The sequence below is a fragment of the Cladophialophora immunda genome (assembly GCF_000835495.1).
Source record: "Cladophialophora immunda strain CBS 83496 unplaced genomic scaffold supercont1.8, whole genome shotgun sequence".
NCBI classification, from domain to species: domain Eukaryota; kingdom Fungi; phylum Ascomycota; class Eurotiomycetes; order Chaetothyriales; family Herpotrichiellaceae; genus Cladophialophora; species Cladophialophora immunda.
Window position 1 is genome coordinate 16,321 of NW_015622548.1, and position 133,935 is coordinate 150,255.

Below are 133,935 nucleotides of genomic sequence, written 5' to 3' on the forward strand. Positions count from 1 at the left end.
TACTATAAATACGGCGTCGAAAAGATAGTTAATACGTTAAGTCTTCTCACTAGGTATATACCCGAGAGGTACGCGTCTACCTATCTATATATAGCTAAAAAAGGAGTCACTATATACCTAGAAGGACTAGAAAGAATCGTAGCTTAATATAAGGATCTAATAAAGAGCCTAATATAACTAATTAAGCGATAGGAGGAAGAACTTAAGACTTAGAGCTACTAGATCTTACCTAGGTATCCTAACTATAAGACCGCTAACGTCTTAAATAGAGCTCTTTAGAGTGCGCTCTAGAGTCCTAGTCGTAATAGATAGGTTAGTAGTTCCTTTATCGATACCGGGATCGCCGCCTCTCGAAAAGAATCTTATATAAAGTACTCTATTATCTCGAGTTTAGCGTTTCTTTTTTGGATTAATTAATACCGATAAGTAAACGACTTAGTAGATTTTAAGGCTTAAGGAGACGTTAATAATCTCTCTAGGTGACTTATTATCGTCAATAACGACTTAGTAGGCGCTAGAAACTACTAACTTATCTTCATAGTAGATAGGATAATATAGTTATACTCTATTATTAACTCTCGATTCGGTTAGTTAAGCGATAGTAAGTTAGCGTTAGATATTTTCGTTTAGTAGTTAAAGGAGCGTATTTTCAGCATCTCGCCGCGAAATATCGAGTTAATATCTAACTACTAATAAGATAAAAGTAGCTATGGTCTTTAGGTGGTTAAGAACGCTCTTACGGTTATTAACGCTAATACTTATAAGAAGGTGCGTTTATAGACTACGTTATTCACCGTTTAGGTCGATATCGAAGATCGCTTCCTGATCTCCTTAAAGATCTACTAGATAGTTAAGCGCTACCTAAAGTAAAGTAGGTAGGCGTTAACTCTCGCGAATATAAGTTCGAAGGAATTAGATTCGAGATAGCTAGATAATTTTACGGAGGCTTTAAAGGGCATAAAGAAGAATTAATAATTCCAGGAGGGCTAATGAAGCTAGTTAGGAGACTTAAGTAAGGTCGTTAAGAAAGCGAGCGATAATGGGAGGGATATAATAGGAAAGGTTTAGAGAGGACCTAAGATGTAAGGCGGGCGAGCGAGGTGATTAGTCAGCTTTTGGCTATACATTATATAGGTAAACGTTACCACTCTCTAGTTAGTCAGTTCGAGGGTACCACTTTAGCTTAGTAGTCTTTTCTTTTGTTATTCGCCTGGGTAGATAGAGAGGATAATAATAAGACAATCAATCAACTGCTCGACAAGATGTGAACGCGCCTGTTACCTACCGCCGTATGAGTTGACGCCTAAGGCTAGAAGCCTCGCCCCAGTTCAATATAGCTAACGTTATCTAGATTTAGTTAGGTAGGTAGGTAGGTAGATAAGTAATTCTTTAGTTCCGTTAGTCTAGTTATTTATTATAGTTATGTTATTGTTTCTTCTTTAGTTTTAATCTTCTCCTACCGCTCATAAAGAGACGTCTATATATAAGTATTTTTCCTCTTAAGCATTAGGTTCTTATTAGAGGCACTATTGAACTAGGGTGAGGCTTCTAGCTATAGGCGCTAACTTATACGGCGGTAGGTAATAGGTACGTTTATATCTTATTAAGTAGTTAATTAATTATGTTATTATCTATCTATCTACCTAGGCGAATAATAAAAGAAAAGACTACTAAGCTAAAGTAGTACCCTTGAACTGGCTAATCAGAGAGTGGTAACGTTTACCTATACAATATATAGCTAAAAGTTGACTAATCACCTTACTCGCTCGCTTTGTATCTCAGGTCCTCTCTAAACCTTTCCCATTATAATATTAACTCAATACTTTATATTAAGTCTAACCTTAGGCCTAGAAGAAGGGATAGATAGCCTTGTAAAACTCTCACTTCCCCTCCTTCTGCCATCTACTATTCGTCTGAGCGACCTATAATAACTATGGAAGACGCAAAGGCTACCCCACTGAGCAAGTCCCATTCCTAAGATAGCCTCCTCATCGTGTCCAGACCGCTGACAGCGTGTTCCTACCTCGCGAGGCCTTCGAAACCCTTTACCTCAAACCTGAAAGCGATGTCGCGGGTGACTTGAGGAAGAAGGCGAGGGAATCTTACTACTTTATGAGCGAGGCATAGTGAAGTAATAAGACACTGACGTTCTCTTTCAGTTTGGAGATCCGACGCTGGTGACTCTCGTTAGTTCTGTTGTGGCCGCGACCCCCTATGCTGCGGTAAAATATGGGCTGGAGAGGAGCAGGCTAAATGCTCTACACTACCCTACTTCAAGAGAACTATATATCATAGTCGCTGTTTCTGGAAGAGGGTCTTTGTCAGTAAGAGTGACCGAGAATTGCAAAGGATATTTTCAACACCGAAGGACCACTGGAATAGTTCAGACTCGCATCAGGGGACCTCCTACTCCTCCCGCTCCTGTGCTGATGCCGACACTGCCGAAATGAGCCGAGGCGCTGGCGCGGGGCAGCAAATTTGGGAGGTCCACTTTTCATAGATTCTGTCGACACCTGAAAACAAGGCAAAGATCATTAATGTGCATGACATGCGACGGCCATCGCTCTCCATTAGTAGATGACCGCTGGGTGGGTTGCTTCCAGGATGTCTTCCTCTCAACCCATCAAGATTCTCATAGCCAATCGATCCGAGATAGCATGCCGCCTCATCAGGACATACTCACTTTACTCAAGCATCCACACAGTAGCTCTATTCACTCCCTCTGAGAAGGATGCGACCCATGTGCGTCTTGCAACCTCATCAGTCGCGCTCAAAGGCGAAGGTCCCGGCGCATATCTAGACGCAGCAAATATTGTCAACATTGCGAAGAAAGAAGGATGCTGGGGCATCGCACCGGGCTATGGTTTCTTGTCCGAAGACGCTGGGTTTGTGAGACTATGCGAGGATAATTGCATTACCTTCATTGGACCGTCGAGCGAGCAGTTGGCGCACCTTGGGAACAAGATGACCGCGAGGTCATTGGCAGCAGATGCAGGTATACCAGTGCTAGATGGCACGAAGACCGTTCTTGATACCGGTTCTTCCATCTCGGATGTATTGGCGTTTGGAAAGAGACTGGGCCCAGCCAGCAAAATCATTCTGAAGGCCGCAGCTGGCGGCGGAGGGCGCGGCATCCGCATCATTGATGATAATACGGACGAGCAAGCCATTCGCTTGGCTTACGAAGCGTGTCAGCGAGAGGCACTTGCATCCTTCGGCAATGGAAGCTTGTTTGCGGAGCGATATCTACACGGTGCTAAACACATTGAAGTCCAGCTACTTGGAGACGGCACTGGAGGAGTTTGCCATTTCTGGGAAAGAGAATGCTCGCTTCAGCGCAGAAACCAGAAAGTCGTGGAGATTGCGCCTTCGCATTCCACTACGCCACGGCTCAGGCGAGCCATCATCGACGCTGCGGTGAAATTAGGAACAATGGTGAAGCTTCGAAGTCTTGCCACAATCGAGTTTCTTGTCGATACAGCAACCGGAGACTATTATTTTATGGAGGCGAATCCGAGGATACAAGTCGAGCATACCATCACCGAGCAGATCAATGGCGTCGATTTAGTGGACTTACAGCTCCAGGTTGCCTTGGGACGAACATTGGCAGACCTGAAAATCGCGCGGGAACCCCCGCCTCCTCGACTTACGTCCATACAGCTACGCATCAACACCGAAAGCTTCAGGCAAGATGGCACCACGCAACCTGAAGCGGGGACTATTCGACAGGGACATTTCCCCACAGGGGCAGGCGTGCGAGTCGAAACAGCTCTTGAAGGAGGCCGGCGGTATGCTGTGAGTCCTTTGTTCGACAGCCTTTTGGCAAAACTCATTGTCACCTCATCTTCGTATGAGTCTGCACTGCGGCTGGCTCGCTTGGCCATCGACGAGACAAAGATCGTTGGATGCAGAACGAATCAGGCGTTCCTGATGGCTTTGCTGGACATCCAAACGGTGCAAGAAGGCAAGAGCAATATTTTGACCATTCAGGAGAACTTTGAGGCGCTGTACAGCGCCACGCAGCAGTTCGAGGACGCGTTGCGGGCTAGGGGTGATTGCATTTCCGACGACAGTACCACACTGGTGGAGGATGCGGCTAAAGTTGAGCGACCTGCAGGCTCTGAAGAGCTGCTCGCACATCTCACGGGGGTTGTACTTTCCCTCAAAGTGAGTGAAGGCGACAGGATCACTGCTGGCCAAGAATTGGTCGTTCTTGCGGCGATGAAGATGGAACATTCTGTCCGGAGCGACTACAACGGTGTTGTGGCGAAAGTGGTCGTCACGCAAGGACAGCAAGTAAATGCTGGCGATGCTCTTCTTTTCATCAATTCCGATGGTGACGGTTCATCTACCAATACCCACGACCTAGCCGAGGCTGAGAACCCAGAAAATCTGCGACCGGAGCTGACAGAGCTCAACGAACGTAAGGCTTTCCTACGGTACGCTGGTCGCGAAGAGGACGTGGCCAAGCGCCATACAAACGGATACCTCACGGGCCGGGAAAATCTCGACTTACTCATAGACAAAGATTCATTCGTTGAATATGGAGACCTCGTGGTTGCGGCACAGAGGAAAAGGTACCCCCTGTCCCATCTCATCGCTCGAACAAGCGGAGATGGGATCATCGTGGGATGGGCGAAAATGGACTCTCATCCGGTCGCAGTTGTCATCGGCGACTACCTCGTGCTTGCCGGCACGCAAGGACATTTCCATCATCAGAAATTAGACCGCATCTTCCAGTCGATCATAGATCATCCTGCGCCACTGGTGCTGTACGCCGAAGGGGGCGGTGGAAGGCCAGGCGACACCGATCACTTGGGCATGGCGGGCCTAAAGACGCCATCATTCGCTCTGATGGGCGAGATCAAGGCAAGAGGGATACCTTCTGTTGCAGTAGTGAATGGATACTGCTTTGCGGGCAACGCTGCATTCTTGGGAACATGTGACATTGTCATAGCTACACGAGGCGGTTCAAAGGATGCGCCGCTGCGGAAGTCCACCACGATCGGGATGGGCGGCCAAGCAATGATAGAGGGAGGTGGCTTAGGCCGATTCGAGCATGAACATATTGGCCCCGTCGATGTCCATATGCGCTCGGGTGGCATTGATGTCCTCGTGGACACTGAGGTCGAAGCTGCGCCGCTTGTCCGCAAGATTGTTGCTCTGTTCACACATCCGCAGCTCCCACCAGCGGAGAGTCCTTACACATCGGATCCTCTTCGCCTGCGCACCGCGGTGCCGCCACTCTCATCTCGCCGCCGAGCTTACGATGTTCGTCGTGTGATCAACCTTCTGCTAGACGACGACAGCTTCATCGAACTCTGTCCCGAGTGGGGTCTCTCTGTGCTTACAGGGTTTGGCCGCATCAACGGCCACTCAGTCGCAATCATTGCTTCCAACTCCTCATCTCCATTAGGCGGCGCTATCGATGTCACATCCGGAGCAAAAGTCAACCGCCTTCTCCGTCTGCTCATCCGCCTCGGTGGCATGCATCTCCTCAGCCTCTGCGATACCCCTGGATTCATGGTCGGCCCAGACTTCGAGCGCTCGATTGAAGCTCAAGGCGCCGGAAGCACCTACCGCTGCTTCGGTGACTGGTTCGGCAACTCCCAGGAATTTGCCGTTCTCGGCGGTCGTGTCCTAGGAGTCGTACTGCGAAACGGTTTCGGACTAGGCGCACAAGCGATGCTCGGTGGTGGAAGCTTGAGGAATAGCATGTGCGTGGCATGGCCAAGTGCCGTGTTTGGGGGCATGGGGATCGAGGGTGCTGTGAGACTGGCGTACAGGAAAGAGCTAGAAGCTATCAGCGATCTCGAAAAGAGGCAGGAAAAGGAGCAGGAAATGATCGACGTCATGTATAGCGAAGGGAAGGCCCTCAACATGGCTATGGCGGCTGAAATCGACAGCGTAATTGATCCAGCTACGACGAGGAAATGGCTGGAGCAGATGATTGAGGTGTTACCGGAGAGAGTCCCAAGGTATGTTAGGGCAAAAAGACGTGCAAAGATATGAGAAAACAAAGTTCATCGGTGAAGTTGAAAGTTTGGTGTGATGGATATGTAGAGCCGTCCAGTAAATTTAGTACCTAGTAGATCTACACCAACTAGACAGACTGCGGGATCAGGGAGCACATAAGTAGATAAACCGTATGAACAACTTAATCCTTTGTCATCCTTTGAGTCCTGCAGCAGGGCGCAATATGGTAATTGGGACATACCATGGTTTTGGAGATATACACCTCTTTTTTCTTTTGGGGCTCTCTTAAGGATTCTGGAGCGGAGCATAGTCATTTCAGTACATCAGGGGGGGTCAAGGTACGGGTGTGTGACAATAACCCCAGCTTTCCGTCATGTAAAGCTCACAGTTAGGTTGTGTTGATGACTGATGGGTTGTGATAGATTGCCAACGGCTATCGTAGGGCGAGCCACCGTGATTATGTAGATATTTATCAGTGAAGACTGCGTAAATATACCTCATAAACATTCTTGTTTTTGATTGTTGGATCAATTTCCGAACGCACCAGGGCTCGCAATGGTCTGAGCTAGGTCAATCCTCCACAGCCTTGTCGATGCAAGAATGATTGCCGAATTGCCTGCCAGAGCTACCTGGGCGACACTGGTACCTTGCATCTTTTGACTCATCAACATGTGATGGTTGAAGAGCCCGATCACTTCTCCTTGGCCGTTTCTCACCACAATTCCCTCGCCTTCACCAGTCCACACACGGCCGTAGTCATCCACCTTGAGGCCGTCTGCGTACGTTCTCGCCAACCCGAACATACGTCTATTGATGGGAAATCCTCGGCTATCGAGATCGTATTCGAAGATTGCCATCGACCCAGGCATATTACTATGGCATAAATTAGTATTCCATATCGCAGAAAAGATCCGGCGATGTATACTTACTCGCTACCGATATCCAGTTGACCAGCAGGCAAGGAATCATACTCGCCAACGTAAAGTTTTGTCCCATTTGCATTGATCTGGACACCATTGCTTCCAACAATGTCAGAGCGAGGTATAACAGCAACAAGAGCACCAGTAGATGGCGTATATCGCCATATGGCACTGGGTAGTTGGTAGTCTGAATCTGGTCGATCAACAAGCCCGCCATAAAGGTTGTCGGTGAAGTAGATTTGGGTCGTGGCGAGACCGTTTCCGTCATGATTACTCGGTACGACGGTAATGTCATCAGGCCCGTTGAAGGGAAGACCAAACCATGAGTTGGCGAGGATTTCAGTCTCGTAGGTAACAGCATTGACCCGTGCGACGCCTGGTTGGACAGATACATTGCCAAAATAGACCAAGTAGACGTAACCTTCAAAGTAGTATGCTCCATTGGGGTTGACAAGATTTGTTTTCACTTGATGAACGGTGTTGTCGGTTAGATTCATGCGGTAAATCGTGGTTGGCTTGTCATCAAGAATACTACTTGTGAACCAGACCTGATTGCCTCTCCAGTCATATGTTGCCCCCTGCGCTCTGTGGTCAGAATCTACCCTTTACATGGTATCAAGGAGTTTCAACTAACCTCAAAAGCAAATGAGTCATTTCTCTCTTCGATCAGTACTGCCTCAGGGTTCGGTCCAAGCATATCTGTGAATTCCGAGCTATAGGAGATGAAGGTCGCATTCTGGGCTTCCTGTAGGAGATTCTCCAGCTTGTTGTTATCAGTTTTCGTGTTGATGAAGTAAGTTGACGCGTTACTGGTATAGTTTGGGGTTATCAAGTGGGTATAGTTTATGGGAACAGAGAGGGTGCCATTCAGTGTCAATGAGGTGGCTACACCCGCAGCTAAGCATTGAAGCAGGACGGCGAGATGCATCTTGGGCCGACGTAAGCACTTTAACTTGGCAAATGAACAAGCTCCAATGCTTGATGATATCTATATCAGAACCCAATCCTCCAAGTGTTCTTGGAGAGCAATATATACTCTCAAGGCCGCTCAAGATCCAGGCTTAACCTAGGTTTCTTGCTCGCTTTTCCCCGCCCTTGACGGCACGAGCCAGCCGTACAAGGGATTCAAGTTCTGATCGGGGTCTAATACCCTATAAAATTCAACCTTGTCGTCATTCACCGCCAGTTCCTGGCTTTGCGACGAAGTCTATGAAGCGGAAAATATTTCTTCAGATCGACTAAAAGCAATTTCCAACCCCGCATGCTACGCTCCCCAAGCACTGGACCGAAATTCCGAGGTGAAAGAAATCCTCGGACCATGAACATCCTCAAAAAACTTACAAAATGAGAGACCTTATTGCTGTAGTCCTCCTTCTTTTGCCTCGTTATTTGGAGATTCAATTGCGTTTGCCGCGGGTACGGTAACCCCACAAGATCTCAACTCCAACATTCAGCCTCGGGACCCTTTGATTGCTTATTAAGTTCCCAAAATCCTACTCCGTTTCGTCGCCCTTCCAATTGAATCAAGCCTATTGCCATAACCATGTCGTCACCACATTTTTCATGCAAGCATGTCGCCTGGGAAAGAGAAAATAGCCTCCAACCTTTTCTACGTAATGCCCAGAGGCAAAGGGACGAGCCCGCATCAGGAACTGGGGTCAATTGCACCCAGGCCGCTTTGTGTGCCGAGCATGAATATCGTACAAGTGTTCCGTATATGAGATCAAGAACTATATGATGATTGAGTGTCTTGAGCCGTGTCGCTGACTGGCCCCTGTGTTGATTTTCCGTATTTGATATCCTTCTGAACCTTGCTTATTCGCTGCTGGCAAGACATAGAGGTGTGGATCGCGTAGTCAATGGAGGGTTTATCCAACAGTGATTCTATATTATCTTGACTACGTGAAATCCCAGGTAGAGGAGAAGTCGAGGACCGCGGAGTATGACACAAACGTCGCTTCTTGACGAACAAGGTCACTCTTTCAAGTGCGTCTTTACCTTCACATAAACCCCAGTCTGCTTATTGAACCAGAAATCAGCTGTCCTCCACTCACTCTCACAGTCAACAAGCTCGAGTTCAAATTGCCGTAGAACCGAGGGAATCAGTTTGTGTATTTCACTGAGCGAGATCTATCGGCAATCGTCAGAAAGCAGCTGAGACATGTGGAGGCAAATTCATACATTCTTTCCAATACAAGTCCTTGTTCCGGCTCCGAAATTCAGCATATACCGGTCCATATTTTTGCCGTCGCCCTCAAGCCACCGGTCGGGAATGAACTCCTCGGGATTTTTTCCAAAGATGAGGGGGTCACGCTGAACCACGGCCGCGTTCATACCGACCCTATAGCCTTCTGGGATATGGTAACCACCTAGATCTAAGCCTCCTCGCGGTACAAGGCGGGGCATGGTTAGTCCGACACTCGGATGTAGTCTCATCCCCTCTTTGATGCACGCGCAGAGGAAAGGCAACTCAATGGCCTCAGCATACTTGACCGGCGAACTGATCTTGCCGTTGGCTACTGCATCGTCCAGTTCAGCTTGAAGCTTCTGATAGGCTTGTGGGGATTTGAACAGGAAGTAGAAGATGGCACGCATAGCAATGGCTGTGGTATCAGAGCCGGCAAACCTTTGATTGGAAAAATGTCAGCAAAGGTAGCGAGTCCTAATGGTGTAAAACTCCTTACAAGGCCACGTATGCTTCATACTCGACTTCGTGCACACCAAAATCAACTTCCTTAGCCTTATTTTGAGAAATTTCCAACAGTTGATGAAGGATATCTCGCCGGAGGCTAGGGTTACCGGACGAAATGCCTTCGAGTCTCTTAGCAACGCACTGTCTTGCTGCTGCTGCGATGTGGTCGATAGCTTTCAGAGCTTTCCTCACATTGGAACTAAACACCGACGAGGCGAGGATAAGTGGCCGAGTGTACGCTGGAGCAATGCCACTCAAGCAGATCACTGGCATCAGGGTGTCGAGAGAGGCAATGTATTTTCCGTAGTCGGAGGCCTTCTCCATAAATCCGAACATCCGTCCGAAATAGAGTTCACCAATGACGTCGAAAGCATACCTGAAAAAAGAGACATTAGAAGACTTTAGAATTAATCAAAACAGAAAAGCTTCTAGGGTCAGACTACTTACCATTGGAGCCATTCTCCCAGGTCAACCGATCTGCCGGACTTCGCAAAGCCATCCAATTGTTTCAAGAACTGTCTTGAACACACGTCAATGTACTCCTCAGACCGTAGCACATTCGAGAGGCTATATATATGGTTCACGATTCGCCTCCTCTTCGCATGAAGTTTCTCATCCGTGACACTGAAATGATCGGGATATTTTGAGAAAGATTGATTCCCCCATACCGAGTAGAAATCAGTCTTCGCCAGCGGGCTCTGCGTGCGATACAGTTTTTTGATGGCCTCCGGCTCTGAGCAGGAGCATTCGTTCGGAGCGATTCTGACCAGAGTTCCATACTTTTGATGAAGCCGCCGCTGTGTAAAGTCCATATCTCCGCGCCAGGTGTAAATAAGAATCCAGCACCTGCTGACAGAAGCTAACCAGGGGCCTGGGACGCTACTGAGAGGGTGGAAGAGTCGAGCATATGCAACCCACAATAGCCAATAAACGGCGACAATGGTGGGAAAGATGTACGAAATACTGTGCCAGGCCCAGTTGGTAATGCTGGTGTCGACCAACATCACGAAGAAAAGAATGTTCAGGAGAGTTGAAGCATCAAACGGTGTCAACAAAAGGAGGGTTATTTCTCCTCGAGTAAGTAGGGTGTACCAACAATCCTTAAATACCAGGGCCGGTATAATCTAACAAAATGAGAGCCTCCAAGCGGTTGAAACTTGAACGGCCATTACTTCCCCCACAATTCCGCACTCTTGGCTTCATTTGAGTTGGACCTAGTGCTAGCTGGGCAGATGAAGCCTCTCTCGTACTAGTAATTGTGCCTTGAACAAGCCCAATATCGTCAAGTAGATAACGACAAAGCTCAGGTACGACCTTGAGGGGATCAAATTGAAAACCATTTACCTGCTAGATTTTCATCTATTGCCAATACTTCTCGAAAAGATGCTCTCTAACATCCATTCCAGTACCAATTCTACTGCTCCGGGTTCCCCTATCTCTCACTATCTCTCGCTTTAGCTTCGTCCTGCTATTGCGAGCGTAATCTGGCACCTAGTTCTCACACAGCTCAGCAGCGCCACGAAATGTTTGCTAGACAGTAGCTCCGGCTATTTAGCCCCGTTTAATTTAGTAATCTCTGTATCATATCTGCTTGTTGCTTCTCTCACAGACAGCACAACAACGAGGTATCTCTCCCTGGTACGTCAATAGATTGAGGGAAGTAAATTGCTTCGTGTTGATCGAGTCGTCATGTGTACCAATGTCTGATCATTCGGGAGTTGGTATTATACGAAACCGTCTTATTGAGGGCGTAGGAAATATACTTCCCTCCGACTGAATTCTTTGGTATAAGTGTCCGAGAAGGTCCTACCCGTACTGATCTAGCTAAGATCTTCGCCAACCCTGCAATCGCATAACGTACATTGAGAACGTCACCATGAGGATAGATGCTAGACGGCTTATCCAAGTCGAGCTCACGATCCGCAAAGTCGGCGTTCATTTCCCAGAAAATTAGTAACCAATATTGAAAAGAAGCAATCGAAGAGACATACAATAGCAGCAAGAAAAGGCTTTGTTCATGACTTGATTGATTGATGACTAGTTTTTTGGTAGGCTATCGAATACCTCTCCCTTTTGCACCGCTTGACTCTTGTGTTTCAACTGGTGAACAACTCCGGTCACGCGGAAAAGCTTGCGGAAAGCTGGGGGCGGAGTTGTGGAGGTTGCATACTCCGTTGGAGGCTTGGAGCTAGCCAGATCCGGCCCTGATGATCATTTTCCGTCTACCAGGAAGGAAGAGAACCCGGGGTGTCTTGATCTCAATCTCTTCTCCCACGTGGCATGGAAATCAAACCTCGAGGAAGAGGCAATCTAATGGCCTGTTATGGTCGATCGGAGTTATAGTACACAAATTGATGAATCCGGCGCTCACTACAACACAGAATGACAGAAGCACGACGCGACAGCAAAGGTTCCTTCCTATTCTGCAGCAAGAACACCAGGATTCGTAGGTTATATCTGATAAATTGCGTGACTTCCAAGGTGTCATTGATAACCGTGAACAGCCGGCACCTCAGGAACTGGACGACTATCACCAGAGCCCGGGGGTGAGCACTAGAAAATTCGGACATACCTCACAGTCTTGACATGATAATAGCCGACAATTTGATGCTAGAAGCAAACACCCGACATAGTATTCATTTGCCGGCACATATAAGCAGAAATCTGTGCAGCTCCTCCATATCCGTCTCATCGTACCGGGCCAGGATCTTACTCTCAACACGAGATCTGGCGCTGCCCTGACCCGAAAGATTCTCGGCTGCCTCCAGGCCCTTTTGAGTAGATTCCATTCGTTCCAAGAAAACTCGACAAAGCAACCAGTACTCGGAGGCGTGGCGCCAGAACCCAGGTCTACGCCAATCTTCGCTGTGGCAAAGCTCGTGGTCCGTTCTTGTCACGATATTGAGCTCGTCCTGACTGCCACATGCTTCTGTTTCGGGCTCAATAGAAATGTCAAACGAAGCAATTGTGCCTTTATTTGACCGGTCGATAGCTAGACGGCGATTCCACACTGCTCGCCAGTTCTTAAGACCTCTTCGAACGGGACCTAGCCTCTGTTTAATGTCGTCAATGATTCCATTTCCCATGTTGAACATGAGGACATGCAACGCTGGATCAGACTAAGTCAGCAAGGCAAAGACCTAGAGCCTTGTCCGGATTTAGAAAATTATTGCAAGGGCTTACCAGACGTAACAGCAAAATAGTTCATATATGCTTCGTGGGCGTAAATATCGGTGAACGATGCGTCAATCTCATCTCGACAGAAAGCACGGATGAAGTCTAGCAACGACGAAGGGGTCTGTGCCTGTTTCCTCTGCGTTTTGCACAGCCACCATTGAATACCCAAGAAGCACTCCTCCGCAGAAGAGGCTTGGAAGCATCTTTCGGGGGAAGCCACATCCATCCTTAATTCTCCCAACACCATTCGCGGTGGGAAGTTGTTGAAGATCACAAAAGCAGTATCGATCATGTAAATCCAGATAAAGGTCCTGGTAAGGTGAGTTAAGAACTAAAATATAATGAAGGCCTTACCGGATCATCTCTTCCGTCTCAACAAAGCTTCGCCAGTCAAAATCAGCTTGCGATATGAAGCGGTAGTCCCGATGAGTAGCGCGAGATATTCCAACATCACGACAAACCTGTCAAAACTGAGCTAAACTTTTCTAATTTTAAGTCAATTCCTCGCATATATACTCACGCTGACGAGAGTCATAAAGCGCTGGCGCCTTATTCTCTTCTTACTCGCCTTTGTGCCGTTCCAATGCTGGTAGATACACATAATGCAAGCCGCTTGAAGTAGCTGGATTGTGTGTCTTTGATCGACCTTAAACGTCTCGGCTTCGATTTGTTCTAATTCTTCGAAGACGAATTTCTCAACAACATTTGCCCAAAACTTCGAGTTCGCGCGCTCCTGCGGCTCTTGCGAGTGGCATGCGCCCATGATAGCCATTGCTGCAATAAGGAAGCTCGGGGTGCGTAGAGGGTCGAACAGTGGTCTGTGAATTGTTGGCCAATTTGGATACCATCTTTCCCAGTATGTATCCAGGAATTTACGAAGCTGATGAGGTGAGAAGAAATTGGTGCATGACATCTCTGTCGAAGTTGAGCATTCGGATATGTTTGGGGAGTCGGTTTTGGGACTGTGAGCTGATCTTTCAATTGCCTGAACGATCTCAAAGGCCTTCATCGCTAGTGGGTCGTATTTCCAAGTTTGGGCACCGTCCAAGGAGACGGTAGAATCGAATGGAGGAAAGAGAAATTCTCCCTCGTGTAAAGGCCCTTCCAGAGAGTAGTGCTCAATGTCAAAGGACACAGGTTGCTCTACGTATTGCTCAGACGCAGTTAAGTCGCCAAGCTCAGAAAACATCAAGTTATCGAGATCAACATCAACGTAGTTCCACAACCCGGGTTCGCGGAACGCAAACGGGGAAGATCCTACCACTCTTCCATTCTCGAAGGAATGCGGCAGAGAAAGATCCTTCGTGAATTCCAGAAGGAAAGGAAACGATCGTGCTGGATCTGTATCTAAGTCGAATATGGGAAGCGGCGGATACGCCACAAGCGACATTTGCACTGGCGTGCCATCGTGTTCCGGAAGGCGTGTTTCACACTCGGGAGAGTTCTGCACGTCGGCATGAGGATTAAGGAAGCGATAGACGCAAGGAGCGTTGTTTTTAATACAGTTTCTGCAAGGTTGTGCATAGTCGCAGCGCCGTTTGTGGACGGCACATCGCCGGCAGGCTCGATGCCTTGGGACTGTTGGTCTTTTGGTGCCTGTTTTGAAACAGCCTTCGGAGTGTCGTTTCAGGACGTCACTGTGGCACGCGACAATGAGAACCGTTTGCTGAAGATGGGGCGATGGCAGTCCTCACCTTCGCTTGAAGCATTTCCCGCACTTCGAGCACTGGTATGGAAATGTGGAAGCATCTAAGATATCATCCCATCAGCTTCGAGTCTGCGAGACGTGCTACTCTGACAACAGCCAGAGAGTTTCACCAGGTCACATACGCGCCTGAAGGTGCCTCTGTAGGTGATCAGGGCGACTGTATGTTCTGTGACAAACAGGGCAGGTAGACGTCAAGTCAGAGGCCGACATATTCAGATTATTCGTAGGCTTTGTTGCGTGTGCCCTATGGCTGAAGCTGCATGGTAGGCCTGAACCCTCCTTTCGCGTGGTCAGGATTCCTCATTGTGACAGATCAGCCTCTCAGAGTAATATAATACAGATAGACGGATAAGTGTGGGTGTTAGTTTTTCGGATGTGGGATCTGTTCTTTACCCCGGGCTAATGGCATCAGTCTTCGAGCCGCAGCCCCCCCTGGGGTAATGGGGATGGGGGAACCTAGCCGAGGGCTGCCATTCGCTGAGCAAAACTACCGAGATCCACCCCCACAACTCCGCACAGGTTGCTCAGAAGCTCGTTTAACAAAGGAAAGTGGCATCTCATCGCCCTCCAGCTCCAGACCTGCCATTCTCTTGACGGCGGTCCACTCTTGTCTCGCATCCACTGACCAAAATGTATATCAAGGTGGGAGTCCCTGCGTCTCCGGACTTCTCTGTCGCCTTGGCCAGTATCTGGGTGTTTAAAGTAGTCAGCGTTTCAACATGGGTGAGACCGAAGTATCCCCACAAGAAAAGTGCAATGCTAAAGCTCCCTCAGCATCAGCCCAGCGACGACCAAACGAACTTGCGCCTGGCCGTGCAGGAGACCCTCTCGTTCTTCCACCAGGAATCAACTCCCAGACTTTCAAATCCTTCACAGCAAGACTCGTAGATATCGTTGGACAGGAAAACGTTACGATCATCTCAAAAGCTGAGGACCTTTCTCAAGAGAGCTACCTGGACCCTAGCAAAGCGCATGACATGTTTCACATACTGGACGCCGAGTACTTCGTCAGTTCGGCGGTCGTTGCGCCTAGAGATGTCCCAGACGTCCAAGCAATCATGCGTCTATGCAACGAATTCGAGATCCCAGTATGGCCATTTTCCATCGGTCGAAATGTTGGTTATGGTGGCGCAGCACCCAGAGTCCCTGGAAGCATCGGCATGGACCTTGGGCAACACATGAATAAAATCTTGACGGTAGACGTGGAGGGCGCATACGCACTGGTGGAGCCGGGAGTTAGATTTTCTGACCTTCACGACTACTTGGTGGATAACAATCTGAGAGACAAACTCTGGATTGATGTCCCTGACCTTGGTGGTGGATCGGTCCTTGGTAATACTTGCGAGCGTGGAGTGGGATATACTCCATATGGGGATCATTACAGTAAGATTACGGGCTTGACGGGTTCGACTTTATCGTGCTTGTTGCTGACTATTCCTCCAAGTGATGCACTGTGGGATGGAGGTGGTCCTGCCAGATGGGAGTCTTGTTCGCACTGGAATGGGCGCGCTACCAAATCCTGGTGCAGATTCTTCCCTAGGCCCTCATGCACAGCCCGGTAACGATTGCTGGCAGCTTTTCAATTATGGTTTCGGGTATGCTGGCATTTCCCCAGCTGCGCTCCTCGACTCGATGGGATCCTTTGTGTTGACTTACTCTATAGTCCATACAATGACGGGATCTTTACCCAATCGGCTCTTGGTATCGTCGTAAAGTAAGTCGAGCTCGGACCAAAATCGTTGCAGCGGCCCTTCCTACCAAATTGACCAGACATCGACACTGACCACGTGGCATTTCCAACGGAATAGGATGGGTATCTGGCTTATGACCAATCCTGGAGGATATCAAAGCTACCTGATTACCATCCCACGGGATGAAGACTTGCACCAAGCGATAGAGATAATCCGACCTTTGAGGGTCGGCATGGTTCTGCAAAATGTTCCCACTCTTCGTCACGTCCTCCTGGATGCTGCTGTAATGGGCGACAAGCAAACGTTCACTAACTCGAAGAAGCCCTTGACTGACGCTGAAATTGACAAAATTGCCCGGAGGCTGAAGCTCGGGCGATGGAATTTCTACGGCGCTTTGTACGGCCCAGCACCGGTAAGAGAAGCCATGTGGCAGGTTGTCAAGGCCTCCTTTGGACAAATTCCTGGGGCAAAGTTCTACTTCCCCGAAGACATGCCAGAAAACAAGGTTCTTCAAATCCGAGACGGCACACTGCAAGGCATCCCTTCGCTAGACGAGCTCAAATGGGTCGACTGGCTACCGAATGGAGCCCATCTCTTCTTTTCCCCCATTGCAAGGGTTTCTGGCGCTGATGCCACAGCACAATACCAACTCACACGCCGCCGAAGCGAGGAATTCGGCTTCGACTTTATTGGCACTTTCGTCGTCGGGATGCGAGAAATGCACCACATAGTCTGTATTGTTTTTGACCGAAAAGATGAAGATTCAAAACGCCGAGCCCACAAATTAATCAGTACGTTGGTGGATGATGCTGCGGAGCGCGGTTGGGGTGAATACCGCACACATCTTGCGTTGATGGATCAAGTTGCCGCAACGTACAGCTTCAATGGAAATGCTTTGATGAGGCTGAATGAGACGATTAAGAATGCATTGGACCCAAAAGGAGTTCTAGCTCCAGGAAAAAATGGAATCTGGCCACAGACATATGAAAAGTCGTCGTGGAGATTATCCCCCAAATAGCGAATGCCACCGAGGAAAACATCAAGTGTTTGGAAGATATGAGCATTCTGCCCCGTACTTTAAACATCCCCGGCTGTTCGTGTTCGTCAGACTAACATTTTAGATCGATTGAAGGCCACCGTAGTCGTGTCGAACTGGACGAGCAATCTCAGACTTCTGGAGGAGCAGATAAAAGGAACTAACTTATCCACAATATCTAAAGAATGAAGATATTTTCCCAAGTTCACTATGAATACTAAACACGGCCACGACCGCAATTTAGAAGCTCACCCGTCCCACCCTTATACCAGCGGCAAAGCTTGATCGACCTTTAGTTTTGGTAGCATTTTCAACTGATGCATCTCTTGGTACATCTCGAAGACACTTTCCATGGTATCCACAAATCCAGTCCACCCCAGTCTTCGAGCCTGTGAAAATTGTTAGTTGTCACCGGTATTTTGCGTCTGGGTTTTACTTGGGAAAGACTTACCTTGTTCATGCTTAAAGGTCCAAAGGTCATGAACACAGTGTCTGAAAATGTGAAGTTTCCTTCGACATCCTCAAAAGGATCAAACGTTAGGTGTTCCCTCTCGCGGATTGTTTCCCATGCCTTCTGATTCTCTGGGTCACGAGCCCAATCGAGGATTGTGAAGGACAGCTTTTCCACAATGGGAGGACCGTAACTGACGGACTCGATATTAGAAAGGCCGCCCCTATAAATCATGATTCATATGATTGACTCACCCCATTGGACAGTCTCTCCCACCGTTCAGCTTTAGCTCAAGTAGTCCAGACTCGTCGTTGGGCGGCGGCAGTACGCCCTTTTCCACTCCAAACCATCTCACGTATTCTGCAAAGATGCGATCCCAAGAGATGGGACTCGTGTCTTGGCTGTTGAAAGCCTGGTTCTTGCACTTGTCTTCCAGAATCGCCCATTCGCTGAGATATCCAGTCAATCGAGCAGTTCCGAAATGAGAGCAATTGGATTGCCAGAATGACCAAGAGCTCGGAAAGCGTAGGGGTAGGCCGCGCTCGGCGGTTACTGCAGCATACACTGCAAATGGATACATGGCACACATCTGGGCTGTCATGGCCGAGCCGATGATCCAGGGAGGTCGTATTACGTTCCATCCAACGCTGTACTTCTCACAGTACTCGAATAATAGATCTTCCTGAGCGTAGTAGAAGTTTGGCCCTAAGTGACGGGGCTGAGGGTCGGATTCCACATTCGGAGTTCGTGCGCGGCCAATATGAGGGCCGTAATTCTTCGCTCCTGTCTGGAGGAGAAATCGCTTTGGCTTGACACCAGCTTTCGGGAGCGCGTCGAGGAAGTTGCGAAGTAGTGCTGAGTTGACCTCAAGTAGTTCCTGCTGATTGGACCATGCCCGCGCGCCAGGAGGCGGTCGAGGTTGCAAGTAGGCATAGAAAAAGATGTAGTCCACTTGAACTTCAGCAGATTCCAGCAGCTTGGCAATAGCCTCAGGCTCTGCCTGCAAGTCACAAGAGATGTGTTGGATTCGGTTGTGGAGCTCCGCCGGAATAAGATTCATCATTTCAGCGGGAAGTGGACGTCTTGACAACGTAAACACTTTAGCCCATCGCTGTGGTGAGTCCAGGAGAGCCAGCAACGTGTTAAACCCGGAAATGCCATTTGCTCCAGTTATGAGGGCTGTAAGACCAGTCAGCTTAGGATCAAATTGGGGTAGGTTGTAGTATATGCCGCTATTGCGGCAGGGATAATCTATGGAACCCATAGTTGATTTTTGCTTGTATCAAGGAGAGCTCAGTATGAAGTGATTGTAGTTGTCTGAAGACTCCAGATACCTCCTTGTTATCTTTCTTTATAGCTGCTCTCGCATTTCAGCCTCGCTGGGTTGGCTCTAAGATGGAGGTGGGGGTGGGATGAAGCAACAAACCACGGCCCTCGGTAGGCATATCTGGGGAGTAGGAGCCAATGGCAGTAGCAAATAAGTACGGGGTACATTTCTATATCCGGTAGGTGTTTCCTTTATTGCTAAGCCGGGGGTGGGGGTGGCAGAAGCGGAGGGAAGTTCAAGGAGGAGAAATACTTGGCGGATTACTCAACATCCTTTCAGTAACGTCTGCTCCTCAACACTTGAGGACTTTTCACAAATCATCTCCTTTTTATCACCGATAACTACAGTTCTTACACTAAACAGGCTCACCAATGCAGTAACGCCTCGCTGTATCCAGCATTTTCTCACATTCACCCATAATATTGCTCGGCTGTCGCCTACGCCGAGGCAAAAGGTATGGCCAGAAATGGAGCCAACTCCTGCCCTATTTGCAGAAGACGGTACAGCCGCAAAGAGCACCTCACCCGGCATCTTATCACCCGTAGGTATTACCTATTTCTGTCACAAGACTACCTGTTCTGGGTTGTCTTGAGATTCTCTATTCCTGCAAGAGTTCGAAGTTGTTCTTTCTGATTGTGCGCAAGATACGAAGACAAGACCATTCGTTTGTAGCCACTGCCAATTGACTTTCAATCGGAAGTAAGTGATATCGCTCCGTTAGCTTGCTTTGTGCGGTCATCCCGGGGGGACCTGGCTCTGACCTACTCAATTTTCAACACAGGGATGTCCATACTCGACACCTCGCAATTTGCAAGGGGATTCCTCATTCCCCACGACAGTCGCAAGAGGAAAATATTTCGGAAACCCTATTGCAAAGGATCGAAGACAATGACATTGGGAGAGATTCCTACGACAGCGACACACCCAAGCAACAGCCTATTGTTTTCGCGTCAGACACTCGCTTCCTAAATTTCGAACAAGAATTATTCTTAGAATATACAGAAATAGCTATCCCCAACTCACTGGATCTCTTCTTTCGAGTCACAACAACAAACGGGCTGGCAGGATCATTCGACCCAGACCTGTTCCCGCGTGTTTCCAATGGCACAGACCTTGCCCATATGCATGACAACTGCGCGAAGGCTTATACAAGTAACTCGCCTCTAGGTCCATCTTGGTCGATACCAGATTTCGCAACAATATTTCGTTCCACAGATTGCATAGACGATGAATTGAACAACGGAGAGAGCAGCTTGAGTGATGAGAAACTGTCCGAAGTACCCTCTTGGGATGATTGTGGTATTGTGATGGATGCGGTTGAACGTCCTCAATTATTATCATCTCACGGTAACATCTACCTCGACTTGGGACTCTCGGCTGACTCGGAACTCACTGTTCATGCCCCCTTGGATACCGACCCTTTGTCCCCACTAACACACGAAATCGTGGGGAGATTGCGAGAAACTATTTCACACAAGCCACGAAATAGTTATATCACGTTACAGTGGAGCTACGAAGTTGAAAATCAATGCCTGGAATTTTTCTGCCCCGAAAACATACGTCGTTTCGTGGATCTTTACTGGCTTACTTGGTATATACATTGGCCAGTGATCCACAAGTCGACATTCCAGATATCCGAAACACCATGCACATTAATCGCCGCCATGGTTCTAATTGGGGCGAGCTATTCGACTATTCCGCACGATCGTGCCATTGCCAGGACCTATTGCGACGGTGTGGAAGAAATTGTATTTGGCGATGAGTATTTTGGTGATTCAACTGCATTTTCAGTCTTGAATGCTGCCTGCCTCGAAAGACGCCTTCGAAGTCTTCAAGCCGCACACGCTATGTGCCTTTTCCAGGCATGGGAAGGTGCTTATATTGCAAAACAACGAGCCAGAAGACACCGATTTGGCCTGGTGGTTGCGGTAGGTGTCCTTCACATTTCCAGAGGATCTTATTCACAAATCGCAGATGGCGAGGGAGTTGGGTTTCGCCCACGCCTCTCATGGAGACCTAGGTTCTCTAACGGAGTCCAATTTCAATTGGAAAGAGTTTATTCTGAAAGAGGAGCTTATCAGGTAGTGTGGCGTCCTTGCCAGCGGTCACAGCCAGACTAACCCGGACTACAGGACCTTGAACTATATGGTAGTCCTAGACTGCGGCTTCATCATCATGAATAACATGCCTCCAAGGGTATTTGTTTCGGAGTTGGAAGCCGATCTCGCATGCCCCGAAGCTTGTTTTCAAGCAACATCGGCTTCGGAGTGTTTCAGCTATTTGCAAGTCTGGCTATCACACCCCTCGGCCAGTGCCGGCCGGATATCAATTTTAGATGCAGTGGAACAGCTGGGTCGTAAGGACATGGATTGGGAAAAACTGCAGGTTTTCACTCACCTGGGCTATTTGAATCTCGGGTTCTTCGCCATGGGTAAGGTAATCATTCTCCATGTCTTTCAGCAAACTCACCTTCCCAACTTCACAGCTATCCATTCAATTATTTTCCAGATTCGATCTTCATTGTGCTGGCAAATCCAGTCAATACATATGGTTCGAAATTGGCTGCGAAATTGGAGAACAATCTGGACTCTCCAAGGGCTCAGCAACACAGCAGAGGCATTTGGTACGCCGCTTCCACCACGGGAAATACCAGACAATCCGGAGGACCGATGGCGAAATGCTGGGTTCATGAAAGATGCCGCCCAGTTTTGGCTCCTTGCTAAGATTCTACTTGACAACCTGGAGCGTAATGGGCACCCGTCTCCTGTGAATCCCTTTTTCAAGAAGAATGAGGACTATGATCAGGCCAGTATGAAGCATCTGAAAAGTCTTCTACGAAGTTTTCGGAGTCAATAAGATTGAACCCGCGACATGTCAGATGGTATGGGTTGAATAATTCTCTCAGTTTATCCATTAATCCTACGATGCTGCCTGAGCTCGAAATTCTAGATACTACCTTTGTATTGGTGATTGGAACATTTGCGGCAGTATAGACGGGGCATTCTGAGAGATTGTGAAAACAAGAAATCCTACCTGTTCTCAAGTAGCAGATCAGCTGAAACAACTGGTATAGCTCAAAATTGCCGCGAGCCTTCAAGCAAATAGATGTCTTGGTATCCCCCCAGCCACCAATAGCTGCTGAACGCAAAAGGGAGAAGTGTGTATGGTACTCGAGCTCCTGCCCTCTCGTTCTCAACCATCATATAGCTATCCTACCTAATATTTATAGCTCATACCTCAAACCACAGAGCTGATCCAGTGATTGACGAAATTAGACCTGGCAAAAGTATTGGGCACCTGTCTCACGTGAATTCCATTTCATGTACATCCACTGAAATGATGTTATCCCTGTCGCAGAAGATCTTTCAAAGCCTGCTTGGATTTCCATTCTCAACTTTCGCCATTTCCCTCAGTATGCGCTTCAGAGCTTTGCCTGTTGCATTCCGCGGGATAGCATCAATGAAAGAAACTCCCCCTGATAGCTCTTTGTACTTTGCCAATCTCTCTCTACAGAAAGATTTCACCATCTCTTCCGTCATTACGGTATTGTCAGATCCGGGTTTCCGCACTATATATGCCTTTGGCAGTTCCACATCAGCTTCGTCATGCTTCCTGATGCCAATCACAGCAGCATCCAATATCTCCGGATGTGAAAGCAAGACCCCCTCGATCTCGGCTGGCGCTACCTGGAATCCTCTCACTTTGATCAGTTCCTTCTTGCGATCGATGATATACCATTTCTTTGTTTTCGAGTCGCAATACATCACATCCCCAGTTTTGAAGTACCCTTCCTCGTCGATCGAGTCCTTTGTAGCGTGCGGACTATTGAAGTAGCCTGATATTATCGTTGGGCCTCGAATACATAGTTCTCCAGGAACATCAAAAGTTGTAATATCGTTTCCGTTGTCGTCTATGAGCCTGGCATCATAAGTTAGTCGGTGTGGCCATGATTGTCACAATCAAAGTCTTACTTGACATCCAAGTTCGGCATCATATGCCCAACACTGCCAGTGTCGTCCCGCTCGGGATAGTAGAACTTTGAAGCGACGCAGCTTGTCTCCGTCATACCCCACACCTGAGTGAAAGACGTCTCGGGCCCTAGAATCACTTGAAGCGCGTTTTGGTGTTCCTTGTCCAGTGGCCCTGCCCCACAGACGACCACTTTGATAGATTTGAGAGAATACTTGTGAAGAAGCGGATACTTCAAGACAGCAACAGCGACAGGTGGGACGAAGACCATCTCAGTAAGCTGATATTGCTGGATGGAAGCGAGGAATGGCTCCATCTCGAAACGCCGGAGAATGTAGCTCAAATCGCCTGATCGGAGAGGTGTGACATGGGCCACTGGAACCATTGCTGCATGAAACAGCGGCAGATATAGTAAGCGGCGCGGCTAAATCAATACAATATTAGTGTGTCTCTATACCCTTTCCGTAGTTTCATGATATCGAAAACGAACCTCGTATGGAGTCGGCTGTGTTTCATTGACCAGCGTATGTTGAGCGATCAGATTGTAATGGGACAGCGCTGCGGCTTTCGGCAATCCGGTAGTCCCACTGCTGAATAGTCTCGCTGCTGTCGTCCTCTTGGAGACTTGCTCGTCGTTGAAGCGAATCCAATCCCTCTGCCCGTGTTTGAGGAGCTCTCTCCAGGACGCGAATCCAGTTGGAATCGGCTCCTTTTGGCTATCGAAGGCCCAGATTCTGGATTGCGGTATATCGCATTCCTGTGCAGCAGATACTACAGCTTGCAACAAGTCAGGCTCGGCGATGACGAACATGGTGCGCGATGTCTTGAAGTGGTGAGCAAGTTCGAAATGGGTATAAGCTGGGTTGGTCCCCGCGAAGATTGCGCCCGCTGCAATGATACCTAGAAACAGCATAGGGTAGTAGATCTGGTCATTTCAGCCAGGGTCCAAGTTAAGTAACGAGCCTCGGTAGCAACAGACATTGTTGAAGCTGTGAACGCACACACAGTCCCCCGGCGTCACTCCAGCGGCATGGAAACCTGCAGCAAGCTTTCGGATCATCACCCGAGCTTGACTTGCAGAAATCGACCTTGACGGATCAATGGCATCAATATAGACCTGAAGGGTTCCATTGAGACTGAGGTCAGTGAAATCTGATTGCACGTTTCAGATGGCTTGCTCTTGGCTGAACACTCACAGGTTTTTCTTGGTCGAATTTGGGCTTGTCGAACATCCAAGACAGGATGTCTTGATTTGGGATCGCCACCTTTTCTTCAGCGAGAAAAGGCATCTTGAGTTCTCGCAAATGTTGTAGATGTTCTTGGATGTTGCAAATATGGTCAGATGTCCATTTATATCGGCTCGGGCACCATAAAAAAAAGCGCCCCAGCTCTCAACAATGTGTATAAGAGGTGTGCCTCGGACAATTTAGTATTGCCAGGCTCTCATGCACCCCAGATTTCGAAACAGAGAAGTTCTCCACCATTTTCCACAATGTACAGCCTCTGAGAATGTCTTGAACCTGATATCGGGGCAGGAGAGTTTACTTTTCACACGCAATTGGCTGCCGAGTAAAACTTAGGCCAGCCAAGCGTCATGTCAGGCTGCCCAATCCATTCGGCTACTAAAACAGGCCGAGGCTGCTTCGGCTTTTACCATTCTCGACCAAGCGACAAGCCCTAGCACCAAGCAGCGAGGTGTCTCGGAGTTCTGTAGCCTGATCCCGACGGTTGCGGGGTTAGGCACACCGGAAATCACCTGGTGTCGTTAGGAACTTGGCGACAGTGGCGAATCCCATTCCCCAGAGTTTGAGCATTCCAGGATCATCAGCAACATTCAGGAGGAACGACCTTGTGCCTGGATGTGGAATGGGACTATGCTCGACCCTTCGTCAGCTATACACCCTGCGCAGCTGAAGAGCGTGGGAGAATGACCGAGTCGAATAAACGGTGGTCATTCTCGAGGAGGGCCGGAAGGGCCTGCTTGAACTGCAGAGCACGCAAGGTTAAATGCAATGTTGAGGAGCAAGGTCCACCATGCAGCAATTGTCTCACCGACAGTGTGAGCTGCCATGTTCAGAAGAGTAGAAGGGGCCGGTACGATACAAATTCCCTCCTCGGGATGTTGTGTGGTAGCGGCAATTACTGAATACATTCTCTGCAGGAGGCCACAAAAGATCAAATCTACAAGCAACGTCCTAGCAACACCAGAGATTCAACGTCCATTCGGGGAGTCTGCCGACAACGTAACCACTGTTGTTGATTCTGGTTGTCGCATTCCGGATAGGAGACACACCGATCAATGGTTGACAGAGTTCGGAGCAAGTCATGAATACAATGCTGAGAGAACCTTCAATCAGCATCCGTCTTCCAGACCTCGTGAGTTGAGTATCAGCTTGCTATAGGCAACAAAAGCTGACAAGAGCGATAGAAACGATAATGCCATCGCTAACGGCTTCAAAAAGTTTTGAGTTGCTACACAATATGCATCACGAGCTGACGTATGCTTCGCTCATCGATTGTGTTTCCATGGCAAACGATGCTTCGAGCGCTCTGGATACCTCGAGCTCTGAGACGATGACCTCCATTTCAACTGTAGCAAACTACGACCGATTCCCGGGATTTGTGAAGCCACTTTCTCCACGGCTGACTTCGGATGATATCAACTATCTTTTCAGGAAAGGCGCCCTGGAAATTCCTCGAATGGAGTCTGTCGATGCGATTATTCAAAGCTATTTCCAGTATTTCCATTGGTTCATGCCTCTTTTGGACCCGCAGGTTTTGTTAAACTGTACATGCGGTCATTGGCGCCCTGGAATGCCGAGGATCAGCATTTTGGTCTTGCAGGCTGTGATATTTATTGGTGCTACGTTTGTCGACATACAGTATCTGCAGAAAGCTGGGTTCAAGGCGAGAAGAGCTGCAAGAAAGGTCTTCTATGAGAGAGTGAGAGTAGGTCATAGGAATCAGTGCATGTGGACTCGTTCTGATTGTGCCACAGTTACTCTATGAACTCGATGTGGAAGAAAGCCGCATCGCGGTCATTCAAGCCACCCTTCTCTTGAGCTTCTGGAATGAAACACCAGGCGACAGTAAAGGAGGCTGGCATTTTCTGGGCATTGCGATATCCCTAGCTCTCACAATAGGACTCCACCGGAAACAAACCTTCTCAAATCCTTCTCTGGAGAAACACCTTTTGAAAAGAATATGGTGGTCGTGTTATATGAGAGACCGTATGCTTGCGCTTGGAATGTCTCGGCCACTGAGGATCAAAGACAGCGATTTCAACACTCCATTACTGGCGCTGGACGACTTTGAGCTCGAGAATAGCGCAGGAGGCGACCTTCGACACCATCTCATAGAGCCACAATGTCAGCGAAGCCTTGCGGAAATGTGCATTACAATGGCACAGCTTTGTGTCCAAATAGGGGTGGTAATCGACTTGCACTATTCCATTTTGCCCAGCGACGATTTCGATCAATCCACAGAGGATCCGACAGGGCGGACTACGGCAATACTATATCCCAAGTCTGAGCCAGGGAAATTAGAGCTGGTTAAGGCGTGTAACCAGTCTCTGCAACGGTGGCTCAACAATAGGCCTGCATCAGCCATCTTTCAACCTCCCAAGTCAAAAGATTTTGTTGGATTTTCTACAGTTGTGATGGCTCATCAAGCTTTCCTCCACGTCTGCTTTTGCGGGGCCCTCTCGGCGCTCCATCGGCCACAGGTGTGTCTGGGCAAGCCCGATGCCGGAAGTATGAATGTGAGAGAGGACGTTCGAGAACAATCCCGACTGAGAGTCGAAGAAGCAACCTCGGAGATGGCAAAAATCAACTACCACATCCACAAATTCCATTTGAGTTCTTCTCTGCCTCCCACTGCTGCTACGTTAGAATTGCCGATACTCATCACCCACATAAAGCATATACAATACCAAGAGGGTCAGAGTCTGGAAATATGTTTGGAATCAATATTTTATTGTTTGAAAGTGTTGGAGGAAATGCAAGATCTCTACGTGGGAGTTGATTTGGTGATCAGGTTTGCCGCTGACCTGATGAGGAGGGCAAGTATCAACGTGTTAACCGGACAGAACATGAGAGTTTCCGGGGTCAGTTATAAAGGCTTCCAGTACCAACTTCGAAAAGCGCGGTCTGATGAGGCTGAGGCCAAGTGGGAGACCGGCAATATCAACAGCCACCATCCTATCCAAACTGATTCGTCATTGCCTACTCCTTACTCGCCACGAGACGGTCCTTGTAGGACGAGAACACCATCATCCGGGGAGCAAGCGAATGACACGATGTTTGATCTATCAAAGGTTCATTGGGGCTGTTGCGATGGTATTTTTCTTGCGGAGAATCCAGACCTAGAGGCTATGTTTCAGCTAATGGTGGATTTTGATAGCCTAGATGACCTCGCTTCATAGCTCAATTCCGTTAATCCACCAGATTTCTATGGCTCCTGAGGATCGGCAGCTTCAGAATCTGAAAGGGTAGAAATGTTCAATGGATATAGATAACAACGGTTTTCTGAAACGGCTCACAATTGTAGCTTGAATTATTCAAAGGTTTCCTGCTTATTTCTGCGTGTTTGTGCACAGACAACTGTACAGCCAGTGCCCAATATCAACGAAACTCTGTCACTACAGATCAGTTCAAGCCCCCGTAGATTTATTGATTCCAGTTAAAGTCTGCTTCTTGTCAGCGGTGTATATGTTTCTAATCGATGGCCATATCGCATCTGCTATAATAGCATATATATACAGCACATGAATTTATGGCTGAAGCTCTGACCAGATACAAAGTTGAGGAAACCCGTGGACAAAGTGGTCACCTTCTTACCGAATGAACGGACGTTGAGTGGAGAGGAAACAGCAAAGTAAGTGGGAACATCTCCCACCTCACCTCCTCACCTCCTCACCCCACCCCCCCACCCCACTCGCCCAATACGCCGTTCATCTTGTCTGCCGTCTGGCTCACTCTGATTGGAAAGTTGCTGGAACAAGTCAAGAGTTTCGCAGCCCGCTCTCATCATGTAGACGTGGAAGACAGGCAATGATGAAGTTCATCTTCTTTACGTATGTTCTTTTTAAGGTTTTCGCGGCGAGGTCTCAGGTATTGCAGGATGTTGACCTGTACTCCATATATCTAAATGCTTCCACCGTCTTTCAGTATACTCATCTTCCGTTGAGCGCTTTGTCGGAAGGAAGGTTCCAGGGACCTCTAAATAGGCGACACTAAGATAAAGTTACAAAGTACTCAGTTGGCTCTATCGAGTGCACAGCTCTACTTGACCGAAAGCAAACGACACATAGCGCGGTCCGGGGCCAGACAGAATCATTTGATACTTCGTATCAACTCATTTTCCTCGCGACGTACCGGAAAGACTCTGAAGGAAGAGGCTAACCGGAGCCTGCCGGGCCCCATCGAGAGCATCAACTGGTCACTCTTAATAATTTGAGAGACGCCAGTCTATAAAATCGTCGAGATATAAACTTGGCTGTGAGATCTCAACATGCCTTAATTTTCAGATGTAGCACTACCATATTTGCAGACAGTAAAAAGCTATTGGACGCTGAATTAATTCAGGATAAAAATAACATGCCATCGATCTACACAAGCCTACGGCTACCTGCACCTCCGCAGCAAATCTGGGATATCTTAACCGACTTCGAACATTACTCAGAGTGGAATCCTGTCATTCAAAGTATTTCTGGCGATCAATGCAGTACGTTGTCTTGTACATCTCAACATGTGGAAATCATACACGGAGGCTAAGCCATGAAAAAGCCAATGGACGACTCGATATGCAGACTAAGAACCCGCGAAACTCGAAAGGTCGCGAGGATGTATACAGATTGGTTGTTACAGAGACTATTTAGTGTTCCAGTGAGGAGAACAAAACCGATCATAAAGAACTGGTCACCTGTATGCCACTTACATTGGCGGGCACGTCCCTTTGATCTCCCGGGTTTGTTCACAGAATATCATCATTTCATTCTCCAGCCAAGTGCGGATGGGATGAGCACCGACTTCGAACACTTTGAGCTCTTCTCGGGGCTCCTTGCCTATCTTTTGAAATACCTGAGAAAAAGCACATACTCGGACAGGGAAGATGCTTTTCATGCGATGAACGAAGCCTTGAAGAACCGGGCAGGACATCCAAGGAAGGAGAATGTCTAAAGATGTTGCAGATTCTACTGGAGGGTGAAAGCCGTACAATGCGGTCCCATGAATGGAGTGACAAGGAAAAGAACTTCAAGTTTCAGGCAGAGGCACTCAGCAATGCACTATTACCTCGTTGTCCGAGCGGGACCGCAAGCTGTCCTCTGGATGCAGCCACTCTAAAACACAAGCGGAAGCGGGCTTGATCTAGCGATGGTAATTTCAGCAAGTTCTCAAGGGGCTCGAGATTGCATCATCATATAACAAGTAGCCATCTTCATGGTTTGCACCTGCATCTATGACACTGATTGGTAGTCTCGCTTTGATTGTAGGCGGCACAGGCCTTGCTCGACTAGAACGGGGTTTTTTGATGTGGAATTTTCCGGCGGGGATTTGACAGAGTTTCTGAAGCAGCTCCTTTATGGAGTTTTGGTCGAACTTCAGTGGGGGATTCCCACTGCTCTGGCCTTCCAAGTGACTTGGAGAAAATCGGAGTAGGCTATCGAGGCCCAGACCACGTTCACCCACGTTTTGGTGCTAATTAACCCCAGACTACTTCCCTTTGTCCCATGGGGATGTTTCGGTCTGTCCCGGTACATCTGCACCCCGCATTAACTTGGCAGAGAGCCTGTCGCACGGGGTGACGAATCATGTCGTTTAGTCTCCCAAATGTTCTTGTGTTACGCTGCCTCTGTCTGTTACTCTGGGTTACTTCCTCTTTTCGTCCAGACAGATCCCTACTGGAAATTCTTCTCAACGTTGATACTGAATGTCAAACAGACCGTATACCTCTGGCCTTCCAGAAGAGGCCTGCGAAGAACTGTTGTGGTGTGATAGCTAACTAGAGCCCCCTATTGCCTCTCTCGCTTGCCCAGGACTTGGCTTTTGGAGTACTCCTAGTTGTCAAAGCTAATCTTACCCGAGTCCCGAGGGAACGGGGGAACTAATGCGTGGGGGAAAATTAGGGACGTACAGGTATGTATATCAGTGAATAACGACTCCTCCGCTGGGGCTCTTCCTCCGCTACAACTCGAACTACTGCCTTCAAGTATTGTCAAGAGAGGAAGTTACCTACCGACCAACATGATTTCCTTAGTACAGTTTGGGGTAATAATCCAGACAATTCATGCGATTTAAACAGTAGCTAACGCATCGGGCAGATTGTTCTATTTGTCGGCCTAGGAAGTATCACCTATGGCTACGGATCCAGCATCATCGCCACGACCACTGGCCAGCCCACTTTCTTGTCCTATTTTGAGCTTGATACAAGATCAAACGCGGCCGATCTTCTGGGAGCTATAAACGGTCTCTTCTCTGTTGGAGGACTGTTTGGTTGTATCTCTTGCTTCTGGATTCCCGACAAATGGGGTCGCAAAAAGGCCATCATGTTCGCCTCTTTCACATCGATTATTGGCAATGGTCTTGCAGCTGGGAGCGTGCACATTGCCATGTTCATCATTGCCAGGTTGATCACCGGCTTCTCTGTCGGAGCCCTGGTGAGTCTCGTTCCACTGTACCAGAGCGAGATTTCCCCTCCAAAGATTCGTGGTCTCCTCGTGGGCATGCATGGGACAGGCATCGCTACCGGCTATGTTGCTGCTAGCTGGATCGGCTTTGGCTTTTATTTCGTCAGCGCAAGTGGCACCCAATGGAGAATGCCGCTGGCAATCGGCGCATTATGGCCTCTCCTCCTTGCTGGCGGTGTGCTGCTGATTCCCGAGTCTCCACGTTGGTGTAAGTTGTCTCAACTCCACATTTTGGCTAGTTCTTGGCTGACCATCACCTAGTGTTAACAAAGAACCGCCCCGACGACGCCCTCAAGGCGTTCAAGGCGTGCCGGACTGAGTCTGGACCTCACAACGACGAGCATGCTATTACGGAGGAGTTTCATCTACTCCATTCTCAAGTGATTGAAGAGATGAAAGACCATGTCCCATTGAAGGAATTCTTCACGAGGCCGGCCCTGCGCAAGAGGTGCTGGATCGGCTGGTTGACCATGGTTGCGGGTCAATGCACCGGGACAATTGTTATCAATAGTAAGTAAGTCTCGCCATGACAAATTGTTACATGCTAACGCACATGGTAGACTATGGCCCCTTCCTATACAGAAATCTCGGCTTCAGCGTTGTGAACCAACTTCTCATTCAATGCGGCTGGATAACAGTTTGCCTTCTTGGCAATGCTTTCAACGCAGCAGTCATTGATTACTTTGGGAGAGTTCGAATGCTACGTGGGTACTCTGATCTGGAATGCCTCGTCCCTGGCTGACCATACCAGTTTTCGGGTTCTCTGGAGATGTTATCGCACTTGCTGGCGAGTGCGCTACGGTTGCTGTTTATCAACAAACTGGCTCGGCCGCTGCCGCCAAAGCTGCCGTGTTCTTCCTCTTCCTCCATATCGGATTTTACGGCTGGACCATTGACGCTAGCACATATATCTACGCCACAGAGATCTTCCCCAATCCTCTGCGTGCGCGTGGTATTGGAATCTCATGTTCTGGCTTGTTCATGGCCGTCATTGTTTTCACTAGGTAAGTCTAAAAGAACAAGCCGCGTACCTCAGCCTGGCTAACTCGTTACACACAGTGCCGCGCCCACTGCATTCAACAATATTGGATGGAAATATTATCTCGTCTTCTGTATTCTGACCGCTATGAACGTCGTCATCATCTGGTTCTTCTTCCCGGAGGTCTGTATTTCTGTCCCGCCGTCGCTAGGAAAGTAACTAACTATGACCTAGACCAAAGGCCTAGCCCTTGAGGATGTCGCTGAAATTTTCGGAGATGGTATCGTCCTCACAGACACCCGTGAAGAACAGATTCACCAGCGCTTCAAGCAGTCTCATTATCGCGCAGAAGTCCTCGACGAGGTGATGCGTGACGAGCCTGTGCAGATCCACATGAAGAGTGAAGAATCATCTACCAAGGTTGAACACATCCCATAAAAGGACAAGCCAAGATATCTCTCCAAAGCCGAGAAACTTGTCCAAGAGGTGATGGATTCCTGAACGACTACTTCTAAAGCTGGGGCGTGCATGACGCATCATAAATAATTATACACGCCAGTGCGTCGGTTGGAGCAAAGTTGTGCTACCCGGGCGAGAAAATAGTGGGAGTAATAGAAGCATGGGCTGGACGCAGAAATATCACCGTCGATGTGCAGCAGTAGCAGTTGTAAAACGAGAACCCACGCGGGTCCGCACTCTACAAAAGAGTAAACATCTCATCGTATCTTTGCACGAGAATAATGTGACGAGGCTTTCGTTGGGAAAAAGTATGAACCCGGCTGGATAGGGTACGTGTGGGACACGTGCCGCAATGCAGCAGGGCTGCTGGTTGCTCCGGCCAATATCCATTGCAAAGTAGTCGACAATCTTTCGGGGAGGCCACGCTCTTCAAGTGTTGGCTCCAACAGCTTGCTGGGAGACATATTTGAATGGAGGCCGTGGAGTGACAAACTTGGTCCGGGTATCAAATCCCGCGGCGGAGGATGGTGTCCGTGGCTGGAGTTAATTCGATCCAGGTCATACCCCAGACAAGCACTTCTGGACGGTCTGGATCATCGCTGATTGATACTGGCCCTCCACAATAGCTATACATATCCCACAACCTCGGCAACAGTTGGCAATGGCGATGCTATGGATCTTTCCTGCAATACTCACAATCCATTACGCACATTTGGGTGTGTTGGATGAAGGTTTGAGTGGAGGGCTGGCAGCAACACAGTTGGAGTTTAGGGAGCCAAGATCTTCAGCGAATCACAGCCGACATGAGCGGTTTAGAGTGTACAGAGTACAGGTACATACCGAGTACAGTGCCATTGTAGCTGGCTATCATTAAAACCCAACGTTGTTCTTATTGGTGTGGTGTTTCCGAGAGACCCTTCCTTGCATGAAGCCAGGAATCCAAAGGGGTGTGCTACGTGAGACCCAAGCAGCTGTTGTTATGCTTACATGAGGTTGCAGGTCGTACCTCTGGAGCTAATGGCTGTCTGCGTCGGGCACCGCTTGGTACTATGCTCTCTGCAGACATTCCTCAGCCCTTTCCAAGCAGATATTTTGGTGCATTTGTCTGTGGTTGAGGCCAACGAGGTACGCGAGCTGTCATGACTCATGAGGTTAGTGCGGGTTGTTTGTCCATGAATGCCATCTGCCATCGAATTTTCGAAGCCTCATCAGAACGAATGAGCGATAGCCTAGACCAGCGTGCTACTACGGCCCAGACCCATCTAGTGTACGAGAGCTGATGGTCTTCATCTGCGCCGGGTTATGCCAGCCTTCATCATTCCGCGAACGCGAATCAAGCCCAAAGAGTAGGGCACACCCACAATAGGTGAGTCCGTGGAGTGGTACCACTCAATCTGGACCTTGACCGCCGTCTCGGTTACACGGATCCCTTGAGAATGATTTGCTTGGGGGTTTGCCGCCGTGGGGCACTAGGAAACAAGACTGCCTGAATATCACAAGGTCACGGCGAATACTGCATCAATCCATCAAGCATTTCGAAGTTCTTTGGTTTGGTCGGGGAGCGGACGCTCATAGCACTGAGACAATCGATCTCTTCAGTGCTCGGTCCGAAACAAAGCCTATGAGATTGAACAATCAGGTACGACTGAGACCACCGATGCCATTCGGCCCAGCCACTGGATCGTGATATTCTGACTGGTCTCGGAATCTTGCATCAGCCAACAATTGTCTGTATGTGCACAGCCGCTCTCACTGATCATCCAGTTACTGGCTGAACTGATGTGAAAAGATCCAAACTCTCTTCGCTCTCTTCATGCCATAGCGTTTTAACCGAATGAACAAATTCATTCGTACAGTTCGTGGCGGAGTCGGCTGCATGAGCAGGGATCTGAAATTACACGGACGGGCAACAATGTTCGAGACCAGAACTTGTCTCCTACTTACTCTCTGTCTGTTCTCAAAGCTGTGGGCTCTTCGTCATGACAGCAATAGGTAGTGTCAACTGCATGGGCTGAACCTGTTCTGGAAAGCAGAAGCAAGTATCCGTCTTCACTGCAATGACGAGCCATGGTTAGTACTCCCCGTCTTTTCGAACAGGTACTGGGATGCAATCGGGACTTCTCAATGCGTACCAGAACCCATGATCGCCAGTCTTGTGCAGCGTCGGGCCTTGAAAGAAAGCGACATCGAGACCGCTATGGTACTTTCGGAAAGCACACTGAGTCTCTGCCATTTCCGAACAGAGCACCGGCTGACACTGCATATACCGGTCCCTACCTGACTATGCGGTGCAACCTGGTGTGAACACCGCCAAATTCGAGCCACAACTGCGATGACGGTATTTCAACGGTTCAAGTGAACATTTCTGGCGAGATATCGCGACATTTCGAGCAATTCAATCTCACTTTCAACCACGTTCCTTGCTTTTTCTACACTCGCTTGCATAATATTGGCCCGAGATTTAATGGCATATGTACTCGATGCTGGCCGGCCGGCTATCGATGCTGTGGAATGTTCCTTTTTTTGGCCGTCCATAAACGCAGAGCGTGCTACACAGAGTCAGAAAATTCAGGGTGGCCCTGCTTTTGGTACCTAAGCACTTGAGTCTTCGCACAGGTATAAATATCAGCGAATTTCCAACACAATGCTCACCAAGCACCTCGACAGGATTCCGTCCGTCTTTCACTCGTTTCAGACAGCATTGGAAAAGGCGTCAAGGCTTCCCGAATCTCATCAATCATGTATCGTGGTCTAGTGCAATCGGCTTTTCTTGCAAGCTCTGCCTTGAGGTACAGCCCGGTCCGCTGCCACATCTGAAGCTTACTGACGAAGGAATATCTAGCATCTTTGCTGTCGCCAACCCGGTACTCCCTCGTGGCGACTCTTCGACTGGTTGGGGTACGTCCTCTGGCTGGGATTACGGCTCCGGAGTTGGCAGCACACCTGTTGGTGGATGTTCCGCTGGACCTACGACTACCTTGACCGTTACACTGCCCGGGGGTCCAAGCTCTTGTCCAGCTCTCCCGCCTCCATCTACGATCACTGTGAGCACTTGTCCCGGAACCACACCAGTGGGCGGAGTCACCGGCTGCTCGAATTTGCCTCCCTCCACAATTACGGTGACGACTGGAGGTCAATGCCCACCCACCACGCCAGTTGGCCCAGGAAACTCCTGTCCAACTGTGCCGCCATCCACCGTCACTGTTGGCTCCAGCTGCGCTCCAACCCAGCCGTGTAGCGGACCAGCAACTGTCACAGTGACTTCCGGGATAGACTGCCCTCCGCCCTCTCCTGGAAGCACCACCACCGTCACCGTGACTAGCCCGGCAAGCTGTCCAACCTGCCCGCCACCCAGCTCCCCTGTCGGTCCCTGTGCCACTTCGACCGTGATTAGCACACTGATATCGACAACGACGGTTGGTAGCGGAGTCTCAACGACCACTGTTGTCATCCCGGCCCGGACCATTACCGAAACTACCACCATCGTTTCCACAATTCCCGGGCCTGGAGCAACTACTACCGTTGTCTCTACAGTTCCCGGTCCAGTACAGACCACTACTGTTGTTTCGACCGTTCAGGCTCCAGGACAAACCACGACCGTTGTTTCTACAGTTCGCGGCCCGGCCGAGACTACGACTGTCGTTTCTACCGTTCAAGGTCCAGCTTCGACCACTACAGTCATTTCGACAGTCCCAGGCCCTGTTCAGACGCAAACAGTCACCACTACCGAGATCGGCCCGGGGCAGACAGTCACATCCACTGTCACTAGTACTCTCACAATACCAAATGGACCTCCGTCCACAGTGACTACCACCGTGTCCCAGCCTTGTGGCCCTGGGCAGACAGTCACCGTTCCTGGACCAACGTAAGTCTCATCTCCTTGGAAGCACTATTTGCACAGGCGTCGTCGCCGCAGGCTAACATTATTACCAGGACAACTGAAAAATGCACCAACGTCGGCCCAGCCCAGACCGTCACTGTCACAGGACCTACTGTGACCGCTGGACCTACCACGTAAGTGTTCCCTCGCTAAAGTTCCATCGCCCTTGGATGTGTTGCTCCGATTCGGCGTCGCCAGGTTCGATAAGGCTAACAGCAACCTATAGCACCGTCACCACCACGGAGAAATGTACCAACGGTGGACCGGGGGCTACCTCAATCTGCGCCACGGTCACCCAATGGTCGACGATTGGAGGGGGATATGGCGGAGATTATTCAACTGAGACCGCTTCAACTACAGGCTGGAGCAAGGGGGGATGGAGAAAGTGGTAATGTTGACGAATGAATGTCGCCATGTTCAAGATGAGATGCTTCGAAAAGTATAGCGGGCAAACGCCTTCCTCAAGACAATTGTTCCCACTGATGTCACTCTTTTGATTGTCGAGGCAGGTTGAACAAAGTGGTTGGGAAACATAGATGATATAATGTGAATGAGAAGAACTTGAGTGTATCAAGCCCTTCAGACAGACCATCAAAGATACAATCCGATCGAGCAGGCATGCATCGCAACTCCTGCTGGACCCTCTGCGGAATAGTGCGGTATTCGCCCTTTTCTGATCCGAATCAGGTACACTGTCTGTGGCATTCATCGACATGGCTGGGTTTTCAGCCTTCTCGGCCGAAGAAGCAACAGAAGATCAGCTCGACTGGGCGAAAGAGAAAAGAAAGTCGAATCTCCTGATGCCCAGAAACGACGAAACTCGGAGGCGGCGGTCTTGGCAAGTATGACGTGTTTTGCGCACTTGGATGGAAGTGTGATTGGCGGGGCGACAACTGCGGCCCAAATTTTCTACCATGCGCCTCTCAACCTTACCAACAAAACCCCTCCACAAGTTTGAAAGGCATCTTTGTGTCCTTTTCCTTTCTTTATTGCTCTTTTTGCCTGGACTGTATGACCCAAGTCCAGCATCCTCCACGTGCTTTCTAATCTTCTACGAACCAGGCTCCAACCTAGACGCCGTCTTCAACTTGTCGGGTGTTGATAAATTTCCACCCCCACCGAAAAGCCTTTCCCTTAACGCTGAGGCTGCGTTACGATCAAGTTTTCCACGCAAACTACTTCACAATGCCTGTATCCGCCTCGAAAGCCGCCCGCCTGGCTAAAAAGGCTGAGAAGGCCGCCGAGAAGGGTGAAAAGCCCGAGAAAAAGACCGTAGCCTCCAGGCTGTCCTCCAAGGCAAATTCCAAGAACCCCTCGACAAATGGTTCGAAAGCCTCGTCAGTTGCCGGGGATGACGATCCTCCTATGCTCGACGAGGACGAAGAGGATGCACCCGCCACGAGCGCCGACAAGATGGACAAGGTGAAGAAACTGACTGAACAGATGGACAAACACGGTCTGTCTGATCGGGTCACGACCGGTGTCCTAGCCTCCCAAGAAGCAAGTCGGGATGTCAAGATTACTTCAGCCTCTCTGGTGTTCCATGGCAAGGTGCTTATCACGGATTCCACCATCGAAGTCAACTTTGGCCGAAGATATGGCCTTCTTGGAGAGAACGGATGTGGCAAATCCACCCTCCTAAAGGCTATCGACAAGAGAGAATTCCCCTTTCCAGAGCACGTTGACATCTACCTGCTGAACGAGGGCGCTCCTCCCACTGACATGGGGGCCCTTGAGTGGGTCATCAAGGAAGCTGAGAAGGAAGTCAAACGACTGGATGACCTAGCCGAGGAGATCTTGGAAAAGGAAGGCCCCGAGAGTCCCACACTCCTTGAGATCTATGAGGTAAGATCCCAGAACCGCACCTTGGATATACGTGTGCTAATAGACGCCAGCGCTCGGAAGCAATGGACCCAAGCACGTTCGAAGTTCGAGCCTCCCTTATCCTTACCGGCTTGGGTTTCAACAAGAAAACCATCCATAAAAAGACCAAAGATATGTCCGGTGGTTGGAGAATGCGGGTAGCGCTCGCCAGGGCTCTCTTCGTCAAGCCGTCCCTCCTCCTTCTCGACGACCCCACAGCCCATCTTGACCTCGAAGCTTGCGTGTGGTTGGAGGAGTACCTTAAAAAGTGGGACAAGACTTTGATCCTGGTTTCACACTCGATGGATTTCCTGAATGGAGTCTGCACAACCATGATTGATATGCGACAAAAGAAATTACTCTACTACGGTGGCAACTACGACTCTTACATCAAGACCCGCACAGAACAGGAGACCAACCAACAGAAGGCATACCTCAAGCAGCAGGAAGAAATTGCTCATATCAAGAAGTTTATTGCTTCCGCTGGTACATATGCAAATCTAGTCCGTCAAGCCAAATCAAGGCAAAAGATCTTGGACAAGATGGAGGCCGATGGATTCATCCAACCTGTCGTTCAGGATCGAGTGTTCACGTTCAGATTTGCCGATGTCGAAAAACTCCCTCCTCCAGTTCTTTCTTTTGACGATGTCACATTCAGCTACTCTGGGAAGCCCGAAGACAATCTCTACGAGCACCTAGATCTAGGTGTGGATATGGACAGCAGAATGGCCCTTGTGGGGCCCAATGGTGTTGGGAAATCGACCTTGCTGCGCATCATGACGGGTAAACTCTCACCGACGGGGGGCTCAGTTAGCAGGCACACCCACTTGAAACTCGGACTCTATTCGCAGCACTCGGCCGACCAACTCGACTTGACCAAGTCAGCACTCGACTTCGTCCGAGACAAGTACTCGTCCACATCCCAGGATTACCAATATTGGCGTCAACAACTTGGTCGTTATGGTCTTTCCGGGGACGCGCAGACGGCCCTGATGGGCACACTGTCCGAAGGCCAAAGATCTCGAGTGGTCTTTGCTCTCTTGGCCATCGAGGGTCCCAACATGCTCCTGCTTGACGAACCTACCAATGGTCTTGATATTCCTACGATTGATTCTTTGGCTGACGCCATCAATGCTTTTTCTGGGGGTGTCGTGGTTGTCTCTCACGATTTCAGGTATGCCTAACCCCTACCAGTTGTGATCGACGAACAGGCTGACTTTTCCCACAGACTACTTGACAAGATCGCCAAGGACATCATGGTGTGCGAAAACAAGACTGTCCGACGATGGGACGGGTCGATTGGAGAGTACAAAAATTATCTTCGGAAAAAGATGGTGTCGATGGGACAAGTTTGAAGTTTCAGTCCAGCGCCACCCTTGAGCTCCTTCCCATCCACGGCATTCTGCCGCCAGGCTGGGAATGGCGTGGCGATAATTGCTTGAATTTTGATCTTGATTTACGATTTGGGTGTTTTGTCACCTGACGGATGATTATGACTGATGCATCCCATGTTTGTTTCCGAATCCGAGCAGACAAAAGACCATGTGGCACTGCAGGCGTCAGGGATAGACAGTTCCGGGTTGGCATATTCTGGCAGTATGTGGGAGGGGATGAAGGACGGCACATGGTGCTGTTGCGCACGATGCCTTGGATCCCGGTGTCACGTCGCCCTGAGACTGGGACTCATGGACACCGCATCGCGTCGGCATGACACGGAAGAGCGCCGCCGGCTGATAGATGTAAATGGTTGCAAGGCATCGCATGATTGTTGAAGCCCACAGCTGTTCTCCACCTTCAATGTCGGCCGGGGCTCCAGCCGAATGCTTCGCGATACAGCTCGTCGCTTACGAGACATAGACCTGACTTGAATGGCAAAGTATCTTACGAGACAGAGAGTGCCTTGCTTGTACCTGCCACGCGCTTCCCCGCCTTGCGTGAGCCTTTCCTGTTGGATCAGCTGCTTACATCGCATCGGCGCCATGAGCTCCAGACAACGGTCCAGACACACGCGTCCAGATGAGGAGAATTAGTCAAGTACATAAACACCAGGCGGCATCAACTCCGCATCTCATCTTCGTCTCCGCGTTGCATGACGTACTGAAGCCTCTCCAATATCAGAGGTAAATTTCGTGCACATTGATCCAACTCCACGTCTTCCAGAAGCATTTCCCGGCCTCTGCCACCTATTCATTCTTCCAGTAACCAGGTACTTCAGTTCTACACCTTGTACTATCTTCCCTTGGAGGGGTCAGTGCCGAAATCAAGCGATTATGTCCACCTCCGCCAGTGGCGACAAGCAGAATCCACGCCTAGTCCAGGTGACGAGGGCTGATCAGGTCAAGACGGGGCATGGACAGACGGATGGGATGATACGGCAGGTATGTGCACAGCGTTTCTTTCAACATCCGGTTTGCACTTGTTCCACCCGAGAGAAGCCAATCTGCTCCCTTGGAAGTGGTCACCATACGGTCACCATGCATGCCTTCGTAGTGACTGTCAAGGAGAACTCTCCGACGCGGATACGAGAACGATCATTGTGCGCGCAAGCACGTTATTGCGCAAGAAGATGTTATGAGATTCAAGGCCCAAGGCTTCTGTACTTCTCCTTCCTGCCCCCCTTCTCCCGTTAACTCATCAATGCGTCTCTGTCCCTCCCTCTCTCCATCTCGCCAATGAACAGGCGTACTGACCTTGGCACATAGTCGGCCATTGTCGAGCTATCCCCTTCCATTTGCGGCACGTTGATGCGCGCCCAACCGCATTCCGCTTCAGCAGTCCACCATCATGGCACACAAGACACCATCGTCTACGCCGTCAGCGGCTATGGCTCTCTCGTATCATCCTCAGGCAAGGGCAAAGACGGTCTGTTTGGGGATGTCAGGCAAGATCTCAAGCCAGGAGATTGGGCATTGATCCCCGCATACCGGGAGCATCAGGAGGTGAACGACGGAGATGAAGAGGTCGTCTGGGTCATAGTGCGGGCGCCGGGAGGGATCCCTGTCGTCGAGAACCTGAAGGGTTGGGGCGAGAGCTTGGAGATGTAACTGCTGGGGGAGGTCATGGATGCTGCAGACTTGGGGGCCGAGTCAATGTAGACCACTTCTAATGTCCGCTGCTGTCTGCACTCCGTCTTTGGGTAAATATTGAGATCGGCTTACCAGGAATCAATGCCAGATCATGCGGCAGGTTCTATTGTGACATGAGATGCGCACGTGGTACTGCTCAAGGCTGCAATTCTTAAATACCCTCAATCCGTCAATTGGACCAGTTGATGAACCTATCTAGTCTGCAGGAGAGGCACCTGATTGTGACGGACCGGTCGAAGCCCTAGATCAGCACATACCACGGCTGTCCTTTCAGTGATGTGGGCGAACCAGCGCATCGATTGAGCGTGGGCGCAGAAAGCTCAGGAGTTGTCTTCATGGCTTTCTAGATCGTCAACATCCTCTTCGTCCGTGTCGTCTTCCTCATCTTCCTCTTCAAACTCTTCTGCCTCGCCACCTGTTCCCTCGTCCCAGCCAGCTTCATCGACCTCCACCTCGCCTTTCAAATCCCAGCGGTCGCCTTGTGCGGCCTGGCTCACGTATTTGACAAATCTCAATGTGCCTTTATCCCTGAGCACGATGCAGAATTTATTCCAGCCCGGGGGACTGGCGAACAGGATACCATCATCTTCATCATCGGCGGATCTGTAGACGGCGGGATCGTGGGCTGGTTTTTTGCCGACACTTGGTAGGGGCTTCGAGTCGCTCTCTTCTGGTAGGCCATCTTCCTCCTCTTCACCCGCCATGTAAACTTCTTCGCCGCCGAACTCGATTTCCGGTGATGTGGAGACTTGGATCTTTTCGACTGCGGCAGCCTTGCCCTTCTTGTCTTTCTCATCCTCGACGCCATTGCGGAAAGACCGACTGCCGTTGGCTTGCTTTTCCAAACCAGTCGCCAGCTTACCATCCTCTTGTTCATCCGAATCTCGTTCTCTTTCCCAGCCCTCACTCGGGGTGATTGAAATGGTGAACTCCAGTCTGGGCGTCTCGCCTTGGTAAGGGTTTGCTAGTGCATAGTCTTTTCCTCGTCGAAACCTGCGAGCTACTGCGCTCTGGCGAATGAGACTTCTTGTCTTCAGCCCTGTAACGAGCGCCAGCCACTTCTTGAAGGCATGTGAATGTATCAAGTCAGCCAGGATTCGGGAGACTGGACATTTGTCGCGATGCAAGGCCTCCGCTGTTTGAAGGTACGCATAGCGTTGCTTGTGTGGTGGACGAGCAACTCTCCAGGCTGAAGGATGATAGGATCTCGATCCGGATGGGACCGGATGTTTGTCCTCACTTTCGACCCTTTGTATATAGTCCTTCAACTCGGCCGCGAATGTGGGGTTGAAGAACTCCTCTAGTTGTAACACTGACATGTCGGCAAATGAGGATGAGAAGTCTTCAATCATGTCCGGAGTTAGATAGCTTGGTGTCAAGTAATGAAGCAAAAAGGTCAAATCTTGCTCTGTGAGTATGCCATCTTCGGTGTCAAGGTCGTCGCCTGGGTCAATCTCCCTCGCGGCAGCTCGACTATCCATGACGCTCCTCGGCTCGTCAAAATGACGAAACGCCAGCTGGGGCTCGTCAAATTCGTTCGAGGCGCTCTTGAGCTGCGCAAGGCTAGATTTCTGAGCCTGTTCTTGTTCCATGCCTTGTTCAAACCCGTCCTCGCCTTCCTGCGGGATGTGATACCAGCCGCTGATTGCCATGCGGACTCTCCTGCCGTCTTGTTCCAGGGTTTCTGCGTGGTAGACTTCTTCCACGTCGTGGTAACTCTCACCAGGCCTGACGGCGAAGAAACTCAATTGCCCGAAGGAAGGTGGAATGTTTAAACTGTGCTGAGCAAGAGGAACCTTGATCTCCTCGCCTGCTTTGTTTCTTTTCGTCTCGGTCGGATACAGCCTCAGTCCGCCGCCCCATTCAGGTTGCCAGGGATGATCTGGGTCTGTCAGGTACAAGATGTAACTGACTCTTCGGCTCCCGATCACATCATCGTGGCACAAAAGATAACTCCCTGGTGTGTAGACATTGACTGCCATGTCGGTCTTTTTCCCAGACACCTTGCCTGCGCCGGTAACAGTGGACACCCATTCCCTAAAATCAGAGCTGTACAGAGCATCTCTCAGGCGAACTAGGCTGGGCAAATGTTTGAGCGACTCAGCATCGAGGTTGGAGAGATTTGCAAGGTCGCCGGATTGGTAGATGCGATAGATGTCCGTCTCTTTCAGGGTAAAATGAATATGGGTAGTGATTTCCTGCCGCACCGAGCGGAGCAGAGGTTCTTGGATCAAAGAGGGTACAACGGCATGCGGATAAGGCACCGACGTTTGGTAAGAATTGCGGAAGGCTTCTCGAGTGTCAAGCCCGAAAAGATCTGATCGAAAAGCAGAATCAATGCTGCTATCGTCGGCCGATACAAGGCGCCTTTTCGGAGGTGACTCTCCATCTTCGGGTGCTTTACGTTTCATCCTGCAAGCAGACAAGATTCAGGTTCTCATGATATCGACTGTAAAAGAACGTGTGGTAAAAATTTCCGCAAGATTTGAATGGGAGTGCGAAATATCCGTGGGAGGAGAATCGGCTGAGTTTGCTCAGGCCACTTTCAACTTTTTTTCTCCGCAACATCAAACATCCCCAATTATATACTCCACAACACTAGTATGTGCCCTCGCATTACGAGATATCTATTCGGAAAGCCAACAAACAGCTATGGGGAAAAGAAGGCATTCGTCGCATCAGCATCGTTCTATTGAAACCACTTGACCATATTGCCCAAGACTGAACATACATGTCTGGTTTCATGTCGCTAACATTGCATGCAACACCAAAATATCTCCTCAGGGTATCTTATCCTATACATGAAATGCGCTCGAAAACTTCATTATTCGTAACCATGCCCAAAGAGAGAGCAGTGCTGAACTCGACATTGATCATGAATGGCCCAATAGATCATGAAAGCTGTATCCTTCAGATGCCCCCAACGACTATGATATCCCTAACTCCAACTTATACCGTTGCCTTCCATTTCTCCTTCTCTCTACCAATCCTGCCAAAGGGCTTATGGAATTTGGTCTTTGTGCTTGGCACATGTCCCGCGGGCGGGGAACTCGATGGTGACGGCGAAGTCGTCTCCCGTAATTCCCAAGGTGTCTTGTCGTCACTGAAAAGCATGCTCGCCCTCAATCCAAGGCGTTCCCGAGAGCTGTCGGGTCGTTTCTCCAGATCTTGTTGGATCCGCGATCGACAAGACTCCGAGGTTTGGCCTGCTGGATCTGCGTTGCCGCGATGACCGACATCATCGGGTAACACCAGCTCCTCAGCCTCTCCCGCCAGGAAAGCGTTGTTGAATTTTGCTCCTGATTTCTTCTTAACCAAAGCTGGCGGCCTCAGCAAGCCAGGTTCAGACAACGACAGAGCCGCCTGTAAACTAGTCATGTCATTTACGCCCTGCCGTAACGGCGAGAGCGATTGGGGGGGCGATGGAGAAGCCGAAAATGGGGCTTGGGAACTTCCAAGCGGCAAGATTGGTTGCAATGGAAAGGATTTGGCGGTGGGTATAGAATGGGACCGAGAAATTCCCATCTGAGCGTTGGCGAGGCGAGGCTCAAATTCAAAACCAACGTGGGCAAGCAGCCTGGAAGATCCTTCTCCTTCCCCAAAATATCGACTGGGAGCCGGGGAGCCGAGAGACTCGTATTCCATGGTCGTTGATCCTGCGAATGTCGCACAAGTGGGAGGTAGTTGGCCCTTGTCCAAGGGAATTCGAGATTCCGTTGTCATGTCTTTGCCATGTTGACAATATGAGCTTGTACCGACCGAGCTGCGTCCACGGCGCAGATTGGAGAGCGTGTCGGGGAGGCTTTCCGTCAAACTTAGAGCGGATGACGATGTTAGAGGAGGGGAGAAGATTGATGCGTCGGTTCTTTGCTGCGACGCCAGATCACCAGAAGAGTTGATCGACTGCGGATAAAATCGCGTACGTGAAGAAGCGCCCTGGGAACCACTTGAGTTGCCGTGAGCACCAAAGGAAGATCCGGTCGTTGAGCTCGAGTTTCGACACCCCATGTTCCTACGCGTTTTATCTTTGCCATCTTCACTGCGATCCTTCGAGTCTGTGGAGAAAAAGGTCTCTCTCTTGTTTCGTTCCTTTTCTTTTTCCTTCTCTCGCCGTTCTCTTTGCTTCACGCTCTCTGGGACTCCGTCCCATTTCGAATTGACTTTGGGGACAAAGTCCGGCATCTTCTCCAACCTCACGTTGGGAACCTTGGTGGCGCTCGTTGACCCATGCTGGGCAATCATCTGGGTGGCAACTTGGTTCAAGGCAATTTGGGTCGGCTCTCGAACTTGAAATAAGCCGCCGAGAATAGAGGGCTTTTTCTGTGGCGTTGAACTGGACTTGCGTCGTGCCTCCTGCGAGCCTTGAGCCGCCTTGTTGGCTTGGATTGCTCGAGTTTCCTTTTGAGCAGCCTCTCGAAGCTCACGAATAGTAAGGCGCGGTCTGAGTGGTTTGGAATCCGCATCTTGATCACTTTGACCAGTCATTGTGTCTTCGTCTTCCGCCAATAGGATGTTTGGGATGTGATTCTGCTTCGGGTCGCTCAAATCGCGCGATGGCGAAAGGATACGGTACAACAGCCCATTGGATGCACCTTGTTGCCTCTCTAGCTCTTCAATGCTCAACACAGTTGTTGGTTTGACCACAACAATGCGGCCGAATGGGAACAGAGGAACAGGTCGCGGAGACGATTAAACCGACATGGCAGAGACGGAAGGAGTGCCAATTCCAACCAGCGAGTGGCGTGCGACGTCCGAGCACAAATCGGTCCGTAAAGGAGGGTGGTGGATCAGAGGTTGCTGAACCTGAGTATTCCCAAGACGCGCCCTGGACGTTGGAAAGACACAAGGGAGACCTCCACATCAGCATGCACACCGGGTTGAGGGCGGTAGCTGGAGGTGAAGAAATATTGCCTAACAAGGAAATCTAGGAAGCAAAATGAGGGATGGGAGAAGTCCAGGTGAGTAGAGATTGTAGCAGGATGCCTGCGCTACGGGAGAGGGAAGCTAGACGTTGGACTTCGCGGTTGACATGGAGATCATCCTGGATCGTCGATGGCAGATTGGACGGGAGCCGGATGGGGGTTGACGGTGGCGGGTTCGGATTGAGCTGTCCCTCTGGCTCCCTCTACCAGGAATCGAGCTGAGAAGCGACTTTGGCCGTGGGGAAAGCAAATGCACATCATTGACAAATGGAGGTAGAGGCTGAGGCCAAGGCAAGCAAGGCCACGATGCAGGGGAACAAAAGAGCAGCCACGTGTGGAGCTGCAACGGGGGGAACGTGCTGTTCGATTCTCAACAGGGCGGATCGCACATGCGCTCAGCGGAAGGGAAAGAAAAAAAGTCGAAGGTGAGTAGGGGAGCATCAAAGGCCGAAATCCAACAGCAGGAGTGATTGGCTGCGGTTTGCGAGCCCCAAGGGTGTTTTCCCCAGATAGACTTCGTATCTACAACAGAGTTCGTCTTCGGGGGAATGTCGAGTGCTTCATTATTGGCTTGGAACCACGTAAAAGAAATTCCCCTGTGAACAAGGAGTGTGGCCCTTGCTTCCAATCGACCTGTCCGCTCCACCAGCCCTCTCTCCCGCCAACTTCTCCACATCTTTGTCCCTCTGGGTGCTTGTACGAGGACATGTTGCGGCGTGCCGAGCGGCCCAGCAGCCTCTGCCCACATCCTATGGGGCTTTTCACTGAATGTTCCGCCTGAAGCAAGGTATGGATTGTTTTGTCGTGTTGCCCTTGTTTGTGGTTCAAGGTTTGCAGACTCAATGGCCGCTACAAGTTACCCGAACCGTAGTCATGCGAACAGTGCACCAGAGGCTTTTTTCAGCCTCCAACTACGTCGTCCTCTCCTGCTCGTAACCTCTACGGGGGCCTGTTGCCTCGGCGTCCGGAAGTGCGCAGGAGAGAGCCCACAAAGGAGTGACAGGTCGTGGAATCCATCAACAAGAATCCATCCGAGGACATACATGGCGATTGTAGTTGTGCCTCAAGGCGGTTTGAGCTGGTGCGCCGTCCCCAAGAGTCAAATGTGGAAGCCTTTAGTCAATTCGAGCATGCGCCAATCCTGCGAAGTACACTCTTCATCACCTCGAGAACAGACAAAGTGGCCTAGAATACAGTTTGCTGGCCACATGGGAGGAACCAACATGCAGGGCGTGTTCAGGGAGAGACACGATCACAGGGCACTCCAACACGTGGCAAGGAACAATGTCGTGGGGCTACTGGCTGGGCGGCATAAGTGACATGCACCTGCATGAGAATGGAACCCTCAACAACCCCTTTGCGGCATTCATCCGAAGCAAAGCAGGTCCCTGGATCAGCGTTGGCTGCCTACAAGAGATGCCAGAACCTTGAGCGGCGAGTATAAAGTCTGGTGGCGAATGGGCCTGGCGCAGACGTGCTTGTTAGCGATCCACTGTTCAGCGATTGCCGAGAGCTACTGTACCTGGGCTCGCTGAAGTGCCCAACGGACTACCTGAGCCATGTAGCTACCTGAGATACGTACAAGTCAATATGTTACGGAGTACGTGGTAGTTGCTTGTCTGCACATCCGCAGACCAGCGGCGCTCCTGCAAGTGGGCATATACCCGGAGAAACTAAGCCCCAAGGTAGTAAGTCCCCCCAACTTATGACCGCTGCCGTCCTGGAAGTAGACGAGGTGCGTTGGTTCCCGTTTGCCTTCAGAACAATCACAGTAACACCAGCTTTTTTTGGCCAAAGTGATACCCACCTAGGTAGCGAGGTTAAAGGGTCGCATCTTGTTTGTTCAAGATGAAGATCATCGCTTTAAATGGACAGGTCGCAGAATGCTTTTTGCTTAGTGGGCACCGTCTAACTGTTCAAGACTTCTGCTCCTCTTTCCGCTTGTGAAAACTGACCCTCGTGACCGCTCACCCTTCGCGTACCGCGCCCTCGTTCCACCACCAGCCTCAGTGGCGCCTTCAAAACCCACGACCTGATACACGAGTATCTGAAGTTCCAGCTCCAACGCAGCTAAAAGTTCGGCAAACTTCGGTTCTGGCCAAAGTTTTGGCTCCTTCGTACCACCTGTCCCTCCTGCTCCTCCCCCGTCTGCATGCGCATGCCTCCAGTTGACCATGACCGACCAAAGCAGACAAGACAACGTGGACAAGGGTTCGCAGCATGCCTTACCTTTTTCCACCCCAGCACGCCCTCGAACTACCACTGAGCACGAGTCAGGCGGAAGTCCTCAACGTCCGTCCTATTCGCCAGTCACTCCGACTTTGTCTCATACCAGCCTGGCCTCCCATGATGGTGTAGGAGTAGACCTCCCACCTGCGCAATGGATGGACGAGCCGCCTGAACCCCTCCCAGTTAGCCTAGATGACAATCCAGACGCAATGGCCTTACGAGCCACCTTATCTATCCTCCAAATCCAGCGGCAGCAGGCCCTACGGGATATGCAGGAGTTGGATAAGATGAAAAAGGCTGCTTTGGAAGATCCCGACCAATTTATCAAAGACCTTCAGGCAGGGAAACTCAGTCGCTCGCCACGGTCTGGTATAGATGTTGATGAGCCAGAGCTTGTTGCCGCCGAGGACAAAGAAAGAGATGCGTCCAAGTTTGGACACTTCCCACGCGCTCAAAACATCGTCCGCACTCCACCGGTCGAGTGGGCCAAATATCACATTGTCGGCGAGCCGTTAGACCGAATACACAAGAGCCAGCAACAATATCCAGGAGTTAGCGACGAATCGCTGGAGACACTAGATCGCCCTCAGCCTCACACGATCGCGGCTCCGTATCGCCCCTTTGTGGACAAGCTGGAACAGCCACGAGCTCAATCGAATCCACGTAATTCGGAATCTTGAATATCTGTTTCCATTCACTTAATGCGTCACGCTATGACACAGCTAGATATCACCGTCGCTGTCACTATCGAAAGACCCCTGGAGCGGTTGCTTGCCACCAGCAAGACTTGCCATGTTCACTCCACGGGGAGTCCCAAACTGCCGTTTCCCTGTCAACCACATTGTGAAAGCTCTCGCGGGCAATCCCATGCTATGGTATGTGTTTCCACAGCCAGACCCGATCTGTTGTTGGGAGGGACCACTTCAAGCCATTCATCTTCGCAGATACATTTTTGGCTGTTCACTTCTTCAGAGAGCAGCTGTCTGCTAGAGCCAGGTACTTCTTGTACGTACTCTTATGTTTCGCAGTCTCCAACCTCTCAGCAGCGACGCAAAGGGGGCAGCGAGGCCCTTTTACCATAGCAGCTTTGTCCGCTTTGAGGCCCTGCACTTGCATGGGATCGCCTCCCCAAGTCCCTTTGTTGTCCAGGTGCTCCGTGTCGATGAATTGGAGGCACGTATAGCACAGCCGATACTGCCGGGGCATGGTGTCACGGATGCGAACAAGCATTTGCAGACGATGGATTCGAAGGGAGCGCTTAGGCACTTGATGGTCGTAGTCCTTCTTGTTCTTCTCCGCTTTCAATTCTTCGTACGACGCGGCTTGGATTTTGCATGTAAGAGCTAAGGAGGCGCGATCTGCGTTGAGTGGCAGCGCTTTGAAGATCATGGCTCGGACTTCCTGTGGAAGCTTGGTGAGATTGTGCTCCTGGTTTTGAATGGTCCCGGTCTTGTACACCTGGACCACAGTGAGTTTCCAGTGGTGATATTATTGGGTCGACAGTGCTAACCTTGGCAGGGATAGTGGTGTCTTTGAGACGTACGCGTAGCTTCTTGAGACGGTTGGCAATCTTCTTCTGTCTCCTGGCGGTCTCCATCGCTTTCTTGAACTCTTTGTACTCTTTCGCCAGAGTTGTTTCCGCTTCAGCAATCCTAGCACAAGTCAGTTCAAGCTGATTATGTCTCCAGGAAATATGTTGTCGCTCACACAACAGGTGTTGGCGTAACAACAGGCATAGCTGGCGGAGGACGGAGGTGATGAAGCCACTTTCCACTTTGAAAGGGCCAAAGTCATGTACAGTGATTGAAGACCGTTGTGTGAATCGTCAATGATCATGAGATATCACGTTGCGAAGTAGGGCAGATGAATCTGAGGATGAGCGTGAGTTGACACAGCGATGAGACAAAAAGGATGAGATCAAGGCAACCCTTTGCGCTCTCGCAACGGACGTCTGAGCATGAATCTCAGGATGGGCCTTATGGACTCGTTGCGCTTTCATGGGAAAATGCTCGAGGAGAATCCAGAGATCATTTACAATGACAGATTCCAGAGGAATATTTGACTGCTCATGGCATGTGCCTGCAAGCCGCATGGGCCAGGAGTCGAACACATGTGATATTTGCAGGAAGAACGGTTTACCGGAGACCTCTTATTTACTCGCGAGTCCAAACGTTCGTCTCTGCCGACCTCAGCAGTATGGCTTCATGGATTCAAACACGTGCGATGGCTATCAGTGTTCTTGGCGGCCTCCCACGAAGTCTTCAGCCATCCAGCCTTCTGGATTAGGGGTGTACAGCGCGAGATCGGTCGCGGACACTTTGTTCGAGGAGTGTGTTTGACTCCTGTTTCGCGTCCGGGATCCATCGACATTGATCAACCACTTTCCTCTCAACAAATATTTTACAAGACGTGGAAGGATGGAGTTTGCACTTTGCCAACCCAGCGAAAGGCTCATCGCAGCGACCGAGCAACAGAGTCTATAAATGGAACCTGGTGCATCCGTGGAATGGGTGTTTCGGAGGGTAAATGGCAGCAGCCTTCAGCCTCGCGATAAGTTCAGCCTCGCCAGGCTCGGACCCCAATGAGGACGAGGCCGGCTGCAATGACGTCAACGCTTTCTGATCAACTACTATGACACAATCAACCGAATTACCTATACCATCCAGTGGTACCGCTGGAAGATATCCTTTCCCGCGCCTCTTTGTCCTTATCAACCAGGTTAGATCTCGCAGGCTACACAGCAGACAACGTCCAATATAATATTAGCGGCACCTCATCTTTCTGATCGTCCCATTAGCATCAATATTCGTAACGCTCTGCAACTTGCCACCCTTTCGTAGACTCCTGTCAGAGAGGAGGTTCCCCTGCTTCAACTTCCTTGCCTTCCTGCATACTCCCTGAAACCTTCAAACTACCACGATGTCCGAACTCGACCCGCAGGCACCTTCTCAGCCAAGCCAACAGACTGGCTTGAACCAAGGCCTAAACCCTGCTTCAAAGACCTCCCAAGAACAAACTGCAGCACAGGACACATCCTCTACCCAGTCCAAGACTGTTGACCGCCGATCTGCCCATGATGTCCCTTCAGAACACGGCGAAGCCGCCAAACCAGGGGCTCTGGGTATTGGCGAGCGAGGGCCCCTCACAGAAAGACGAATTCCTGAGTCCGATGCGCAAAACTACTCAGAAGGCAACAGCAATTTAGAAGGCGAGCAAATGCGGATGCCAGGTGAAGGCAATGTCGCGAGAGCCGTGCGAAAGGGTGGTGGCGGAGGATATGGTGAGGAAGAGAGTCTGACCCAGAACATAGACAGGAAAGCGGCCGATCATGAGCGAGAGTTGCACAGGAGGGGGGAGCGGACTGGGAAAGAGATCGAGGAAGAAGAGCAGGAAGATTGGACGGGCAAAAAAGCAGATATTGCCAGTGCATTGGGCCAAGGAAGAGAAGGCCGTGACGAGGCGAGTCGGCCGGCGGTGGTTCTGGCTGCGGAAGAGTGAATGGAGGGAAAAGGATGTTATGACCTGCGAGCACCCGAGACTATGGTTGACGAGCAGCAACAACTATTGAAGTGTCCACAGGAAGGCCACAAAGGCTGGGCGCGTCTCGCTGTTCTTATCAGCCCTCATAAACATGGAATTTCTTCATTGGTCCCCCAATTCTCATTGCTCTCGCGCATCGTAACAGGGATGCCTTCTCTATTTGACCTCTCAATGAGACAATTCTCGGTCTGTAGCCCTCGATGCCGCGCTTGAAGCTCACGTCACCTTGGATGTCAGAAGGACCAGGGTAGACGGGACTCCCAGGTTCAGTCTTAGCGGCATGACCACGGCTCCAAATTCTGCGCAGCATGTGACAATGATACCTTTCCAGTAACGACGAAGAAAACATCCGATCTGCCCGAGACCCCAGACTTTCAGCTTTGTGATATGTGGGCTAAGACCTTTGTTCCCCGAACTCGGACACAATGGTGACAGCCACCCTTCTATGCTTCCGGCAAGAGAGCAACAACGCCCGAGTCCGGAAACAAAGAAAAGAGAGGTCAGCATCTCCGAGTAGTGACACGGGCTGTATGAGGAAACGACAGCACTTCAAACTCACGTTGAGCTCGAAGCGCAATTCGTTTGCGCGCCATGATGCTGGCCCCTTTCGCCACCAATGTCTTGAGATTGATTCGCTGCAAGAGCCTTTGAATATGGAAAAGAAGGCAGTCGACTGCAAAACACCCACAACTTCGCCCAGGAAGAGAGAATATGTGTTGGTACACATCCTATATCTTCCTGACTTGCGGGCACGTCACTCTTTCCAGCAGCCCCATCCCAAACTCCAAGTGCCCACAAGAACTATCGAAATTGAATCGACAACAGACGGAAGGAGCGCGATGCGAGAGACCCCGACCCCGGTTTGATGCAGAGCCTGCCCCGTCGAGCGATCCCACAGACTCGGCGACGTCCATGCGCTGTCCCGACAAGCTGACCCATCCACTGCGCACCTTCGGTATCAACACCCTCTGCCCACCTTGTCAGGATGAGCGAGATGCTCGAACGAATGCCTTTGAAGTGTACATGCGCGAAGATCTCGAGAGGCGCATTCTCACGCGATCTGCAGAACGAAACGAGACAGGCTCGGAGCTGGGCCGAAGAAGGCTATTCCGAGCGTCCACAACGCTTGCCATAATAATGGAGCACCATACTTCGGCAGGGTTGACAGCAGGGGTGATGGAGGCGGACGGCGTTGCCCAACCTCTGACGACGAGGCTGCCAACGGAAAGGCCGAGTCAGGTCGCGAACGGGCCGCTAGAAGTATGGGAACACCAACGGAGTGTCAAAGACGACATATCAAGCCAGCGACAATTCAGGGCGAAATCTCCTCAGCAGCCTGCGATTCGCGCTCGCCGTAGATCGCCACCAAGGTTGTCTTTCGCTGCGTTTTCAGCTACACCTGATACGATCAGTTTCGATCGAGGTTCAAGCCAGAGTCTGCCAAGATTATAAGTTGGAGGATGTTGTTGCAACTTCAGACTCGGTACCATCAACACTGGCGATCCACTTGGACCGGGGATTCACGAGCAGAAACCGTGGCGGGGGAATCACGGAATCGCGCTCGGGATTTGGGGCATTCCGGACAGCATATGTGCTCAATTTTTTCTCTTTGATGTAGATGGTGATATGCATGCCATAATCCGCCTCTGCAATGCCTGAGAGTCATAGATTTCCATCCATGTCCTTTGTATATTCGAAGGCGTAAGGCGGCGCAGCTTGGTCACCAGATGCAGCTAGCTGTACCTGAAGACTCTCGCAATTTCTCCAGCCGCTTTTGGGGGGTGGTGGCTGATCTTGGCACTAGCCGTAGCTTGAACCGAGCTCTACTGGCGGGCGTCTGTCGTTCTGTAGTCGACGTGCACAGAATCACATTGCGTTTTCCTCAGCTCCTCGTCCAAGGCTCCATAGGGTACCTCCTTTTGAACTGTGTCCGCTAGAAATTGGGGGCATTCAGTGTGCAAGGGGAACGGGCGCATGTCCTTTTGACGCTTCTTCATCCCGTCCTCCCTTGAACAATCCTGACCACACCTCACACCCTTTCAAGAAGCCCCGACTGAACGGTCACTATGCCTACGCCTGAGTCAGAGTTGTTTCTGCGCCAGAAACCAAAAGTCCCGCCGACATTCCAGGGCGTCGATTTTCAAGACAATGAAGCAGTCGCCGATGCAAGAGACGCAATCGTTCGAGAACAATGGGTTCAGAGGATGATGAGGAGATTGGTGGGAGAGGAGATGGGTATGTTACTTACTGTTCTTTCTGTATCATCGTCCGCGGGAGCTTGAATGCAGAGAGGGAGATGAAAATGCGCCAATAGGGTGTGGTCGTGGTCATGGAATCTCTTGGAGTGAGGGATACAGCCATGCAGGATATACTCCATTCCCCAGCACGCTCTTTCTAACCTAACCTAATGAACTGCTTTCATAGGCAAATGCTACGCGCGCGAAGGAGTCAACCATCTTGAGAAATGCGGAAAATACAGAGGTAAACTCCCTCAACCCCAGCTACCTGTCCCCGATCGACTTTCCATCGCATCTAACCCTTCAAAATTTCAAAGATCGCTACCTCCAGCTCCTCAAATCGACTCGCGAAGCCGGCTACCGTGGCCAGCAGCAGAACTACATCCCCGGCGTCGATGGTCCTGCAGGTGGACCAGAGATTCATACGGACTACCCGAGTGCACAAGAGGCGAAGGGATCCAGAGGGACAGATCACAGACCAGGCAATACGACCCGAAAGGGCGGCGATACACTGTACTAGGAAACAACAGAGCTCGACTACGTGATCGGGAGAGGAGACAGCCGCGGATCATCTGATCTACAACTTCTAGCCATGGGAAGGACTGTGTACATACAACATGGCGTGGTCCATTCGAGACCAATATCAAGAGAATCTGGAAATGTTCCTCGTGCTGTGTCCCGTGGTGTTATCTGGGTGGCTGAAGAAGCCATTGAGCTCCAAAATTCGGGGAGTCACTCTAGTGTAAAGGATGATCAGAAAATCAAGGCCACATGAGTATTCGTCCTTTCCCTCTGATACGATCCGTTGGAAGTTTAACCTCCTGGGTGCGAGCAGAGGGAACGGAGAAATGCTCCCTCGAACATTGATCCAGAGTCTCCATGGTCGTTTTCAGATTGTTGATATCTTGTTTACTCTGGGACACTTTTACCGGACAAAAGGCCAGTTAGAGAAGGTCAACCTATACACCTTTTTTGAGGCACTGGAAAATATCACCGCACCGGACAGAAGGTCCCTGCGTGAACGAAACCCAAGGAGCTATTGGATCTTTCTTCCATTCTCATTCGGACCCCACAACCAATGTCCCCATAACCAATGTCCCCATCACGTTATCAGATTTCAAAGCTTGCTTCTCTTGCCCGCCTTCTCCGCCGCAAAGGTTGCCAGGGCATCCATCAACGGCGGACTGAGCACGTCATATGGCTCCAATCCCAGCTCCCGCAAGCGCTTCCGCACATCGTCCATCTTCTCCGGGGGATAGCCCTGCTCAATCAAGCTCGACACGAACGCCGCGAACTGTGGCTCCTGCCAGCCCTTGTCGTCGCTCAGGTCGACGTGCACGAAGCTTAATCCCTTGAACGCATGGTCTTTTTCGACCGGCCCGTACATATGGACACCACAGTCCTTGCACGCATTGCGCAAGATGGTGGCGTTCTCGTCCAATACGGCGAGTTTATGTCCGTTCTTGGTCACGCGCACATTCTCGCTTGGGATGACTGCCACGACGGAGAACAGAGCACCATCGGGCTTCCAGCACTGAGAACAGCCGCAGACGTGATTGTGGAGGACGTTGCCTTTCAGCTCGACCTCGACTGGATCGGAAGCACAGTGACAACGCAGGGTGCCGCCGGGAAAGTTGTCTTTGCCCTTTGTGATGCCGTTATCGATGAGAGGATGCAGGGATGGTGCCATGGTGCTCATATAAAATCTCGGTTGGTGGTATAGAATTCAGCTGGTGACAGAAAGTAACGGCTGGGGAGTACACGCTTGCAGTAGCATCCGACAGGGTTCTCACCGCGCTTTATACCCTCAGCAGAGCATCGGGGACGTGCTCTTCACACTTCCGTAAACAAAGCCCCAGATCCTTGCTTTGGGAATCCCATTGGTGCCGTCTTATGCTGGCATCATATGAGGGGTAAATGAATGAATCGATCCGCCTCCTTCAGGCACCTCGCTCATCCGCTCCGTTTTGAGACAGACGACGCCCCTCAACTTCCACATGTGCAATCCGCATGTCCGATGGCAAGTGGGAATACCCTGGACACGCTCAGTCCTTGCTACGCAGGCTGGAAGCTCTGCTCCCACACTCGACCGGCAGTTGCGGGGATAGACCGAAATCCGCGTTTACGTTCGGGAAATGTCGTGTCAGACTCAGCAAGCGAGGTGGAGGTGAATGTCAATGGAGGAGTTCAGTCCTTACCATATCTTGACAGATCCGTAAGTAACCATCTTTTGGGGATGCATCGGTAGCTCTCGACCGGAGGAATCTGGCAGATGAGGTCAGAAAACTGCCGACTAGCGTCCAACGGCCAGATCGAAGAGAGGTCTGAAGAGGGAGGGAGTCGGCAAGGAGGGGGCGAGGAGGATGGAACTGCACTGTGTGGTCGGTTGATGCTCAGTAGACGAGAGTTCGGCAAAGTGCAACAAGCTGCGATGCATCAACTGGGCCATGTGAGCATCTGGGCATCTGGGCGCCTGGGCGCCCGCAGCACCAAGCCTTGCGAGCAAACTTTGTAGGACCAACAACAGCCTTTCACCAACTGTTACGTGTCATGTCGAGCCTCGTAGACACCGCCCACGGCCTCTGAGTCCAAATGACATGAATTCTCCTCGATCCGCCGAAGCGTGACCAAACATGCCCTTTCCGTTTGTGCTTTCCACCACCTCCCACATCTCCTTTCAAGCCAGCCTTATCTCATCCACCCACCCGTCCCTCCCATCCGCAACAACATCTCAACGGGCGGCTCTCCGGGCGGCTTTGAAGGCTCACAAGAGACTGTCAGCAGCAGACCAAGCCACCAATCTTTTGTCTCTAGCCTCCACGGCCCAAAGCTATATACGCTACCTCGTCACGCTCGACGTCGCTCTCTCTGGCAAACCTGTGGCTGGTGAGGTTGTTGACATTGCACTTGCCAAAGAGCCCGAGATCGAATGGCGGCCAACCCTCGGCGCCAATGCCATCCCAGGCCGTGAGAACGAGAGGGCCAAGGGCAAGGGGCTTGACTACGAGCTTTTCTTTGTGCATCATACACTGGCGCTCATTCAGAATCTACTCGCTCGACAGTCTCTCCTCGGGCTCTACTCTTCGGTTAATCCGACGTTAGAGCAACGGACATCACTGATCCAGGGTGCCTCTAAATGCCTCCAGACGGCACACGCGATCCATTCCTATCTTCTGCTGAGGGCAAACTCTTCTAGCGATGGGCCTCCCTCATTCCCGCCCAGTGCGGTGGATGTGTCGGCAAGTGTGCAGTTGGCTCTGCAGCACTTGACCCATGCCGAATTTAATTTGCTCTGTGTGTTGAAGGAAGACCCGTACCCCGCAATCCTCGTTCAGTCACGGAACAAGGACGATAAAGAGTGGATGATCAGAGCTCCACAGATCGCCAAGGTTCGGGGCCAGGTATTGACTCGGCTCTGCATCGGAGCTGCAGATCATGCTTCTGCTGCTATTGTAGCACTGAAGGTCGAGACCACAAAGGCATCGAGAGAGCTCCTGGAATACTGTGATGGTATCCACAGGGCATCACGAGCCAAAGCTTGCAGATTCCAGGCTCTAGAGGAGGATACACATGAAGGCCAAACAGGGAAAGCAATCGCGTGGCTCAGAGCGGCCATGAATGAGCTGGGAGTTGAAATGGGGAAGGATGGTGCCAAGGCTTCGGGTCTGGGCAAACTGAAGGCGTCTTGGATTGAACGAAGAGAAGACAAACGGATCGAAAAAGGCAGCACCACGTGGGGGATGGACGGCGGTAAGCTCGAGGAAGGTCGAATCGTCGAATACCTGGATCAGAAGTTCAACAAACAAAACGATACTATCAACGTTCAGCTGATCCCGGAGTGGAAACTGTTGCTGGCCCTATTGCCCAGCGGGATGAACATGCCGGTAGCTGAGAAATGGAAGCCGGCACCGTTGGAGGAAACAGAGTTGGCGGCAATGAGGGCACCGCCAGACCACGACGAACTGGGCGCCACAAACAGCTCAGATGAGAACGAAGATAGCATGGCGGTACCAGCAGGAGCTTTCCCTGGTACGCAACGCGATTATGGTAGTGGGACGAGTTATTATTGAAGCGGATAGATTCTCCAGACAGGGAAGGCTGGCACGAGACAGAACTGCACCAACGGCGTGATCAGCAAATGATAGTTCTCTTTTCGACGTCTGGAGTAATTACGCTGGCGATATGCTCTGCTGTCCACTGGACCATGTGCAATGGGCAGGAAACATCAAGACCTGACGCAGGTTTGCATGTTCATAATGTACCTAGTATGTAGGAGGTCAGGTTGCCAGCCTCGCCAGCCTCGCCAGCCTCGGCCTTGCCCCTGACTTGCCAACACCCAACCTCCACGCACCCCTTTCTGTGTTTCAGCATCGTTTCACCCTCTGTTCCCACCACCAATCATCCTCCCAAGCAACTGACTCACAGTCACCCTCCCAGTTCACCCCGAATTCGTAGCTCGTTGCAGTCAGCCACCAGCATCTCCCTGTGGCCTGCCCGGCGACCAGCCAAACGCGCTGAGCCTGCAAAATCCCCGGCACCAGGCGCGGGGATCTTGCACAGAATCTTGCGTGTATGCGAGTCTATGGTTGGATATGGGCGCCTCTGCGGGAGACCGTTCGGCTGCGCCTGTACAACGGTTCGGGAGATGGCGTGATGAGGTCGTGACCACTGGCCCTCGTCTCTACGCGCTGGTCGTCGTGGTGCTGATGATGATGCAGATGGCGGCGTCCGGGTGACGGCTATGGTGAGTGACTTCGTCCTTGTCCCCTGTCAAGGAGAGCTCCGCGAGATACAAGGTAAAGGAGATGCATCTATTTCTCCTCGCAACTGCATATATCAACGCGCCGTCAGTGTCGCGGAACTGCTCTTGACGGCTTTGGCTCAAGTGGGTGTAATTGTCTTCGACCTGGGCAGGACACATAGCAAGAAGAACGATGATGATCCCGCTATTTCTCTTCGGCATCATGACCGCAATCCTCGCTCATATAAGATCAATCTCGGCGTTGCCCTTGCCAGACCCAATATTACCGAAAATCACCATCAGGCATGACTTCTCATCACAAGCGCCCAGCGAGACTGGCCTGGCGATCAAAGGACATTTCGTGAGAGCCACAGGAACTCACGGCAAACGACAACCAGCGTCGCCGTCAGAGGACATCAAGATAGCACCACCCTCGACTCCCAATATGCGAAGGCCAACTCAAGACATTCAATCCCAACCGTTCCACAAGAGAGGCAAAGGGCGCCGTCCCAGGGCGAGATTTCACCCTCTCGACACGGATAATAGCACGAGCGCCAGCAGCCCCCAAATATCACAGGTCCCATCTCTGTCTCCTATGCTGTCAAATTCGACCGGCAGCCTCAACTTCAGCTCCCCGAGCTCGCAGGAATCCTCCGTGGATGGTTCTAGCGGCATGCTGACTTTCGCGGTCACCGGGACTGCCACCGCACTGTCAACCGCGACATCCCCACCGGGTATTATCACAGACACATCGCCGCCCCTCGTACCGGCAAACTCGACCCTGCTGGCTGCCTGGATTCGGACCCTACCTCCAACCACGGCGCTATCTACACTTGTCCCGCCTGTTCCTGAGCCTCGGCCGAATCTGGTCACGCAATCATGGTTCTCCGGCACGACACCAACGCCTATAACGAGCCAGAGTGCGGCTGGAACTTCGGTCCCCAGCCAAAGCGGGAACGCCAGCTGCCCCTTTCAAGCATCCGGGATTGCCCCGACTCCGGATGCGGACACGACACCCGATCCGAGTTTCCCAGTGATCGTGACGGTCTTCCCTGTCTCGACGAGTTCTTCTGCCGTGGTGTGAACGAGCCTTCGGATGAGATCGATGTTTCTTGCCAGCCCGTCTTGTGAGGCGGCCAACATACCGACGGCGGCATATGAGCTACGGCAGGCTGGGACTACATTAAAGATGGCCTTGTGGCGGCCTCCTCGCAGGGCACGCACGATCAAGCAGGACATAGATCAAGGCCGCCTGTCTTTTCTTATTTCGTTGGTTATTGAGGGAGTCTTCCTGCCAATGTTTGTGGACTACAGCACAACCAAAGTCAGTGCTTGATCGGGCTTGAAGCCTCTACGAACTTGATGATCCAATTCCCTCGTTCGATCCAGAGCGACTAGGCATGTCCTTCCACTGGAGAAGAGTAGAGGATGATAATTGTCTTGAGGGCAGCCGGTTAGAATGGTTTAGATAGACAAGTTTGGTCACTGCAAAATGCCGTCACTACAATCCCAGAGTATATACAGTGGCCATATGCTCCCCCCTTCCCTCAAGACAAGGCACATGACCATTTCCCTCCAACCCCTTGTCCAATGCTCGATATGAGGTCTTCGTAACAGTGGTGGTATGATCAATTTACAGGCCAGTCCCTCTGCACTGGGGGTGCCCAAAGTCTGAGCTGGATACATAGATACATAAACACGTGAGAGTCTATGAAACTCGCGTCGAGGGGAGACTCTTCTTGCCGCAGAGGAGAAGAGGATCGATCCGTCAACAATGCTTGCTCCTTGTCGAAGCAGCCACAGTAATCCACACGATTTGTTGCAGGTCCTTACTTCTTCCACGCACTCCTGCACTACAACACCTCCCCAACAATCTTCGCGGCCTCCTTATATGTTGCCAGCAGCTTCTCGCACTTTTCCCTCTCCTTCTTGATCCCATCATCCTCGTACAGTAGCTCGCCAAATAGATCCTCCTTGTACAGCTCGCTGACCAGACGATTTTGCACTTCATCCCTCGAATGGTTTACGAGTAAGTGCATAATGGCTTTCGGCACTTGATCGGCAATGGTTTCGCGGACAATATTGAAATAGCTGGAGATGAGACGGCGAATGAGCTCGGTTTCCAAGGCCTCGCGTTCCGTCAGAGCAGGTTCTGCATTTTGTTCAGGCTATAAAATATCCATATTAGCAAATGACATGAAAAGACGCAGACAAGGTTCACGTACGAATAGTAAGCTCGAATCGCCATATTCGGACCCGGGTGCATAATCGTCATGCAGCGCCGGCGGGTACACTGGCGATCGATCTGTAAAGCTTCCACGGTCCATTCGACGCATGCTCTGGGCGAAGCTCGGGTCGACGCTGTGGCTGACATGTCTTTGCGCCACGGAGGCAGACGATGGAACAACAGCAGGGCTGCCCTGTAGCGAGGCACCTGGTAGCCCGCCTTCCTTTCCAAAGAAGTAATTGAGGAATGAGTCCCTGGCTGCGCCTGCTGACCCTGCAGCCGCGGAGATGCTGCCTATGCCGTTCTCGCGCTCGCGAGTCACAGCGGGTGACATGCTGCGGCTCAGGGTCGGGTGTTTCCGGTTTGGCAACGAGGTAGGCTTGTCTTCTTGTTCAGCGTCTTCTTCATCTGGTGTGGCGGCGCCATTAACGCCTAACTGCTTCATGCGCTGCTTCTCACGTTTTCGTCTCTCTTCGGCTTGTGCTAGTTTCTTGTCCTTCTCGTTCTTGCTTGCAATGACAGAAGACATGGCTGCGGCTGCTCCAAGGAAATTCGGATGGTTTGTGTTGATGTACGCGCGTTGGATGGCGATCAGTGACTCAACGTAATTTGAACAGGGACCGAGTCGCTCTCGCAACAGGTCCGAGACGACCTCGATAAGCTTGCCCTGTAACCTGGGAAATCTGGACAGCTCTGTAGATCCGCATGTATGGCATATTTTGATCAGCTCCTCATAGACTAATTCCACGCACCGCTGACTGGGAATTTCCAGCAGCTTGATTTGTGGTTTCACGAGCAGGTCAAAGGCAAGCTCGGGAACAAAAAGACTTGGTCGCGGCCCGGTGGAGTTTCGAATGGCGGTTCGGATATCGAGAACAGACAGGTTGTGCGTGGGATCGATAGTTTCTAGAGAGTTGCCAAATACTGAGTTGAAGATATAGTAAATCCTGGCACCACCACAAAGCTCTTTTGTGGATATTTCTGAAGATGTGCCGTCGATAGAAGAGATGAAAGACGTCGCGAAGCGCGTCATGAGTTGAAGGATCAATGATCCGCGATGCTCCTTGCCGCTGAACTGCTTGCTCCCATAAGAGGCCAGCTCTTGCTGTGTCTGGCCCATCAAAGTGTTCAACCGCGCCTTGATGTCTGGTAATCGATCGCGGATGTGGCCCATGAGAGTCGTGTTCAATGTTTTTGCTAGGTATTGTGTTCCACATCTTGTGGCCATATTCCGATAGGCGGGATGGTGTCTGAAAAATTCCGCCTCTGATCTGAGAGCTTCGGACATGGGTTTGTTGGTTTGGATATCTTGTTGCGATCGGTTGACAACGCCAATGAATCCAAGCTTCAGCGGATAGACGCGACCAGACAGGATATCCAAGGCGTTTGTGCCATGATCCATCAAATCCAATTTTGTCAGGACACCAATGGTCCTTCTTCCCATGGGGTCAACATGCCGAGCGAGCTTCAGGGCTTCTGAGTTGACAATATCGACGTTGGCAGGAGAAACGGCGAGGATGATGCTGTTGGGTTTGGCAATGTATTCGGATATGAGGGTTCTTGTCTGCTTCTCAATGTCCGAGGGCTGGTCGCCTATAGGGACTTTAGTCAACCCAGGCAGATCGACCAAGGTGAGATTGAGGACATGTGGAGAAAAGATCTTGAGGTTAATGGGCTGTCTGTTGATGCCCTTGTTGTTGCCCGCTATCCTCGCCGTCTCGTTTTCGATCTCGGCGCGGACTTGGTTGAAATCAGTGAACTTGCGACCAGGGATATGGTGAAACTCTGCCCACTCCCCGTGTTCTGCCACGCTGGCTGCCGTATGGGGAACGTGCACATCGCCATTGCCGTTGGTATCTGAGTCATCATCTTCTGGAGGGATGTTGATGAGCTGCAATATCAGCGGCCGACGAGTTACAATGCCACTTCCACGGGGAAGAAAATCCCGGCCCACAATGTTTTCCAGCACAGAGGATTTCCCCGAGGACTGCGAACCGACCACGACTATCTGGGGGAGATCGAGGGAGTCATTGCCGATAGTGTTGAAGACGAGGTCTTGGAGCTTGTTGACTGTGCGGAGGAGGTCATCGCCGAGGGTTGTCATTGTCGATGACCGTGTCGCAAGTGGTTAGGAGAGGTGTTTCAGAGGAGAGACGTAGGTTGTAAGTAAAAACAGATGGTTGCCCTGGGTGGTGACCAAGCGACAGGCTGTAACAGAGAAGGCAGCAAGGTGACAGAGGGAGAGAGTGTGGTGAGGCTTTGGGTCAGATGGCCACCAACAGGCACATGTTTACTGCTGGCGTATATTGGGGGAGGAGGATACAGAGCACAACTTTGCAGATGCAGCGAGGAACGCGGCGAAAGCGGGTCGCAGGCGCAGGCGCAGGCGTAGGAGATGCGAGGATGGCATTTCTGCTGGGGCCTCCAGAGAAAGCAGGTTTCGCGGAGGACGTGAGGGATACTATATGTAATGACAGCAGGACCTGAGGCTGTTGATTGAGGGAAATTGTATATGGACCTCACTAAATAGCTTGTCAGACTTAAAAGATTATATGGTGCCTGCGCTGCTTGGGCTCTGACGTCGTGCCCTGACAGACCCTGGTCCGAGAACCTGTTCGGTGGCTGCAGGTGGCTGAAGACGGCCTTGCAATCATCTCTACTGTATGGGCAGGAAAGTATCTAGTCGAAGCAACGCAAGAGGCGGGGTCAATATTACGACATGCACCATGACAACAAGGTCATTCACTCTGGATGAAGCTCTACAGGGCTCGGAACACAACCCCATTAACTCAGGTTGTTCCCAATATCCCAACACCTCGCTATTGTCGTCGCTATCGCCGTCACCACCGATACAGCCATGCGTGCCACATCTAGCTTCACGATAGCCATTACCGGCCTTCTGTTGGCAAACCAAGGTTCAACATACCCGATCGACAACGACGTCCAACTTCCCTTCAACGAGGGAGAACTTCAGCAGCCTTTCTCCGATGGCTCGTATTCCTTCTTTTCGACCATTAGAGACGTCCTAGTTGATCACGAAATCATCGGCGACGTCCTTGACGACTTTGAACCCTCCTACTACCTCGACATCAGCTACCCGAATTCCCACGAGACTGTCCTCTTGGGAAACGACATCCCCGTCGACTCAGTATCGAACCGACCCGTCTTCACCTTCCACTCCATAAATTCTCCATCCAACACGGACGGAGGCAAGAAGTCTACCTTCACCCTCGTCTTGACGGATCCTGATGCCAAGTCTCGCGACAATCCAAAGTGGTCTGAAATGTGTCACTGGATCCTCACCAACTTGACCACCCCGATCCCAGTGCCTCCCGCGGTGTTCCAGGTCATGAAAGCCAAACCCGGTGAGCTCGAGGAATATCTTTCGCCGGGTCCACCCCCAAAAACGGGCGCGCATCGATATGTTTTCGTCTTGTTGGAAGGCGAAACTTCGACCCTGAAGGCGCCAGCCGACAGAAAGCACTGGGGCTATGGCAAGCCCAGACACGGGGTGCGGAACTGGGCAAAGGAAAACGATTTGACTGTTGTGGGCGCGAACTTCTTCTATGCTCAAAATGAGGAGCAATAGTGGAAATGGGCCTGGTTTCCAGAAACCAACAATTTCTTCATGTCCGAGCTTCCTTAAAAAGCCGTATCGCTGCAAAACCTCTCCACACCTCGTCCATAGCGTCCTTTCCCTGCTTCAAGTGCTTCTCAGCTGCCCCCAAGGAAGCCACATCGGCCGCCTCGGCTGCAAACATCCACGCTTCAAGTCGTGTCGACACTTCGTCCTGCGTCTCCGTTCCAGTATCCTTATTTTGCTTGTCGCCAAAAGTGGATCTAGCGTGCACGAAGCGTCCGGAGCCAGCAAGGAGCGGAAAGGCTTGGAGGAGCTGGCTTTCATCGCTGTGTCTGTCAAGCATGTTGATTGTAGTGGCGGATTCTTTGCGCAGCTGTTCGTCCATCAGCGTGAGGTGGGAGGACGACATTCTCTGTTGCTGTAGAGATGGGAGTAAACATTTTTCCACCGTATTTGTAAGATCAGTGGCTCGAGGCTTTAATGGTTGCTCCACTGACTTGTTGCCTCCTGGGCTTTGCGACTCTTTCTCGGGTAGAGGTGATCTCAAATCGGTGGCAGCAGAGAGGAGCCGTCTCCGCGCCTCGACATACTGATCGTATTGAATGCCAATCTGCTTGTCCCAGTCTTCCCCATCCAGAAGCGTGCCGTCTACGGCCTGATCGTTCAGGGCATCAGGACCTTCTTGACATCTGTCCAGGGACTCTTGCAGCCAAGTAGTCAGGATCTGTCTCACCACAGACATTGCAGCAAGATGCCGCTCAGCAGGTGCCTTTCCTGGCTCTGCAGTGCTGGATTTAGCACCGTCTAACAGCGCCCTCTGTTGCGTGGCTTCGTGTCTAGCATGAACCACGGCCACCTCGAGAGCTTGGATGGACTGCGTGATCGACCTCGCAGGTTCCCCCTGCCCATTCTCGGAAGAAAAAGTAGCGGGCGCGGGTTCGACGGTGGAGGTCCCCAGTTGGACGGATGCAACACTGGACGACGACGATAGGATGGCGTCCATTTCATCTTGTAGAATTGTCAATTGGGCATTCGTCTTTCTCAGCCGTAATAGGTCAAGGTGCTGATCAAGGAATGGCGCCTTGTCGGCTGCGGGTTGGGTCGATAAATTCGTCTCATGGGCCTGCAAAGAGGCAGAACCAGCAGCGTCCGCGTAACGGCGCCTTGCTGCGGCATTCGCTCGAACAGCTTCGAGATACTCGGCCTTCAGGTTGTCATCGAGTTGCTGTTGGTTTTGTTCGTCACTTGCTGCATCGGCGCGGAAGAGATGTTTCCGAATGTCTTCTTCCTCGTGTGTGAGATGGTTATATTGATCAAATGCCGTAGCGATTTCCTGGAGCAGTGCGGTATCATCCAGCTTCTTTTCCGTCATGACCATGAAGTAAACTGGCGAGGCGATGTCCAAACAAGTGGCTTTATCTGAATAGAAAAAGGTCTGTGGTGTGTTATTATTACTCCGACTTATTAGCCCCGAAAGCAATTCTCATTGATAACAGTATTTAGTGTACCCTCAGACATGATAATATCCCTATCCTCATTGACAATTTAGCTACATCCTGAGATGGCGTCTATTCGGTGCTAGACTATGCCAATGATTTCTGAAGAAGTCTTGATGTACACATATCTAGAGATGACCTATCAATGGACAGGCCATGATATCCTGAAAAGGACTCTCAAGGCACGTACCGTCCAAGATCGAGAGTCTTCTCGTCTAGAGAGCTTATCATGAACCATGAAATGTTACGATAATAGCCGAGGAAGGCCAGACTATAGAACATGCAGAATTCGTTGGATTGCACCCAGATGGACTGCCTATAGGCTTTCGGACAGCAAGCAAATCTGGGTCTTCACGAGTGCTCGCTCTTGCAACTCCGAATTCCGAGTAGAGACACTGTGAGATCAATCGAAGCACAGACAACAATGTCTCACGATGTCCTAACTCCTCGTGTGCTGTGGGAGGAGTATAGGTCCTGATCAGGTCTTCGAGAGCTTTGAGAACAGCATCGTCCCAGCTGCGGCGACACACCCAGTCGAGTCAGGAGCCAAGTGGGATAAAGGACTTGATCTTGCCCGAGGCTCTGTTCTCCCCCGTGGACGAGGATCGCGCGTCTCGGTCCTCTTCGGCTTGAACTGGCGCTCTGGCAACGATCAGAGGAAGGTGGAATCTCGTAGCAAGGCTTGTCGACGCCGCTCTCAGCTTCGATATCCCCAATTGAGAAAGGAGTCTTGGATATGCAGCGAGAGAATACCTTCAAATTCAACTCCTCAAGGACGACTCCCTCGCTTCCGATGAGTGGGTACATGATGCAAAATAAGGCAGTTCATTTCTAGTATCCGGTGTTGGTGTCGCATTCGAAGGAACCCGGTATCCCCTCTAAAGCGGAGTGGATGTCCGGACATTGTTTGATCTGGCACTGGACGGTTTGTGATGACCAACGCTCCCGGCAAAGATTCATCCCTCACATCTCCACGATTGTGTTATGCAGCATTCATACGCTGGTCCAGCTGCGGCGTGTCGTTCAATCTTTTTTCCCCGTGTGTCTCTTTGCTTCCGTGAGCCGTCGCATGAGTTCCCGACAGTCGTCGCCCTCCTTTCCCTCGATCTCAATCGCTCTCTCCAGCCATTCAACAGCATCTTGCCATCGTCCCATTTCCATCAGGCATCTTCCTCCGACAATATACGCTTTCGCATTGCCCGGGACCCTTTCTCCATTCGGACCGGTGCCAGGGCCTCGTTTGCATTCAATACTGCACTCGGCATCTTTCAGACCTTCCACCCAGTTTTGCAGGTCAGCATTGGCCGCGCCACGAGAGAGATACATCAAAGCGAGTTCTTCTCTAGCCAGTCCCATAGGCTCCCATCCTGGCCGTGCAGCGGCCATATCTATGCCAACTCCGAGGAGGCGGACCGCGTCCGCATGCTGGCCTTTGCGCGAGGCTGCCACCGCCGACTCTCGCAATTTCTGGATCTGGCCGGATCGTTTGGGGTTGACTGGCAGAGGAGGAGGTGGGATGTTATTCGGGGTGTCAAGTGACTTGAAGGACGTGTGGAGCTTATTGATATTAGAGATGGCATCTTGCAACGTCTTGTCGGAGGAAAGGATGGAGATTTGTTTCGTCTGGGGATCGATGTGGAGGGGGAGGTGAGTATAAGTCTCCAAAGCGTCGTCGGTCGAAGCCATGGTGATTTTTTCACTGGCAGCAATCAGTGCACAAGAGCATAAGTTGAGCAGATGGAAATATGCGGTCAATAGGGAATCGGGATAAGAGCGAAAGAATTGAAGTCGAAGATTGGGAGACTCGCCCAGTCAACATGTCGAAGTGTCTTCATTACTGCGAGTCTTGGCGGAGAAAGCGGTGGCATGTCTAGATACATCCAGCCTCTCTATTGACCCTCACCCCGGCATGGCCACTTTTGTAGACTACTATTCACCCCCTGCCCTCACTCTCGGCTTCGTCCTATTTATCCTTCTCCCCTACTTTCTATAAGCACGCCTCACTATACCCCTTGTGTGAGGGCTAGCTGAATATGCCCTTTCACACCCTTGGCTGTCCCAGTGAATAGATTACGCGCCTAGATTCACTACCGGAAGCGGATTTGCTATTGGATTGCACGACGAAAACAACCGGCGGTCACGATTGCCATGCAACCATATGGTCATGGTAGTGCGCATCAGAACAAATCCTGGGGGATGATTAAGGCTACGGCTCGATGTACTCGGTCCTCGCCCGAGGTTCACCAACAATGGCCACCAGCTCGCGGGGACGGGCTCACCAACTCTCGCTAAGCAACAGTTACATAAACGGCCACGTCACTGATCTTTCCCTTTCGAGGCCGACTGATAAGCGAGACAGATTCGACCTATTCTGCCACATCAGCAAAAGAGACCTGAACAAAGACCTCATGTAATTATATCCGATTTAAGGCTGGATCAGACATGTTGACGTCTCGCACTGACCAATGTTGAATTCTGAACTAGGACCTCATTCAATTACTCCCGGAAAGCGTCGTAGGGAAAGAGTTGTCCATGCCAGGTCATTGTGAGGTCTTTTATGCACATCTCGGATCATCGGCATGGTCTGCGATGCTTGTCTAGGCCCGGTCCACAAAATCACAAGCTTCGCTCTCGCTCATGACGAAGAAGGCGATTTTTCGGCATCAGATGTCAAGAAAGACAACGCTCCCAGCCGGGAAGACCTGAAAGATGAATCTAGCCCGGAAGAATTCGAGCGCTCCCTCACGCTGGGATGTTTTCCTTGCAATGAGCTTGGTGAAGAGGTTGGTGAAAGAGACGATGACGCTTTGATAAAGAGACGTGTCACAGGGGTAGACGATGACGACCACATCAAATTGTCGCTCACTTATCATCGCAGTTAGTAAACAGTACTCAGTCGACCCTTTCTCCGCATAGCGCTGATCAAAATGTCAGACACTGATTTTGATGTTCCGGAAACCGTGACCTGCCGATTCACAGTGGATCTCTCAAGGTTCGTCATGATAGAATCCCTGGGGTGCCATTCACGAAAGGGCTAACGAAAGGAGTAGTGATACCCACCGCAAGAACGAGCTTGCCGAGTACACCGGTGATGCTCATGTTCTCGATTTAGGTCTTGAATGGCTGCGAGACTGCAGGGCAAACCATAGGCAGTGCGGTAACTTTGGGAAATTCTCAGATTGGCGTCCCCCGCGGCTTGTAGAGATCGACCCTCTGAGCCTTGGTGTTGGATTCTGGAGAGCGGCCAAAGTCTCAGATATTGATCTTGTTGAGCCGTATGTTACACTCAGTCACCGATGTGTCCTCGAAACACCCAAACTCGTCCAGGATACACAGCGGGAGATGGAAGCCGGCATGCCAATATCATCGTTGTCCAAGACTTACGTTGATGCAATGACGGTAGCAAGACACCTTGGCGTGCGGTACATTTGGATTGACTCCCTCTGTAACACAAATATGACCTTTTCATTTCGTGGCTAGTACTAATCTGGCTGCAGGTATCTTTCAAGACGAGGGTATAAACATTCGTGAAGCGGCAATGAAGGTGGCTGAGGTTTATTCCAACGCCTTGCTGAATATTTCCGCCTTGACCGCCTCATCTGAGGGCATTTTCCGAAGGCGATCATCATCCTTTACCCGCTCCTGTGCGGTGGAGCGCCCAGGTCGTGGCGACTATCTGTAGTATCAAGTGTTTGACGAGACGGTTTGGCCGAAGGCAGTAGATGAATCACCACTGGCGCAGCGCGGATGGATTCTCCAAGAGCAGTTGCTTCCCATTCGCACACTTTATTTCGGAGAGCAGCAGATTTTGTGGGAGTGTGACCTTGGTCGCCGGTCCGAGTCGTACCCCGAGCTTGGCTTGATAGATGAGTATCAAGCTTCTCCCAATGAACCCTTGCCTCATGAGAACAGCTTGATAAACTTCAGGATTTACATCAGGAATACGAGACAGGAAATTATGGAGCATTCCAAGCCTGGCCACCGTGATGAGGATCTGCCACGCCTTTCTACCACTTCTCAAGTCCCGGACAAAACTGTGACGGATTCTGGCAGGGCGCAACATGTCACTTGGGGCAGCTATCAACGGTTCGACGCCTGGGGGCGCCTTGTCACCGATTACACAAGACGAGAGTTGACTTACGAGTCGGACAAGCTGCTGGCGATCGAGGGTTTAAAAAATCTAGTGAACGTGGCCACTCGGGATCAGGAGCTCGCAGGCTTGTGGCGCTCACACATGCCAAGAGCCCTGCTCTGGAGGCGCCCGTTCAAAACACGTTTCTTTGATTCTAAACGAAACGGATGTCTCTGTCCGTCCTGGTCATGGGCTTCGGTGGCCGGCCCTATCGCTTTTTCTGACTCGTCGGAGAACACAGGCTTTGAAGACGAATGCGTACAGATTGTTGCACGCATTGTCAAATACCCTGGCCAAACCACCCGTACTCCCAAAGGCATTGATACCACCAATACTGCTTTGCGGATCCAGGCACCTCTGCTGGAAATTGGCGCTTCTGACGAGGGGATAAGACATTTCTTACCGGTGGATGGGTCCGAAAGAATGGATTCACGACCCACCCAAGGTAAGGTGTATTTTACCCATGACTATAGTGATGCGCTTGACCGCATCGACAGTGGCGACAGCACAGCGCACAAAGCTAAGCCGGAGCGCTTACGAGCTGCCATCATCCAGACTCGCCCGTCAAAACTGGGAACAAGCTTCGGCATCGAGGGATTGGTGCTTATTCGAGCCGAAGGATTTTCCGAGAACGACCACCTGCCACTGTATGAACGAATCGGCTACTTCATGGGAAGAGAATGGGCGACTTCCCCTGAATCCTGGGAGAGTGTAGAAGGAAGTGCATGGCCCAGGTGGCTCCCGAAATTTTGGAAGATCTTTGACTTGCCGCAGGGTGTCGGTGAGGGAGAGCATGGAGAAGACAGTGGAAGTTCCTTTTCTGACGCTGGGTTTGACTTTGGTGGAGCCACTTATCTGACGACCTTCGAGCTCGTCTAGAAACGGAATCATATGCGAAAGACTGAACATTGTTTGCCCTTCATTTTTAGAGAACCGAACCCGACAAAGGTCAAATGAGTGAGGACTCTTGGACCCTACGATCGGTGAGACACGGGTGCTCGCTCCCCCGATTCAAAAGGGGGAAAATGACGACTCGAGCGCACCCTGCGTTAATATTGCCGGATTTTTGATTGCCTGTAGCACTTATTGACTATCGCTGGCAATGGTGTAGATTTCTTTGATTCGTATTTGGAACTTCTTTGGCTCAATTGATATGTCACCAGCCCAATCAAGCTTGCGGATGGTGGTCTCTATCCGAAGTGCTCAAATCGATGGAAGGCAGTGAATGGGTCGTATTGAGCAGTCCGTCAATCTCCAGACACTCGCTTTCCCACGAGTCCGTGGTCCCAAAATCCTCCAGCCAAGACCACACGTCCTCAGCCGATTCCTCCTGCCACCACTGTTGATCCGTATATAATGAAACGGACTCCGGATCCGTGGGTAATAGTGCGTTGACTGGGGCTTCAGCCTGGAGCCCGTTGTCGGTATTTCGGGACTTGGCCGCACAGCTTCTGGTGGCGTCGAGCAGTTGCGTCCTCAGCCTCTGAGTCAGAATCCAAGCTCTCTTCGCCACAGCATGTCGCTTTTCGCCCAGCTCGAACAGCAACGACGCCCGCTCCAGCTTTTCAAGTGCGAGCGAGCAGGGCAACAGCGACGGGCAGGCCATTGTCAAGGCAAAGATGCTCAACAGGGCGTTCCACTCCAAGACGTACAGCTCAAAACAGCCGTACAGAGCATCCGACGATCGCAGGCCGTCATGAATGATGTCGATGATTGCCATGGCGTGATCTGCTCCCTTTTTGGCCAACAAAGATACTTGCCCCAAATTCCGAGGAAGCTGTGGTGGCTGTGACTCGGAGAGGAAGACGGTGACGAAGGGCTGAAAGAATCTTCTTATGGCGTCATGATAATATAACGACAGTAGTGTAGATTGCCTCTCCCAGCCAACAGTCCTCAGCCGCGGACGGGTGATCTCGTCCTGCGCCGTGTTGAGTCGCAGATAGAAGGGTTCGTTGTCGTGGCAGGTGTCTTGTTTCCATTGCTCAAGGGGACGCAGGGTCTTCTCCAAGCTTTCCGCGTCCAGCGAGACAATCACATTGCCACCACGTGGCGTGGCCGGTGAGTTTCGCATCAAAGTGTCAAGCGCCGACAATATTGCAGCGGTGAGCCTGGCGCGAGAGATGTGATATTGGGTGGTTGCCAACGTCGCCGACGGCGGTTTAGAGGGAGGTAAGCCAGGCCAGTGGACAGCGAGCGGCCTCCCGAGCTCCAGCGAACATCGGAGATCCAAGTGAATGAGGAACCACCACGTCCGGCTCACCCAGTCTCCCACCGGTGGCTCCTCATCGTCGACCTCGCGCTCCACGTGTATGTCAAGCAAGTACCCCAGTCGTATCGCCACACCGAGCATGGTGTACGCCGTCTCGTACTGGCCAGCATTGAGTAAGTAGGCCGTCATGAAAGCATATGTCTGCACTTTGGTCAGGGAAGGCTCGCTGACATCCTGCTCAAGTGTCTTGCGGCATCGCCGAAGGTAGCAGAAGGACGCGAGGCCGACGTCCCCATGGTACATGCACCTCAAGTGCCTTGTGCCCACCGTCCGCCCCATCAAATCTGCGCTCTGAGCGTGCTGTGAAGCCAAGGCTGTGAGCGCATCCACGAGCGGCGGTGAAGATCTTGCCTGTCCATCCTTGGACCAGAGACACTCATACTGCGCTCTAAATGAAATCGGATCCAGGATGGGTATCTCAATCTCGAACGTGGGCCAGTAGAGGTCCAACAAGCAGTCCGTCTCTTCTTTGGACAAAAGAGTCACGGGCGGGGCGTCCGACTCCAGAGAGCTTGTGTGATACACTGATATAGGCGTGTCGTACTCGATGAACAATGGATCTCGGGGAATCTGATGGATTGCCTTGGATGCGGATTCAAGGAATGACGTTAAGATGGTAGAAAGCTGCCTCGTGCGAGTCCACCTTGGAGCTGCCGAACAAGGCAGAGCCACTCTGTCGGGAGCTGTATCAACATTCGGAGTGTCTCTTTGTAAGAGGTCTGGGGAGGAGATCGTCCGAACTGCTTGGCTGCCGCCAGTCTGGTCGGCCACTACAGGTGACAGACTTCCCTTAGAGGCCGCCCGCTTGCACCGAGCATTGACCGCGATGCACTGATGGCATGGCGTTCGATTGCCGCAGCGAATCCGATAGTCGCGACAACGTTCACATGCAACGCTCACCTTGGGGCGCTGCTTAGTTTGGGGCTTTGTCCGCTGGGGATGCTTGATGCAACCATCGGTTCTGGGAGTGGCGAAGGTGTAGAACATCGCCAGCGGCGTAAGATCGACGTCGATCACGTCACTCCTTGCTCTTCCGGGAGTGATTGAAGTTGAGTAAATAGTCGAGGGAAGTGGAAGAAAATTACGGCAAGGGGATCTGGCAGATTTAATCGAGTAAGGAGGGAGCAAAGAGTCCGCCGCCCCTAGCTCAGCACGGGCACAGGAAGAGAACTGCTTTAATAATCTTGACCGGACAGCCGTTATAGCCGCCAATTAAGCGCTAGCATGGTATTGATAAACTCGGCTACGTCACCTGGGATCGTCGTTTGAGGAGAGAATGTTAGTGGGCGAAATTAGATCGCTAGGGCATAATTACTACTTAGATATAGACAACAGAGCACCATCCATCACCGAAAATGGTGGGACGGGAATTTATCAAGAGCATTTATTCAAGACTGTATGTCTATTTCATTTTTGAGCCGCACCATCTGACCGCGTTACAAATTGACTGGCTCTCAGGATATTTGCCCAACACACCCCGAGCGATCGGAATCACTTTACATTTATGGCCGAAAGCCCAGGCTGCCGGTCAAAGAACTCTAGAGTCCCTGGGGAAACACAGTTAGCATACTTCTGTGCAGCTCCCAAGATCAATTCAGCTGCGTACGGGGCTCGGTCCATAGTTTGATGGTGGCCTCATGGTATGGATCGTAGTACGGCTTCTTCATCTGGACCTGCGAGTTGTCAGTCGCAATGAATCCCTACACCACAAGCAGAAGCTCACCGATTCAAACCATTCCCGATCCTTTGCCCAGATCTCCAGAAACCGGAATCGGCCAGGCGAATCCTGACTGTGAAAGACCTCGAATGACAAACACTCCGGCTCCTCGACACAGCGGTCATAACAAATGTGTAAGCCTTTGAGAAACTCGTCTATATCGGAAGGGTCGACTGTAATGGTCACAAGGAGGATCGTCTGTGATTTTTCGGGGGGCACCTTGGCGGAAAAGGCGGGCGTAGAGCTTAGGTCAATGGAAGCCATATTGATACTTATCGTCTAAGGGTGAAAAAGGATGATGCATCAAGGAAGGACGATACTTTGAGCACGAGTGCTCGTACATGTTCTTTTATCCTTCCTCTTTCAAAGTGACCTGGCACGTGGATACCGGCGACATTCGAGACCTTCTTCAATGACATCGGGATTGACCACAAGGGTGGTGCTTTTGCCGCTGAGAGGTAGTACTCCCGGCCAGAAGCCATATAATAATTGCTAAGCACGTCAAAAAACTAGACTGAAGACGGATCCTGCCCCGAACTTCTCCTTTAGACCGTCACCCAAAGGAGTAGACGAATTTCTCAAAGGGGTAAGTGAGTTACTCCATGGGGCAAATCATACACTCCAAAAGGAAAGGCGTTCCCCTCTTGTTGGACCATCCCCCAGAATGTCCAGTCGAGGGACAGCTACCATCGAGGACACTGTTCACCTTAATAGACGTCTGCTAATTCTTTGAATCACGATGAATGAGAGGTGCTGCTTCTACTTTGCCCGAACTTGGTCCTTCAGATTACCGCAATGCACTGACAAACCCACCACTTAGTTGGACCCCGCACAGACCTCAATCGATCGCAATCCCATCAACATGATACCTATCTCACTCGAAGGGCAAGTCGGTATTGTCACTGGCGCTGGTTCTGCATTTGGTATTGGTCGTTCACTTGTTCTGGGTGCCGTCGAAGCAGGTGCGACGGCTGTCTATGCGTGTGACCTCCATTTGAACTTCCACGACGCCCTCATCGGAGCGGCGAAGAAGATCAATCCAAAGTGCAAAGTCGAGACTCGGGTGCTCGATGTTTCCAGCGAACAGGCGACGCTTGAAGTGCTGAGAGAGATCTTGACAAACCATGGACGCCTCGACTTTTTCTTTGCCAATGCAGGCTACGCGAAATACCGGTAGGCTCTGTAGCAAGCCGCTGCGCTACCTTGTTGGCCCGCTCCCAAAAGAACACCACCTTCTTACTAACCGACCACAGAAGCTTGGGCGACCTGACCACAGCTCAATTTCAGAGGGCGTTCGCAGTCATGCAGATGGGCGTCTTCTTGGCGATCAAGTACGGGGCCCAAGCGATGAGCTTCACTTCCTCAACCAAACCGGAATCTAAGGGCGCCATCGTCGTGACGTCTTCAATAGGAGCAATCTCGGGCGCCGTCACCGACATAGCATACTCTTCAGTCAAGGCGGCTTGCCACGGCATGATCGCGAATGCCTCGGTGCAATTGTCCACCAGCAATATCCGCATCAACTGCATCGCCCCAGGATTCACTCAAACCAGCATCCACAGCAACGGCGCCAGAGCCGAAGATGGTGCGGAGGGCTTCGCCGGACACCACATCGACAACCCGACTCAGGTCAAACAGGACGAAGACGCCTTCTTCAAATCGAGTGGTATGACGGGCGAAAACGCCATGTATTACTACAACCGAATAGCGCTGCCGGAGGAGGTAGCCAACCTTGGCTTGTTCCTTGCTTCAGATCTTGCTGCCGCAGTGAATGGCACTGTGATCGTTGTCGATAGTGGGAAACTGGCGGCAGGACAAGGCGCTGGTCTTTTCGGACCGACGCCCCCCGTACAATCTTTGGACCTTCGAGATTAGTATCCATCCTTTGAATCAAAAATGCAAGTGGTTTTGAGAATAATTTCCCAGCCACTGGATATAAGTAGACTACCTGTTATCTATGGTCGCTTTCTTGCTGTGTTAGCACAACAAGCTTGCATGACTGCTGTTCCCGGATCTAGGAGAAATCAGTCTCCATCGCCTCGATACGGCAAGTTTCATAAGGAGACCAACCCAATTCTTCCAAGGGGCGCGAAAAGTTTTAAAACTATTGGTTGTTTATGAGACGTGTGTATAGTTATTTTGTTGCTGGTACTAGAGCAATCACGTATCCGAGCTTTGTTCTTGTGGTGAAAGTCTTTATCTCGTCCTCGCATCACCGTTCTGCTGCAATTGCAATCTTCCTCTCACCGCACTTATTCTTTGCTAAGATCCGATCTTAATCCTGATGTTCGACCGTGATCGCCGTCTTCTCGTGAGCGGCGTCTTCGCTAAGCTCATTCATCCTTGCCACCACCGTCTCCCCAAAGACAGCGTTGATCTCTTCTAACGATAGCCCCTTCGTCTGCCAGATACGGTCAGCCTGTCGGGTTGTCAAGAGTTTGTATTCAGGAACTCACCTCCTTGCACCAGATAGCAATGACGGGGAGGAAGAAGAGGTTGAATCCAATGAATAGAGGTAAATACTTGTAGCCAACTTTGTCCAGCGCGATAGGAGTGACTTGGCCAAAAATAATGATCATCGAGTACGCCGAGAACATCCCTAGGGCCATGCCCTGAGCTCTAATCTTGGTTGGTAGGATTTCGGCCGCGTAGGCATAACCGGTAGAAACGTAGGTACAGGCGTAAAAGAAGATGAAGATCATGACCATTGCGATCCCGGCCTTGCCCCAAGCTGAGCGAAGTCAGAGACTGACTCCCCAGGTGAACGTTGGTCAGACTTACCGGTGTCCGCGGTTCTTTCAAACTGCGCCTGGCATGCAGTGAAGAGGGCCAGAATGACCGAGAGCATGACAAGGCCGGAGATGAACAAGACCCGCCTACCAAGCCAATCGATTGCGATCAGATTGACGGCACCGCCCAAATTCAGGAGAATCTGGAATATACAGGAGTAGAGCAGGACCTTGGCTGTATCGAAGCCCAGGCTCGCATATATGACCGACTGGCCTCACTATCAGCAAAATTGAGAGTTGAGCCGTAGAACCAAACACTCACTTGAAACACTTGAATCGTCTGCGCCCCAGTGGTTTGGCAGCTTGTCAAGGCAGCCACTGCCAGTCCAGCACGTTTGAGCTCCTTTTTGTTGGTAAACATATGCCAAAAGGTGACACCGGACGTCTCTTCCTTCTCGAAATCGAGCTGGGCCACCAGGACTGCATACTCTTTCTCCCAGAAAGTATGATCCTTATTATCGTCGTGAAGTCTCCTGAGTACGGTTTTGGCTTCTTCATAGCGACCATGCATGACCACTGTCTTGGTGTTAACGGATAGAGCGCACCCTTGCCGGGACTATACTTACGCCATCGTGGTGTGAACGGAATGAAGAAGCATCCGATAAACAATGCGAGCGCAGGCAGACATTGCAGTGCAATAGGCAGTCTCCTGGAACAGCTGTCAACCCTCGCACACGCATTGAAATGCTCAGGAACACCACTTACCACTGCAGATCCGCATTGTCCGAATGGTAAGTTCCATAGCCAGTAAAGGCAATGGCTAGGCCGGCAATGTTTATGGTACAAATTTGTAAGGTGATCATCCTGCCGCGCACATTCGGGGGCGAGATCTCCGACTGATAGATTTGTACCGTTGTGAGCATGACGCCTGAAGCCACTCCCGTGAGGACACGTGCAGCGGTGAAAAGGGCGATCTGCTGCGCAACAGACTGAAGCAAAGCCCCAACCAACCCAAGTGCAGCACCGAACTGTAGGGTTCTCTTGCGACTGAATCTGTCCGTCAAGGAAAAGACCCCGATGATACCTAGAAGTGTACCACCATAGAAACTGGTGGCGATTGCGCTATTGATGTCTCAGCTGGATCACACGACAATAGTTATGGTAAATACTTGACTCACCCCAGCAATGTCGCCGAAGGACGAAATTTGTTGAGAAAGCCAGGCTGTGCAAACCTGTGATTCACATGAACGATCGTTGACTTGACCTCAGAAGGGCATACTTACGTGCCGGCAATGACAACGTTGTCGATTCCGTACAACATACTCCCGAACCCCGCCACGATGGCGCAAAACCAGTTGTACCTTTTACCCATGTCTATGATGGCAGAGTAGCCCAAGTGACTCGAAGTTGTTCGATAAGAGATCTCTAATGTCGAGGAAGAACGTATGCTTCTTATATGTGAAGAACATCATTCCCTCAATATTTGACACATCTCGCGCCCAGACATGAAAACCTGCAGCGACGAATGCCCCATAACATGAGCAGCGGGGCCCCGTAGCAAGGACTCACTGCGCGCAAATCTAGACCATTGTCAAGTGGCAGAAGTCTGTATTGGGACCCGCCCGATTTAACTCCATGGGGCACTCGAGATACTCCTTGGGGTTTGGCGAAACCTTGGAGGCACATTGTGATTCTGGCCACGATTTCCCCCGCGATGGGCCATCGATGCCTAATAATGCCTTCTTTAGAGACAAGTACAAGGTGGCCAGTAATTCGCCGTTTCATAAATGCCCCGAAGCCGGAACCGAGCAAAGCGAAGCAGGTGGTTGACATCCCTTGACGCATAAGGTGCGCAAACTCACAAGGCATCGACGGCAACTGCGCATTTGACAGGCTTGAGAGAGGCATGAAGATAACTCTTTCGGTATGGATGGTGTTTGAGGACCAGATAAACCTCTGCATTGATAGTACCGAGCCCTGGCTACGCCTTTGGCACTGAAATCCCTCGCAGACAATCGCGTTCCGTTCAATCAAGGTTGGTGACTTGACGCATAAAGTGGCCTCAGTCTGGCGAAATCACACTTGAGTGTACTTGTCAAGGCCCGAATTCTACCAAAAGAATTTCGGCCACGTCTACGAACTCCACCACGTCCTTCACCATTACGGCAAGGCTCATTTCTGAACCGCGTTGGCTACGACCTTGCTCAGGACGGTGATCCTTTGTGGTGTGCCCAAATTCCATGGAGAAGGCAAGCTCCTAGCAAAAAGCTCTGGATGATGCAGACGCTAGAGAGGAGTGTATAAATAACGCAAAAGACCAGCGAGATATCACAGCAAGCTCGATGGCTGAGCAAAAAGGTCTCACAATCGAAATTGGAGTAAAAAAGGTACTATCAGTCTCAAGCAGTTCGGGACAGATATTAAGCCGTCGCCAAGGTCGAGTTCGCTCTTGTCGCAGAGAAGTCCTGCCTCTCATTTGCGTGATTCTGCCACTTCCGGTGTGACAGTATGACAGTGTGCTGGGCGTACTGGAAATTTGTGAGCGTGGTGGCGAGTGAAGTGCTCAGTAGTCGACATCTGGAGAACTCTTCGTGCATGGTGATCGTAGCAAGGAGCAAAGCCTTCATTGGGCTCCAAATACGAGAGCAGAAAAGAGGATTATGCGCTCCATAGCTGGGCGAAGCAATGGAGGGAACGGAGGGCATTGCCATTCGGCGGATAACCCGCCGCTGCGTCGTATTCGGTCTTCGAGTTGGAGGTCGAGCTCTTTCAGTACCTTCTACCGATCATGCCGCTCATGAACCTATCACCTCACGAGTCGCGACATCCTCTCAGTAGAAGTACAAGTGTAATAACTGTTACGCGGGTCATCCGTTTAAAACAGTTTAGAGGTACAAATAATGTAACTAAGAGCGAGATCGATTCGCAGCAGGGCACCAATAAAGGCCGTCAGCCTCGCAGGCTGGTGAGATCGTATCACATGTCAGGCTGAGAAATGAGCGGCAGAGTGCCTGGAATCCTTAGACTTCCTTCCCAGGTACAGAAGCTGGATTACCCTGCTGCAGGGTGTACTTTACAGAGCCAAATATTGAACATTGGCCAGGAAGTCGTGACTTCTCGCGTCATGATTTGGAAGAGCGATAATATTCTATTGCTGTATGGTGCATAATGAGTGATCTGTGCTTTATATCCCTCGTAGCCAGGTACGAATTGTCTAATTGTGAGACAATCCATCGTCTTCTATCTGTTTAACGTACTTGAAATACCGATTGACGCTGGCCTTTCGAAATTGGCGTCCCCATTTGATGAAGGCAAGGAACACCGAAGTCTGGGCGAGCGCAACGAACGCGGCAACCAGAAATGCATTCTGATAGCCCATGTTGGTCACCCATGGTGTGATGCTGCATGACCCTTAATTAGCGGAATGTCTCGTAGGCGGCAAAAAGCTCCTCTTACCCATAACTGACTGCGAAACTCATGGTGTTTCGGATGATGATGACCGTGACCATGGCGTCCCCGCTTATGTCCTTGTACGAGTCTATACAGTAGCTGACAGGCAGTTGGCATCCTATGGTGATGGAAGCGGCAAGCATGCCCATGGCAAAGATGAGACCAAACCAGTGGACCCCATGGTCAGCTCCGAGGCCCCATATAAGAAGTCCACCCGGTATGAGAATTAAGAGGGCACAGTACAGCCACAGCCGGTGCTCTGGCTCCATGACTCCGTGATTGCGTCGGGCTTTCCACAAAATGAATCTGTCACCGATCGGGCCTGAGAAGTATGCACTACATGTGAGGTCAGTATGATGCATCACGCTGGGCCACAGTTGACGTTACTCACCCGGCCAAAACTCCTATCAGGCACGACACATACGACAAGCCAACCATGCTGGACGAGAAATTGTATGGTGGAGCCGAAAGAATAATCGAGGCAGTTCCGTTCAACACGTTGAAGTAGCAGACGATGGCCCCGTACATGAATCCAGAGAAGAAAATGACGGGGAAGGTCAGAAATATCAACGGTCGTAGAATCATACCCTTCAATTGATTCTTCTTCTGCAGGTCTTCCTTCCTGAGAAGTGACATTCTTTGCAAGAAGGATTTCTTCTCGTGGGACTGACTATTGACCTGGGAAGACTCTAGATCTCGCGTACTCTTGACGGTGACAGGTGTCTTTTCTGGGTCTGTAGCTGCTCCAGGAATGCTGTCATCATTTGTTGATACTGCCTCGGAAAGGTTTTCGTCCGGTTCCGTGGCCAGGAGGGGTTTACGGTGATAGTTTGTCTCCTCCATGAAGAAAAACAAGATGACGAAAGCACCTCCGTTGAAGATCGCGCACCAGTACTAAGAGTGTCAGTGTACGCAATTATGGCTCAGGCATCCTTTGAAAACGAACCAAGACCCACTGCCATCCTTGGCCGTCGTTGATGAAACCTGAGATGACGGGTGCGAAGAAGTTACTGCCGGCCAGAAACAAGGCATAGACCCCGATATATGTTCCTCGCTCGTGGGTGAAGTACTGATTCAATATCAGCCAAGGGCAGTGAGCGATATCCACAGCTTTGTAACGTACAATATCTGACACCGATATTTCACAGAGTGATTCAATTGGGGCGCCAAAAAATCCTTGTAGAATTTTGTTTGCAATCCATTGACCGTTGCTTGTGGTGTAGGGTGCCCACAGCATGATAGCCTGCAATTTCAAATAATTTAGCAACGGTGGTAAGTATTGTGGCTCTGAAGAATGCGCCGAGCGGGTTGGATCCAGTTCGAATAGGCCAAAAGGTAAAACTCACCATCGTGGCCAGGAGTGAAAACAAGTACACTGGCCGCTTTCCATATTGTTGCGCTAGAGACTGCCAAACCAAGCACCCCCAGCCGAAGAACAAGAACATATACCCAGTTCCAGCATTCAGGTCGCCGACGGTAAGATTTGTGGCCACTGAGATGGGGACAAGGACTGAGTAAATCGCGGCTGAGGCAATTCCGACAGCGAGGATGTAGCTGACCACAACAACTCATGGTTAGCTTTGCATCTGGGTCCGATAAGCCCGAACATGGATTGACATACATGCACAAGCAAGTTATAGAGAGGAGTTTTCTTCGCGGACTCCAGTTCAACGGGTCGTCATAGTGGTCAGAGGGTGCCGGAACGAGAACAATGTCACTCTTTCCCCCCGCAGCATGACGAGCATGGATCGTGCCTTCGAGGTCAACTAGATGAACTGTGCCAGGAATGAATTCTGGAGATGCAATCATGATGATATGCGTAGTCGCCACTTATCCGAAGCAGGCTGAGTGACGATGCGGCTCAGGAGTTGATATAAAAACACACTGAGAGATCGACAAGCGACCACAGGGGGGATGAGAGGATCTTATATTCCTTTGCAGCAGCTGTCGCATGTATAGTGAAGCTTCTGTCGCTCTGCAGTTGTAAGGACAGATAACCAAGCCCCATCTCTCATTATCCTATCGCGGAACATTCACGCTGGAAGACCTCGACTATGGCCTTCCTGTCGAATGGACGGCAATTGCGAGATTTCCGATTCGGCTGGATGTTATCTCTACCCAGCACGATAACACGAGGAGTGATCGTCCTCAGATATTCAAGTGGCAGCAGCATACGCAACACAACGTTCTACCAAGAATGAGGACAAGTCCGATAGAGCCAACGTCCTGAGGAGAAGGACAGGGATCAGGGCATGAAGCCAATCCCCAGCAGTTGCGACCCCGGGAGGGGGTGGGTTTTGCAAGGCTAGCCAATGGCGTGTAATTGCGAGGTGGGTCCAATTAAACCAGCTGCGCAAAGCTAAAATCAGGAGAGTCGCCGCCCAAGAACAAGGCCTTATCTCATTCATCTGAGGCAACACTTCTTCAAGAAACCAAAGGTCACTCACCTGGTCACATCAATCGCGCCGAGAGATAGTCCCCCGCAAATCAACCCCATTGGATGGCCAACGGTTTCTCTGATCGTTGTAAGGGCCGGATGCCCTTGCGCACGAAAACCTCGCAATTCGACCTCGTTGGGTGCTGGGTAACAATTCAAACAGACTACAGGTCAGATTCCTAAGCCATGGACAGGTCTGTTAGGAGTTTAATGTCCTCAATTGCTTCCGCAACATGCATCGGCATATATATAACGTCCTTCCTCCATTCTGCGGCGTAAGCTGTATCGTGCACTCTCACATTTTCCTTGGTTGCGAGGAGACTATTATCCATCATGGTAGCCGCCGAATGGGAGGTCAAGGCTGAAAAATGCCGACAAATAACCCGCAGCTCTATGAATCCAGCTTGGGTGCTGCCTTCAGAGGAACTACCGCCCCCCGACCAGCTTAATGTTTCAGCTTTCCCTCGAAGCTGCAAGCTCCTAACCCCGCGCGAACTTGAGATCACCGAGACCAATGCGGTGGACCTGGTCGCCCAAATGGCCAACGGAACTCTTACTGCTGTGGAGACGGTGACAGCATTCTTGAAGAGAGCCCATATTGGCCAGCAGCTGTTGAACTTTGCTACTGAATTTATGGTCGATGACGCCCTCGCTCGTGCGGCCGAGTTGGACGCCCATTACAAGACCACTGGCAAGCTAGTTGGACCCTTGCACGGTGTACCTATTTCGGTGAAAGAACATGTTGGACTGAAAGGGCGTATCTGCCACTCCACCTATATTGCTTGGATCGACAATATTCCCGAAGAGGATGCATTGCTTGTCAGGTGCCTGAAAGCTGCCGGTGCTATTTTCCACGTCAGGACCAACCAACCGCAAAGTCTGATGGTATGGCTGGAGTACCCATGAATCTATGAGAACAAACCCTTGCAACTGACATGATATACAGCATATCGACTGTAGCAACCCCATCAACGGCACAACTGTCAACCCGTATAACCGAACTCTCACGAGCGGCGGTTCTAGCGGGGGCGAAGGTGCCTCGATAGGCTTTCGTTGTGCGGCGATTGGAATAGGGACCGATATTGGCGGCTCAGTTCGAGTCCCGGCTGCCTTTTGTGGTACCTATGGACTTCGCACCACTGCTCTTCGAAATCCCTACAAGGGTGTCTACTTGGCAGGAGACGGACAAGAAAGCATTCGTTGTGTGATCTCTCCTTTGGCCAACAGCCTCGCGGATATCGCGCTGTTCCAGAAGTCTGTTCTTGACCAGGAGCCATGGGAAGAAGAGACATCCTTGATCCCGCTACCTTGGAAATCAGTCAAACCTTTGCAACCAGAACAGATCACCGTTGGGGTTATCTGGGACGATGGGTAAGTGTTTCAGCCCGCGAATCTGTATGCGGACATCGGACTCATAACGCGGACAGGGTTGTACACCCCCATCCACCTGTTCAACGTGCTCTGAAGAATGCCGTTGCCAAATTGAAGGTCGCGGGAGTCAAGGTGATTGATTTTGAGCCCTATGAGCACGCGCGTGGATGGGAAATTCTTTCAGCCCTGTATTTTCCAGACGCGGCTCAGTTCCAGAAGGACCTGCTTGCCAAGGGAGGAGAGCCGATAGCCCCCTTGACTCAATGGGCATTTAGCGTTGCAAGGCCAGAACCGATTAGCGTTCAAGAGAATTGGGTGCTGAACGTTCGACGAGAGGAGTATAGAGCAGAGTGGGTGTTTTCAAGTCGTCGTGACGTATCCCGCTGACTTTTACAGTTACCATCGCTTGATGAAAGAACGTGGCGTCGATTTCATCCTCTGTCCCGCTTATGTTGGGGCAGCGGCGCAGCTGGCGACTGGTAAATATTGGCTCTACACGGCGATATGGAACATTCTCGATCAACCCGCCGTTATCTTTCCCACTGGACTCCGAGTTGATCAGGAGCTCGACCCTGTTGAGACTGGGTATACGCCCCGCTCGAAACAAGACGAGGAGGAATACAAGAAGTGTAAGTTGTCCTGTTCTGCCGTTAGGTTTCTCCCTGCACTTGACCCAGATCAGGTATCTTGTAAAGGTATTTTACTGACATGGTTATCACGGACACCAGACTCTCCGGAAAAATATGTCGACGCTCCTATTGCACTCCAAGTGGTGGGCAAACACTTTCGTGACGAGGCCACCATTGCTGCGTCGGAACTGATCTCGAAGATTGTTCAAGAATGAGACTGTGAGGTTCTCGCTGTACGCTAGTTGGTAGCCCATCTGTGTCGTTGAGATCGTGGTCGAAATGCAGGCAAATTTTCAGGATCTTAACCCAAGACAGTTCCATGTCACCCTGTGCTGCTCAAGGGCTTCCAACGACTGTATTCGCAGACTGGATAATGTGGTCTCAATCACCAATAGGATGTCGATCGTGAAGGCAACGACTGCCTCAAGCACCCCATTGCTTGAGATATGACCAGTCGGGACCCAGCCCGTAGGGCCATGGCCTCTTCTTGGAGCGATCCGCTGTGGAGCGGAGCAACGACAGGGCGGTATACTATTGGTAGATGTAGGAAGGAGAAGAGTCTGACAGCTATCTACCCGTGTAGTTAGACTACAGGCCCAGACCCCCTCACCCGCCAATTGATAAGCAACCGAACCTTATCAAGCGGTTTAAATGCTCTTTCCATGGGGTAAATTGGGTACTTAGAATGTCTCGACCTCGCTGCCGTTGATTGCCATCTTCCGCCTTTCTGCCATTTCCAACAAAAATACCATCCTGACGTGCGTGATTCCAATTCTGGCGCCCTCTCCATATTGTCGGACAGCAATTTGACAGGCCAAACAATGCCAGCAGCAAGGCTTCGAACGAAGACGGGTTGCTTTACGTGCAAGGGCCGCAGGCTCAAGTGCGGGGAGGAGAGGCTCGGTCAAAGGCCTTGTTGTCGCAACTGCCACATCGCCGGGCGCAAGTGTCTCTGGCCAGCGCCCGAGGATCTCTACGATCGGCGACACCGTTGTCATCGTGATCTGCTGGGAGCATCACTGGATCAGGACGATGACCGGACGCTGCAAGTGAAATCGAATCCGACTATTCAAACGACGATTCGATCTGACCAGGAACTGGGGCTGTTCAACTACTACCTCGACAGTTTCCTCAAAGTGTTGATGCTTCCCAACGCCCACCCCGGCTTCTATTCGGTCTACCGGTCGGAAATGGCGCTGTTCATGCTGAATTCCGATAGCGTCAAGTGCGCCATATTGGCTTGCTGTGCCTCGAATAGATTCATGCTGAGCAGCGATGCTCAGTTCCACAAGACCTCGATCAAGTATTACTCTCAAGCGGTCAAGGAAGTCAACCAGGCGCTAGCGGGGCTCGATTTTGATCGGGATTGCCCTGGAAACTCCCTCTTGACAACGGTGCAATACCTATATATCAATGCCGTGAGTCCTGCTGTCCCCTTCGCCTCCACCAATAGGTCTAAATTCGCTGACTCCAAATTGCTCGCCATCAGCTTTGGGGACCAGATACAGTCAACGACGCTCCGAAACATGTCATGGGCGCCATGCAGTTGCTCTCCTTGCGCTACAGGAATGCATCAGACTCACTGACCATGTCGTCGGTATTTGACCGGATCGTGGTAGAAAGCGTCCTGTACCAATCATTCCTCCTGGCGATGCGGAATCCGTTTTCTCCCAATTTCCAAATCGATTCCTACTTCATGGAACGCACAGAGAAACTTCTAGAGACTTTGACGTACTGGGAAACATCAGCGGCGGCCAATAGCCCCGTGCTGGGGATCCCTGTCCCCCTGTACCAGTTGCTTCTGAGTGTGATCCAGCTGGGTAACTCCCCCCCTCAGACGAGGGTTCTGTCAGGTACCGAATTGAAAGCAGAAATGGGGAGCTGGGAACAGCTGGTACTCGACATCGAACATTCAAATCAGATTTCCACAGCAGCGGCGGGCCAAGAGCATCCTCATTGGGACGCTGTGGCGCTGTATGTCCTGGCGGGATCACTTCTCCTGGACTGGATTCTGGAGATGCCTAGATCGCCGTCTACCTGTATCGGCACTCCTCCACCTCCACCACCTTCGAAGTGGCAACTATCTCACGCCCTCTCCATCCTTCGAAAGCCAACGAGGAAAGACAGTTGGACTCGCTGCTACCTGGGCTCCTGGCCCACGATGGTTCTGGGCTATGCAGTACATAGTCATGAGGATATCGACCTCATCAAGCAGGTTCTGTGCTCGACGCGGCAGCGTCTAGGCTATGGAGAAATCGAAAGGATATTGGGAGAGCTGGAGGTAGCTTGGGGAAGACGGGAGACTGACGTCTGCACATCTCGACGATTAGAGACAAGTAACCTTTTGGGCTTGTGAGAATGAGACTTTGCCAGTGTTCAGGCAGATTGGTCAAATACGGTACAGGTGGAAACGTAGCGGTAATAAACAGCGTTGGAGTTGGAGGTCATGTAGCTGGGCTGGCTTCGTAGGCACTGCCGCTATTAAAATGTCTTTTCAGAGCTTCTCGAAGTTTTATCTATCTTCTTCAGCTTTGTGACATGCCTGATACTTCTTCGGCGGCAGTGAGCCATAGATCAGCCCCTCGCTCTCTCACTCGTGTATCGACGACATTGCCCAGTGGTCCAAGCACTGTCTCCTGTATCCTCTGTTTGTTTTTGTCACCTCCCCTCCCCTAGAGCGATGTGTGCCCAATATTCTATACTCGATCTGTTCCCCGTCCTGAATTTGGACTTCTACACCCTAGTGGAATCTGGCGCCCAGTTCAGGTTCGAATGGACCCTCTCCGGCCTCTTCACCATAGATCTCCCACTGCCCTAGCACCCCCTCAAGTATCAGAGGAAGTAGGGTTATAGTATCCGAAGGTCTGCGTACTGGTTATCGAAAACATAATTCTCTACTGGGAGCGTCCCTCTCGTTGGCAGTATTCTCTCCTGGAGAACGTCTCTGGCAAAACCAATACTCCTCGCTCCTTAATCGTCTTCAATACATTCTACTAGGAGCAGATTACACACTTGAAAGAAGGGAGGTGTAATTGTGCCAGCCATGGATTATAGGGTCCTTGGGCTTGATGACCGGTGTCGACGTTGTGAGGCCCAGGTTGTGCATGACAGGTGACAAAGCTACATTGGACAATAGCGCTACTATCGAGAGACAGATGGTACCTAGCTAATTTCCATTTTTTGTTACATTCCATTTCAGAAAATGCGAGGTACAGAGAGAGGAAGAACTTTCACGCCATGGCGGCGACCTGCATGGCGCGGGCCTCCTTTGCGGCGGGATGCTGGTACCGGGCGGCAATGAGGCGCTCACGGAAGTACTCGCCAGCGTTGACCTCCTCGTACTTGCTGCCCTCCTCGACGCAGGTGGGCACGGTGGCGAGAGTGGCCTCACGGTTGGGACTGAAGAAGAAGGGCATCGAGTAACGCTCCTTCCCGCTTTTGTTGACCACGCGATGCACCGTTGACTTGAACTTGTCGTTGGTGATGCGGCTGAGGAAGTCGCCAATGTTGACTACGTAGCTGCGCGGGCGCGGCGGCGCGTCAATCCAGATACCGTTGGCGTTGAGGACCTGCAGTGCCTCGACCGATTCCTGGAGGACGAGTGTGAAGAAGTCATAGTCGGTATGCGCCCCGAGACCAATGTCGGTGCCGCCAGGCACAGGCTGGGGAGGATAGTGCAGGATGCGCACGCCACCCATGGGATATGATGTGGCGGCATCAAAGTAGCTCTCGGGCAGGTCGAGCGCCAGGGCGAAGACTTGCATCAGCTTCTTGGAGAGGGCCATGACCGAGCGAAAATACTGGTACATAATGGGTCGGAACTCGGGGTATGCTGAGGGCCAGCAGTTGCTGCGCTCGATTCCTGTCGAGATGCCGCGGTTGGGTGCTTGCGACTCGGGTTCGGTGGCATCATCGCCCATGGTGAAGGCCTCCTTCATGTCTACAGTCGTGACCTCGTGGTTAGCCTGATGGTGCAGATGTTGGGCGAGACAAATTTGGACGAACCTCCCTTGCCGGCGCCCTCCATCTTGGTCTCGAACAGTGGCTCGTAGCCGCGGAGGGCCTTGGATTTGTGGATGTGCACCTCCGTCTTCTCCTCGTGCGACAGTTCAAAGAACCTCTTGACGGCGGCGAATGTCTGATCAATGACCTCATCCGGAATGTTGTGATTCTCGGCGTAAAAGAAGCCAACCTCCCGACACGCCTGGCCCACCTCATTCGCGACCTTCTTGCGGTCTTCGAGAGAGTCTGAGAATATGCCCGAGATGTCGATCACAGGGATGGACTCGAACGTCTTCTTCGCCGCCGCTCCTCGAAGAACAGGACGAGAGCCTCGCTTACCGCCGGCATGATAGTGGACGTACTGCGGGCGCTCGTCAGAGACGTTCGGGACCTGCAGTGGCGGCGGCTTACCTCAACTTCTTCATAACCGAGAGAGCCCATTGTGACGAGAGTGTAGGATGGGTGTGCGAGTGAATGATGTGTTTAGACCGGTATCCGGAGTTCAGATTAAGATCTTCCAAGGCGCGATAGCCCCTGGCAGGATAGCCATGGCGTTTATATCTCAGCAGGCAGCGGTTTTGCCGACGCCGTGATGCATTCTGCCGCTGGTCGGACCTGAGCGCGCTGTGGGATTGCTAGAGCGGGCATCAACGTCTGTAGGTAGAGGGCAAGCGTGAGGATAAGAGTGGTGAGAGGTGGGCGATCTCCCGTGGTGGAATGGCGCTTGAGGCGTTCCTAGTGTTGCCCACCTATAAGATCAAGGATTCCCCCGCGCCGCCTTGGCGCAGCTGCGTCACCTATCAAGACAGTGCGCCAGCCTCCTCTTTGTCGCCTCGTCTCATCCTTTCGACCCTCCTCTGCCCAGCAGCCCATCATACCGACCTCTCGCCAGGCGTTTAGCAGCCCAGACTCCATCCCAGCTGCCGCTGGCTGAAACCGTCCAGCCAATATGGGCCGGGACTTCCCGAACGACCACTTCCGACAGCACGAATCGGATTTGCCGATACAGAGAGATTCCCCAATATTGGATCGTTGTCAACACGGGCGGATAGCCTATGCTATTCTCCGTATACTCAATGCCCCCTGGCTCGCAGGCGATCTTGGAGAACGGCCAAACTCCTGGTCGACCAATCCCCCTTGAGAAAAGATCTACAAGGGACATCAACGTCTTGGTCTCCTTATCAGTAGCACGCTGTATGGTAGGACTTGAGCGACTCCTGAATCATGGTACAAATCTGGCAGTCAAGATGGACCGAGAAGACCGTTCAAGACGGGCGAACTGGGATCTACTGTCGGATTTTGTCCTCGGGACGATTCTGTTACCGATAACGGGTATAAAGATATTCATCTCCCGTCCCATCCGTGCCGCAGCCCGGTCGTACGCCAATAGACAATTCGCCCTGGAAGCCTTCTCACGCGTCTGCCCTGTTTTGCCTCTAGGTTGTCATTTACCCGCCTGCTGTTCGTGATTTCGTCATGGGAAAAGAAACTCCAGCAACGACAACTGCTGTCGATGACAAGATTGGGGATGAGGACCCAACCCTCCGCATCCAGGAGGCCGCCGAAGAGCTAGGCCTCGATGTCGGGCACGTCAAAGAGGTCAAGGGAGCGGATGGCGCCTACACCTACGCCAGTGCCATCGCCGTGGAGATTGACGACAAGACGAACAAGCATTTGGTCCGTAAGATTGACTGGCATGTCCTGCCATGGCTGTGTGGACTCTATGTCCTGCAGTATCTGGACAAGGGAGTGTAAGAGACTGCCTCACAGCCCAAATCTTCTGCAATGGCTGATATAAAATGCTCAAGTCTGTCTTATGCTGGCGTCATGGGTCTCCAGAAGGAGACAAACCTGAGCGCCAACCAATACACGTGGCTCGGTTCAATCTACTACGCTGGTTACATCGTCTTCGCTCCCATCCACAACCGCATGTTCCAGGTCTTCCCGCCGTCAAAGTACATTGCGTGTTGTGTCATAGCATGGGGTGTTGTTCTGACGTGCATGGCCGCCTGCCATAACTTCGCTGGCCTCATGATCCAACGGACGTTTCTGGGCGCGCTTGAGGCCTCGATCAACTGCGGCTTCTCACTCATTACGGCCGCGTGGTATCGAAAGTACGAGCACGGCAGCAGGACCGGTATCTGGTCTGGCTGTACCGGTATTGCTACCATGATTGGCGGCTTGATTGCCTTCGGGTGTGTAGACGGAGAGACGAGGCATCCCAACGCAAACTTCTCAAGCTGGAAGATCTTGGCCGTCGTCACAGGCATCGTCTCTGTTGTCTACGGAATTTGTATGTTTATGTTCATGGCGACCAGCGTTGTAACGGCCAAGTTCTTCACTGAGGAGGAGCGAACTCTGGCCGTGGAGCGCCTGCGAGAGAACCATCAGGGCGTTGGTTCGAAGCAATACAAGCGCTACCAAGCCGTTGAGGCATTCACCGACTACAGGGTGAGTTCTTTTCCCCCTTGATCTCCCCGTCTGCATGCTATGCTCATACCGATTTCAGACCTGGATGTACGTCGTCTTTGTCCTCTCGTCCCAGATCCCCGCCGCCGGCCTTGTGCTCCTCCAGTCCATTATTATCAAGTCCCTCGGCTTCACCGTGAAGGAGACGCTTCTTCTGAATATTCCGCAGGGCGCCATAAGTGTCATCTGCAACATGGGATTTGGGCTGCTCGCAGACGTGACACACCAGCGCAGCGGCGCCGCCATTCTGGCCGGCCTCTTCTCCTTGTTCGGCGCCAGCCTGTTCATCGGCCTGGGCGACCACGGCCACTTTTACCGTAAGAATGGCCAGCTGGTCGCCTACTTTTTCATGAGTGGCAGCTGCTCCACGAGCTGGTTTATTGTCATCTCCATGCTGTCGAGTAATGTACTCGGCACCACCAAGAAGACGACGCTCAACTCCATCGTCTTCCTCATTCTCGGCGTCGCATACCTGGTCGGGCCCCAGACATTCCGCGACCCGCCCTTCTACCAGCATGCCAAGATCAGTCTGCTCGTTCTCTGGATCGTCAGCGTACTCATCCTGTGCGGCTTCTTCGTCCTCAACACTTGGGAGAACAAGCGGAGGCAGAGGATGCTTGAGCGCGGTGAGATCTCGGACGGCCATGGCACGAATGTCGAGTTCTTGGATTTGACGGACAAGGAGAATAAGCTCTTCCGTTATGTGATCTGATTTCGAGGGAAGTTGTCGAGATATGTAGATGACCGGGATTGTCTCGCAGGAAAGAGAAAGGTACACATCCCCATCGCTCGTCTAGGTGGGGGCTCGAGAATGAAAGATAGATATCAATTCAATGACAATCAAGGACTCATGGTGTATTTCCCCTTCTGGGCGAATCTTGAATTAGTGTGGGCCGCGGGCAGAGTGTATTTGGCCTAGTAGGAAGGATAGGTAAAGAATGGTCGCTGTATAAAATAGGAACACGTGGTGGAGTCTCCTACCATCAAGAATTGCGAAGAGTAACGGACCTCATCAGTAAAGGCCCCACGAGATTGGACAGAGACATTTGCCAATATGAATCTCGGTCTAGATCTCCCGGATGGAATTTACAGGCAGATAATGACCACGTGCTGAAATCAATCTACTCGCATCATGGCGCGGCGACACGCCAGGCTCAAGATCAGTTTAGCTATGAGGATGCTAGGAATCTGACTTAATAACCTCGCTGCTTCGCTTGAATGCTAGGATGCCGATACAGGTGCGGTTGACGCGCTAAGACTGCGCGATCACACATCAATGGGCACCGAAATCCTCTATTACACGTGGGATCGATGTCAGAAGATCTCCTCGACAACTGGACAAGCTCTAGCGGGGACGAGAGTAACAAAATTACTCTTCAGCAAGTGATGCATTCCATTTCCGATAAGAAAATCAAGTTGAGGCTGTAAAATTGACGATCAAAGCACTGAAAAATATTTGGGGACCGTCTTTGCAGAACAGCTATTCAGTGAACCCTTTATTGGAGCTTCTCTTGGACTTCCAAAGGTCGCATTGATGAGACACACAAAAGGACGACCCACAATCCCTTGTAAAATGCGTCTGACTCGACACAGTAATAGGTCGAAGCCAGCTGGGATGCCGTGAGCTTCGGGTCTACAAACTATTCCGGCACACGAAGCGCCAGAGACCCATTCTGCCAGAAATCCTAAAGAGCAGTCTGTCTGTACGCACTGCAAACCGTGTTCTACAAATATCAGTATGGCATTGTGGTCAGACGAGAATCGAGGCAAAGACCCATGCCGTGAATTAGCATACCGGCTTGATACCTCGACGCACCACCCCTTAGACGTTATGGGCGAAGTCCATTCCCTCAAAGCTACAACGATGTCCTAACTACAGATGGAGCGGTAACATTTCAACATGATGCGAACCAATTAGCGACCGATGCTAGCTTAACGTTCCTCATCGGAGTTATATATCGAGGTCCTATCCTGATAGGCTATGCTTATCTCCTATAGTACGTACCATTTGGCCACCACTGGCGCGATATTCTATCTTTTTGCTGAAACGAAGGTGGCTGACACACTGATCCTAGTATTATATTCGTGCCTTAAGATTTCTATCTCAGAAGGTGGCGCCAGGCACTATCTGCCTACGCAGAAGACAAGAGTGTACTGTCGACAACGCTTGGGCGGAACGGGTCGTTAACGTAGTCACAAGCACCACAATACGTCCCCGACGCAACGTAACATAGCGCACTCGGGTTCAAGCTCTACGAAGCTAGTATTCCCGTCAGCCCTGAATGGCATCTAGGGACCTTTTGTCACTGACTAGCAGCATACTCTTGCGTGTTCCCCGCTCGATTGCGCCGGGGCCTCCGCCCTAGAAGCCGAGACAAATTCTGCCTAGGTGGCCCTTGGCAACATTGCATAGACCCTGGCAGCCTTGGTGCATACTATTGCAGACATTAGATTGAAATTCAATGCATGAAATCCGTCGGCTGATTGGTGACAGTGACGGTGACAGTGGCGATGCTATCGGAGAGAGGGCAAAAGTGTACACTTGTATGATTCTCTCAGCTGCCGCCAAGCTGCGGTGCATTCACTATACCTGACATCTAGCAATTCTACTAACTAGGTATGTCGCTTGACCAACTCTTCTCAGACCATAGTGGACTTTGTTCTCACCCCTCGTCTTCTTCATGGATCCTCCCCGTGCTCCTTGCCCTTGAATGGACTGCGAGAGCTCGCAAAGACCGAGCTCAAATCACCCACAGGAAGAGAGAAGGGGAACTCGACAGTCAACAGCATCTGCGACAGGAAGAGATAGCCGGCCACCGCCGTCGACACAAAGGCAAATGCTCCGCCCGCCTGTGCACAATCACACATTCAATCATCATCAGTCCATGTTGCCCCTCAATTGAGTAGACTCGGGACAGAACTTACGATAAGAAGCCTCGAGGCGAGTCCAGCTCTCCCTTCCGCAGCTTGCCAGAATGATCCCGTGAGCAGGCAGAAGCAGATTACCAGAGTACTGTGGATGATGACCAGGCAGACGTTGAGCTTCAGAGCGCAGATGAGGCAGACGAGGCAGAAAAGAGCCATGAACAGGAGGAAGAATCCTTTGCGCGGAGAAAACTCAAATGTCAGTCTCAGTATTGCCCATGGTCCTCCGTGGCAGTGAGCCAGTTGCCTTGCCGGGATGTTCACATACCAAATCCGGCCAGAAACCCTGTGGTTGATAACCCAGCAGCGGCATTCGCGGGATCTGGCGAGTAGTTTCCATACGCTCCGAAGGAAGGTTTCAAGGTTGCTCCAAAGCTCAACCACCATCCCCCTTCATCAAACTCATATGTCAGAATCGTCTCATGCTACAGGTCTTTTCTCAAAAGTTTGTATTGTTGCAGGAGGAGCATGGGCAGAAACATCTGACAAGGGGCGGAAAGGAGCAGATATATTCACGTACCGAAGCCGCAAAAGACGATGAACGGGTAACTGTTCCCTAGGATGAATTCGCCGACACCGCCGATGATCATCAAAAGCCCGCCCATGAAGAAAAAGACGCCGATTGACGAGGATCCGTCGCCCCCAGCGCCTCTCCAGCCCATGAGATCGCAGGACAAGGGCCCTAGGCTCATGATGAAGCCTAGCAGACATCTTAAGTCCAGGCATTAGTCGTATGAAAACAGAAAAAAGGGCTGTATATAAGGGCCGAGGGTCGAAGAGGGCAGATGGGTGGAACACGTACAGGGGAGTCGGGTTGGCGAACGTCTTGCGCAGCTGTCGAGTGTCGCTGGTCGGCGGCGAGAGGTAGATTTTCTCGTATGTAGAGGGCGACATGGAGATCTCACGGGCAATGCGGGCCATCTGGTCAGATGTTTCTTTCTCCATCGTGTCTCGTTTGATGAAGAGGGTGGGTGATGTTGGTCGGTCTATCAGAATTCTTCACAATTGGTACTTTTTGAGAGAGTTTGAAGGTCCCGTCTGACTGAGTCGGGTATTATATCAATTTGAAGAATTCTTCTTTGCCTAAGTAGAGAGTTGAAGGAGGCATCTTTCTACCTTCCTGGTCCTTTCCCGCCATCCCCCCTTTTTCTGAACACAACATCCACTGTGTCCTTCGTCGACCGAGTGTGGAATTCCTCATGACAACGCCAGTGCGTCCGCAATCTTGATACCCACTGATATCACAGACAATAGACTCGAGAGCCGCGGAGCTGTCGAAGAACCTGTTATCATGACCTCCGCCCCTGCAGCTGCCAGAATCTCCCCTTTAACCCACAGCAACGGCGACGACGTCCGCGGACATACCTTCATGATCTTCGAGATCACTAGCTTCTCCTGAAAGAATAGACGAGACCAGATTCTCGTCAAGAGTGGGCCGCAAAGGATGTTGAAGGAGATAACAATGAGGGTTCAGGAAGACCGTGCCAACAAGCGCAGCTCGCTGCCAATATACCACATTGGGAAATACCTTAGCTAGACTGATATGCATTCCAGCAGCGAACAGAGAGTGCCGACTGTGGGCTCCCGCGTAGACTCTTTGTCATGTGCAGGGAAATTTCAAGCTTGCGGAACGGAGATCTCATGATCGATACTTCTTCGACAGTGTTTCGATGTACGTCGACAAACCTGTCGCAGAACCTATGCAAATTCTGCAGTATTGTCTCACTGGACATGGGGGATCCAACAGAGATCTGGTAGACTTGGCGAGATCCAGATGCTCACAGCTGCCAAAAGGGATGTGGAGTGCTTGCAGCCGGCGTGCTTCCGAGATGAGCTTGCCATATATGGTAACGGGTGTGTCGCAGCTGTGGCCGTAAACTGGCGCCATTCGGAGAGCATTGGCATCAAACTAACTCCCTGAAACTGACAAGAAATTGAAGGATCTCGAATACTTCTTTACTGTGCCTCGGCAGGAGGACACACATGTCTGTTGTCTTATCTCGGCTCGATGCATAGTGGAGGCAAATGTCAATTACTTCGACTTCAAGCTGACTCCGGAGAGTCCAGCGTTGAGTTGTTGCCGTTGCGTCGCCATCTTTGTTTCAATAATTGAGAGGCTGTCAGTCAAGTCTCGATCCAAGATACCAAATTAAGTTAGCAGGGAGGAAGCATGAAGGTGGTAACCTCACACAGACAAGGCTGGCACAAGTGGAAAGTTGGAGCAGAGTCCGGTCCACAACACCACTCTTGACTAGCCACAACTGTCGACTAGGGGGGATTAGAGAGAAGCATTTTGAGGACGAGATGTGCGCTCATTTCGTTCATGCAGGCACACGAACCGCTGATTTGATCATCGAAGTCAGCCTCCACACTCACCTGGTAGAGACGGGGAGTGTGGGCCGGGGAGGACATGGGCAGGGGTCTCTGAGGATCCAAACCCACGGTCCTGCTTGTTCATCATCTCCCTACATCTCCGCGGGCGCCAAAAGGAGAGGCAGCCCGCTGACTGTCTGTTCGACCGAATTGGCAAATGGCGATAAGACATGAACTCGAAATTGTTGGTATTAAACAGAACAGATTGACCAACCGGCCTGGGGCCACCAAAGACCGAGTATACGGAGTTGGTGATTGCGCATCGATCGGCTTTGGTCTTCCGTTAATGGAGAAGGTAGAGCAAATAAACTTTCGAGCGCGAAGCAGAGGTCCACGAAGAACAGGTTCATCTCCTCGGACGTCTGGAAGCGTGAGAGTTGATTGGTCAAGATATTGGAAGGCATCGACGCATTGAGACCAATCCCCACAGCCGACCTCTAGTTTGGGTTCGGTCGTGAGCTATTCACACAGCGGCATATCAAAGAAAGTCGACGAGTCAGGTATGTGTTGCTAGCTGAAAGCATTCTAGTTCTGGTCCAAACTATAAAGATTATGCCATGTGCATACAAGTGCATACCCATTCTCCAGGACGCGAGACACAGAAAACTAGATGATAACGACCCCGTGTCTACCAAACATAAGCCCCATTGGATAGTTTCGCGGGAGGCCTGACGCTAAATAGACCGAGTTGACGGTATATCAGTCCAATGAAAGATTGGAAGCGAGAAACTCGCATATCGGCCGACTGGCGAAAATCGTGGCAGACGCCGATTCTCTCTTAGACCTTGGAGGGATGACGTTGTGCATTCCAACAATGTCAAAGGCGGGTGTATATGTGTTTCCTTATCGACAGTCCTCTGCCGTCGAACTCTCTAGCTCCTCCCGAATTTCTACGGCACGGGTAGTGGACCTGCCAACCAACCAGCATGCGGATCCGCAATGCCGTGCGTACGGCACAATCCAGGACGATCTATCATCTCTGGTTAAGGGGGCGTCTGCATCCAAAAGAATTCCCCCAAAGCGACGACCTTGGACATGAGAACACAGATAACAGCCAAACGGAGTGGGGGTTTATCGATGGTATGCGATATCGAAATCTTTGATTACGCGTTTAGTTGAACATTGGCACATATGGAAGAGGGCTCGAGATTGAATAGCCCAAGGAAAGGGCTGCATATAAAAGGAGACCATGTTCAACACGTCCTTGATGAGTTTGAAGACTCCAGTAATCCTTCAATCAGAAAAAAATCGCTTTCGCTTCTTCTACTTCGCGCCAACGGTCCTACAATTGTTGCCGAAGCATCTGTGTCCTCATCCATCCTTGATCTAGTACCGTTGTGCCATCCTAAACGACCTGAGAATGGCGATTGATTTCACCCTGTCCCCTTACCAGGAGAAGCTCAAGGCTGACGCAAGGAAGTTTGCGCAAGAGGTCTTGGCCCCAACGCGTGAAGCCTACCTGAAACTGCCTACGCAAGAGGAGCGCTTCAAGGCCACCAGGGAAGCGTATGCCAAATGCGTTGCAGAGGGATGGATCAAAATCCAAATCCCAGAGAGTGAAGGAGGCTCGCGCAAGAGCCTGGTTGACCTAGCCCTGGTCACTGAGGAGTTCTTCGCCGCAGACTCGAGCTTTCCCATCACCTGGCTTGTGACGGGTTTGGGCTTGGCCCCGATCTTCATGTATGGTAACGAGGAGCAGAAGAAGAGGTTCTTGGCCCCCTTCATCAGCGGTAAGGGGGACGCGTTGGCGGCATTGGGTTTCACCGAGCCAACTGGCAGCGCCAACTACCTTCAGAATGAGGGCGGCTTGGGTGTCCAGACCATTGCCAAGATCGAGGGCGACGAAGTCATCATCAATGGCGGCAAGCAGTTCGCTTCCAATAGCGCTGGGTGGGATTTCCAGGGTCCGGAGATCTTGACCTTGCTGTGCCGGTTTAGCGACAAGGGGGACCCCAAGGAGACACTGTCCATGGTGGTCCTGACCCGCGCCGACTTTGAAGCCGACAAGAACAAAGGGGCATTCGAGGTGCCCTACGACATCGAAACGCACGGGTTCCGCGCGCATTCAGGCCCGCGCACCAAGTTCACCAACTTCCGCGTGCCCGTCAAGAACATCCTCGCCCCGCCGGGCAAGGGGGGCATGGTCAATGTGGCGGCCTTCACCGAGTCGGCAGCTCTGGTGGGTGCCGGGTCCGCCGGGCTGATGCGGAGCTGCTTCGCGCACACGCATAAGATTGTCACCACGGAGAAGCGCGGCGGCAGCGTCCCGACCATCAACTACCAATCCGTCGCCGATTTCCTCATCAGCATGAAGATGCGTGAAGAGACCACCCGCTACTTTACCTGGAAGGCGTGCCACTACCTCGAGACCACGGGCGAGGCTGAGATGGCCTACCAGGCCAAGGTCTGGGGCTCTGAGAACGCCATCCAGTGCGTCCTCGAGGCCATGCAGGCCGTTGGGGTCACCGCCTATGCTACATCGCAGCCGTACGGCCGCATGATGGACGACGCTCTGTGCCTGCCCTTGTTCGAGGGTTCCAACACGGGGGTTCGGCGTCGCCAGATCCAAAAGATCTTCGCGCAGGAGGGGTACGATCCGGAGTCGTGCGCGAGTGGCAAGCCGTGGAGTAAGCCATTGTTGGACTTTCCCAAGGGATTCTTGAGCGTGTACACCTGAATAGATATATGTAGCCAGACGGCTGGCGGAAAAAAGCTTCAGAGGAGGGAAACGCCGAAAGGAGCAAGGAGACGTGGATGGAAGCTGTTACCTTCTCGGGCTGGTGAAGCCGATGTGGGGAACCTCTGTAGTAGTAGGCTGAAAGCGGGACTTTACAGAAAGACAAAGCAGCCTAGAAAAATGACAAGACGATCTCACAATTCTAGCTTCCCAAGCAGAGAGTTGATGTTGAAGCTGGCGAGGAAGATGCGACAAGGCTGTGAGGCTGCACTAAGTAGTTAAAATTCCTCCGTCTTACCCGGCGTTATCTGTCTTACACTAGATCTACCACCAATCACAGGCCACCGAGCAAGGTCCTCCCCAAACCAATCATTCGCAAAGCAATACTCCGTACGGGGCTAGCATACATAGGGTAATTCAGAGATGCCGCCTCATGCATGTCCACAGGGCAGCGTCACCTTCGTCCCCAGCGGTCGCGCAGAGTTTCCTCGTCCTGGCAGCACAACTTCACCCACCTCCTTTCCAGCTCCTCTTATCTTGAATCTTCCGCTTCTCTAGATGATAAATGCAAAGGCTTAGCTCTCTTTGCTCCTGAGCGTCGGGCACAACATTTCTATTTCCAATATTTTTAGTCCTGCAGGCTGTGCCTTGTTTGCACTTGACCAAATATCCGCCTTGTTCGTATATTTCCTTGTTTCTCCATAGCGGTTCTCTGCCAAGTGATGGTCCCCATCCAGACACAGTGCTCGCAAAGACGGCGCGCTTGAGCAAGCCACGATTAGCCCTGTTCCTCCGTCTGCCTTGGGACTCCGATTAGTCCAAGCCCAGAAAGCCAAGAGTTGCCTGACCAAGCATGAACACGAGGTAATTAGCTAAGGCTGCAGACACTGCCCCATGACACTGCCCGCCGAGAAAGCTAGCGTGGCACAGGCACCCATTCTTTCCGGGCCTATCTACGATGAGGCTGATTACATGGTAAGATATCAAGACAGCAGCATATAAGGCGGCTCTCTAACTCATGGTGACCGGTGCCTCAAACGGACTCTGACGAGGTTGTAATCCGGCTTCCCTTCTGGATCCCACAACCATGTTAGTCAAAGACACAGACGGAGATTATAATGAACTTTCCGGATACGTGTACGAGGGCGTGTGGGAGAGACATGGCGAGCCGGCTATTCTGAGATGGACCTGGACGGTCAAGGACTCGAATGCGTTGTTGATCCTGGCTAGTCTCACCCTTTTCATCGCAATTGCACAGACACGCGCCTGGGCGATCTCCCGCTATATCATCCTTACCCGAAGCCAAGTCCGGCCTGTCAGGCTCCACGATGAAACATCTCCAGAACCCCTTCAACACCTTTCGCAGAGCAAAGCAATCGTCCAAGTGCTCCCGTTCGCTACAAAGGGCATCTCCAAGATTTGGAGAACGGTTATCTCGGCTCTGCGAATCAACACCGCTCAACCGGACCAAGTGTTGAGATCAGATGACCCTGCGATTTCGCCTTGGTTTGGAATTATAGCACTGTTCAATGTGGCAGTGTTTGTCACACTGGGCGTGGCTGTACCATGGTTGCTCTCATTCGGGGCTGTGGAAACACCAGTAGTCAAGTCGAAGGCTACCGACAGTTGTTTAAAGTCCGACAAAATATCCAATCTGTTCACCCTGATGTCTACCACGACCAAATCGGACGCTATCTTCTCACAGTGCCTTGATCGCTTGGATGGGGGCTGCGACACTCCGTTTTATCTACAACAGCCTGTAGTGGTAAAAAAGCGTCTAGACTACTGCCCGTTTCCTGGAAACATCTGTCACAATCAGACGCGCCCCTTTCAGATCACACATGCCAATGTCACCGCTCATCAGGTCGGAGTCAATTCAAAATCGAAAATTTCATTTAACCATCGGCTCACTTGTGCACCGGCTGACCTCACACCCTTTCTTCTCTTCACAAGAAACCCGCCGATTGAGACCTGGATATCTACCAGAAATTTCGATCTCCACAATGGGAAAGCTTTATGGCCGAACTTTACAATGACGCTGAATACCATGAACGGTCCAAATCTGGTCTCTGAAGAGAGTTCTGGACTTCGTATGGCGCACCAGCAGGGTCCTTACGACCTCACGGTATTGCCTAGGCACTGGGCTGGTGCTGAAGGTGTCATGTTTGCGCCAGATACACTGCACAAAAGCATCCAGAGAGACGATGGACTGGCGTATCTTATCATCTATCGAGCCGGGGCTACAGGCTACTATGGTTCCGTCGATGACCCATTCTTCGCCGCCCACCAGAAGGACTGGTCAAACATCACCGACCACTATTACGCAGACCACGAGGCCACCGCGTTAGCTTGTTTCGAGACTTCCCAGTACTGTGTGTCAGATTCGGGACTCTGCACTCCCTGGGGTCGAGGCTCTACGCAAGCATACAAGGTGATCAAATATCCCGGTTTGGGCCTTGACTCACTCGCTGAAGTTATTGCCCTGTTGAGACTTCTGCCAGACTACTTCTCGGTATTCAGTTACCTCACAGAGCTGATTGAATGGCATGGAATGATGCCATTAAAACAAGTTGGTGTGAAGCCAAGTATGTTTTCCCCGCTCGACGATAACAACGAACAGTGGGTCATTGAAGTCGAAACTTGGTTCAGGAAAGCCATCCTCAACGCCATTCTTACAGTGCGCCACGGCGCACGGTTCCATTTGAACGATTATTCTGCCATGTTCAAAGACCCCAAAGATTGGAGGAATTCCTCGACAAGTTTTCTCTGTGTGGAAGAATTCTGTTTCGGGACGGAAACTACACCAATATCAATTGGATCGGATTTTGGGTGGCCCTGTCAGTTCTCGGATTCATTTGTCTTTTGAGCTTCTGTATCAAGGAGGCCCACGAACACGGAATGGCTTTACGCAAGGCTACCCTGAAACTGTTGGTAAAACTCACCCGGATTGGACACAAAGTAAAGTTGGCAGCAACTGCTCGTCATGGGCAACGGGCGGATGGATGGCGCTACTGGTTGTTAAGATTCTTGAGATCGCATCCCCTATTCCATCAGGCCGGCTCTGGGAGACCAAGGTCTGGAGACCAAAGACAAGACCCAGCCACAAACGACTCAGAACTGCACAATCTCGAAGCCTAGACGTTCTGTTTCCAACAATGTCGTCAAGATTGTAACGGCATGATATCATGGTAGGTTCGACTCTTTCAATTGGAAACTCCAGGCTGGAGATGCTGGGAACCCAGAATCCCACGCAGAAGAGAATGGTCATAATGACCACCGAAGTTATTCTCGCTGGGGACCGTGACTAGCCGATATAGAGGCGCTGAAAGAATAGAAAATCGGCAGTTGGACCCTCACAGGCCACTAATTCCACAATATTCCCAGCACCCAATATTCTCGCCATTTTTCACAAGAACAAGACCCACAGCTTGGACGCTGATTCTCCGAGCCCTCTGCCGGGCATTGTGAACAAACATATCCCAAGCATGTATCTGGCTGATCGACCGCTGCACGGACCGAATAAGACACCGAAGCACGCCGAGAGTGAAGGAACCAGGGGAACTCTATGTAAGCATACGTAAATCCAACTTCCAGACAAGTTAGTTCATCCCACCCCCACCCCCGCATTCTCGTTGTGGGCAGAGGGTGCTGTCATCCCACCTCCACACTTTAGCGAATCCCGATCCGGTTCCTAGAATTTACAGACCAACCAATGGAAACCTACCCGAAAGACATTGCCAGAACAACTTGCCCTTTGCTTGGCGGGAGGATTTATAGTTGAGCAGCGCGTTTCCTGAGGACCATGAATAATCAACAACCAAGTCTTTTCGCCGTGTCGACTGCTCCTTCAGACCTCAGACGGCATGCCGGGCATGTACTTTCTGTTGGCCGTGGTGGCCCTGCTGGTGGGAACTGTTCGTCTACTCTCCATAGGCCGGAGACCAAAGGGTTACCCACCAGGCCCCCCTACATTGCCAGTTTTAGGCAACCTTCACCAGGTACTTGTCTCTCTTGGCCACGAGGACGCGCAAAGTCACTGAACTGACTAGCGTTGATTCCCTAGATGCCAACGCGAGATGCACACTTACAATTTGAAAAATGGGCGCGTGAATATGGTCCAGTATACAGCTTGATGCTTGGCACCAAGGTGTTAATAGTGCTGTCAAGTGACGAGGCTGTGAAGGAGCTTCTCGACAGACGAAGTGGTATCTACTCGGACAGACTGGACATGTACATCGGTCAGACCTTGTGCAGTGGAGGATTGAGGTTGCTGATGATGGTAAGATTAGCGGTGCTTTATGTTCCGTTCGTTGCTAACTGCGCGTGAAGGGATACGGACCAGTGTGGAGAGCTGTAAGTGGCTAAAGACTGTGTTAGAAGCCCACATTTGCTAACACACTGTTCACCAGTTCCGCAAAATGATCCACGGGCTTCTCAACGTCAATACATCCAAATCTTACATTGCGTATCAGATGCTCGAGAACAAACAGATGCTGTACCAACTCCTAGATCAGCCCGACGATTTCCTCAAGCACATCAGGCGGTATTCGAATGCTCTAACGACCACGATGGTCTTCGGTTGGAGGACGCCCACGTACGAAGACGCCAATATGAAGCAGCTCTTCGAAGGATTCTCCGAGTTCGCCGAAATCAACCAGACCGGTGCTGCTGGTCTAGTTGATTTCTACCCTATCCTCCGGAAATTACCTGACTTCCTGCTCCCAACGCAAAAGAAGGCGAAGACACTTCACAAAGAGGAGAAGGCCCTGTATCTGAAACACTGGCTGAATGCAAAAAACGACATCAAGGACGGGAGCATTAAGCCGTGCTTTTGCGTAGGCATGGCGGAGGCTCAGAAGGCCGAAGGGTTCAGTGACGACCAGGCGGCCTACATATCTGGAACCCTTCTTGAGGCAGGCTCGGACACAACCTCAAGCACATTATATGGCTTCATTCAGGCCATGCTCCTGTATCCGGAAGTACAGAAGAAAGCTCAGGAGGAGATCGACAAGGTCGTTGGCAACCGCCTGCCGACGATGGACGACGAATCGAGCCTCCAATACGTCCGTGCTTGTATTAAGGAGACCCTCCGTTGGATGCCGACGACGATCTTGGGAGCCGTGCCACATGCAGTGACTAAGGATGACGAGTACATGGGGTACCTTATCCCCAAAGGTGCCGGCGTCATGAACAATGTCTGGGCTATTCAAATGGACCCCAAACGCCATCCCAACCCCCGGCAGTTCGTACCCGAGCGGTACATTCACGATACACAAAGTCTCTACGACTCAGCTGCCAACTCCGATGCTAGCAAGCGCGATGTCTTCACCTTCGGAGCAGGGCGACGCATCTGCCCAGGCATGCATGTGGCTGAACGCAGCTTGTTTCTGGGCATATCGCGGATCCTGTGGGCATTTGACGTTGAGCCAGTCGTGGATGCAAAAGGTAACAAGATCTTGCCGGATCAGGAGAAGCTGACGCAGGGTTTCGTGTGCATGCCGGAAGAGTTCCAGGCAAAGATAACACCGAGATCGCCAGAACGAGAGAAGGCTGTTAGGGAAGAATGGCATAAGGCCGAGAGCGAGTGCCTGGATCCACAGACCAAACAGTGGTTGAGCCATGCGCAGCCTTAGGGCTTGAGGCGAGTCCTGGTCTGTTCCAAGTTGTATGTGAGTATGGGTCCATGGCGGCGTGTCATTCCAATATCCAGATGGGGTGGTGGTAATTGCAGATTCTTTAGACTTGAATGGTGTGTTGGAATACTCTCTTTATCTCTGTCGTGCCCCGCAGCGGAAGAATCTGGCGGCGGACCAATAGTAAGGCGCGGGGCTCCGCCTTTCCGGGGAACCGACGCATTTGCCGAGATCAAATGCCAGAACTGATGCTGGAAATTTTAATCCGTCCGAGTTCTAAGGATCTGATGGCAATGTCTTCGTACTTGCCACCCTGTATCTACTACTCTACCGGACATACTCTTGTGCAAAACGCACATGGCAGACCATTTGGTCCCGAACGTATGTCCGACTTGCTCCAAGTCATACAAACGACCCGAGCATCTGCGTCGCCACCAACTCTCGCACGGCAGTGAACGGCCCTACGTGTGTGTTCTCTGTCGCAGCACCTTCCAGCGCTCCGATGTGCTCAAGAGGCACCTCAAGACCTGCGATACTACAGCTGATACCGCATCTGAGTCGTCAGAGCCCCACCCCAAGAGAGTGGCGCTGTCTCAATCCTCCCCGGTGGAAGACGCCGTGCTCTCGTTCCCATGCCCGCCAGCCGCGCAGTCCCAGCTTCTTGTCGATAAAGACCGAGAAACATCCCCTGTTGACGTCCCCGCTGACTCTTTCGAACATATAGCTGGATGGATCTCCTGTGGCCTGTCGCCGAACCACGGATTCGATGACCGATCCGACATCTGGCAGGATTTTTTGAACTTCAACTCTGGGACGCAGACTCCCCGCGCAGGCCTCGAGGGGCCGGAAGAAGACATTGGCTCTTTGTGCTTTCTGGATACCTTCACGAGCACGACAGGTTTCGTGTCTTCGTTCGACTGTGGGACACTCGAGCAACGTCGGCGGGTCAACGCCTACTTTTCTGATGCGACAAAGCTGGCTAGTTTGGAGAGGTCCTCGACGGTACAGGCTGCATCGGCAGACCCCTCCGGCTTGTATATGGATGATTCAAGCTGTTATGAAACTGATGAGGAACACCCCGCTGGGACCACCTTGAGTCGCTGGCTGTCCGACCCGCTGTCTTTCAAGTGTCATGAAATAGTCACCTCCATCCGAAACATTGTGCTGCACAAGTCGAGGAAGAGCTACATTACACTCTCTTGGTCTCCCACCATACATGAGACGTGCGCCCAGTTCTTCTCCCCAGCAAACGTCCGGCGGTTTGTGCAGTTATATTGGGCGGTCTGGCATCCCAATGTGAACATTGTCCACAAGTCGACGTTCGACCTGACCCATTCCAAAGCCGAGGTTCTGGCCGCCATGTCTCTGATTGGAGCTTGCGTCTCTCCCGACCCGGCTGACCTTGAGAACGCGAAGAGGTGGTTCAACTGTGTCGAAGAAATGGTATTCGACGATGAGGACTTCTGCGACGACCCGCCGAACGTCCTTCCCCACGGAGCGGGTGACGTGCGGTGGCGTCGGCGAAAGATCAGGGCTCTCCAGGCCTCGTACATGGTCTGTCTCTTCCAGAACTGGGAGGGCACGACTTCCAGCAAGCGGCGGATTCGGCGGCAACGCTTCAGCATGGTCATCGCGGCGGCGAGGGACGTTGGAATTCACAACGCCCGGCACCCCGATTACTGTCAGATGAACCTTTGCGACTTTTCGTTCGACGCTTTCGCGGTCATTGAGGAGTTGATCCGAGTGCTATTGTGGGTTTTTCTTCTCGACACGGCGTTCGTCATCTTCAACAACTTGCCACCACGAATGGTCATCCGGGAGATGAGGATGAACGCCGCTTGCTCCGAAGCCTGTTTTCAGGCCACGACGGCTGAAGAATGCTTCAAGACTCTACAGCATCAGCAACAAGCCGACTTGGGCCTGGGGCCAAAGGTGGCAGACGACTTCACCTCCGCCTTCGAGCTGCTCTACCGCACAGATTTGGACGAGAGTCTCAGCGTGGCGCTGGCTGACCTTGGTCCTCTCAACCTCTTCGCCATGACGTCGGCGCTGCACTCTTTGATCTTCCACCACCAGAGCTCTTTCAGCTGCCAGGGCTCGCTCGACCCGATCCACAGCGCTCTGCAGTCCTGGAGGAAAGTGTGGCACGTTTATCTCGGCCGGTTTTCGCGGGACTCACGCCATTCGACCGTCAAGTGCGACATTGACCATCTCGCGCCCGACGACATGTGGAGACGCGTGGGCTTCATGCGCCACGCACACGAATACTGGTACCTCGCCAATCTCATGGTAGAGCGTCTCTCCGCGCCGCCACCCGCAGAGGCCGCCGAGACGGCCGTGGAGACTTCGAAACAGGCACAGAGTCCCTTGAGTGCGTCAGGCAACGAGACCATCAGCCCTCTCCTCGACAAGTACGACGAGACCAGCATGCAACAAGTGAACACCCTGATCTCGGACTTTCAGATGTTTCGGATTCATTAGTGTTGATTTTGATGGTTGGTGCCTACTACACCTTATGTTCTCGGGCCAAGGCCACGGATTCGATGAAGTTGCCACACGCATTAGGCATCGCTGTGCTTTCAACTAGCTTCTGTAATCGACCTTCTACACATGCATTGTACACTATGAGGGCTCCAATTTCCTGGTCACGGATCAGTAGTATGAGTGGGCGATTTTATGTCTGTCATCCCTGGTAGAAATCAAAATTGCCTGGATACACTACCCTGGAGCATCACAGACTCCGAAAGCACCGCATGAGAAGCGGCTCAACTCATCGAACTGATCGCGGATGTACAAACAGCCTTGTGAAAAGGAGATCTCTCCTATTTCCAGCTACCAGCGTCGCCTTCTTGCAATACCCCCGTGTATGACGTTGGGATCGCTGTGATTGGCGGTTGTGAAACAGTGATCAGCGAGATCCACAGGAGGATCGCCAACGAGATCGTCTACGTGAGCTCCACTCACGTGGATAGGGTTATCGCAGGTCGTGGTGAGCGCATGAGACAAGGAGGTGTGCTGATCAGAATAGATGGCGCCGCGAATGGAAGGTGGAAGCCTCGCGAGCGGTGTGACAAAGTCATGATGCCAATTTGGACTTCTTTTGACTGTTCATTTGGACTGTATCTGCAACTGTCTAAATCTTGACATATCTTCTTGTTATTTAATTCACTGTGCAGTCGTAAATGAGCAGCCTAGAAGAAATTCGTAATGGAAGGTTGCAACCGAACCCAGCGTGCCGATTCAGGGCGTGCATGCAGAATGCAGACGGGAAGCTGCTGACATAATTCCTGCGAGGCTTAACCCCTGTATGTCTCACTTTTATGTGCTCAGGGAGGGAAGATAGCTGAAATGAGCATATCAAACATCGTCGACTACACTTTGGTATTGCACATCGCCCGCGGGTTGAGAAGAACCAGTAGCAACCCGAAGAAATACTACCTGAGACTGTGCTTTCATGTCGACCAACTGTCCGCGATGATTACAATGGAAACCTGTTGTGTCCATCATGTTCGAAATACTTCTGGCGAACTGTCTCTGTCGCAACGCGACAGAGATTACAATTCCTCAGCGCAGAGAAAATGCTCGAGGATGAGAGGGAGGACCGGCCCTGGCCATCGCTTTGGTCAAATCCAAACCACGAACTGGCAAAGGTCTTCGTCATGGAGTCGATATGGAACTATTGATCGATATGGCTGTCCGATATGAATTGCTGTTGAGCCACGCTGACCGCGCCTCGTTCAACGTTTCAGTCTTGTAGAATGCCAGCCAAAATTCTCCCAAGCACCCCTCGGACATTCCGCTCGTTGCTCGAGTTCAGAGCGGTCAAAACGATTGCGACGCTGGTGGCAAAAATTGCTTGTTCCCTGTGGCGGTACCGCTGATCGTAGACACGAGGCAGAATCGTTGCCAGGGCTCTCGGCGCCACAAAGAAGGCAATCTCCTGTCGTCGACTAGGCTTCTCTAGGAGAACGGACCACCCACAGGCAAGACAGCCTGCCAGGACACAGAGTCCCGAATCCCACATCTGGGGCGTTACTGTCTTCCGCGAAAAGATCTTGGGGCCTAGTCGAGTTCGAGCCAAGCAGACTGCGTAGTAGAATGAAGCAACAAAGCCGGCCAGGAAAGAGGAGGACCTTGCTGCTGCCGGAAAAGCCTTCAGAAGGGACCTGAGTCTCGGCGTGCGCAAGATTGTCAGCAGCTGAAGGGGCAGGTATATCCCCATTGCAAATTTCCAACTTCTCCAGAACCTGGAAAGTGCATGGATTTCACAGCTCTTGCCCGTTCCGCAATGATACAACTCACAGGGGATTGGGATGGTCTTGGAGGGATCGGCCAATTCTTCAGGTAAGTTCAGGTCCCGACAGAGACCGATAAGGAGCGGCGCTTGCCCTGTATCCTCGCCGTAGACGAAATTGCCTTGTCGAGCTAGCCGCAGTGCTTGAATCAGACGGGGGTCTATGTCTGCCGCTTTCGAGATCCAGTGATTGTACGAGCGAGGGAGTCGCTCGGGCGAGTAGAACCATGACCACATGATGATTGCAGCGGAGCCCGCGAACACTGACGGATCGGCGATCTTGCGAATGAAGTTTGAGAGTCGGGGGTTCCGTTGCTCTGCGTGCCATGATCGAGTTCGAGTCCGGGTCCAAAGAGATATCACCATGACATCCAGCGCTCGACAGAAGGCAAATGCTGTAAAATCAATTGTTTTGCCAGCATAGTGAGGATGATATGATGGCGGAGGCAGTTGATGCAGACTCGATGTGTTTAGACCACTGGTATTGGTAGTCGGATTGGTTCGAGATATCGCGCGCTTTCGAACCCAAGTTTCATCACGGTTGAGTAAAGCAAAGGCTAGCCATGCGGAACAAAAGGAACACAGGAAGCGGATGCATGCCATGAGTCTCCTGTCGAGACGCACAGATGGGCCCCTGCGGAGTGACGACAGGACACATTCGAGAAGTTCCTGGAATAAACGCGGGAGGGCAGTTGCTCCGCCCACAATGACGGCTGCGGCGGTGGGGAGGCGATTAAGCTGGGTCGATGTGATGAGAATCTTGCGGAGAATAGAGAAAATCTCTCGGAAGTGCAAACGGGTGCGCCCAAGGGTCCTCAGGAAGCCAAAGAGCCTGGGCGCGGTGACCGTGAGATATCCCAAGGCATAGGCTCGAATGAGGGGCTTGAGGGTGTTGAGATGGGCGCGTGTTTCGCGGTGCATTGTAGTTCCCGGTCCTGTCATCTACAGGGATTGATTGCGATTGCCATGAAGAAGGAGATGTTGCGTTCGGTCTGCACGTTGGATAGGTCAAGGGATGGAGGGGATGATGGGATGGGTTTGGCTTTGATTGTAAGGGGCCTCGGTTCAGCCTCAAGAAGTGACACGTGAAGATGATCCAAAGTCTGCCAAGACGCTAGTTGATGCTACATCATGCTAGACACCAGGGACTAAGGTATTAGCAGCCCTCAGCTCGGTGGGCTGATCGTCATTGGCTGCTCCGGTGACGTATTTTCCGTAACACAGCAACTTGGGTTCGGAGATGAAGGCGGCTCGGCGGGAAGGAGCCACGGGAGCTGAGCCAATTGAGGGGCGAAGCTGCGCCTTCCTTGCTGTGCCTTCCGCGCCAGATGCTGCATGCCGGTTGTTCTGTGAATTGTACTCGGTACTGGCGGTAATACCTAGGCAGCACCAATGCACAAGTAGTGGTCTAGCGGGTGCATGTTACTGCAGGTCCTGTATCTCGTACCGTGTACTCTGTACCTAGATGCCTTAGTCATTCTTGTGCATCACCTTTCACCTTTCACCTTTCACCTTCACTCACTTTCCACTTCAGACCTCTTTCAAATAGGCACCTCCCTCCTCCTTTGTGCCTCGCACTGCTCCTACTTACTGAGTCCATCGTCCATCCTGCCTTCTTCTTTTCCTCCCTCTTCCTCTACCTCTCCTTCTCCTCCTCGCCCTCTTTCCTCGCTGCTCTCGTTCTCCCCTCCGCTCGTTACTCTGTTCGCTTGTTCTCGTCTGCCTGTCTTCTCTCAATCACACTCGTTATGTCAATCTCTTCCGTCCTCTTGGCCGCTCTAGCCGCCCTGCCTTGGGTCCCCGCATCGCCACTGCACCCTCGTTCCGACTACAATGTCAAGGAATCGAACAACGTCCCTCCTGCGTGGTCCAATATTGGCAACCCTCATCCTCTACATCTCTTGACCCTCAACATCGGCTTGGAGCCCAGTAATTTCGATCTCCTCGAGCAGCACCTCCACCAAGGTGAGTTGGGTCCCCCACGTCACTTCTGCAAGCCTTGCTCTAACCATGCTCTAGTCTCCGACCCATCACACGATCGCTACGGCCAACATCTGTCCCAACAAGAGGTCCACGACCTTCTGAGGCCCTCTGATGAGACGTATCAACTAGTTCAGGACTGGCTGACCGACAACGGCATCGACCCGTCTCGCTGCGACATCAACTCTGCCCGAGATTGGGTCACTGTCACTCTTCCTGTCAGCAAAGCTGAAGAGCTGCTCGACACCAAATACGCCGTCTACCAGCATCAGGACGGCACCAAACTCATCCGAACCACCAGCTGGTCTCTCCCACGCTCCCTCCATGACCATGTCACGACCATTCAACCCACCACTGCTTTCCTTCGAACCAATCCCAAATCCAGCACCCTCATTGATGTTCCAGTCGACGTTGACATTACCCAGCTCACTGCCACCGCCAATGCTACCACCATCAAAAGCTCATGCAATTTCGCCGGCATGACGCCCAAATGCCTGCGAACCCTGTACAACACCATCGATTACAAGCCGAAAGCTCCCCACAATAATTCAGTCGCCTTCACTAATTACCTGGGCCAAGTTTCTAATCGAACCGACGCCCAGACATTTCTGCGAAACTTTCGTTCTGACGCCGTTGACTCCGCCTTCGCCGTCACCCAGATCTCTGTAAATGGTGGAGCCGTTGACAATGGCACATCGGAGGCTGGCTTAGAAGGCAATCTCGACCTCCAAACCATACTGGGAATCGTCTATCCCACGCCTGTCACCTTGTACTCTACGGGCGGCAAGCCTCCTTTTCAACCCGATGACTTCATCGGCACCAATACGAATGAACCCTACCTTACATGGCTCCTCTTTCTGCGCGACCAAGACATCAAGACCATTCCCAAAGTGATTTCCACCTCCTATGGTGACCATGAACAAACCGTGCCCCAAAGCTACGCTAAGACCGTGTGCAATCAGTTTGCCGCCTTGGGTGCTCAGGGGATCTCGCTGTTCTTTAGCTCTGGGGATTCTGGTGTGGGTGAGAACTCTAGCTGCATCACCAATGACGGGAGAAATCGAACCACATTTATCCCTGTTTTCCCGGCCTCTTGCCCATATGTCACTACCGTCGGCGGAACAATGAACTATCCCGAAGTTGTCGCCTACGACAAGCAAAATTCGTTTGCCTCTGGAGCGGGTTTCAGCAATTACTTTGCTCGACCGAAATGGCAAGGTACCGCCGTGGAGCGATATCTCGATACGATTGGGGACAAATTCAAAGGGCTGTACAACCGTTCTGGTCGCGCCTATCCCGACATAGCGGCTCAGGGTTACAAGTACCTCATTTTTCTGGGCGAAACCGTCAGAAGCGTTGATGGCACGAGCTGCTCCGCCCCAACCATGGCCAGCATCTTCTCCCTGGTGAATGATGCACTTGCGGCAGCGGGAAAACCCCCTATGGGCTGGCTCAATCCCTGGCTCTACAACAAAGGCTTCGCGGCATTCACTGATGTTGTCAATGGCAGCAGTGTAGGCTGCGATGGGCCTGGATTCAGTGCTTCCCAGGGATGGGACGTTGCGAGCGGCTTCGGCACTCCAGACTTTGAGAAAATCTTGGACGTGCTAGGAATTGGGGGCCCTTGAATGGTCGTTCGTCTTCAATCCTCGATGAAAACATTCTATATTTGTATCCAGAGATCTTGATGTGGCTTCTCGTCTCTTGTGACGAACCCCATCCTACGGAGCCCGGAGAGTCAAAGGTTATGCTCAAGGCACAGAAATTTCGTGATTTGAGCACCTGAGATAATGATAAAATTAATTGGAGATGAGGCCGATGACCAACTTGGCCAGAATCCGGCACAGCCAAACACCTACGACGTGACGAGCCAGAGTGAATCCTGCAATTGCAACGGCCGAATTGATGGTAAATGAGGTATCTGGTCAGGCAATGAAGTTCTGGGACACTTGCATTCTTGAAGAACAAGTGAATGATACTGAGGCGGATGCTGGAGCTGGCCGAACGGGGACTATAGATCCGTAGCTCTCCAAACATTATTGAGATATTGACTGACCAACCCAAATGCAAGATGTGATGACAAGTGATGCTGCCTCCGCCAAAGCGGCCAGAAGATTCATTCTCCGCGCAGATTCCCCGCTGTCAACTGCTTTGGTACTTGGGACCGCGGGTGCTGGTTCCAACCTTGAATCTTCATCTTCTGCGTACGTTCGTCTCAGTCCGAGAAAACACTCCAGATTCAATTGTGCCTTTTCCATTCCACACTGTCTTGGAACCTCCGGTGTGGACCATCGCCCCAAGCAATCGCCAGCTACATAATAAATCAAGTGGACTGACCACAAACTACGCCCGCCCTCGAACCTGACACTACGTTATTCTCTCCAGAACGAGTTTGAATCTGGTTTGTTCATTCCCACCAGCGAATCCGGATCTACGCCTGAATCAAAAAGGATGTGCGTCTGATGCGCGGCTGGAGTTAGAACAATACGAACAGTAGCATTGAGCGGAGAGATCGAGACATGGCTCGTATGTATATTGACACTTCCCACGTTGTCCTGGTGCAGGGACCTCATGATATAGTCTCGCACGAATGACAGCTGTCCAGCCATCCGGTCAGGCTTGTCTGCCGGGCGGACCGCTGTGTCGCTCATTGTGGTTGTTCCAACGCCTTGATTTCCCTTCGAGGACGCTCACAGCATCTTGCGCCCTTCCCGTACAGAACCCAACGTCTGACAACCTCTGACCTCTTTGCACAGACACTACATTCCCAGCCGACCTTCCCGTCCCCAAGGACGACGGTGCATACAACCATCTGAGCGGATTCATGATCCCTTCCACCCTCAGCCTCTCTGTTGCACGAGTCCCGACGCAGCGGGTGAATCTCGCCGACTTGAAGGGCTTGACGGTGGTGTTTTGTTATCCGCGGACAGGTATTTGTCCACCCTCCTCTGCGCCCTCCTTTTTTCGCCCTGGCCACTCGGAATCCCTTTGGCGCGATACTGAGGAGAGGTTCTTGACCAGGCGCACCCAACGAGACCGTCCCCGACTCATGGAACTCCATCCCAGGCGCAAGAGGATGCACGCCGCAAGCCTGCTCCTTCCGGGACAATCTGCCCGAACTGCGCTCGTTGGGAGTCTCCCACATTTACGGCATCTCCACCCAATCACCCTCGTACCAAGCGGAGGTGCACGAGCGGCTGCACCTTCCCTACGATCTTCTGAGTGATGAGGAGCTGGAATTCCAGAGAGGATTGAATCTACCGACATTCGACTGGGAAGGTCAGAAGGTCCTCAGGCGTTCAATGATTGCGCTACAGGATGGCAAGGTGGTGAAATGGTGGTATCCTGTTTTTCCCCCGGACCGGGGCGTGGACGACTTGATTGAGTGGTTGAAGAGTCGATAGGGACGGTTGCGGTCCATATCTGCGCAGGGCGTGCGAGCTCGACAAGAGGGGAGAGCGTTGGTGGTGAATTCGTCCTTTTACCTTTCGCCAGAAGCTTTTGGTTCTTTTTTTACACCCCGGCCATTGCCATAGGTATAGTAGTCAAAATTCCGTTCTTGTCATATCTTGCCTTGAAAAAGGTATAGCTCAGCGTGATGGTATCGATTCCCTTCATTTGTGGATCCTTGGCAAACTCGGGATCGATGAAGAAGAATACAGGCATGTCGACTGTCTCGCCTGCATTCAACCGCTGCTCTTCAAAGCAAAAACACTGAATCTTGCTAAAGTACGGCGCCACCTGCGCAGGTGTCACGGAATATGTAGCCACGCCGATGATATCTGCATCTCCTTTATTTGTGGCCGTGTAGAAAGCCAGAGCGGTCTCGCCAGGAAGGACCCGGACTTCGCGTTGCTGCGGCGTGAACTTCCAAGGGAGAATGTCGGAAACGGATCCGTTGAAGGTGACTCGCAAACGACGGTGGTCTTCGACGGGTTTGAGGCGGAGAGCAGGATCTCCGGTGGAATCGTGTGCCTTGACAGGTTGTCCGGACCATCCTGTTTGTTGACAGATCTAGAAAAGATTTAGCAAGACGTTCATGCTCTTGCGTGTTCGCATGCGAGGGCCCTGACCATTTTGTATAAAGGAACCGAAGCATAGGAAAGAGCTAGAAGTAGGATTCCCGCACTCAATCCATAATACCTAGGCTTATAGTCAGCTGCCTGCAGGCTTTTGCACTCTCCATTCAGATTACACACAGAGTCGTCCGGTTCTTCTCTCGAGCTTGAGCTCTGGCAGCCTCGAAACCGTTGGCATATTGAGAGCTTTTGGTTGACTGTGAAAGTGGACGGGTTTGTTTGGCGGGGTGAAGGGGCCGGTGGGGGATATCATGGAGCTGAAGGCGACGTAGAGACCTACAACAGCCAGAAATCACTCGACCAGACACACAACAGAGAGAAATCATGGTGAGGGCTGCAATGAACAGAGTAAATAATGGGTGGACTGATACGAGTTCAACGAAGCTACAAACTTTCCGCGGTGGTGGTTATTACGCGTAGGCTGCGCATGGGCTGCCGTAGTTCTGGGCAGTCCATTTACGGCGAGTCATACCACTCTAATTGTCAGCCTTGTTAGCATTCAGCCTTGTGGTCGGACATGTTGCCGCATAGGTGTTTAGGGCAGACCTTCCCACTGCTCTTGCTGGCTGCCGCATGTTGTTTTTCACAACTCAATCTGGACGTCTCATCAGCTGCGGCACATCTGAAGCCACATCAATAACCTGTCCTCCCCTGCAACGGCAAAAAGTCAGCCCTTTAGCTAAGTTAAACCCATTCTTGCCTCCGCCTCGCAACGACATCTTTCCACCAGGAGAACAGCCGCAGGGCCGGTATTAAGTTGTTCCGGCAAGTGGAGGCGCACGACAACACCAAACAGCTCCGCCTCGTTCATCGTCCATCCAGAATGCGCGAGTGACACGCCGACACCAATCACGTCGATCGTTTTGTGGCACGTTGGGGAAATCACTGGCATTGTCGATGGTCTCTGGCGTCCCGATACACAGACACAGCGGCGCCCTTTTGCATCGCCCTCACCACTACCCGCACGTGGTCCCGTACCGTTGTTCGTGTTCCTAGCTTGTTGGCTCCCTGGAATCCCCTGGCAATGACCAACTTTTCCCCTCGCAGATCCTGTCCGAGCTTCGTGCTACCGTGTGGCTTTGGGCTTGCGGCGACTCGTCTGGAATTTTTACCATAGCAGCAACCATAACCACTCATTCTCACCCTCCTTCCTCGAACAATGCCCATACCTGCGTGTTAAAGTATGCTTCCAAGCCAAACCTTGAACCAAGCTACATTCATTTACATTGCGCTCTTGTCTCCGACTTTCCTTTGAGTGTCGTTCCACGTCAATCACTCGTGTCATTTTGGCAACTCCTTCATCTCCTTTGCACACGCGCCTTGCCGCACCTCTTTCAACTTCTCGAGTATGAGAGTGGCCTGGCTTTTTTCTCGCCAATTTCAACGCCGTCTCCTAATATCTCTCATTCTGTCCGTCCTTGCCATTTGGTGTCTACTTCCACCAAGTCCAAAACATGGTGTACAGCCAGCCGAGCTGGAGCGACAATACCCCTTACTTTGGCGGCACGTGCATACGTTCAACGGTACTGGAGGAGGTGCGTTGTCACCTTTTGCTAGGGATCGGCCGACAAATCAACCAGATACCCTTGGCGCAATCCCCCTTTTCTCTTTGACTTCCCACTGACGAGTTCCAGCATGGTATATTCCGCCCTCGTGGCTGTCGTCAGCCGATTTCCAGCCGGAGACAATAGTCGATGCGGCGCTTCTGGCTTCGCAAGCTGCCAACAGCAACAAGCGCCGATTCATCGACCGTTCTTCCATTCCATTAGTACTTCACCAGACTTGGAAAAATCGATGTGTGGACACATGGTCGGATCTGCTCCGCGCCAGTGTGGAGAAATGGTTGAACTATGTAGTGTCCGACGACATGGCTTATTTCTTCTGGGAAGACGATGGCATTGTACGAATGTTAGCCGAGTTTGAACCTGATTTTGTTCATCGCTTCGTGGCCTTGCCATCGAATGTGGAACGGGCTGATGTCTTCCGCATCTTGGTTTTGAAATGGTTTGGTGGAATTGTAAGTGTGTCCTGCTCATATGAAGCCCTGTCTGCATCTCAAGCCGATTGACATCTTCCTAGTATGCAGACGTGGATACTCGACCGCTTCGCCGGCCTGCCTCCTGGGTGGCCGCTTCTGACCTTGCTCCCTGGACGGACTCCGTGACGGAAATGAACTTTTCCTTCGACAACCCCGTAAGCAGCATTCTTGGGATTGAAGCTGATTGTGTGCCTCACAAGAATGACTATTGGCGTATGGGGTATTCATACCCTGTCCAACTCACGCAATGGGCTTTAGCTTCAAGTTCCGGCCACGCCATTCTTCTACGCTTCATGGACACCCTTCAACGAAGGCTGGAAGATATTGCGAGGCGCAACAGGGGAGATATCAGCGTTCCGGAGGCAGTCAGGGAACTACGACAAATTGGACCAGTGTCTTTGACGGGACCAGTTGCTGTGACCGTCGCAGCGAAGACTTGGCTAGAGGAACGCACCGGGTTGCGGTGGAACGCTTTGACTGGATTGCTCGATGGCGGTCAAAGCAAGCTAGTGGAAGATGTTCTGATCTTGCCAATCACTGGATTTAGGTTGGTGTTCTTCCTCACGCTGTCTACGCCACTCGGATTCTGACATTGAAAACAGCCCCGGACGAGGCAGATACGGCAACATGGGCTCGAAGCCGGTAACAGACCCTTCAGCGCGAGTTTGGCACCGGGCGCAAGGGTCTTGGCACACCTTCAACGCCAAGGTTGAATTCGGAAAGGTCTGTCGGACATTGTTTGGACTGTGCAAGGACTGGCCGAAGCAGCCAGGCTGATTAGAAGACGACCGATGGTTGGAGACCTGGGGATACGTCTTGCGCTAGGCTAGCCACGGAGTTAGGAAGGTCGTCAGGTTGTACAATAGGCCACGAGGGGTCCAGAGACTGGCGAGCAAGAACTGGCTATCACTCTCTTGTTCACATTGGATACTGCGGAATATTCGATTGGTATTAGGTAGGGGAAGCCGCCAGTCTACTTTCGATATGGCGTCATTCTCGAGATCAGAAACAGTTCGGGAGGATGTCTGTCCGCACGGTGTAACATTGCCGCCCTGAACCTCCATGACTCGACCAGACATCGGCAAAGAGTCTGCAGAGTCGATAGAAAAGATGACCAAACACTTGCTAGACTCCGTGGATCTGGATCAAGACGATTTAAGCGTTTTGCAAAGTCCTTCCCAGTTACATTGGTATCCAAGTACCTCCATACCGCCCGCGAGTCTGTGTAACTCTTGTTACGTCAGCGATGCTTCAACAGCTCCGAGTCTGTGGAACAAAGCTTTGAGCACTGGAGCATACGATTAGAGTAGATTAGATACTTTCCGTGATGGTATCAGCCGCAGATTGTTGTAGTGCGGAGCCACTTGACATCCACCAATACCCAAACGGTCCGAGGCAGCCTGTTTACTCTGTTCACCGGACCGAGATATTCCAGCTCGTTGAGGAGTGGTCTGACAGCCTTCTGCCACAACAACCCCTCAAGGCTCTTCTCAATCATTTGATGGCTGGTCTCTTTCGTTCCAGGTCACCTTCACTTCAACTTCAACTTCAACTTCACCGAGGTTTTGTTGCCGTCAAACAGACGTTTGTCCGCCAGCCGCCCTTGGTCAAGGCATAAAAGACCTCTTGCATCGACAGGTGGGTCCAAAAAATCCCAATGTCGTCAAAGATGGATTTCATCCCGGCAAGCAGCATCTCCTTCCGGACCGGGTCGGCGAGCACCCCATAGCACAGCGGTCCCGCGAAAGTCATGTAGAACGCGCCAAAGGGCTTGGTCGTCTGGGCAAAGTCGAGCGTCTCCAGGATGTAGGTCGAGGATTGCGACGTTTGCAGGGAGAGGGCAGCGTTGGGGCCCGAGAGAAAGTTTTGGAGAACGGTGTTGATCAGGATGACGCAGCCGTGGTAGAAGGTGGCTTGCTTGATGTATCGTGACGGCTGCAGCGACTCGAGCTTGCTCTCCGGGTGGAAACCGGGGGCCGGGATTGGGCCGCGGTAGGCTCGTGGGTAGGTGGCATGGACGCCCGGTGTGGAGAGGTTGCGCGTGACAGTCTCAGACTGGACGACAATCGATGCGCGGATTTTGTATATCTGCGAGAGCAGCTCCGCATAGAGAGGTGATGACGCCGCAGACGGAGATGGCGGGCTCAGTTCTCTAGCACGCACCAGAACTCCTGGCAGGTTTGCGAGGATCGTCCATAGCTCTGCGGTGACGGGGCTTTCGGAGTCTGCTCCGCCAGTCCTGCGCATCGCGTTGGCCCATTCCCGTCCACTGAGAAAGCAATCCTCGCCGCGCAGCATGCACTGCGTGATGATTGTCGGATACTGCGACATGAAGATTGCGGCTTCGAACTCGGACGACTGCGCGCGGCTCGGGCCACAGCCTCTGAGGATCGCAGAGACGCCACCTGAAAGCGTGACGAAAGAGTAGGCCGGGCCAGGTTTCAGGATCTCATACTGAGCGAGAAGTAGCGATGCACAGAGTGTCTCGGACGGCGTGGAGAGCAAGCCATCGCCGTCGTACTGGGCCAGCTCTTGTCGAAGGCAAGAGATCGCCGTACAGTAGCGGGCCAACTCAAGGGACTGGTTGCGCGGCCGGCCCATGCTGACAGCGGTAAAAGAGTACAGGAAACAGTTGACTGCGGCGTCAAGTGCCCGGCTTCGGCCCAGACGAGGTGGGAGTTTTCCGAAGTGGAAGCCCATTTGCTGCAGGCGTGCACCGAACGCAGAGGGTATTTCGAGCGCCGAGATCAGGGTGGTAGCAAGGCGCTCGGATTGGGTCAGTGGGACGACAGTTGCCACAGGATCTATCGTTTCCTCAAGCTGGGCGATCCTGTTCCATTTTAAGCTACTGGCAGAGGTGCTGCCACCATTGTCGTCAACGGTAATCGCATCCAAGGCTTGAAGAAGCTGTGCGCGCTGTTCCACCGAGCCGTACTGATATCGAAACGGGGAGTCTGGGCCTGTACAATGACGTTTGCTTTTCTCGCATTGGAAGCATATCGGCGTGCGCTCATCACACTAGGTGAGATCTCGGTTAGATTTGCGATATGGAGGGGCGCTCGTATGGCGAGAAGAATCGAAAACAGAGATCTGATCTTCGAGGTGGCTTACTTTTATGCGTCGTTGCTTGCATGTCCGACAGCCTTTGCTCCTAGCGCCAGGCATATTGACCGTTTCTGCGGCGGTTTTTGTTCAGACTTGATGGTGTCCTTTTCCCACGTTGGCAAGCGTTATCGTATGAGAAGATATAGGTTATAGGTCACAGGAAGACTCAGCGGCAGTTTCGCGTTTCACTCTTCTTAAAGAAATGGACAGCGGTGACCTAGCTTCAACTTCCATGGCTCCACCTATTGATCTTCTGCGGCCGAACTTGGATGGCACCAAGCGATTCGCCCAGAAGAAGTTGAAACCACAAAGACGAGTCTGATGTGCTACATAGGTAGCTTGCTGGGGGCTGAATCGCAGACCAGGCCATGGGGCTCAGAGCCAAGCTGGGATCTACGTTTGGTTGTAGATCCAGAAGCTAGGACTAAAGTCTAGCTGTCGACAGGTGGTATCTGGATCCTGAGTAGCCGCTTAGGCGTCTGAAAGCACTGAACAGGATAGACATGTGGGTACCGAGTTCATATTTCGTGTACGCGCAAAACAGATGTTCAACGGTCAAGATTATTGACAGGGAGGCCTCAAAATACCGAATACCCGTATCCGTCACGTCATTTACATCGGGAAACTAGTCGCATCGGCATTAGTCCAGCTATGGTGGAGCACCAATGCCTAAGGCGTCCCACACGAGGCTGTGGTCCTGGAACCTCGCCATTATCGAGCAATCAGCAGGAGTAGCTTGCGACGGAACTGCTTGGATGGATAGATGCTTACAATATGCGCGGTGCCCACTGTGTGAGTAAAAGACCAATCCGCCCTGCAGTACTTTCCACACTCGTTGTACGAGTACACAACACTGCATCCACATACAGCGTAGAACACATAGGGTGAAGTCAGTGAGAGAGGATTATATCACTGAATGGAGGGCTCCTCGACATTATTGCATAGTCCGCTATAGGGCCAAGCATTCGGCCCAGGTTGCCAACTACGGCATCAACAATCTTGTGGTTTCAAGACGAACGCGTAGCATTCAATTTTTCAAGAACAAAATGGTAGAGTCTCTGGACGAGCTGGGCCACAATGCTTCCTGTGAACATGAGACTTGCTGGCAAAGGCGAGGAGGTTCGTCTAAAGGATACCCAGGGCACGCCAGGGATAGGTACCAGTCACGTGGAAATGGCGGGCATGACGTTACATAAGCCGCTGCTGGCACATTTCCAGCGTTACCGTCGTCACTCATCGGAGGCTCTTGCTCGATCTGATCTCAATATGCATCCCCGTGACGTCAAACCGGGCGCTCATTCTCAACATGGAGTGGAGCGAAGGCGCCAAAGGAACAGCTCAGCAACCCTCACTCAACAAGCAAATAGATGGGCTGCTAACATGTGGCCCAATATTGTTGTCTGATGTTTTAAATGGATCTTTTCAACACCGTCACTCAAACCATTGATCAAGTCTTGACTTGCGACTGGTACGATTCGTTCAAGGTATTCAAGATGGATGGCAACCAGGGCCAAGATAAAACTATGGATACAGTTCCGGGAGGCGAGACCCCCCAGTATGTGGTTATTGCTCTCTCTCATGTCAGTCTCCGAGCGCCAGCTGATAGTCGTCGTCCGCAGATATGAGTCCATCAAGACCGAGACTGTTCCCACCTCGAAGCAAAGAGGTCAATTGGGCGGTACGCCATTGACATCTTGTCCCTCTCCTCTCTGCAACTGACCATGTTCCTTAGGCGGCCCCAATATCTCAGAAAGCCTCTTCGTGTCCGAAGATCGGGGGAGGCAGACAGCTGACAACATAAGATATGGTCAGAATATCTTAGAGTCCGGAATGGGTGGCAAGACAGCGGCGCAGGACGGCCAAGCCGGCCAGGAAGGTGGCTATGGAGGAACACAAGATCAGGCCGAGGGACAGAAGGACACCAGGCCGCAGCAAAGATACGGGGGAGGAAGTGGGATCGGGGCATAGAGGTCGAGAGTTTTCGAGTGTGTCCCTGGATATCTCCTCGTCCGATGGCTCAGGGTGAAACGTGAACAGTCGTCGGCGGAGGATCTAATTCAGTCGCGATCGTCTGAGGCGGCACTTCCATCGCAGAGGATATGATGGGTTGTGGGCTTTTCTTGTCCTTGGGTTCCACCTCTCTTCGGGCCTCTTTGAGCTTCTCCAGCGTCACTCCATTGCCAAGTTTTGTGATGCCAACCATTGGCGGGTCTCCCTTCTTGACAAACTCCCATAACCCAGGTAGTTTGTTTCCTGCCAATCTAAAAGCATCTCTTACCACCTGCTCATGGAGGTTGCTCTTGATCTCGAACACTACCCTGCTGACTGGGATACGCGCGGCCCAGTAGTCGAATTTCCCCTTGCCTTTCCCCATCCGCACGTCGCTGCCTTTCGTGTAGACGCCGATATTTGCGCTAACTCTCTTGTACAACCTGAAGCGTTCGCCCCGCAGTCTTCTATTGATGGTTTCCTCGGCATTCTTGAGCTGTTTCGCCGAGACGCGTCGATCGTGGTCCTTCATCCGCAGGCCGTAATCACCCCAGACAACGGTCGTGCCACGCATGGAACCACCCGTGGGCATTCGAGGACGTCCTACATGAGACTTTCTCACTTCCGGCCGTTTGGGTGTCAGCCAATCTTGACGTGCTGTCGTGGTGGAGAACGAGCGGTCGCATCTTGACGGAGCTCGGATCGCGCGGTTGGTGAGGTGAGGGCAGTGTATCCAGCTCGATCTCGTAGGTGCCGTTCTCGGGTAATTTGAGAAGATTGCCTTTATTTGTAGGTATCGCAGGCAGGCAACTGAGACGCTGTCAGTCTTGAAAACAGACATCAAACGGACGGACAGAGAGCTCTCATACAAGATGGGCCGGTAGGCTGCGCAGCCATTTTTTCGGCGCTGGTCGATTCGTGGATCCAAAGTACACCTTATACAGCGCCCAGTGGGATTGAGGGAGAAGTTGTGCTTGACTCGGGCGCAGTAAATGCGATGACAAGATCAAGGGTTATACTTGTTTACAGGTCACAGAGCATCGCTTTCATTGATGCACGCATTGAGAATGAAAAAGCTCGGGCGCGCAGTCGACATTGTGCCAAGATTCGGCCGCTTTAACTCGTGTTCCTCGTCCGCCAGCCAAGCTGTGCTTTACCTTCCCCTAATAGCATCGCAGACACGCTAAAATTGACTAGGCTTGATAGAGCTACCAACAGACGTGTTTTTAACACCGACTGGCAACTTAGTAGAACTCATCTATGTACCTACAAGTAGGTTATAATGTATGAAACTTCACATGAGAATCCAGCGGCCGTCGTGCTTCTCACGATGGACAAATTCAAACGAACGACCTGAGCGAGTTTTCAGATCTCTCTGTTGGCGTTGAGTGGTTCTTTGTGACTCTAGTTCTATGTACCAACGAGTATCACTCGGCAAAGCCACTTGAGGTTTGGCTGAACCCTAACCTCTCGTTCGCCAGCTGACGCATCCGTCGCTCTCCCGATGACAACCCCTCCTCATCCGCGTCGAACGGTTCCAGGCCAATGGCGCGCAGCCCCGGCAGTGACAGAATATTCTCGCGTCGGGCACCGTGGTCGGCGTGGTCGCGCTCCAGCTCGTTGTGCGGGTAGTTGGTGTGGTCTTTTGGTGGCAGGACGTCAAGGAAGCTCTGTCGCATGCTCACGAGGCTCTCCAGGTTGTACGGACAGAGTGGCACGCAGCCGTTGTAGCAGACCGATGAGTCGCGCGTGCCGGGGTGGAACTTGTCCACCTCGTGCACGAGGTCGCAGTGCCAGAAGACATAGTCACCTGGCCTCACCGGCGGAATGCCCACCATACTCTTTTCCATCAGCAAATGCGGATGCAGTTCCCGCGTGGGCAGAAACTGCGTCGCTCCCGGCGTTGCGCCCGGAAACAACGGTGTTACGTCGTCGAACGTCTCGTCGAGGATGAAATACGGTCGCAGCAATTGGTACGCCGTCGAAAGTTTGAGCTCGGGCAGAAGTCGTAATGTCCCTTCGCCGGTATTGGTATGAGACATACTGAGCCAACCTTGCAGCGATCGGAATACCGAGCACGAAGCTGTTCAGTACGGCGCCCAATCGTTAGCCCTTGAACCTTCACAATTTCAGGGCTGCTGGGAGTGTATACTGGGCTCTTACTTCCTGTTTGATACAAATCACTTTTTGCTTCCGCACGATGGTCGGCGTTCCATGGGTCATATTCCTCCCAACGGCCTCTGAAGATCGGCTCGTAGCAAGAGCGATACGTGGGGTCCTCCCATCGTTCGATAGAGCCAGTATCCTGGTGAGCATTGAGGGTGAACTCAGAGTCTGCTTGACGGTGAGTGGGGGGTGGCTATGCAGCCAAGGAGGAGTTTAGCACACCTTTGGAAGGATGTCGGATGCGAAACCTGTCGGCATACACAACTTGACTCGACATGTCGAACAAGGTGTCGTCTCGGGTCAAGTGCCACAGTTGACTGACCGCGTCCATCGCTTGGAGGACTTTGGGGTGACTCCGGATCTGCATTTGCGGCGGCGTCCAGAACAAGCTGAAGGTTTGGGGGTCGTGCGTGGGAAACCCTCCTATTCCAGGGTGCCTTTTCACGTAACTCTTCAATTCCTGCTCCCAAGCGGTGGCTTGCTGCTTGGAGACGACATTCCGGATGATGACACATCCCGTCCGGCGTACCGTCTCACTCAGGCCTTCTGGCAGTCGACCACCGTTCTCCTCAACCGTTGCAAAGTCGATCTCGGGAATCGCTTTCGGGCCTTGCTTGCATATTCGCTCGGCTTCCACCTCTAGAGCCGAGGTGAGACGATGATAGGAATCGATAACCTGCTTCCTGTCCTGTGATTTGACGATCGACTGCTTCAAGACCGAGAACCGTTCCTCCAGCAGCGGACAACTATTGCCATTCGTGAGTACCAGACCGTATCAAAGAAACACTCACTTACGGATACTGTGTCAAGGCTTGGACCTGCGTAATGGTAGTGGTAATGCCCATGGTTGGAGACAGGATGGTATAGGTTTGGCACCGTTGCCCGCGAGACTAACGAAAGAAAAGAGATGGGAAAGGATACAACAGATTTAAAAACAGATACTCTAGGCCTATCCTGGGGTCTTGAGATTCTACTCCGGAAAGCCACATCAGGCCATCACGGTACGTACAGTTATTTGAGTACCACTGTATTAGTCCGCCCGCTTCGATGCTGTTCATGCTTGCTGCACGTCGGCCGCGGGGCGATCAAATGCTGGTAGTGCATAGATAGTCGAAGCGTCGCCCGAGGCCGGTCAGCGTCTATCGCCTACCTACATAGTCCCTGAACAGATCCACTCAACTTGTTTGTCATTTACATGTGTTACTAAGTGCGCGCTGATAAGAGCTGCACCGGACTTTGCTTTACTACCAGAACGCCGTGAGGTAATGGGAGACAATGGATGGATCGTCTGTCAGCATGGAAAACTCTGCCCTGTGTTGCGTGTTATTTTCCGTTGCTAGGATATCTAGTAGCTCTTTTTACCCAACAGCATACGATTATCATATAACCGACACTTTCATAGGCCTTAGAACAAGATCAATTCTGCCTCAATGCAGGATCTATTCCAGAGTCACTGCTGGAGAAGCGTTCCACGAGGAGATTGAGGCGCAGACGAGGGAGTGCCGCAAAATCCAACCTCTCCGCCATTAGATCAAGTAAGCCGCGATACTCGTCCAAAGCTGATCGGCGGGCGAGATAGACCTCATCATCCGTGCTGGAAAGAAGAGCCGTGATCATAAAAGTACCCAGTATAGCAATGTTTGGCTTACAATCTACGCCCACATAGTCTTTAGTTATAGTCCCCACGCAAGGATGGTGCACTTACAACTGAGCCAAAGACCCTCGAATTCTTGCTTAAGGAGTTCTTCGAAGACTGCAAATAGTTGGTGGAAGAGCAGACCTTCCCGTTGGATGTCGTAGTACGAGGTCCCTCCTACGCATGAGAACAGAGCTCGCTGTATGGAGATAACGATGCCATAATAAGCCAGCAAAAGAACGTAGTCTAGTCAAACAGTGGGTCAGTATTGAAATAGGATTGTCTGAAATTGTCAAACATACCAGTGATAACTTTGTTCGGCCGTGTCAGAAGAGCATGATGCTGCGACTGCCATTCACGTAGTTGAGATTGGCAATTCCCTGCATGCGAAAGTACTTCTGCTGGTGTCATGGCGCCTGGTCCACGCCTTACTGTGTAGAGGCTATCGAGAACATTTGATAAAATGGTGGTCAAGTAGGTCAGTTCCACAAACCCTTCGACGGATGGGCTTAAAGCAGGCTCAATCTGCAACTGTTCGCTGAAATCGTCCATATTGAGCGGTTCAACATTGAATTGGTCGTTTTTGATATGGCTGGGCATCCCGAGCCAATGTGCGAGCCTGTTAATATGGTTAGCGAGATGAGAAACCCGTTCCGGTTGGTAGCCAACCATTTGTCCTGCATATACGTAGCCCACCACAACACCCGGCGTATTTTACGCTCGGATGGAGATATGTTCCAATTCCCGGGGTCGACGTGTAGACCAATGTCTTGCGCGAGAGCCACAGCCTTGCAAGCGTGAGGATTTTCAGAACTATTACAGACTGAAGAAATGATCTGCTTACCTGGCTTGTTAACGCCCAAAATCCAGGATGATTGGGCTCCCGAACCCTCAGCGGTGGTAATTGCATGTAAAGGAGGATGGCCTGGATCGTCCGTAATGAAGGGGTCCTCCCTTCAAAAGTCACCGATCTGAAGATGAAGGTGTACATGTCCTCGAGTGGGACAGAAAACTCGGGGGGACAGTCGAGAAATGATGTGGCTGCGACGTATATGCCAGCAAGGAGTGAAGACGGAACCGAGCGGGCCTTGATTGCTCTTTCCAGAGTTTCCCGGCTCTCCAGGATAGGGTATTGAGGATGCACATACGAATAGTACAGGTCCATCAGTGAAGCTTGGTGTGGGCGGACCATTCGCTCCACGCTCTCAAGGTCGTAGATTCCACCGCGACAGTCGAGAAGGAAATCTGGATAGGACTGAAATGGAGATCAGTTTTCCAAAAGCCACGAGCACTTCAACGACAACGGCTGGCCGGGTAGCACGAACCGTGAAATAGGCAGGGGCAGTCTCGTGGGGAAAAGCCTTCCACACACGCCAGTTGTCGGTGCCGAAGGATTGAGTCTCGTCGAAGGGCAAATGCCGTAGCAAATTGACATCTTGATCGCTACTGAATCCTGCGTACAGAACTGTCCGGCCCGGCACGTACGTTCTATAGTTTGGTAGAGACTTTGATGCTGTGGCATCGCTTGACGTTGACGGAGAGTGAGTCCAAGGAATGTCGAATACGTGGAGCGGATCCCTAGCATGTGTAACCTCTTCATGGCTAGGCCGGGCGGCTGTCACGGCAGGGCTCTTGTCCTGGGGTGTAGGTGCTCGCTTCTTCTTCACTGGTGGGGCTGATTCGAAGGTACACTGTACGCCTCGGTGGCGACACAATGTGCAGGCAGTCTGACCTTGTTCTTGGAAACATCCGACCCGGCGGCGCCGACATCCGTCACAGCTGCAAAGGAACCGGATCAGTCATTGATAACTAACTCGGAGAGCATATCTGCAGGTAAGGTGATAGAGGAGATCCCTTACGGACGTTGCTTCTTGGATCTGTAACGTCGATGGCTGGCATCACTGGTCTGCCCTTGGGCCTGGGCTGGTGGACTAGTATTTCCCCGCGGGGCTCGGCCAGCCATGTAGCGCAGACTGCCACTACTGTGAGGTCAATGGTTCCTGGCAATAGCTCCTTGTTATTCGTCGAGTCATACTTGATCTGGGCGAGGCTGGTCTCACTTCAATAGATGATGGACGACGAGGCAGCCTCACCAACAAAGCCTAGCTCACATTAGAATAGGCAGTCGCTTGATCTTTTGAGGTCTTACCTACGCGAGCTGTATTCTGTCCGACTTGGGAAGACAATACCGTGCTGGTGGTATCTTGGGTGTGGATGCTTATGCGATGTCGTGTGCCCTGCGCATCTGAACCACAGAGGTGGTCTCGAACAGTCGAAGTCGCTGAGATGTGAAGGCGAAGAAAGTCGCCCGCGGGGGGCTTTAGTGCAAAAGCTGTCGTCGGAAAGGAGGGAACAGAGAGCAACTGAAGCCAAAGCCGGAGTAAGGCACTTTCAAGCCTTCCGAGCTCTCCACACCCCCAACCCAAGCAAAGCAACTCTCGTCAAGGGTGTGACAAGTATCCACCTTCATCACGAAATCTCCAGACCCGCATAAGAGCACAGAAAATATCGGACTAAAGCTGACTAGAGTTGCCCGCGGGGCGACCTGCAGCCTAGCGAGCCAGACCGTCTTATCAAACCTATACTCATGGGAGGTACTCCGTACACCTTTGGCTTCAAGAAAGAGAGGTTGATGCCTTCTGTGATGGTATCAAATGCCGTCGACGGCCTGCACTTGCACGCCCGAGGATCTCAACAACTCCAACTCTGTATCCTAAAGAACCGGCAACACTGGCTTCATTCTGGGCTTGCACATTGTGTCATTGATCACTCAACTACAAATTCAAGATGAAGTTGATAAAAAGCTCCGTAGTGACGCCACGGCTGCTACGCATCTTTCTCTTCTGCTCGGTGAGTGAGGCATCTTACTTCATGAGATGTTACCGCTGACTATTGATCTCCAGATTGGTGCTATGGTACGTGCGAGCGCTGGGCAATGACCTTTCTAGGTGATGTCGCCGTAATGGCTCGCTGACAGTTCACGCTGGTACAGAACTTTGGCTACGACAATACCTGGTGGGGTGGAATCATTGGTCTTCCGAGTTTTGTGGCAGCTTATGGACGTAAGAATGGTCCAGGCGAGCCAAGGACTCTTCCATCGTCCTGGTTGTCCGCTGCGAGCGGTACACCAGTCGCCAGCTGGATCCTTGGTTGCGGCATTGCGGGACTGCTCGCCAACAAGCTGGGGAGGAGAAAGACCATCGTCGTTCTGTGCATCATTGCCCTTGTGGGGATGGTAATCCAAAGCTCGGTACGCAACTACTGGGGTCTCATGGTCGGAAGAATGGTCAACGGTGTCTCCATGGGTAAGTCATAAGATCCTGACTTGTGACATGGATGTGTTACTGACTCGTGCTAGGTATCGAGGCCAACTGCATTCCAATGTACATGGCTGAACTTGCACCTCCATCGATTCGAGGCAACCTCATCAACTTCTACCAAAGCTGGCTGTTCCTCGGCGCAATTATCGCTTCAGGCGTGGTTGTTGGTTCGTCAAAGCATTTGAGTGGCAGGTGGGAGTACTTAACAGGCGAGTTCCTGCAGTAAATCCGCCCTTTGACAAAGAAGCTAACATCAGAATCGCAGTAATCGTTGTGCAGTTCGTACTTCCCTGTCTGCTCCTCTGCGCGGTCTGGTTCATTCCCGAATCTCCCCGTTGGCTTCTTTCCAAGGGCAGAAGAGACGAGGCATGGAAAGCTTTGGCCTATGTGCGCCATGGCACGCTGACCGATGAGCAAGTCACTGAGGAACTGGATTTGCTTGACCAGGCTATGCATCAAGAGAAAGAGGCTCATCAAGCAACGAGTTACATTGACTGTTTCAAGGGGACGAACGGCCGACGCACCTTGGTTGCAGTCGGCGTCCAGGTCTTACAACAGGCTCAAGGAAACTCGTTCATGATGACTTACCTTGTTATCTTTCTGGAACAGATCGGTGTACAAGATCCTCTCACTATCCAGCTGGCCAGTATATGCTGTGGTTTTGCCGGAACCCTGGTCGCCTTTGTTCTGAGCGATAGAATAGGTCGGCGTCCACTCTTGATCGGTGGTGCTTTCTTGATGACTGCCCTCATGTGGACGGTTAGTGGTCTTGCATCATGGCAGTCCCGAGGTGTGAAAGGAGCAACTGCGCAGGGATGCGTGACAGCCATCATGCTTTATGTGAGTACAGCAGCAGTTCTCCCGACCTCAGGCGAACAACGGGCGCTGAACTTGACACAGGAATTCGTTTCCGTCGCCTGTTGGGGATCAGTTATGTGGACCGTGACAGGTAAGTCACCTCGCTTCTAAAGAATGCTGCCTTCGTGAGCTGACGAGCGCCGCAGCGGAAGTGGGCACCACTCAGCTTCGAGAGCGTACCATTGCTCTTGCCACCATGATCGGTTTCTCGAGCAGCGTGTTGATCACCTACGTCAATCCTTATGTCCAGGGGAGTCCGGGAAATCTTGGGTCCAAAATTGGTATGGTCTACGGCGCATGTTCCATCTTGACGATGGCTTTTGTCTATCTTGTAGTCCCAGAGATGAGAGGCAGAAGCTTGGAGGAGCTCGACGAACTTTTCCACGCAAAAGTGCCCGCCTGGAGGAGCAGAAGCTATATCGGCACTGGTATTGGGGCCAGGATCACCCAGATCGAGAACGCTGCGCTCCATGGCAAGGCTATTGAACAGGGGCAGGTTGTCGAGACTGTTGAGTTTGAAGAGACCCAAAAGCCAAAAGCACTATGAGGAGCAACTGCAACGACCTCTGAAATAGGGTGCCCAGTATATTTGTTGACTACTGCGAAGGAGGCCTCTGAGTCTTTTTCCAAATTCATACAAGTACAAGGATTACGAGGTATTGGGGTTAACGATTTCAAAAATCCAGACTTAAAAAGTTAAAACTTGAAACATTTCGTCCGCTTCATCCTCTCAACAAAACGCAGGAGAACAAACAAACTCCGGTGAATCCTTTGGTCCATGTTCTGGGGAGTGGTACTGACGTGTACATGCGCCTGTAACTGGGCCCGTAAAGCACAGACAGCCATTGCAACCAAGGTCGCGGATGCATCTCCAGGAAAAGCCCATTCCAAACTCTAGCGACTTCAACTTGAAGCCGAGCGAACCGTGGAAAGATCTGGAGACCTTCTCAGACATCTGAGAGGTGGATAATTTCTTTCACCAACAACAAATTGCCCGCGGGGCGATTCTAGTTCCCCTTGTCGAATACCCTTAAATATGCATGCCATCGCTGCTCGAAGACAGCCAGAATCTGCAAAAACAGTCTCCGCAAGACTCATAAACACTTTCTTTTATAGCTAACCTGCTGCTTCGATGCCGCCTCCTTTCCACATCAGTAATTGGCGTCAAGCAGTAGCCGATCCCCGGCGTATTCTTGAGACTTCCATCCCCGAAGCGTGGCGTCTGCCGTTGGATTTGAAGAGCGAGGCAGAAGATGGAAAACTTGCCCCTGAAGATCCGAGAGTCCTTCGTTGTGGCATACTGGACGGCATCGACCTGGAGATAACGTCCATTCGAGATGTTGGGCAACTGCGGTCATCACTAGCCAGCGGGAAATATACTGCCGTACAAGTTACCACTGCCTTCTGCAAGCGGGCAGCCATTGCACATCAATGCACCGCATGCCTTACCTGCTTCTTTCCCGAGCTGGCGATACAGGGGGCTCGAGACTTGGACGCGCATCGTGAACAATTTGGAACCGTGACAGGTCCCTTGCACGGCGTCCCCGTCTCGCTCAAAGACTTGTTTGACATTGCCGGGCAACCAACCACTCTCGGACTGGTTTCCTGGCTCCCAAATATTGCCGCGAAGAACTCGGACGTCGCCGACGCTGTCCTGGCGGCTGGCGGGATCCTTTATGCCAAGACGGGTTGTTCCCAAGCTTGCCTGATGGTAGAGAGCATCAACAACATTTTCGGAGCCATTCGAAATCCATACAACCTGACTTTGAGCGTAGGAGGCTCCACCGGAGGAGAGGGAGCCTTGATCGCATCCAAAGGGAGTATAATCGGCTCCGGAACCGATGGGGGAGGCAGTCTTCGCTTCCCGGCCATGTTCTGCGGTCTGTGGGCCTTGAAATGCTCCAAAGGTCGGCTGTCATGCCGAGGACTTGGGTTGATGGTTGATGGCAACGAATCAGTCAATGCTGGGCTTGGACCACTTGGAAAAACCGTGTCTGGCCTGGAGTTGTGGATGCAGATACAACTGGCAACCGAGCCATGGAAGGTCGATCCTGGTTGTGTCCCGATGGCCTGGAGCGTACGGGAAGCACGTCGTCCGACTTCAAAACTGGTGATTGCGGTGCTCCAGGATGATGGAGTGGTCGCACCGACCAAGCCTGTGCGGGTGAGGAATGACTCTGAGAACCATCGGAGACGATACCGCAGAATCATGCTAATCATGCGCAGAGAGCTTTGGCAAAGGTAACCTCTGCACTAGAGGTCGGTGGCCACAGGGTTGTAGAGTTGCCGGCCGAAAGACTGAAGACTTTGCATCGACGGGGAACCGCATGCGTGATGAAATCCAACGTGCAGAATGGCGGCCGAGGGGTCATGAAGCATATTCAGGCCTCAGGGGAACCAGTCATTCCGCGCACAGCCACTGGATCGTTGGCCTCGTTGTTGACGACCGAGGAGGTGTTCGCAAACCATATGGAGCGGGGCCAGATTGCCTACGATTATGCTACTCTGTGGCAAGAGTATGGAATGGATGCCATCTTGGCCCCCGCTGTCGCGCATCCAGCTCCGCCACATGGAAAGTACATCAGCAATTCATATGCGACCATATACAACATGTTGGACTACACGACCGGAAGTATCCCTGTGACCACCGTCACCACGGACGATGCGCCAGAGAGAGAGTGGCTGGACCATACTCCGTACCCACGCATCGAAACTATGAGGTTCCCTTACGACCTAGGGGATAAAGAGATGAAAGAGTTGTGTAAGTCTACCGCTCACTCTCCCAGGAATGACACCTTGTCTAATCGTGCATAGTTACCAGCGCAGACGTGTTCCGGAGCGCGCCTGTAGGCGTACAGGTCATTTGTCAACGACTGCGAGAGGAAAAGTGCATTGGGGTGATGAAAGAGATCGAGCGACTTTTGGAATTATCTAGCTGATTGAGAAAGTCCTACAGTCATCATAAGAATGTAATTGCCCAGGTTGGAGTTCATGGTAAGAGGGTTGTAGGATTTTAAAGATCAGGATCGGGTATTTGTATATTTCGACACCGGGATCTCCTGTCAGCAGCATGCGTTCACAGAACGGGAGGTTTCCGACCCTGGACGAGTTGCTCCACTCCGTATGCCAATTCCAGCAGTTTCTGCTCCCGATATGGCAGAGAGACCAATTCCAAACCCACGGGTAAGCCACTCTGACCCTGGGTCAAGCCAGCGGGGACAGTGATAGAGGGGAAAAGCGACTGTGACGATACCAGCGTATTTGTAGGGAAGTCCGCCGCAGGCCACCTCCGAGAAAGTACATCTTCAAGTAATGGAGCCGGGATCTGGACATCGGGGAAAGCCAGTGCATCGAGGTTATGCTTAGCTAGAGTGACAGTAATGGCCCGTTGGAGCTCCTCTCGGGCAAGAAGGCGAGCGGTGAAATCGGGATCTTTCTGGGGAGAGCCAACGCCTGTAGCAATACCCTCGAACAAATCAAGCGCCGGATGATATTTCTTCGACTCGTAGATCTCCTGAGTATTGGTTTTGAGGAATGGATGGCGACTGAAGAAATCATCAAGGTCGGATCGAGAGCGCTGATGATATGTGAAGGTGATCTCGAGGAGTTTCGTCAAGTTCGGGATGTCGACGTCAAGGAGGACCGTGCCGTTATCTTGGAGCGTTTGCAGCGCCGTAGTAATGACCTTGTTCACAGATTGGCTATCTGGACTGGAGTCCGGTCCAAATACACCCCGGAGTACACCAATTCGTGCCGATTTGATCTTGTCCACGGACAGGTTCGC

At 51.6% G+C, this 133,935-nt stretch overlaps 36 protein-coding genes across 37 annotated transcripts in view; 18 read left to right on the forward strand and 18 right to left on the reverse strand.

Moving 5' to 3' along the window:
* Positions 1 to 2,604: 2,604 nt before the first annotated feature.
* On the forward strand, positions 2,605 to 6,029 carry PV07_12093 (uncharacterized protein; the record flags this gene model as incomplete). Its single annotated transcript, XM_016399586.1, has 1 exon — positions 2,605 to 6,029. One exon carries the CDS (start codon positions 2,605 to 2,607, stop codon positions 6,010 to 6,012), a length of 3,408 nt encoding a protein of 1,135 aa, XP_016242398.1. The 3' UTR covers positions 6,013 to 6,029.
* Positions 6,030 to 6,503: 474 nt separating this feature from the next.
* On the reverse strand, positions 6,504 to 10,400 carry PV07_12094 (uncharacterized protein; the record flags this gene model as incomplete). Its single annotated transcript, XM_016399587.1, has 7 exons — positions 6,504 to 6,849; positions 6,906 to 7,474; positions 7,531 to 7,824; positions 8,895 to 9,026; positions 9,078 to 9,522; positions 9,581 to 9,964; positions 10,036 to 10,400. 7 exons carry the CDS (start codon positions 10,398 to 10,400, stop codon positions 6,504 to 6,506), a joined length of 2,535 nt encoding a protein of 844 aa, XP_016242399.1.
* A 1,824-nt stretch (positions 10,401 to 12,224) lies between these two features.
* Positions 12,225 to 14,155, reverse strand: PV07_12095 (uncharacterized protein; the record flags this gene model as incomplete). The annotated part of the gene is made up of 4 exons (XM_016399588.1): positions 12,225 to 12,697; positions 12,772 to 13,076; positions 13,120 to 13,226; positions 13,286 to 14,155. The coding sequence occupies 4 exons, from the start codon at positions 14,153 to 14,155 to the stop codon at positions 12,225 to 12,227; spliced, it is 1,755 nt and encodes a 584-aa protein (XP_016242400.1).
* A 5,944-nt stretch (positions 14,156 to 20,099) lies between these two features.
* Positions 20,100 to 21,834, forward strand: PV07_12096 (uncharacterized protein; the record flags this gene model as incomplete). Its single annotated transcript, XM_016399589.1, has 3 exons — positions 20,100 to 20,906; positions 20,953 to 21,059; positions 21,111 to 21,834. The coding sequence occupies 3 exons, from the start codon at positions 20,100 to 20,102 to the stop codon at positions 21,832 to 21,834; spliced, it is 1,638 nt and encodes a 545-aa protein (XP_016242401.1).
* Positions 21,835 to 22,343: 509 nt separating this feature from the next.
* Positions 22,344 to 24,236, reverse strand: PV07_12097 (uncharacterized protein; the record flags this gene model as incomplete). Its single annotated transcript, XM_016399590.1, has 5 exons — positions 22,344 to 22,896; positions 22,950 to 23,371; positions 23,438 to 23,872; positions 23,927 to 24,064; positions 24,144 to 24,236. 5 exons carry the CDS (start codon positions 24,234 to 24,236, stop codon positions 22,344 to 22,346), a joined length of 1,641 nt encoding a protein of 546 aa, XP_016242402.1.
* A 552-nt stretch (positions 24,237 to 24,788) lies between these two features.
* On the forward strand, positions 24,789 to 27,370 carry PV07_12098 (uncharacterized protein; the record flags this gene model as incomplete). The annotated part of the gene is made up of 4 exons (XM_016399591.1): positions 24,789 to 25,041; positions 25,109 to 25,323; positions 25,376 to 25,896; positions 25,946 to 27,370. The coding sequence occupies exons 1-4, from the start codon at positions 24,875 to 24,877 to the stop codon at positions 27,368 to 27,370; spliced, it is 2,328 nt and encodes a 775-aa protein (XP_016242403.1). The 5' UTR covers positions 24,789 to 24,874.
* Positions 27,371 to 33,656: 6,286 nt separating this feature from the next.
* On the forward strand, positions 33,657 to 36,344 carry PV07_12099 (uncharacterized protein; the record flags this gene model as incomplete). The annotated part of the gene is made up of 6 exons (XM_016399592.1): positions 33,657 to 33,711; positions 33,791 to 33,803; positions 33,862 to 34,861; positions 34,915 to 35,937; positions 36,006 to 36,086; positions 36,179 to 36,344. The coding sequence occupies exons 3-6, from the start codon at positions 34,812 to 34,814 to the stop codon at positions 36,342 to 36,344; spliced, it is 1,320 nt and encodes a 439-aa protein (XP_016242404.1). The 5' UTR covers positions 33,657 to 33,711; positions 33,791 to 33,803; positions 33,862 to 34,811.
* A 793-nt stretch (positions 36,345 to 37,137) lies between these two features.
* Positions 37,138 to 39,170, forward strand: PV07_12100 (uncharacterized protein; the record flags this gene model as incomplete). Its single annotated transcript, XM_016399593.1, has 3 exons — positions 37,138 to 37,797; positions 37,848 to 38,989; positions 39,044 to 39,170. The coding sequence occupies 3 exons, from the start codon at positions 37,138 to 37,140 to the stop codon at positions 39,168 to 39,170; spliced, it is 1,929 nt and encodes a 642-aa protein (XP_016242405.1).
* A 915-nt stretch (positions 39,171 to 40,085) lies between these two features.
* PV07_12101 (uncharacterized protein) lies at positions 40,086 to 40,859 on the forward strand (the record flags this gene model as incomplete). Its single annotated transcript, XM_016399594.1, has 2 exons — positions 40,086 to 40,193; positions 40,518 to 40,859. The coding sequence occupies 2 exons, from the start codon at positions 40,086 to 40,088 to the stop codon at positions 40,857 to 40,859; spliced, it is 450 nt and encodes a 149-aa protein (XP_016242406.1).
* A 106-nt stretch (positions 40,860 to 40,965) lies between these two features.
* On the reverse strand, positions 40,966 to 43,422 carry PV07_12102 (uncharacterized protein). Its single transcript, XM_016399595.1, has one exon. The coding sequence runs from the start codon at positions 43,310 to 43,312 to the stop codon at positions 41,222 to 41,224; it is 2,091 nt and encodes a 696-aa protein (XP_016242407.1). The 5' UTR covers positions 43,313 to 43,422; the 3' UTR covers positions 40,966 to 41,221.
* A 150-nt stretch (positions 43,423 to 43,572) lies between these two features.
* PV07_12103 (uncharacterized protein) lies at positions 43,573 to 46,204 on the reverse strand. Its single transcript, XM_016399596.1, has one exon. It carries the CDS (start codon positions 45,384 to 45,386, stop codon positions 43,851 to 43,853), a length of 1,536 nt encoding a protein of 511 aa, XP_016242408.1. The 5' UTR covers positions 45,387 to 46,204; the 3' UTR covers positions 43,573 to 43,850.
* Positions 46,205 to 47,997: 1,793 nt separating this feature from the next.
* On the forward strand, positions 47,998 to 48,732 carry PV07_12104 (uncharacterized protein; the record flags this gene model as incomplete). The annotated part of the gene is made up of 1 exon (XM_016399597.1): positions 47,998 to 48,732. The coding sequence occupies one exon, from the start codon at positions 47,998 to 48,000 to the stop codon at positions 48,730 to 48,732; it is 735 nt and encodes a 244-aa protein (XP_016242409.1).
* A 280-nt stretch (positions 48,733 to 49,012) lies between these two features.
* On the reverse strand, positions 49,013 to 49,788 carry PV07_12105 (uncharacterized protein; the record flags this gene model as incomplete). Its single annotated transcript, XM_016399598.1, has 3 exons — positions 49,013 to 49,510; positions 49,563 to 49,704; positions 49,760 to 49,788. 3 exons carry the CDS (start codon positions 49,786 to 49,788, stop codon positions 49,013 to 49,015), a joined length of 669 nt encoding a protein of 222 aa, XP_016242410.1.
* A 1,183-nt stretch (positions 49,789 to 50,971) lies between these two features.
* Positions 50,972 to 51,550, forward strand: PV07_12106 (uncharacterized protein; the record flags this gene model as incomplete). The annotated part of the gene is made up of 1 exon (XM_016399599.1): positions 50,972 to 51,550. The coding sequence occupies one exon, from the start codon at positions 50,972 to 50,974 to the stop codon at positions 51,548 to 51,550; it is 579 nt and encodes a 192-aa protein (XP_016242411.1).
* A 3,396-nt stretch (positions 51,551 to 54,946) lies between these two features.
* On the reverse strand, positions 54,947 to 55,519 carry PV07_12107 (S-(hydroxymethyl)glutathione synthase; the record flags this gene model as incomplete). Its single annotated transcript, XM_016399600.1, has 1 exon — positions 54,947 to 55,519. One exon carries the CDS (start codon positions 55,517 to 55,519, stop codon positions 54,947 to 54,949), a length of 573 nt encoding a protein of 190 aa, XP_016242412.1.
* Positions 55,520 to 56,320: 801 nt separating this feature from the next.
* Positions 56,321 to 58,092, forward strand: PV07_12108 (uncharacterized protein). The gene has a single exon (XM_016399601.1). It carries the CDS (start codon positions 56,463 to 56,465, stop codon positions 57,897 to 57,899), a length of 1,437 nt encoding a protein of 478 aa, XP_016242413.1. The 5' UTR covers positions 56,321 to 56,462; the 3' UTR covers positions 57,900 to 58,092.
* Positions 58,093 to 58,793: 701 nt separating this feature from the next.
* PV07_12109 (uncharacterized protein) lies at positions 58,794 to 60,203 on the forward strand (the record flags this gene model as incomplete). Its single annotated transcript, XM_016399602.1, has 1 exon — positions 58,794 to 60,203. One exon carries the CDS (start codon positions 58,794 to 58,796, stop codon positions 59,652 to 59,654), a length of 861 nt encoding a protein of 286 aa, XP_016242414.1. The 3' UTR covers positions 59,655 to 60,203.
* Positions 60,017 to 63,177, reverse strand: PV07_12110 (uncharacterized protein). Its single transcript, XM_016399603.1, has 2 exons — positions 60,796 to 63,177; positions 60,017 to 60,738 (listed from the first exon to the last, which is right to left on the reverse strand). The coding sequence occupies exons 1-2, from the start codon at positions 62,899 to 62,901 to the stop codon at positions 60,424 to 60,426; spliced, it is 2,421 nt and encodes an 806-aa protein (XP_016242415.1). The 5' UTR covers positions 62,902 to 63,177; the 3' UTR covers positions 60,017 to 60,423.
* A 226-nt stretch (positions 63,178 to 63,403) lies between these two features.
* On the forward strand, positions 63,404 to 64,991 carry PV07_12111 (uncharacterized protein). The gene has a single exon (XM_016399604.1). The coding sequence runs from the start codon at positions 63,655 to 63,657 to the stop codon at positions 64,384 to 64,386; it is 732 nt and encodes a 243-aa protein (XP_016242416.1). The 5' UTR covers positions 63,404 to 63,654; the 3' UTR covers positions 64,387 to 64,991.
* On the reverse strand, positions 64,286 to 65,777 carry PV07_12112 (uncharacterized protein). The gene has a single exon (XM_016399605.1). The coding sequence runs from the start codon at positions 65,753 to 65,755 to the stop codon at positions 64,424 to 64,426; it is 1,332 nt and encodes a 443-aa protein (XP_016242417.1). The 5' UTR covers positions 65,756 to 65,777; the 3' UTR covers positions 64,286 to 64,423.
* Positions 65,778 to 65,846: 69 nt separating this feature from the next.
* PV07_12113 (uncharacterized protein) lies at positions 65,847 to 67,733 on the reverse strand. The gene has a single exon (XM_016399606.1). The coding sequence runs from the start codon at positions 67,557 to 67,559 to the stop codon at positions 66,897 to 66,899; it is 663 nt and encodes a 220-aa protein (XP_016242418.1). The 5' UTR covers positions 67,560 to 67,733; the 3' UTR covers positions 65,847 to 66,896.
* A 719-nt stretch (positions 67,734 to 68,452) lies between these two features.
* Positions 68,453 to 69,555, forward strand: PV07_12114 (uncharacterized protein; the record flags this gene model as incomplete). Its single annotated transcript, XM_016399607.1, has 4 exons — positions 68,453 to 68,750; positions 68,808 to 68,865; positions 68,924 to 69,318; positions 69,371 to 69,555. The coding sequence occupies 4 exons, from the start codon at positions 68,453 to 68,455 to the stop codon at positions 69,553 to 69,555; spliced, it is 936 nt and encodes a 311-aa protein (XP_016242419.1).
* A 276-nt stretch (positions 69,556 to 69,831) lies between these two features.
* Positions 69,832 to 70,884, forward strand: PV07_12115 (uncharacterized protein; the record flags this gene model as incomplete). Its single annotated transcript, XM_016399608.1, has 1 exon — positions 69,832 to 70,884. The coding sequence occupies one exon, from the start codon at positions 69,832 to 69,834 to the stop codon at positions 70,882 to 70,884; it is 1,053 nt and encodes a 350-aa protein (XP_016242420.1).
* Positions 70,885 to 71,173: 289 nt separating this feature from the next.
* On the reverse strand, positions 71,174 to 74,255 carry PV07_12116 (uncharacterized protein; the record flags this gene model as incomplete). The annotated part of the gene is made up of 4 exons (XM_016399609.1): positions 71,174 to 72,898; positions 73,775 to 73,821; positions 73,881 to 73,947; positions 73,998 to 74,255. 4 exons carry the CDS (start codon positions 74,253 to 74,255, stop codon positions 71,174 to 71,176), a joined length of 2,097 nt encoding a protein of 698 aa, XP_016242421.1.
* A 13,502-nt stretch (positions 74,256 to 87,757) lies between these two features.
* PV07_12117 (uncharacterized protein) lies at positions 87,758 to 89,273 on the reverse strand. The gene is made up of 3 exons (XM_016399610.1): positions 89,021 to 89,273; positions 88,613 to 88,970; positions 87,758 to 88,547 (listed from the first exon to the last, which is right to left on the reverse strand). The coding sequence occupies exons 1-3, from the start codon at positions 89,048 to 89,050 to the stop codon at positions 87,838 to 87,840; spliced, it is 1,098 nt and encodes a 365-aa protein (XP_016242422.1). The 5' UTR covers positions 89,051 to 89,273; the 3' UTR covers positions 87,758 to 87,837.
* A 10,867-nt stretch (positions 89,274 to 100,140) lies between these two features.
* PV07_12118 (uncharacterized protein) lies at positions 100,141 to 102,394 on the forward strand (the record flags this gene model as incomplete). Its single annotated transcript, XM_016399611.1, has 1 exon — positions 100,141 to 102,394. The coding sequence occupies one exon, from the start codon at positions 100,141 to 100,143 to the stop codon at positions 101,917 to 101,919; it is 1,779 nt and encodes a 592-aa protein (XP_016242423.1). The 3' UTR covers positions 101,920 to 102,394.
* Positions 102,395 to 105,043: 2,649 nt separating this feature from the next.
* PV07_12119 (uncharacterized protein) lies at positions 105,044 to 107,167 on the forward strand (the record flags this gene model as incomplete). Its single annotated transcript, XM_016399612.1, has 1 exon — positions 105,044 to 107,167. One exon carries the CDS (start codon positions 105,044 to 105,046, stop codon positions 107,165 to 107,167), a length of 2,124 nt encoding a protein of 707 aa, XP_016242424.1.
* A 633-nt stretch (positions 107,168 to 107,800) lies between these two features.
* On the reverse strand, positions 107,801 to 109,976 carry PV07_12120 (uncharacterized protein). The gene has a single exon (XM_016399613.1). It carries the CDS (start codon positions 109,920 to 109,922, stop codon positions 108,432 to 108,434), a length of 1,491 nt encoding a protein of 496 aa, XP_016242425.1. The 5' UTR covers positions 109,923 to 109,976; the 3' UTR covers positions 107,801 to 108,431.
* Positions 109,977 to 110,453: 477 nt separating this feature from the next.
* On the forward strand, positions 110,454 to 113,047 carry PV07_12121 (uncharacterized protein). The gene is made up of 2 exons (XM_016399614.1): positions 110,454 to 110,945; positions 111,000 to 113,047. The coding sequence occupies exons 1-2, from the start codon at positions 110,729 to 110,731 to the stop codon at positions 112,586 to 112,588; spliced, it is 1,806 nt and encodes a 601-aa protein (XP_016242426.1). The 5' UTR covers positions 110,454 to 110,728; the 3' UTR covers positions 112,589 to 113,047.
* Positions 113,048 to 113,397: 350 nt separating this feature from the next.
* On the reverse strand, positions 113,398 to 115,404 carry PV07_12122 (uncharacterized protein). Its single transcript, XM_016399615.1, has 3 exons — positions 115,160 to 115,404; positions 115,034 to 115,103; positions 113,398 to 114,974 (listed from the first exon to the last, which is right to left on the reverse strand). The coding sequence occupies exons 1-3, from the start codon at positions 115,363 to 115,365 to the stop codon at positions 114,474 to 114,476; spliced, it is 777 nt and encodes a 258-aa protein (XP_016242427.1). The 5' UTR covers positions 115,366 to 115,404; the 3' UTR covers positions 113,398 to 114,473.
* Positions 115,405 to 115,656: 252 nt separating this feature from the next.
* On the forward strand, positions 115,657 to 118,154 carry PV07_12123 (uncharacterized protein). Its single transcript, XM_016399616.1, has 4 exons — positions 115,657 to 116,574; positions 116,674 to 117,056; positions 117,119 to 117,624; positions 117,680 to 118,154. Exons 1-4 carry the CDS (start codon positions 116,388 to 116,390, stop codon positions 117,852 to 117,854), a joined length of 1,251 nt encoding a protein of 416 aa, XP_016242428.1. The 5' UTR covers positions 115,657 to 116,387; the 3' UTR covers positions 117,855 to 118,154.
* PV07_12124 (uncharacterized protein) lies at positions 118,067 to 120,442 on the reverse strand. Its single transcript, XM_016399617.1, has 2 exons — positions 120,189 to 120,442; positions 118,067 to 120,095 (listed from the first exon to the last, which is right to left on the reverse strand). Exons 1-2 carry the CDS (start codon positions 120,240 to 120,242, stop codon positions 118,632 to 118,634), a joined length of 1,518 nt encoding a protein of 505 aa, XP_016242429.1. The 5' UTR covers positions 120,243 to 120,442; the 3' UTR covers positions 118,067 to 118,631.
* Positions 120,443 to 121,472: 1,030 nt separating this feature from the next.
* Positions 121,473 to 122,459, forward strand: PV07_12125 (uncharacterized protein). Its single transcript, XM_016399618.1, has 3 exons — positions 121,473 to 121,737; positions 121,802 to 121,860; positions 121,915 to 122,459. Exons 1-3 carry the CDS (start codon positions 121,595 to 121,597, stop codon positions 122,148 to 122,150), a joined length of 438 nt encoding a protein of 145 aa, XP_016242430.1. The 5' UTR covers positions 121,473 to 121,594; the 3' UTR covers positions 122,151 to 122,459.
* On the reverse strand, positions 121,600 to 123,247 carry PV07_12126. Of its 2 annotated transcripts, XM_016399620.1 has the most exons (2): positions 123,041 to 123,247; positions 121,600 to 122,981 (listed from the first exon to the last, which is right to left on the reverse strand). In XM_016399620.1, the coding sequence occupies exons 1-2, from the start codon at positions 123,066 to 123,068 to the stop codon at positions 122,200 to 122,202; spliced, it is 810 nt and encodes a 269-aa protein (XP_016242432.1). In that variant the 5' UTR covers positions 123,069 to 123,247; the 3' UTR covers positions 121,600 to 122,199. The 2 variants fall into 2 exon arrangements, with proteins under 2 accessions (XP_016242432.1, XP_016242431.1); XM_016399619.1 differs by having other exon boundaries at positions 121,600 to 123,247.
* A 2,357-nt stretch (positions 123,248 to 125,604) lies between these two features.
* On the reverse strand, positions 125,605 to 127,872 carry PV07_12127 (uncharacterized protein; the record flags this gene model as incomplete). The annotated part of the gene is made up of 8 exons (XM_016399621.1): positions 125,605 to 125,989; positions 126,043 to 126,219; positions 126,276 to 126,592; positions 126,643 to 126,761; positions 126,818 to 127,228; positions 127,299 to 127,610; positions 127,664 to 127,752; positions 127,833 to 127,872. 8 exons carry the CDS (start codon positions 127,870 to 127,872, stop codon positions 125,754 to 125,756), a joined length of 1,701 nt encoding a protein of 566 aa, XP_016242433.1. The 3' UTR covers positions 125,605 to 125,753.
* A 5,308-nt stretch (positions 127,873 to 133,180) lies between these two features.
* Positions 133,181 to 133,935, reverse strand: part of PV07_12128 (uncharacterized protein) — a 1,686-nt gene continuing 931 nt past the window's right edge. The window contains exon 2 of the mRNA XM_016399622.1: positions 133,181 to 133,935. This exon is cut by the window's right edge and continues 389 nt beyond it. Within this exon, the coding sequence (XP_016242434.1) occupies positions 133,228 to 133,935 (708 nt within the window). The 3' untranslated portion in view covers positions 133,181 to 133,227.

Bases quoted from the DNA above. Each gene is read 5' to 3' on its own strand.
- PV07_12102 (XM_016399595.1), bottom strand. From the start codon at position 43,312: ATGAAACGTAAAGCACCCGAAGATGGAGAGTCACCTCCGAAAAGGCGC.
- PV07_12103 (XM_016399596.1), bottom strand. From the start codon at position 45,386: ATGACTGGTCAAAGTGATCAAGATGCGGATTCCAAACCACTCAGACCG.
- PV07_12108 (XM_016399601.1), top strand. From the start codon at position 56,463: ATGCCCTTTCCGTTTGTGCTTTCCACCACCTCCCACATCTCCTTTCAA.
- PV07_12110 (XM_016399603.1), bottom strand. From the start codon at position 62,901: ATGACAACCCTCGGCGATGACCTCCTCCGCACAGTCAACAAGCTCCAA. The intron at 60,739-60,795 runs GTACGTGAACCT...GATATTTTATAG, and splicing joins GCGATTCGAGCTTACTATTC to CCTGAACAAAATGCAGAACC.
- PV07_12111 (XM_016399604.1), top strand. From the start codon at position 63,655: ATGCGTGCCACATCTAGCTTCACGATAGCCATTACCGGCCTTCTGTTG.
- PV07_12112 (XM_016399605.1), bottom strand. From the start codon at position 65,755: ATGGTCATGACGGAAAAGAAGCTGGATGATACCGCACTGCTCCAGGAA.
- PV07_12113 (XM_016399606.1), bottom strand. From the start codon at position 67,559: ATGGCTTCGACCGACGACGCTTTGGAGACTTATACTCACCTCCCCCTC.
- PV07_12117 (XM_016399610.1), bottom strand. From the start codon at position 89,050: ATGGGCTCTCTCGGTTATGAAGAAGTTGAG. The intron at 88,971-89,020 runs GTAAGCCGCCGC...GAGCGCCCGCAG, and splicing joins TCGGTTATGAAGAAGTTGAG to TACGTCCACTATCATGCCGG. The intron at 88,548-88,612 runs GTTCGTCCAAAT...TCACGACTGTAG, and splicing joins GGAGGGCGCCGGCAAGGGAG to ACATGAAGGAGGCCTTCACC.
- PV07_12120 (XM_016399613.1), bottom strand. From the start codon at position 109,922: ATGACAGGACCGGGAACTACAATGCACCGCGAAACACGCGCCCATCTC.
- PV07_12121 (XM_016399614.1), top strand. From the start codon at position 110,729: ATGTCAATCTCTTCCGTCCTCTTGGCCGCTCTAGCCGCCCTGCCTTGG. The intron at 110,946-110,999 runs GTGAGTTGGGTC...ACCATGCTCTAG, and splicing joins CGAGCAGCACCTCCACCAAG to TCTCCGACCCATCACACGAT.
- PV07_12122 (XM_016399615.1), bottom strand. From the start codon at position 115,365: ATGATTTCTCTCTGTTGTGTGTCTGGTCGAGTGATTTCTGGCTGTTGT. The intron at 115,104-115,159 runs GTGTGTAATCTG...CTATAAGCCTAG, and splicing joins GAGAAGAACCGGACGACTCT to GTATTATGGATTGAGTGCGG. The intron at 114,975-115,033 runs GTCAGGGCCCTC...AATCTTTTCTAG, and splicing joins CGGTTCCTTTATACAAAATG to ATCTGTCAACAAACAGGATG.
- PV07_12123 (XM_016399616.1), top strand. From the start codon at position 116,388: ATGAGAGTGGCCTGGCTTTTTTCTCGCCAATTTCAACGCCGTCTCCTA. The intron at 116,575-116,673 runs GTGCGTTGTCAC...GACGAGTTCCAG, and splicing joins GTTCAACGGTACTGGAGGAG to CATGGTATATTCCGCCCTCG. The intron at 117,057-117,118 runs GTAAGTGTGTCC...ACATCTTCCTAG, and splicing joins TGAAATGGTTTGGTGGAATT to TATGCAGACGTGGATACTCG.
- PV07_12124 (XM_016399617.1), bottom strand. From the start codon at position 120,242: ATGCCTGGCGCTAGGAGCAAAGGCTGTCGGACATGCAAGCAACGACGC. The intron at 120,096-120,188 runs GTAAGCCACCTC...GATCTCACCTAG, and splicing joins GCAAGCAACGACGCATAAAA to TGTGATGAGCGCACGCCGAT.
- PV07_12125 (XM_016399618.1), top strand. From the start codon at position 121,595: ATGGATCTTTTCAACACCGTCACTCAAACCATTGATCAAGTCTTGACT. The intron at 121,738-121,801 runs GTATGTGGTTAT...CGTCGTCCGCAG, and splicing joins CCGGGAGGCGAGACCCCCCA to ATATGAGTCCATCAAGACCG. The intron at 121,861-121,914 runs GTACGCCATTGA...CATGTTCCTTAG, and splicing joins GCAAAGAGGTCAATTGGGCG to GCGGCCCCAATATCTCAGAA.
- PV07_12126 (XM_016399619.1), bottom strand. From the start codon at position 123,012: ATGTCTGTTTTCAAGACTGACAGCGTCTCAGTTGCCTGCCTGCGATAC.